This window comes from Nymphaea colorata, chromosome 6 (genome assembly GCF_008831285.2).
Source record: "Nymphaea colorata isolate Beijing-Zhang1983 chromosome 6, ASM883128v2, whole genome shotgun sequence".
Classification (NCBI taxonomy): domain Eukaryota; kingdom Viridiplantae; phylum Streptophyta; class Magnoliopsida; order Nymphaeales; family Nymphaeaceae; genus Nymphaea; species Nymphaea colorata.
In genome coordinates, this window is record NC_045143.1 from 4,326,395 (window position 1) to 4,432,101 (window position 105,707).

Below are 105,707 nucleotides of genomic sequence, written 5' to 3' on the forward strand. Positions count from 1 at the left end.
AATTACTTGGAAGTATTGAACCAGACCCACAATCTGACGAGGTTCTCCCATGAAAGTCGTCGCTCCATTAATGAATGATGACACGAAGGATAGGTTATTTGGTTACTCACTGGCTGAACAGAGGGATCTATAACTTTTATTTCATGCAATTGGTATGGCTCCAGACTAGTTGATCGATCTTGGAGGATTAGTAATTGAACACAGCACATGCCATTGCTGTCCATAACACTGAGGTCTGAGCCATTCATCATGAATTCAGAGTGTCTCAGACTACATCTGGCCATCTTTAATTGTTTCAGCTGGTCCATGTAAGATTGGAGACGCCATTTCCATCTGCTGTAACTAGATTGTTAGAATTGGAGTCACCTCTAGTTGGTCTTTAGTCAGAACACACCTGATCCTGAACTAAGTCCAGGAAATGTACAATATTATCCAATTACGAAGAAATGGACCTACTCATGACCAATTTATTAATAAGGGTCGGTTGCCGACATGTCTGCATAATGCTCAGATGCAGAATTGAAGCAAGAGTGTACAGGATTATGCCTTGTCTTGGTTGGACTTGGGCAAATTGCAGTTAGCATAATAATTGCCCTTCTATATAGCATCCGATCAGACATCAAGCTTGCCGATATAGCTAGAAAGTTTAAAGACTTAGTTATTGCTGCAAGAAGGATTTGTCCCAGTTTTATTACATTAATGGAAATAAGCGGGACCAGATTTAAGCTATCTAATGAAGATAATTTGGTTGTTTCTCATATTAACAATGGCACTAAAAGACATAAGTTTCAGATTCACTGGACAAGATCTGGCGAGTCTCAGGTTGCGGCCTATCCAGTCGCGGCGCATGGGGCCAGTAATGGCAGCCACTTCTGTGGCCCAATCCTTGCTAGTAGGAGCTCCACAGTTTTCTCAATGTTGTTTGACATGGATGGGGCAATTATGTTTGATATAACCAGCTAGTTCCAGCATTGCACCAAAGGTTATGTCAGGATCAGGCCGCCTGGGCTCCATCTATATGTCCTATGTTCTAGTAGGGAAGCTTGGTCTAAGCCCCAATACATCTAACAGGAAACATAGGCTCTACTTTATCAATAATTGTGCTAATTGTAGGTTGGAGTTTACTACACTCATTGGTGTCAACAGTCTGCATTTTAGGTCTAGGACTAGCTGCAGGGCATGGAAATTAATTTAATAGCTTGGTATCTGTAAAGCTATTCATTTGCTAGACTTAGTCTTTATACTCTAGACCAATGTCACAGAATTTAGTATGTGGACTCTCTTGGTGACAAGAATCTTGATTAAATTTGGAATTTGTCTTTGGAAAACATAGAACATCATCAGCTACGAAGACATTGTTATAATGATAGAGTTTAGGTGTTCTAGAAACAGTTGATATTGGTGCAGCAATATATGCTTTTTCAGTGATTCATATCGGTTGCCATTTGTAATCTAGATATATAAGAGCCGCTATCCTTTATCATTATCCAACACATCACTCTTATCTTCAATGTAATCTTATGGCTTTTTTCTCTCTCTGCTTTATTTCGATTCTGATGTCCCCAAATGTGGAATTTCTCTTGGGATCATCTGGGTGAGATCCCCATGTTCTTATTTCTTGAGTTTTGCTTGTTTTGCTCCATTTGCATGGGATGCTTTTCTATACAAGATTTATATCTTCACCCATATTTTTAGTCGTAATTTAAAAAGGTAACAAACTAAGTTTTGTGATTTTTTGGAAAAAAATGAGCCACACTTTTGAGAAAAACTGTCAAATGAGGGCCTGAAATGAATTTTTGCATTTTTTTTTTCAATATAACTCTCTATCACTGAACCAAATTTTTTATCATTTTCAGATAATTTGTTTCCTTCTTCAGGTTGACGAGAATTCTCTTAAAAGCCATCTTTGTGGATTTTCATGAAAAGGCCCATTACTTTTTAGGAAAAATATGTCGAAATATGTATGGTGCCTTTTGAAATTATAGGCAAAAGTGGAGTCCAAAGTTGAAAGATCTCTTACTTTCATTTGCCAATAACTGGAGAGGGCCTTCCCTTGATCGCATCATGATACCGGACATTGAGTTTTGCTACATTTAGTTATGGGAATGGAGTGAAATCTTCCATGAACGACAACAAGAGCTCCAACCATGAGAGCGCTTTCCATGTTATGCCCTTAACATGGGAAGCCATGTTCCCTTCATTAGGGGCATTTCATTAATTTCATAATGTGAAATTTTTTTATACTTCATTCTTGTTTATAAGGAGAGGGGTCTTCCATTTAACTATCAGGGACTTTTTGGTCATTTTAACCCTATAAGACACAGTCCTTAAGGACCATAACATATAACCTGCTTCGACTACCATCAAGCTCAAACAAAACATCAACTTTCAGGCAAACGAATGATAGGATTAAGACTTAGTAAAACAACACACTTTTCACCTTCTCTTCTTACCAAATCTAGCATTTAAGCCATTTGTCTTCTAATGAAAGACTACTTACGTTGGTAGTATCTATATTGATAGAGCCACATATAAACAGGTGTAGGCGGCTAGCTTTGTAAGAAAATATTTATTTTTATACTGGTACTTTTAAAATTTGATTATTTTTATGTAGTGTTGCCGCATAAGATCTAGGTTCCTCCCTTTATCACTGTTGGTTAGCTCCTACATTATATATATACTAACATGGTAGTCTACTAGAGTAGTGCTATAATTTGCCTCGTTTCACATGCCGAAAGTAAAGGATAAATGCAAATTCTTTCAGAGAAGGCATTATAGAAAACTGGTCGACAAAGAAGATTAAAAAAAAGCAAAACCAATAATTGGAAGTAAGTGAAAAAGCAAGACGATGAAATCCACGCATAGGGGCCCAATTATTAGTTGTAGGTTGATGTTTTTTCTGGTGAGACATAGTCAGGCACCATAAATGCAGCAGTTGGAGCTGCTTCTTTCTCTAATTAAAGTATAGATCAAGTGGCGTGGACGATGGTGGGATTGGTGAGTATTTATTGCCGATTGGCACATACCGAAGCAGGAGCAACGGTAGCCGACTAGATTTGTGTGCAGGGCGATGTCACATTGATTGCTCCTGTGGCCGGAAACGACCACCGTATTATTGCCACATTGATTTCTTGATGAGGCCGATCGATAAGAAAGCGGAGCCCCACCGGAAAACTTCAAATTTCTTGACCTTCCCAACAAGTAGGGCCAATGCCCACACCGGCAGATGGCTCCCCTCATGCATGGTGGGCTCCCTTTGACAACCTCACTCTCGGGCCCCATGTTATGGTTAGGAAATAATTTCTCAGATGGCGATGGTGTATGAGAGGCAATTTTCACGGTCGGCGGGTGGTCTCCTGTTCATAAATTTAACAGGACGAGCCGACCATCGAAGCCTTTATGGACAAGTCGGCCATGTCGACTCCAATTTGGCGGATTCATTAACTTGGGTGAGCCCCATCCTCGGGTCCCCCATTGATTGACGAAGTTTTGTTTTGCAGGTGACTCAGTTCTGCGAATTGAGCACCTCTCCACCGCCGGTCTATGGAACCTAGACTGGGTCGTACCGGCCATGGGATTGCTAGTTGTGCCACGACACGCCGATGTTAGTCCTCGTGGCTGGGAGGCACCGTCACATGCCAACTGTGTAGACGACTTGCTCCAATCCCTTACTTTTTTTCTTTGTTTATCTAAAGGCATTTTAGTTATTTCATATCCAAACACTGAGGTGGGTGCTTCCAAAATCCATTCAAGGATGATTTTGCATGTATAATTGGTAGATTGGAAGTAAAACTAAACGTGTAACTTGCATTTATTTTTTTCTTGATCTGGTTATTTTTCATCTTTTAAAAGATTCTTCTATACTTTTTTTTTTCTTTGTCCTTATAGAAAGTTTCATTATGAGTCATTTGTTGGTAAGGACACTTTATGAGCTGTCTCAAAGATTGGGTCAAGTTCATGAAACACTATAACCAGTGTTTTATAAATATGCCCTGATATTTAAGATAGATTTATGAAACATTCACAAGGTGTCCTTAATTACTACCAAACAATCCCTTACTTTTTTTTATCTAAGGGCATTTTAAATATTTCATACTCAAACACTGAGGTGGGTGCTTCCAGCTCCACTCAAAGATGATTTTGTATGTATAATTGGTTGATTGGCAAGTAAAACGAAATGTGTAACTTGCATGTATTTTCTTTGTTGATTTGGTTATTTTCATCTTTCTGAAGGTTCTTTTGTCCTTGTTTTCTTTGTCCTTATAGAAACTTTCCTTAAGAGTTGTTTGATAGTAAGGACACTTTGTGAGTGTCTAATGAATCTGTCTCAAAGATTAGGCCAAGTTTATGAAACACTAGAACCAGTAGTAGAGCTACTTGTTGGCTGGGTGGGCTACTGCCCACGTTACTCCATAAAAAAATTCATTATATTGTGTTAATTTCACATTGTTATGACTTTAAAATTTTATGCAATAGTCACACCAAAGTCGTGCCACCAATGCAATTGCTCCATGGATGAAAAATCTTGGTTCTGCCATTGACTAAAACTAATGTTTCATAAACCTGCTCTAATACTTATGATAAATTTATAGAACATTCACAAGGCGTCATTAATTATTGCCAAACAATCCCTTACTTTTCTTATCTAAGGGCATTTTAGATATTTTGTACCGAAGCACTGAGGTGGTGCTTCCAGCTCCACTCAAGGATGATTGTGCATGTATAATTGGTTGATTGGCAACTAAAACGAAATGTGTAACTTTTCCTGATCTGGTTTGTGGGCGAATCATTTCACATGCAAGGTTTTAGATATTTCTTATGGCCCTCATGACTTTGAAACATCCACATATTTTGTAAGATGGGCCACCTTAAGCTTAACTCTACATGTTTATTTTTCTCTTTGAACTAACCATCATTTGAGCTCGCTTCATGTCACAGTAAGAAAGTTCTTGTCTGAAGACTGAAAATTTGGCAAATAGGCAGGCTGGTATGTAAGATATGTTAGCTTGCAGAACAAATATTGAAACCATTTTACTTTATGATGAGGAATCCTACGATGCCCAAATTAACTACATAATGAGTACTCTTATCAAGAGGAGAACTCCAAGTAAGCCCCAAAGAGAGCGACAGCATATTGAGGACTTTTTAACTTTTTTTAAATTATTACCTAGGAAACCACACCATTAAGGTATGTTTAGTAACATGAAATTATGTTAGTGTTTTTCCAAATGATTGGAGCATATTTATAATCTGACTACTATCGCATGAATCTGTCTCAATCTTACAGCTTACTTTTCTGAATACTCCCCTTTTAGCTTGGTTAATTTAGGAAGAGTTTGATCTGGTTGGCTTGGAGGAATTGGTCTGGTTATTTCAGCCGATGGTACGTGGCCAAACGCTGGTTCGAATCTCAAAGGAGCTGACACTTTTTTACAGCTTATAAATGTGAAATTTCACCATCATATCTCTAGCCAGTGTTCATAGAGGTATAGTTGGCAAAACCTATGACTCGGACTTGGATTGGCAGATGACCAAGTCAACGGCTCAGCAAGTTGACTTGTCAACTTGGTTGATTTTTAAAATAACCATACTGCAGTTGAATCAGGTGAGTTAGGGCCTAATCGGACCGAGTCAAGCTGATTCAAGGTTGAGTTAGATCGAGTCAGGGGTGAGTCAAGAATGAAACAGGCCAACCCAGCCAGTTTGCCAACTATGCCTAAAGGTAACCATGGAACATTGGGGGCCTACAGCCGATGCACTGAACACAAGAGCCCAAAAATAAAAAATAATGTGGTCGATCTTTGGTGCTTCGCCCTTTAAAAAGGAAAATTTAATCCGCTTTTTCCGGAAGACAAGTTGTTGGCAACTAGATTTTGGAGAATGAAAAGCCGGAGCAGTCGCTGCCCTGTCCACTGATCTGCCTACAGAAATAACTGGTCACCTTTTTAAGTAACATTTAAAGTCCTTCCATTTCATTCCAAGCTGAAAGAGGCTGGTGATAGCGAAAAGGCATGGTATATGCCGTCGCTGTGAAGCAATGGCCAGCAATCTTTTCTGTTCCAGCCTTGGCTTCTTCTGCTTCGAAATTTCTTTTTCTTGTGACATCAATGAGCCGACAATGGATTCCCGTATGATGGTTTCGGGAGAACGGACACCCATCTTCTAGTGGACGCATGCCAGTAGAAATAATAAAAAAAGAATCAAATTTATTACAGAATTTTTGTTTTGACGTAGAACCAGTTGCCCAATTATACTTTGGCATCAACAACGAAAGAAGTTAGTGCGTGTTATTTGTTATAGCTAAAATTTACTTTTTTATATACCTGAAAATTCTCACCGAAGAAAAAGGAACGAGTTTCGTGCTACATATTTACGCAAGTCAAGGTTCTAGTTTTGTTCTATTTCTACAAAGGATAAGTAATAAATGAAGTGCATGAATGAACAAAGAATGTGGTACAATTTCAAGAAAATAGAAGCCATATCTAGAAGCTGAAGCTAAATCTACTTGAGCAATTAAGGGTGCAGGATTAATAAGTTTCTTATTCGACATAGACAAAATGGTTGTTTTCAGTAAGATGCGGGCAGAAAAGGAAGATCATTTACCTTTCTCAGTGTGTGAGAGAGACAGAGAGTGCTTAAATCTGAAGAGGGACAACTTCCCTGACATGATCGAAAGTGAGACTTCAAATCTTATGACAGTTTCTTCGACCATGATCTGTTTTCACGTAATTAGTTACTTCGCGATCTGGTTGGTAGGTTCATTATTTTGATCTTAGACTTGTATAAAAACGGCTGATCTTCGTGCAGAACGAATGGTTCTCGGGCTTCCAAATTCAATCTAAGCCGCTCCATATTCTGTCAGTTATACGAGATATTAATGCCACTTGCTCAACTGAAACCAAGATGATGAGTGGACTCCCATCCTTCAATTCTCTTGTACTCATCCTAGACAGTCTTAAATGTTATTCCCGAACTATAATGCATGGTCATAAATTATTGAGACCCACATGTCAACTGCTTAAATAGACTGCTGATGAAGGGATAAAATTTTTCTGCATGTTACCGAAGCTTCTTATTGTGGTAGTGTAGCATTGGCTTTCCTGTACCCAAGAAATTTATAAGCAAAAATTTGGTACGTTTTCTTCCTTTCCGTTGCGGCAATGAGACAAGATAAGCGTAGTAGTGGCACCAAAATACTGCGCACATTGTTGCAGTGCTGATATCCAATCCTAAGTACCAAAAACAGAAAAGTGAGAAGTAAACTGTCAGGGTCTTGAATTAGGGACATGCTCCTTTTCATTTTCATGTGTTGAATAATATTAAAAAGTTGGCTAATAATACCAAAATTTACGAACTTGCTCAACTTGTAGATATCGTTTTCTAATTGAATATGAGTGTCACTTTTAGGTCCCATTGTCCACCTAAAGAGCTCATAATCAATGTACACAATCCTTATATTCACTTAGTCCACTTATTTCGGGAACACGACGGTGAACATGACCACCAACATAAGGCCAAGACGAGGCCTTGAACAAAAGCATCATATCGACACCCTTCTCATCTTCTTTTCACCTGCTCACAATTTGTTTTAGCAGCATAGTATAGAACTTTTTTACTACCAGTTCTCCCGGAAAAAACAGATAAGAAATACAGAATTCGTAGATAGCAACTTCAGTGTTGTTTGTCTCGATCACATGTTGAGTAACTACAGGCAACGGATTCTCTTCTGTGATTTAACAGCTTACAGTTCTTAATTGCAATATATATGGCTGTGATAGTTTGTACTTAAGTTTAAAGGACAGCTACTTGCACAAGTGGAATTTGAGTAATTAAAGGTCGCACATGGAATTCTCTCCTGTGGTCGGAGAAAGGTCAACACATCTAGCACATTTACTTTCAAATGGCAGGTGGAATTCTCAACTGGTATCAGCAGGATGATCTATTGAGGCTGCAGGTTGCTTTACTCGAGATGGCAGAGTGGATGAGAAGGAATTAGTCAGTTTAGGGTTCCGTTCTTGGCAAATCTGACTGCAGATGTCAATGAATTTGGAAACGTCAAAATTGGATCTTGCCTCGTGGACAAGATCATGGAACCAAACCTTGAAAATTTTGCACAGAAAGAGTAGAAATAAGATTTAGGATCATTAATGAATTAATCTATAGGCTGTTAGATTTGGCTGGGTCAATTTCTTGCATTTTTTGGACGGACGAGCCTCATAACTGTCTTGCTTCAGCATCCAGACCTGTATATATAGTTTTCTATATTTAAGGAACAATCTGCTAAGGGTCTGCCAGAACCCAGCTTGCCAATCTGGAAAAGAAAAAGTCAGCGGCTGAAATTATTTTGATCGTATGGCCTGTGAATCTTCTGGGCAAATTTCACGGGGTGAAGAAAGCGGGGCTTGATATTTTGATTTTTCACTAGCATATGAAATATCAGAAAATGATTAGTGCCCTTATCAACTAAAAAGAACCCCAGATACATTTTTGTGACCCTGGTGGTAGATGATGGCGATCACAAATACGAAATCTTATGGACATGATCTGAGTAGAAGTAGTTTATATCATATGAAATATGACTAACAGGATTGCACTTGTTAATCAAGGAGCTCACCATCAAGCATGATAAGAACAGAAGCATGGTGTTTCACTGATAAGGATTTGTAGAAGCATTGACTTCACTTGCTACCAGATGCAGGCATGGCTGTCTAGCTGGTCAACTATGGATCCTCAGTGAAGATTTTGGCTGATTATACTGTCAAAAAGTGGCAATGTTGGTGCTTTTGAAGGAATCAGGTGAACACAAGAAGCATGCAGTGCTGAGCATTTTGGAAACACGTTGCTAATTCTAGACAATTTATTGTCATGTACTTAGGAAGCATATTTTTCAGCCTCTCAGAATGTGCCCCAAACTCCAGTACTTATCTGCCCACTTGACACATGGGAAGATCAACTAAAACAGTACATGCACGGATAATAATTTGCATGGGATACTCTGAAGAATGTATCAATTATTTAAAGAAACAGTAATATAAATATAAATAAATATATATATATATACAATTATTTAAAGAAACGGTAATATATATATATATATATATATATATATATATATATATATATATATATATATATATATATATATATATATATATATATAGTGTGTGTGTGTGTGTATTCACTGGTGTGCAAGAGTTCATCTGGACTAATGAGACACCTAAGAGGGTTGCATTTTGAGGCAGCATAGCTAGTGTTGATGGGTGTCTCAATGGGTGTAAAGTCGGGAAACTATTGAAGAAGGGAAGCTGCAGCCTGCGCAGATATTGTATAACAGGATTGGAAGTCGAAGCATGGCGAAATGTCCTAGCGTTGCACCTAAACACATGAGGTGAAATATCTGCTATCTCCTGAGGTTTCTCATTCAAGTGAGTCAATACCATTAGCTTTCAATTAGAGTATGTACCATTAACAGGTGACAACAACAGCTTAATTGACAAGGTTAAGGCGCCTGTAGCGCAAAGCTTTTTGGCTTTTAGAGGCAAGATTTTATATCCGGAAGCAGATAAAGTAGGTTGATGATAAAACACTGTAATATGGTCTTACCATTACCCATGGAGGCCATTAGTCTTTTGATAGATAAACTACTCCGTCATAACTGGCTCTTCTATCAGACAGTGAGACTAGTTTCTGCAAGATGTACATGGTTCCAATTATGGTGGATAAAATAAGTATTTAAAATCGTCTATCGAATATTTCACTGTTAACTAAACGGCAAATTTTAAGCTTTACATGAAAGAACGTGATGCCTGAAGGTGTGAATCGAAAGGTTTAAACCGTACGGACCATCAAATAATACTTGTTTACTTCGAGGAAATGCTATTCAGATTTGAAGAAAGATGAAGAAAGAAGAAAATGGGAGATGAGACAATAAATTCTTTTCCTCCAACCTTTAAGACAAGTAAAAATACACTATTATAATAACGTAGCAAGTTCGTTCGCATGATAATTTTGAGATCATTCTTTTCCATGGAATCCCATTTGTTCAGCTTTTGCCAGAAAAGCCAGTGCGGATTGAGAACGTCAGTTTTCCTAGCTTATAGCAAGAGGAATCAAATGGGATTGACTTTTTTTCCAAACAAGCCCAGAAGCTGCTTTGCAGAGTTTGAACCCCATTCATCCTAAGAATTAGTTTCAACTCTACTCGTCAAACCAACTTGACTAAGGCCACAAGGATCTAAGTCTGTCTCAAATTACAGACGCAAGATACTTTTGTACATGATTCCACAATTTATTCAATAGAAAAGTCATCCTTTTCTACCACTTGTACATAACTGTCTAGCAGTTCGTTACTGCCACAACGTTATCACGCAGGAGCAGGAGCAGGAGCAGCCGCAACAGCAGTACATCTGTTTCTTTTGACAAGGAACGCCAATTCAAAAGAGAAGTAAAATCCCCAGAAATATCAAGCTGGGCCATCCATTTCTGCAAATTCCCAATTTTTATTGCCTTCAATCTGGCAGCATTCCCACACAACCTTCTCACCCACGTTAAAAAGTCTTTCAAAACCCGCCTTAAGCACCAAACTTGTTTCCTTGAAGGTCCACTAAAGCACTGCATGAGACAGGATGTTAGCAGCAGGTCAGAACGAGTGAAAGTGCTTTAAGGAGCAGCCTCGAATGCTTATTTTCAAAATTGACTCCATTGCTTTAAATTGTCCCCCTCTGCATAAGCAATAGTTTTACTGCTAGAGGACTGAAGCTAATAGATATAACTTAATCCAACCTTTCCTTTGATTGCTTAAAATTCGATGGTTGCACAACTCCATTTTCATTAAGGAATAGACAGTTGTTAGATTAATAGGTAAAGGACTGCTCCAATAATTTTGGTTATCACATAGCAGTAATCACTAGCCAAATGTGTCCTTCAAATCATGTCCATGAACCAATCTGGTCAAGCACTAAACCACTCCACAAGATCAATAAGAGGAAGCAAGAATGACAATCAGGGAAACATCAACCAAGTTCAGTCCAAACCTCAGCATGTCATGCAATAAGAAACCATGCAACATCCTGCCATCTAAGGAAAAAATCAACGCTGCAATATGCTCAAGGTAAAAGTCAATCTTCTAGCATGTTGCAGTTAAACTACTCAAGGCTAAAAGTAACTCAATAATGTAGAAACAAAAATGAAAAAAATACATACATCACCTTACAACAAGTTCTCTTTTGAATAACAGCTTGTGCCAGTTTACTGAACAATAAATCAATAACAAGCTACTATGATCACAAAATTTGTCCTTCCATATATTCAAAGTTCTAAATATCTGGCAACAGAAACCTAGGCATTATGAGAGGAAAAACATTGCAGTGGTTGGAGACCTACTCATAGTCCCCACTTGATAGCAGAGAACACTTTGCACTTCACGTACTGTAAGGACAGGCTTTTGCAAGATTACCGAAAAGTATTGACAGCACGTCTCACCCTCTCTCACCAATTGAAGATTACTAATGGCTCTGTTACCTTCAAAAGGTGTCTGCAGGGGAATGGCTCTGTTACCTTCAAAACGTGTCTGCAGGGGAATGCCTCCGTTACATTCATATATTGCAAAGCACATTTGAACCTCAACATCGAAAACCATTAACCTTTGATGACTTTGATGCTATAATCATATTAGTAAGAGGAACCGTTCTCAAACTTTAGATGAACAAAAGCACTTTAGTCTGACGTTGTTGATTGGAGACATCTTTTATTTTAAGGATTAAAATTACAAAAAGCCACCAACTAACAAGAATTTTAGGTACCAGGCGCAAAAGGGATAATATATACATTCACTCTCATCCTTTTCAACCAAACAAAATGGCAAGACAAGAAAGATCATTGGGACTTGGGAGTCAAACTACATAAAGTTAAGCCAGAAGTACTTAACAATTAAGATAAACTGAAAAACCTTATAAATCGTGATATAATCTATCAATCAAGGAAGCTTACAGAGTGTAATTCCTACCAGTTTTAAGAAGAAAGAGAAGCATCTCATCATGTAAGGTCCTTGGAGACCAAACAGGAGACTGGGAGGCCTTGGCACCCACTTCTCCATACAAGGTTGAGAGTCTAGAGACCACCTCAGTTTGTCCACCTCCAGCACACTGAAATTCAGAAAGAACCTGGATATGCACCTTCATAGGAAGCATTCAGATGGAAGACAATGTGCATGTAAGAACTTATGTAGATAGCATGTCATCAGTTAGTGCTACTTCCACTCTCTGAAACCAAACCTTATAATGCATGGAGCAGAAGTTTCTTCTCCTCGATGAGATTATTTCAAAAGCAAATTCCAGACGCACGGTGTAATAAGTTTAACTTAACCTTTTTCATGAAAACATAAAAAAAAAAATTAATGAAAGAGTTGTAAAACACTAAAAGGAGAAGTGAGTCCTGAAAGATAAATTAATGATAAACTATGAAATTACATTAGTTACTCCAGTGAAGCCAGCACATGCTTCCAGAGCGAAGCAATACTAGAATTATTTTCAGTTGCCTTCATATTTCAATACAAACCAGCCAGCTCAAATGTATTCAAATTAAAGAACTACTTTTAAATTCCAGATTTCACTGCTAATTCTGTTTCTAGCAACTAAAATTCAGGAAAAAATATGTTGTTGAGGCATGTTATCCCATCCAATATGGAGAACCACTTCAAGAATTTCCGACATTATGAAGTAAACATAGTTGGGCCAGTTCTTTTCTTTCACTTGGCAACATGAATACCCCGTCATCAATGTATGTTTACTGTATGCAGCATTTGTTTTCTCAATTTTGCAAAGCAGCAGAGATAGAGTTACATACTCTCTCTTATAACAAAAAGAAAGAAGCACTTAACATAATAATTTAGGGTAAAGAAATGGATTTATCTGCAATATTTGGGTGTCATAAAAGAAAGGATTGGAACATGGAACCTTTAAAGGCTTCTAGATCTGTATCACATAAATTTGACACCTCTGGTGTTCAACAGTTTCAGCCTTCAACTGAAGAGTGATGAAAGCCAGCCTGAAAATGGAAGGCCATAGAAATAAATAACCATCATAAAATCTCAAGCGCTATTTCCATCTCTTGTGATTGTGCAAAACATAGGGTTTTATGGTAGAGAAAAATGGACGAGCATGATCTCCAACTCACAGGACGTAAGGATGCATGCCTTCAGACATGGAAATTTTGATATGATACTTTTAACATTGCTCATAAATAGGAGCGACTTCTCCATGTATGTGCATGATGAAAAAAATATAAGCTATTGGGGTGTCTTTAAAAATGCATCATACTGACATCACTAGCCTGTGGTCCATATGTATGAAACAACACCTAAAACAGCATGCACTCTGTCCCATAACAGAGAGGGCTTCGAGGCACATGGATTTATGACTAACCAATAGAACATAAAGTTCAAGTAGATAGAGAAAAACAACCAATTTATGATCATCCTTTCATCATAGGATTTAATCAAGATTTCCTGAGGAAAAAGGGCTTTAGAACATCATTGGTTCGAAGAATAAAATACGTGAGGTTTTCAAAATAATAATAATAATAATCATAACAAGCATAATAAAACTTGCAAATGACTCATTTTTTCCTAGATATTGACCAGAAGGTCATGTGCAATGAAGCACATGTATAGTCAGCAAACAACAACCACAGAAAGATAAGAAGCAAAATTCATAAGTTCTTGCATCTACAACTTTGTATACAGTATGATGAATTCAACATATAATCTTTTAACAAGACGCAAGAAACGGCTACCATGTCTCAGCCGCTTTTCCAGTGATAGTAGAAATTACAACATTATGTACAGACAGAACAAAGTTCTTTGACTTTTTCTTCCAGCAGATGCATAGAGAAGTGAACAAGACAAGAAAATGCAATTGAGTTTACCAAGGAGGGAGAACATTCAAGTGTATAGAAGGCTCAAATGCCTAAATTTAGAAACACAAAAAATCACTACACACGCCATTCGCATAATTGATAATCCCCAAAAAATGCACATAGAACAATGTTTTCAACTTTATTACATTTGTCAAAAATAAAAATTTACAGAAGAGTATAATAACCTGCAAAGAGCTCCTAAATTGACAGCCTAAGGAGAATTCTACTTGGAAACGAGTCATTTGCCAAACTAATGACTAGGAACATTATCAAAAACTCTGTGAAGAAACTAGTTTCCTTAATTCCAGCAAATGTTCATCATTTGAAATGTTAAGGTTAAGCCGGAGATTAGTCATTAATGCTTCTTGTTCCCAACTTAAGGGACCAGAGGCATGCAATGCCTCCAGGGTAGAACGGTAGGCATGTAACTCCAGCTTATGGATTTCTGAACCAATTTCCTCTTTGCTAGGAAAAAAGCATTCTTTCCTATGTCCAAGAATACATGAAGACTCTGCATCATCAAAACATCCATCCATTTCTTGCCTACAGTATGCATTGTACTGGTGGGACAGATTATGGGAGGGATAGTTGGCAGTACTACAGCTAGCAACAGAGCATTCACTGGTCTGCGCCCCATTACAATCTATTCTTCTCAATGGTATATATCTGGTATCCAAAAGTGGTCTGTCATGCTCACCACCCATTTCAGAATTTCCAGTTCTTTTATCTTTGAAGGAAGTATGCATGCATTTTTCACCCAACAGTGCATGTGGGGAAGCAACTGCATCTACCTTTTTTAACAATTTTGAGGGCCTTTCCTGGAAAAGTTCTTTTGATCCACCCACTTTTCCTGTTGTGATCACTTTTGTGTAAGCCCCCATGGTTTTTTCAACATTAGATGATGAAGACAGAAGCCTAGAGGTTCTCTTCCTGGTTCTCAATACAGAAGACTCCATAATTGGCTCCTGAAGATAAGTCAACTCCCGGCCAAGAAAATAGCTGTCTCTGTGATCATTCATGTTTGCGTGCATCTCCTGTAATGAGGAGCATTTACTGTGAAGCTTTGCAGTAGAGAGACCACCGATTTGGTCACAATTAAGATTTTGAGGGACCTGCATATGGAAAAGGCAATCAAGATGGCATTAATGTCATGAAGGAAAGCACCATCAAAAGCATGTTTATTGTAACTAGAAATTTGATGAAATGATCAAATAATAAGCTAACCATCCAATTCAAAGGAAAAACAAAAAACAATAAAAGGTTTGACGGAATTCAGCAGCCACTTGTTTGACTCAATGATGTCCAGAGAAATTTGCCTGTGGGATGTGTAACACGTAATTGTGTCAACATGAGTAACAAAAAGAAACCAATTCTAGACTTTTGTTGACACACATATCAGCATAATGTGCATATCTGAGTAAGTAAATATCCAATTTCATTCAATGCTAATGTAGTAAGGGTCCAGACTCCAGAACATGACAACGTGTAATGTTCACCCATCAAAGTCACAAGCTATCTGCCTTCATAGATAAGAAATCAACCAGTCACAGCACTGGGTCAGGCTCCATAACTTTTGGATAAGAATCCGCTTAGGAATTGGGAACTATAAATAAGAAAACATACTTCCAACTTGGAATAATCTATATGCTAGACACGTATTACATAATGAAGATGATTGTGCGAAGTGAAAATACAGAACAATATGTATGTGCACACAACCTGTACAGAAATGCACAGCGACAGCATAATTATCTCATGCAACTCCTGAAGAGACACAAAAGAGAACTGCACCACCAATAATTGTTTCAGTGAAAATGTGCCCAAAGATTAAACAAGCTAGATAATTCAAAACAAAGAAGAAGCTGATCGAAGATAAGCTACTGTCACGAATCATGGAAATATTATGAAGAAAGACGTCTAGTTACTAAATACTCATAGTTAACTCAAATCAGAAAAATCATGTAAACCACAAATTGGTTCTTTCTTTAGAAAGAAGAAGGAAGCAAACACTAAACTTATATTTTTCACAAAGTTCTTTTCTCTCGTTGGTTACAATTATCTGCATAAACGTATCCCATAAGAGAGATGAAACAAAGAATAAAAAGATTTTCCAAAAAAAAAAAAAAGATTATAGGGAGAATAAGTGTCTTATCAACAAAAGAAAACACTCAAAACCATCATAAACCATTCATTACAAAAAGAAAAGGAAGTATGCCATCTGATGATCCTTTAACAACCAACGGATCATTAAACTAGAGACACCTTGAAAAGACAAAACTCAATTAGATGAAGAAACGGGGGGTAGCTGTTACCTTCTTCGTTGCTCTCAGCTGATCATCGCACCGTAACTTGACCATCCTAACACCAGATTCACATAAGGGTCTCTTCTTACAGGATCCAGCGTCGACAGGCTCGACCGATTTCCGAGGCTCCCGGTTCATAGCAGGACAGGCAACCCGAAAGGAAGATGCTACAACCCCGTTTGCTTTCGTCCTCGCACAATCATCAGCGTTCCTTCTCTTCACCTTCATCTTCAATGTTGGGGAGAACTTTTGGATTCTCACACTGTTAATGGAAACCAATATGGTTCAGAATACCTCTCACTCACTTTAAAATCAAGCCGACCAACAAAGATTTCTTTCTGAGACAATAATAAAACAATGAAACGTAGAAACAGAAAGAGTGGCCCATCTTGAGTCCTTGAGACGGAAGCAAAACGGATACTCATCAAACTAACTAAACACCAATTACCAAAAGCCAATCTTTTGATGAACTTAGAAAACCGACAACTCCCCAAAATATGAGAGGCGCTTTGATTACTTAACAACGAAAAACCATTTACTTTTGCTAGGAATCCAAGCAGAAGAAAATCCATAGAATCTAAAACGAAAAAAGGAAATAAAAACTTACAACAGAGATCGAATACAGAATTTGCTTCCCGTGGTGAGATTGGTGATTTTCTCTGATGATTGTTTTGCAAGATGGCTTATTTCTTTGGTAGAAAACTAAGTGCGTTCCCGGTAATTATTTAAATAATGAATGATCTTTTCTCTTACATTTATTTCTTGAACAAGAAAGAAGAGAAGGCTAGAAATTTAGAAAAGAAGAACAAACAAGGAGAGGCAAAGGAGGAAGGGAAGACAAAGGAAGAGAGAGAGGGTCAGGTGGAGACGCCAAATGGGTGATTGGGGGTCTCTCCCCTTGCAGGAGAAAGAGAACACAACCAAAACTGAAAATTTTTTTGGACGTGGTTTTCCACACCGCTGGAGACAAGCAAATATTTGGTGGTTTTGAAAGAATAACAGCTTCGGTGGGTTTTAGGTACCCTCTTCTTTCATCTTTTCGATTATTTTCCCCTTTTCTCATTACCTTTTCTTCTTCTCTTGTATTACTGTTGTCTTTGTTTTGGGTAGTTAACGTTTGAAATAGGAAGAGCAAAGACACCAATCTTTTCTGTTCTTATATTTTTCAAATTACAGGCAACGATAAGTAAAAGTATGCAGCTAAAAAAAATGCAATATTAAAACTTCATAAGATATCGAATATGTACAATGAAATCATATTGAAACACCATAAGAAATCCAAACGCTTTAAATTGCAGGCAAAAAATGTCTTTGCAAATATTCACAAATGTACCATTGGAGATTTTAGAATGATTGATGAAACATCCGTGTGGGGTGAGATATCTACTTTGTTTATTAAGAAAGGCATAAAAAGCAAAGGAAATACTTGCACTACAGGCAAGTGGGGTTGCTTCTCCTCATCATTAGGTTATTGTTTGGTTTTAGAGAACTGCAAAGTTCCTACTCCTCCTACAATTGTTTCTCTCTCTTTCTTTCTTTTTTTTCTTTCTTGTTCAAGATGGAACTCGCGATTCCTTAGACATTTGTTCAGTTTGCTTTTCAAGGATTGAGTTTGAGACTCTAAAAACCTAACCATCCAACTATCTGATTTCACTAAATCCTAAAAGATAGTGGCAAAGGAGAAGTTTGGAGTTACCACAAATGTAAGTTACCTTATCTGGTTTAAATGAGACTAATCGGTTTCTAGGCCATGCTACCATCTGGAAATAAATTTCTTCTCCTAATATCAGCGGCTGTTATTGAAGCCTCAAGCTCTTGCGAAATATTATCAACCAAGGCTGTTGAAATTGGTTTCTGAATCTACTGTTCCCTAAGAAGATGTAAAATAAAGCCACATTAAATTTCAATCGGAATTGCTTTGAGTTTGAATGACAAAAAAATATACAAAAACAGAAGAGAACTTAACAGAAACATAAGAGGATCACAAGATATATAACGAGATCTAGACATGGCGCAGTCGACTGGGAAAACTATGTAATAATCCTTCGAATGATAACAAAAATGGTGTAGTAAAAAGCCCTAATTCAACAGTGTCACTTGATCATGACGGAATAAAAAGCAAAAGGGTGTGTGTGTATATATATATATATATATATATAAAAACTAACTTTCTTAGATGTAGATCCAGTTTAGGTGTTACTCTTTGTTTATGCGATATGGGGTGGGCACATAAGCCATATAATACGTACAAGCAAAATCATGTGCACAGGCATAGATGAGTTTGTGCCTGGGCTTCATTAGGTTTGCTTGTATCCAACCGTATAACTTTTTTGGATTTTTTTGGGTTCTTTAATTTCTATTAGTTACCTTATCAAAATGCAGGTTTTTTATTGATCAGTCAGTAATTATGCTTCAGTTTAAAGTTTAAATTTTAAATGTAGCAGTTACCAAGTTAATTACTTTAGGCAATTATATCTTTTGAGAAGCGTTTAGATCTTTTAATTGACTTGTTTTGGATCGCTATTGTTTTGATATAAATATCAAGTGCAATTCCATGAACTATGGTTCAATTACATTTGCAAGTTTCTTTTTCTTTTACATTTATGAGCCAATATATAATAAATGAATGCTGTGCTCTATACCAAAATTTATGGGCTAAAAAATCATGTGTATTTCAAAAAATTTGATTGGATACATGGTTTTTACTTTTAAGGACAAAACTGTGTCATCTTTATAATTACTATCAAGTAGAACATTGTCTCTCTATTATTATTATATATATGTATATATATATAATAGTATCGACATATGTCGGCCGCTGCATATTGCCTGATGACAAATTATGTAAAAGTCGTTACTAAAAACACTATGCAATGGAGGTAAACGGTTTATGGTATTTTTAACAACGGTTTGTGATGTATTTTATCATGCTTTTTAAATATCTAGTCATTCAGCAATATCTAGCAACCGACATATTTTTACTTTTTATGTATATGCTAGAAGGCTAAAAACTAGAACTTCGTCCCCAAATATACTATAAACCATTGACAAATGCATCATAAACCATCACTAATCCTCCTCTTGCAAAATTGTTTTTTGGCGACACATCTCTTATTTTGAACTACCTCTCTCTCTCACACACACACACACACACACACATATATATATATATATATATATATATATATATATATATATATATATATATATATATATATATATATATATATATTGAATGGTGATTTTGGTTGTATAGACAACGCGGCGTATGACCTATCATAATAGACGGTTGAAAAAAAAAACATTCCTCAATCGGCAGACATTCGTGATCACCGGTAATTGTTAATTGTATACGAACCTCTAATTCCCCGTCCGTCTCTTTTCGTAGAAACTCCCAAACGTTTGGGAGAGCTTGATTAAGCCCAGGTCCCCTAAATGCAATCGAAAATCTTGAAAGGCATGGCCAGGGTTAATTTGGATGTGCATCTCGTGGTTTCGCCATAAAAAGAGCTAGCTGCTTCACGGAGTGATTGACAAGGGCTAGTTTGAAACTCAACACATAGTGAGCATGTTGTATGAAGGGCATCAAGTTGAAGACCCTCAAACAATCAAGTTCCAACTCTTCTAGAAGAACCATTCTGTAGATGATTGTCATACTTTTTACTCCCAACTGACTCAGTCAAGCGAGTTGGCTCAGTGACTCAGACAGTAGGTGGTTCCACTCGATCAATTAGGAGATGCCAAGAAGCATGTGTGTTTTAGCTCTAATGGGCCTAGTATAGCTGGTCGGGTTGATAGACCAGTAAAAGTGCGGTCATCAGTATCAGTTTGATTTGATTCCAGTGAGATTATGCTATTCGGCCAATGAAGTGGCACTGTACTAAGTTGAAAGCACATTGTTCCAACTCTAACTCCGGCGCGGTCGTGGACTCCATGAACAAAGGAAAGGAAAGAGCTTCAGCTTTCACTTGAGCAGTGGGTTATTAATCTTCCGACTGACCTGAAGAAGTTCTACTTTCTAAGTTTTAATTATGTAACTCACCCCTACTGATGTGCGCACTATTTTCTTTTCTCAAATGTATGCTCTATCGATCATGCCATACTGAAGGGGATGTTAGGCTGCATAACCTTCCTTTGCAAATAGAATACGTGTATTGCATACTCATGAATAACAACTGTTGTACAAAATTTTTCACAAAAGAAAATTCTTAGTCTTTTCCAAGAATCGTTTTGTTTTAGAAATTCAATCGTGACACATGGTCGCCTCAGTAAACAGTATAGACATAAAGAAAAATGTGTGCCACCTGTAAGCGTAAACTGAACAAATATATGTTTTCCAGATCAACAGATGAATTAGCTTTCTTTCAAAAACTTCTTACACGCTTGTAATGTTCCAGTAATTACTTTTTACAAAGCAAAAACACCAAGTTTAATCCTGAGCGCAACTTGGTTCCAAAATGGTCCTCATCAAATGACTGAGTTGGTCAGCCATGCTTTCGATGCAACGATCGAACAGTTGATGCAGTGGTTATTCGTTGAACATCATACATTTGTCGTATCCTTCTGCTTCTCGATGCTTTCAAATGCAAGTGAGATCATGGAACATGAACAAGGGAGAGGACCGAAAAAGAATGGCTTTGGTCGCTAGCTAGCTTGGCTTGTCTTCAAATCCGATCATTAGTTTTTTGACAGGACCGAAAAAGAATGGCTTTGGTCGCTAGCTAGCTTGGCTTGTCTTCAAATCCGATCATTAGTTTTTTGACAATTCCTCTCTCCATGACAGATCCGATCGGATTCCATTTGACCATACGTAAGCATAATATGATTGCCATTATATGTTAAAAAAAAAAGGGCCAAGTTCAGCTTTTGTGCCAGCTCCATGGTGGAGGATCCATGGATGGATCTAGAAATTCATTCCGTTTAATTGAACCTTCTTAAACTGTTTCTTTTTAAGTACCAAAATGATTTGCTCAAGAACAACAGATTCTAAGAAGTAGAAAGGGCCTTGGACAGGAAATGGATGTTGAAGTCGCTACAACGTTTTTGGGTATTATGCTCCAACTTTTCAAAAGAAAAATGTATTGGATATTTTTGTCATCTAATATTAATTTACACATATTTCTTTTTATTTTTCTATCAACCATCCATTTATTTTAGATTGATGGCCTTGATTAGATGGTTGAGTGACTCTAGATAACTAGAGTCAAGGCTATGCCGATGGCCGTAGCTGTAGACCTATTTCCTGCAGCAAGATAGTTGTAGATGTCTCCCCAATCTTCATCTATGGTGTGCTTTCCCGACCAGGGCTTGCATCGGTGTCTGGTTGGTCTCCCTTCCAAAGGTAGGCATGGCTACTATTTTTGCATCGCCTTGTCTAGCTAGAATGGGTGGTCAGTTGCTTTAGCATTTGCAATGAGGCCATTAAGTTCCGATAGTGCAGTTGAGCACTAACTGTGGTTGGTACTAGTGTGTTTATCACGGCCATTTTTCAGTTACTGATTCGAAAGTTACGGCTATCCTCTCTCTGTTATTTAAATGTTTTTATTCTTTTGGGGTCAAGTTCTATATCCCTCTTCCTCTCTATCAGTGTGAATACGGATGTTGGTAGGTTGGATTTGGATAAGGTATCTGATGGAACTGTTTCAAAAAAATTTTAATATGAAGAAAAGTAATCACCCAATTAAGAAACCGGACCTGATTTCATTTTAAGAAATGAAATCCGATCGGATTAGAATTTAGATTCATTTTAAATAAATATCCAATTGGATTCGTGCATGTTCAGATTGGGTTTTAAATAAATACCCTATATCCTGTATTCCTACATTTTGAAAGTTGATTATTTGCATATTAATGCAGTTCTAAATTGATTGTGTTTTTTAAAAGCCATATCCTTATTTGGTCGTGAATTTAAAGTCAGTTTCGAATTGTAAATTTAAAAGATAGATTCAAAGATGCTAAAGACCTTCCTTCATTGGTCTTCGAATCTTAATTCCATTCGGAATATGGGAACATTATATAAACCAGATATGGTAAAAAGGTATACACGGTTCACCTCCACAGGAAGTTACCATTTATGACCAATTTTAGAGCATTTATTATGCAGTTCTCATGTATTAATAGTATTATAGACTTTTTACATTTTAGTATTCGAATAATTGTAATTTTAACAAAGGTGCAGCAAAGTCTGAATGGTTCTGATTCGATTCTGATTATTATATTTGACATTTTTAAAATAGCTAGAGACAAGATTAAATAGTCGTGCAGTTGATAAGCGGTCATAAACTATAGCTTGGTCCAATTCTCAGAAGTACATGATTTCTTTAATCCACATGATGTATTTAATTAGTTAGTTAAGGAGAAAATATACCACCCTTTAGAGCAGCTTTAAAATAGGATATTAATTTTCTTGACCTACGTAGGAATCTTGTCCTAAACATCTGTTTGGATCTTTCTGTGAAACAATTTTTTTTTCTTTTTTGAAAAAAAAAAGCAATATAATCGATTTTAAGACCGAATTCCTTACGAACTAAAGGTGCTAAGATGCACTTTATTAAAGTAAGTTGAGATGGTTCTAAGAGTTCTGTTGCCAAGAAGATTTGGTTCAATGGCTAGTCAAAAGTAGACAGGGATTGGTCCTTTCCAACCTACACAACTTTAATTAATTTAAAAAAAAACGAAGTTTAAATGGTAGGTTTTTGAATGAAAATGAACTATATGCGTGTAAATCTGGTGCTTATTGATACTATAAACTATTGCAAGGTTAAATGTACACACTAAAACATAAAAATTCTTTATATAAGATCATTTTTTCAAGCTCTTTTGTCTTTGTGAAACACGGTTAGATGTGAGATTATGATGCAGAGTTGCATCCCATGTACTGCAGTTTTGACCTTCTTCAACTTAAAGAACTTGCTCTGAAATTCCATCCGATGAACTTATTCTTCTATTCAAGTGGTAAACTTATTGAGAATATTGTTCTTACTTTTTAATAGCAACCGATGTTATGAAAATCAGAAACTGAATCAAATTAGTTGGCCGTCAATTTGACGATTCAGCTGAAACAGTTCTGAGTCTGCAAAATATATTATTATATTTTTTACGAAATAAACATAAAAGGTCTCTAAACTAAAGTAAAAATATTTAAGAATCGCGAAACGCTATGTGACAGGTTGCACCGGTTCATCCGCTGATGAATCGAATTGGTTTACCATGAGGTTGAATAATATTGGCCGACCCACACAAAATTTTACAACACTGCTAACAACTGTTACATGTTTTTAAGGTCTTGTAATCAAAGTAGGCAGAAGACGACATGCAATGACATTTTTCTCGATTTAAAGGTATTTTTTATCGTATTAAAAAGTATGATAGCCAAAACAAAAAGGAAACAAAAACACAAACATAAAAATCATTATTGGGTACTGGAAATAAGGAATTCATTAATGGGTATCAGGAATTTATTTGGTTAATCGCTAAAGAAAAATGCTTTTCCACTGTCCGTGCTCATTGTTATCTCGAAGCGACAAATGCAAAGCACATACGAATAAAGTTGTCTTTCTTTATTATGTCAGTCACTTTAATTATGGGCTCCCCAAAATTTGCAAGTTTGCAAGTTCACGTGTATACGATAAGAAATTTGATTATCCGGCATGAACACAAAATGTCATCAAATTTTTGTGAAGAAATGCAAAACCAGTGGTTGCATCTTCGGAAAAACGTCATGCGGCTACAATCAGAAGAAGGAAAAGAAAAAGTGTTCGGAAAGAACTCACGTGCCATGAACTCAGTTTATCAATCCTCCTTAGGCTGTTAAGCTTGTCATGTTCTTGTGGTTGTGTTTCCTTGTCGAATACCATTCACTCATTTCGCCAATGCCTTTAATCGCTATTAATGGGATTCCACTTGCATGGGAGCTACCCATGATGGTAGGTGAACCCCGGGACAGTAGACAATACTGGCCGCAGTCAGAGAATCTATGTGGCTATACTTTTTATACAATCTTTTTTTAATGCATTCACAGAAACAGGTAGAACTTAACTATAGAACAGCAACTTATCGGGCCAAAATATTATCAGATAACTAAGGAAATTCACTGTCCAACAATTGAATTAACATGTTTCCGTATCATGTTTGAGTCTCAAAACATTCAGAACCTTTTTACCACTATGAGATTATTCTTACGTTTCCGTTTCCTTATCATGTTTGATTTAGTGGCCCTTTTTTTTTTATTCTCGCACGCACAAATTTAGCCACCTAAAAGAGTCAAATATGCATTTCAACTACAGTTGTCTGGAACAGCCTCGGTTCAGAAACACAATTCATCAGATAGTACTCTCTCGCTCTCTCTGTGGATCCCTCATTTTTTTCTTGTGTAACGCCCTTTCAAGTGTGTGTGTTGATACATTCCGTTTAAGCATAATGAGCTATCAAATATGGAGTCATCCAAAATCAGCTGGTGGAGGACGTTCTACGCCCTAAAAGCATCTCCAATTTATTTTTGAGACACAAGTTGTCTTTATTAAGAAACTCCCTGTTGAGCGATTGCTTCTCACACCTCTGAGAAGCTTTTATTTAGGAAAGAAGAACGACACATTGTTACCGACTAGTAGTCGCCCACAATAAAGACAAACATCAAAGCAGTCTTCATAACATAACAAGATACACAACTCACAGGTACCATAACCCTGTCAATTGGCAGATAGCAGCTGAAAATGTCCCAACTAATTTGTTCTCTCGCAATTCCCTTTAGACCAACATAGCTAATTATCCGTTCAGAGGAAACGTCATTCTCAAAGCATGCTTACGGTAAGATATAGAACTCACGAAAATGGTTTTATTAGAATAACTACATCATGCTTGAAATTGCTACCTGGTTTTGACAACATGAAATAATTATTCCAAAAGAATTTTCAAATGCTTGGTGTGCAGAAAACAACTGAATCAAAATTTTTACCGTTAGGAGAAGAACAGCCATATAGATTGATAGGTATGTCGTCTACTTAACATTGTGATACACAAAGCAACGCAATCGATCACCTTTAAGAGGAATAGAAATACATTCACAAGTTCTATATGCATAGCAAAAAGAGAACAAAATGATGAAAATTGTACGGAACAAGCAGGAAACTTTTCCAGAAGGTTCCAAATGAAGATGGTCCCTCGGCAGCTTACTAAGAACCATGATAATAATAGATCAAAGTTATTATGTGATGGCAATATGAAGACACAATTCAGTTCACCTGCTAGATCAACCAGTACATCAATCATCATAGACCCCAACAAGCTTGAGAATATGGTTTGGGAAGATTTAGACTCGAGTCAAAATCAAGGTCGTGCAGAACAGAATAACCTGTGACTTCTGCATGCAAATCACCAGCATCCTGAACCTGTCGGCACCAAAGGCCTGTCTACATTGTCTCTCCAGGGCACTTTCATACCCAATTGCCATGTCTTACCAACCCCACAACCACAGGGTTCTCTATGGACACAGCTAAGAGCTTGAGCTCCCCAACCTGACCAGTGAAGGTCAGTGTGAGGGCACCCAGTAAGTAGATGAATATGGAGGTGAAGATGGTAGGGGCTGCTCGGTGCCACAGCTTCCTGTTCTCTATACAGTCTGAACAACCTCCTCCACAGAGGGAGCTGCTCTGGTTCTCTAACAGAAGGGTCTATATCTTCACTTCTCTAACAGAAACTCTGAATGCGGGCCGTTTTCTTTCCCGAGGGACTTTTCAAAAACATTAGCAAGCTTAGTGATCAGAATCATCACATTATCAGCAGAAGTTTTGCAAACAAATTAAACAGAATAGAAGAAGTGATGAAATTAAAGTTACAAGAGTATTTCTTCACTAGAAAAGGAATTAAATAAGTTCGAGATTGTTGCTTTACTGAAACTAAATTAGTTCAATGGTAATTTTATCATTCTCACGAAATTAAAGTTACAAAGAGTATTTTTCACTAAGCAAAGTAATTAAATCAGTTTAAAACCTTTGCTTTGCTGAAACTAAATTAGTTCAATGGTAATTTTAAGTTTTTAACATTCTCACGCTTTCTATGACTTCGTCTAAAGAAAATACTGCCACTGACCTGTGGGGTTTCTTTGGATTTATAACTACCCAGGCTTCGACTGTTATCCCTTTTGATCTAGCCACTTCTGCTTGTGTCTGAAGTTCATTGTTCCGAGTCTCCAGCCTGATGCTTCATGTAAGCAGTGGAACCTGAAAAGGTCAAAAACTAGAATCAGATATCAGTATTTCTCATGCTTATAGGCAGATATGAGATATGACTTCTCACTAAGTGTAAAAAAGTAAAGCAAAAATCAGAATGAAAAATGAATAAGTTCATCTGAAAAGGAAAATTTGGGGGCAACTGGCTGAGAAAATCAGGAAGAAGCATTTCACACTCAGCAAGGAGGATATGACAAGGCATCAAGGCTACATTTACTGTGGTTGCTCCTTGAATCACTTGATGAAAGTTCGTATTTTTTGAAGAAGGCAGGTGGTGAACATCATGGAAAACAACAGGCACTTTAAATTTTTATCAAGGATGATCTCATCAACTACTTTTCTTTGATTCAAATTGCAGGGTTTTTCAGCTGACGACTATCTCTGAATATGGCAGGTTAATTGAGCCTTGGTGTTACATTGGGCTCATATGGTAAAGTTGTAGCAGAGACCAGTAAACAAGCTTCAAAAACCCAACATTGGAAGTACAAATAAATCAAGTACATCGCATCTATGGGAACAATACTACCAAGCAATCTCCTTATGATTGTGCTCAAAGTAAGAGCTGAAACAGGAAATGAGAAATTAGCTTGTGTTCATTGAGTAACCAAGCAAAGCACGCACCTTCACTTTCCACATGGAGAGTAAGCCAAACCAGCAACAAATCAATCAATTCCCTTAAACTCTGCCATAATCTCACAGATCACCAAAAGAATATTGAATTCCACTCCCTCCACAACTCAGCCACATAGTCAAACCTCCGGATCTAGGGAAATAGCCTGCAGGGCAATGCATACTTGCAAGGTCACGAACTTTCTAGACCTAAACGAGACAAACACATGTTGAAGAGCAGGGACATAAATCTGGAGGTTCAAATCAAATAATAATTCCCCAGGACTACAGGCCCTTACACGTCTATGCACCAAAACTGTCCGTAGCTTCTTTTTCTTCTTCTTGAAAAAGGGGAACATAAAGGGGAACAAAATATTGGCCCAACTTCATGCAAATATTTCAAGCCTCCATCAAAGAAGTTTTATGCGCCTATCCACCACAACTTCTATCCAGAGAGCGTGGCAGACGCGGTGCAGAGGGTTAACTCTAACCTCTGCAGAAATCACACCGAAGAATAACAAAAAGGCAAAGAACAGAGGAAAATAAACAGGAACATGAACTGGAAAAGAAAGAATAATTGAACTAACTGAAATTAAGGTTTCATAATCACATGCTAGACTCAAAAAGGAAAAATGTGCCCTTTAAATAGGGCTGCAGACTAACATAATGGGTTTGGATCCCAGATCCAATTGCAAGATCCAAACCTGCAATAAAAGATCACAAATAAGGAAAAAAAAAAACACTAACAGCTCTATGTCAATATGCCACAATTTGTAGTGAAGTCTGCAAATATTGAAAATCCAAAATTGTGACAGGAGTTGTCTCTTTGACGCTTTCACTGGAATAGACAATTTGAGAGGCGATTAAACAACTAGTAATCAAACGTTCACTCTTATTCACAATTCCGCATATTGAAACTTCAAAAATTTTGCTGGAATTTGCAGATTTGATACTTTCACTGGAAATGTACACAACTGAGAGGCCATTGATGCTACGGCAATAAGCACTTTCCTTAAGCTGGAAATGTGATGCTTACACATGTAAACATGTAAAAAAGATTCCAGAAGCTGCTAGAACTGGCGGTATCCTTACTTTATTTAATACAAAGATCTCCAAATGCACGACCAGTCAACTATGATCATAGCAACCCCTCTTTATGGCTCAGGAACTCCAACAACCAAGAGACCCATGACCAAGAGAATTGTGAATTAGCTCTGGAATGAACCTTGTCTGACATTCATGTCATCCTTTGAGCACCCTGTGAGCAAACCTATCTCAACTGTGGGTTAAGAGATTGGCAGATAAAAGTTACAACTCTCCTGTCTCTTCTTTAAAAACAGTTGACTTCCCATCTTCAACTAGAAACAAATGATCTCCATCCCTTATTAAGCTTATGTCATCAATATCAGCTTTATCTACAGTTAGGACCCGTGTAGGCAAAAGGCCAAACTTCTCGGCACCAATATGAAGTAGCTCTTCCATTGTCCCAGGCAGCCAAATAAGCTTCCCACCATCATGGCCTGTTCGGAGACCATGTATCGTCACTCTCTTAGGGATGACCTCACCTCCTATTGTGCCATTCTTCTGGTCTTCAAGAGACACTGGACCCACTCCTTTACCAAAATCATGTGCCAAAGACAGGATACCAAAGAGTGAATTCCGAAAGTTGTCTGATTCTCGCCTATGTTGATCAACTGTAAATGAAGGCCGGAGGAAGAGTGGGTTAGGCATGCTACTGGCATTCTTCAGTGTAGGAGGAGCCAGCTTTGGTGCCAATAAATGAGAATCGGATCCCGTCTTACTAAGACAGCTCCCTCCCATGGAGCTGAATAGAGCCTTTATCTCTTCATGGCACTGCTGCTCTGCCAATGCAACTGGGGTCCAACCTTGTTGATCTGGCTTCTTAATGTCAGCACCATGGTCTACAAGAAACTTGACAGCATCAACATTCCCTTCACAGACAGCCACATGAAGTGCAGTTGTCCCATTGCTCCTTGCAATTGTTACGTCACCACCATAATACACTATGTCCTTCAGCATCTGAATACTGCTGCGCTCAGCAGCAACACAAGCAAAGTTGGCCATGTCACCAGATTGTAGATTTGCACCATTTTCAAATAACAGCTTGCTCACTGCATCATGTCCTGAAACTATTGATTCCCATAGTGGTACACTTCCATCCAAATCTGTTTGCAAGGATAAAAAGCTGAACTTCAGTAGTAGACTACAAAAGGCTACATCTAGCAGAAAAGAGTGTTGAAATATTACATTATTAACCAACTCAAAACAACCAGCAGCCTTGGGAAACTTGTGTTAGTCAAATGAAGATAATTTTGAAACATTTGGCAGCAAAAGTCAATGACTTGGACATTGATATTGTACCTCGGATGTTAACGTCTGCGTTATGATCAATCAGAAGTTGAACACATTTTTCATTTCCATCAGCTGCTGCTATATGCTGATAACAGAAAGAGAAAATTTAAATTTGTAATAGACAAGACTAATGCCAAGAGGTTACCAATATACTGATAATCACATTTAATCAACTCCTAACATCTAAGGATAAATAAATTTACTAACCAGTGCTGTTTTCCCGCTTATGTCAGCTTCATTTGGGTCTAATCCACTTTGTAATAGTTGTTTCAATAGCGAGTCATCTCCTCTTTGTGCAGCAAAACAAAGGTTAAGAGGCAAATGCATTCTTCCTCTCTTTAGCATATTCTCAGTCTCTGCTAGAACTCCTTGCATCACTGGATCATCACTTTCTTTCAAGTGCTGTTCAACAAAGAAGTAAGAAATTAATAACATAAAAGCACGTTCCCGGATTCAAGAAGAGAAATTACATGCACTACAAGCATGTATGTAAAAACTCCCTTCAATTAGACAAACTAGTTCTTTTCTAGAAATATCAGCACCTGAAAGGCTGAAACAAACCTAACAGCAATCACTCCTTAACATGCAAAAGCTTCACCTAGTGTTTTTGGTGAAAGTAACAACAGAGAGACTCCCAATGTTTAGTGATACAAAAATTGCTACAGCAAGTATCATGTCATAAATACAAATTTTGATCTTACAGACCTGCAAAAAATTACGAAGGATTATGGTTCCATCTCCAGCATTAGACTGAACTATATTCAGGAACGTGGTACGATTCATCCGTAAAAGCTGGCAAAGTCTCCTTGTACGAACTGTAAATAGTTGAGGCCTGTAACATAAAACTCCTATTTCTCCAATAACGTCTCCAGCACGTGCATCACCGACAATCTGAAATCAGCTCATCCATTAATCATATTTGACCTACAAGTTGTAAAGTAACAGAAATTTACAAGGATTTTTTGAAAGAACGTGGATGATATAAATTGGGAAATTTATTTTTAATAAGCAAAATAAAAGCTTGCATCCTCTGAGAGGTTTACATGAATAGGATAAGATTTGAGCTAGGAGTTGGTAATAAAGTTGGCCGGATATGCTACGGAACATGTTTCAAGTCAAGAAAAGTATACTGGAATCTTAGAAAACAGCAAGAAAAAACAACACTTGCCTGCTCCGATCCATTCTTGTACATAATAAGGTCCTGAAAAATAAAGATAAATGGGACAAAGATAAGATTAAAAGTTGTTGGACCTCAACAAGGACCAAGATAAAGTGGAGCAATTTCAGAGGCATACCACAGCACCAGTCACCAGAATATAAAAGTCTGTAGGTGCTTCATTTTGCAAGATAACATCCTCCTTTGGTGGAAAATATTCAGCTTTCATCTCAGAGACCTTGAGTGAAAATTTCAAGCAACGCAGATATAGTGGCAAAAATCAGTAGAATAAAAAAAATCAAGACAAAGGAAATACAAAGCTACTTACCAACTGAAAAATCAAATCAGTTGAAACCCCTCCAAATAGATAAACTTTATCAACTAGAGCATAGAATAGATAGTGGGAAATGCTGGAACGAATGGCTTTTGGAAGGGAGTCTAGAGTTTCTTGCTGCTGCAGTCCTTCTGAATCAGTTCTGTACTTTAGACACAAATGTGCAAGCATTTGATCTTGCAACCGTGTAGGTAACTGATTTCGTATTCCAAAACTTGAGGCTGCTTGAATTGTATCTCTCTGTAGTGCACAAAAAGCACCAACAGAAAGGGAGAAATAAGGAGGTAAAGCAATCACTAAAAGAAATAAAGTCAAGCAAACAATATGAGAAGTTTCACTAGTAGTGACAAAGACTCACAAATTTCCTTGTACGGCTGGTACCATGGACTACTAGATTAGTCATGTTACCAATCAAATATGCAGTCAATCCAAGATTGAATAACATGTATGCAATATCAAATATCATCTCTCTTTCATTTTGCGGATGTAGGTCACCATATCCAACAGTAGTAAGTGTGGTAATTGACCAATACATTGATGTCACATAGCGGACCCACAAGGTTTCTGATTTAAAATCAGGCAACGATGCTCCAATCCATGTTTTTGCTGGGTCAGGGTACTTTGCTGCAAGGAGATAATAGAAACACCCAGCACAATGAACTGCAAACAAAGTTACCTACATAGAGCAAATATTAGATGAGCTTATTCCAAGAAGGGGGAATGGAGAAAGGGGGTCCTTACACAACAGGTAAGTACTCTAGAAAACTTACACAGATAAGCTTCACACAGCGAACCCAAAAGTAGCTGAATTTTCTGTCCTTCTCCAACCTGTCCATTCACAGGTCCCATTAGCAAAATCCAACAACAGAACTTTTTTATTTCCAGATATTTTTCAGAGCCATAAAACAAATTCCAGCAGTGTAATCTTCTCCTAGGGTAACCTACAGTTGTCATCAGCATTTCAAATGACCAAGTATACATTCCAACTCATAAAAGAATCAAGATTCTGAAAGTTGCACTTGCATGTAGGAGACTCAATTTCTGGCAACCTTTTCCAGAACAGAATTGTTCTTTGCAAACTGTTTCCAGGACCAAAAACCTTTCCCGAAAATTGTGCCATCAAAAGACTAAATTTGTTTGCATCACACCAGGAGACATAGTCTTTTCATGTGTTTCCCTTATACATCGTACCCTTTTTCCCATACAAGATTCGTGGTGTAAGTTTTTTCTTTCCTTTTTATTGGTTATATGGTTTCATGTCACATATGAAATGGAGAAATTTCATCATATCATCCACAATTTTTATTCCTTCTTTATATGTGTTGAGTTAACTCCTAAATTCTTGTTTTGGACTTAAACATTTCCTTTATGATATTTAAAAGCATATTCAGAATTCGCCACACTATATGCACATTGGCATGAAGAAAAACTTCTGTAATTCCCTTACAGTTGTAATCTATGTATTACATATTTTAAGAAAATAAGTTACCAGTTCTTACGATTGGTTATGGCTATGGTCAACAAACAAACTTGTGTAAATTGATAAAATTCATCATCCATGCTAAAATAATATCACTTTTGATAGTGCATGTAAGATGCATGCTTTTGCAATTTGACAAGCTAAAAAAGTCTCATTTTCAGCTTTTAAATTTAGAATACCAAAATCCTCAACTTTATATCTTTCTACCTATTTGATACGATAAATCCACATGTAGGACAGGTCACAACATGCCGCTTTTGCCAAAAGAGAACGGCTAATGCAGGTAAGGAACAGACATAGATCATATTATGACATCAATTGTAAGGCTCAAAAGCACATAAAATTGTTTCTTTAAGACAAGAGACAGTGAGTCTAGTGCAGAGTTGCTATAAGCACATTTAAAGGTTTCAACCATGTGTAATCAAGTATGAAGCTTTGAAATACCTGGCAAATAGAGCACTAACTCTCCGAAGCCGCCACAGTCTAAGCATGTTGAAGAACCCATAAGATCTGAGGCTTCTCGGTAAGATCTTTCGAGCAAGCTCCGATGGTATAGTGGAGATGACATCTAGAATAAACCAAGAAAACAAGTATTTCCGAGTAATCTTTCGTCGATCATCGATAAGCAGGTACGTGTTCCTATCGACGTAAGCAACAAAGAAGGTCATGACAATATCAACTGCGAAGAACGCATTGACGACATTATCCAACACCGCAAGGGTTCCCTTTGCCGCATTCAGGAATCCAAACTCGAACGGTGACACCCACGCAGAGTAGATAACCAGAAGGATTAGAAAAATTTCCCACGCTCTGCAAGCAAAAGCAGCTTCAAGACTCTTATAACCACAGACAATAAAATTATGGGCACTGAAATCAAAATTATGATCCTCGGCGGAAAAAAAAAAAGTAAAACATGCATTATTTGCATTTTGCACAGCGAGGTTACATGCATTGGAACTTGGGAGACTTCAAGTAAGACTCAAACTCACCTCCTACAATCAGAAGCGTAACGACAGAACCCAAAAATTGGGTCGCCTACAAAACGGAACTTATGTGCAAGACACATCCAATGATGCAAAAAAAAATACACATCCGAAGCAATTAACAGAGGAATTTAATGGGGACATAAAGGAAGAATCCCCCATGCTTCCTAACATTAAGAGAAATCTGTTCACAAATTGTAACGACAAATTCTTCCCCGAAAGACGAGCAAAAGATGAAGATAAGTTCAGGAAAAAAAAAACCTCCAGAAACCAAAACCATGAAACGCATGATAATCATAGAAGAAAAAAAAAGAGCAAAAATACAAAAACAATAAGGGAGAAGTAAAGGAAAACTGTGCTTGGCACAATGAGAATGTAATATAATTTCCTTGTACTCAATGACAAAAGCGAGTTAAAATTTGTACAACATATATAAAAAAAAAACAAAAAAAACAAAAAAAAAAAACAAAAACAAAGGTGAAGAAACTTCAAGAAAGAAAGAAAAGAACCTGTAACGACGATCATAAGGAGAGATGATGAAGTCCTTAAGCTTGACTCGGCGGTTGCTCCTGGCGCCAAGTGGAGGGAGGATGCCATGCGAAAGGCTGTAATGGCTGTCCTCTAACGAGCCCAGCTGGTCACCCCCGCACACCGGAACTCTCATCGTTCAGCTCTCCTTCTCCCTCTCTTGCAGAAGAGGAGGAGGAGGAGGAGGAGGAAGTCTCCGTACCAAATCTAAAACATTCCTAAAACCCCATGACGCCAATCTCCGGTGTGATTACGATGGCGCATTGAGCATCGTATCAATATCTCTCACCTCCCTCTCGATCGCTCCGCCTCTCTCTCCGGTTGTCCCGTTGGAAGACGCCCTCCCTCCGGCCCCGCCTTCGCCGCCGCTATTTAACGAGGGGTGGTGGGGCCACCATTAGATTACGATCCCAACGTTTTTACGCCCATGCCACCGCGCTTATGCAAGCCATACGCACCATTTGGATTTTGGAGAGAGAAAGAGGATGAACACGGGGAAGCCCCTCTTCGTGGGCCCCACTTATTTTTTTTTTATGATAAATCCAGTTTTTCTGATAAATCCAGTTTTTCTGATAATGACAGTTTGGATCCTCTGAGCGGTACTTTTTTGCAGTCCACCTGCCTCCCGTGAGCCCCGCTTTCACTGTAGAACTTTGTTGGAGAATCTGTGGGCCTCCACGTTCTCCCCCTCCCCACAACTCGTTCTATTTTCCCACCTCCTATCAGGCCGCGTTTGACACCCCTGGGAAAATCTCTGTCTCGTTTTCCCCTTCCTTTTTTTTCGCTTTCACCAGTTACTTTGTTTTTATGAAGAGCTTTCTTATTAAGGAAGAAAGGAAATGGAATTGAATTGCATCGTTCTGGTTTTAGTTTTTTCCTTGACAACAAAAAAAATCAATTTCCAACTAAACTTTTTTAGTGAGCATGAATAGTATTTTATCTTACTGGAAAAAAGAGTCAAAGCTTCCACCCAACCTCGTGTCAACTTTCAGTGCGGCGCTTTTATTGAGCTTCGGTTTGCAGGTCAATGGCCCATTTACTACAATACAGAGAATTGACGTCTCAAACATTCAAACCAAAAACTAGCTGCCTGTCAACTCGGCCCTAACTCTTGTACCAACCTCCTTTTAATACTATACCATACCATGTTTTTTAAAGTCTTTATTAATTATTAAAAAAGAACTCTGAACATTATAAAGACCCTCAATTTGAAAGAAAATACAACAATTTAGGGTCCCCCACACTGTCGGCATAAGCGTGTCAGGGCCAACTTTTTCTATTAAAACTAAAAAGAAGAACTCACTGCAGACGAGTTCAAGAAGATCATCACCAATGAATGCCCCCTTTGAGGCAGCAGCTAAAAGAGACAGACACCAAAGAATATTTTTCCCAACAATTCAAAAATTGTAACAAGAAATATAAACGGAAGGAATTTGGTTCCCATGGTTCCATTTTTCCATTCATGTGAAGGTGAAAAGAAAGAAAGACCTGATTAATAATCGGTTCAGACACAAGAAAAGATTTTGGATCTGGATCCCCTGAATGCATGATCATTTTGCATGCAATCTGAATCCAAATGGTACTCTTCTGCGGCTCTGCCATCCAAACCCATCTCGAGGCGGATTTGATAATTATGCGTGGCTATATCAAACCCGAATTTCAACTTTTTAACCCGCGTGGCTGAGCATATTCGCTCTTTACAAAAATCCTCTACCAGCTTCTTGCTCCTTGCGTATTGTGCAATCATATTTAATTAATGAACTGTATTATACATTTCAATAGCACTGTGGAAGATGTCAGGCTTGTTACCAATGTCATGTCACCTATAGAAAACCAATTATTTATATATATAAAAGTTTATTATGGTTTTTTTTAAAGTTATTCAACCATTTAACTAGGATCCTATGGTTAAAAGAAAACAAGAAAAAAAATCTAATGGTATTTTCATCATCTAGTATTACCTCACACTTATTTTTTTTATTTTTCTCTCGATCACTCATTTGTTTTAGATCGACCACCCTTATTAGATATATATATATATATATATATATATATATATATATATATATATATATAACACTTCAATTTATACAAGGAATTTGATATTATTATTAAGATAGCAGTTTTTCCAAGTTGACGTGATATCAGGAAACGGGATATGCTTTTAAATAGACCCGAAGCATCAGGATTCCCTTCACTTTCGCCGCTGAATACGTACAAAAGTATGCATCCTTTTCAGTGACAGAATCAATATATATTTTTTTCTCTGTTTTTATATGTACAATCACTTTTCTGAATCTTCATACCTAATGAACAGGAACCCATTGCGGAATCGCAAGAAAAAAGTAGATCCCCTCCTGATTAATGGAGAGGCTTATTTATCAAAACCTCTGTTCAAAAACACTCAACTTTTCAAAGGTTAACAGAAAACAGTTCTTTTCAGATATTTTATATGAATGACATCAAACTCATTAGTCATAGCCACTTAAATGAAAATTTTAAAAAGCTGAGTGTGCTTGTGTTATTTTCCTAATATTTAAGTACCTTCTCCGTACTACTTTTGTTATTTATTGTGTCTGCAATAAGTGGGGGGTTTTTTTTTTCTTAAAAAAAGTTGCCTGCGGATCTCGGATCCTCTAAAAAGTTTGATTGCGAGAGAAATGCATTATAATAAAATGCTCCATTGTATTTAGTTAGTCTTTCTAAGCATTCCATGTTAATGAAATCATTTCCAATACTTATAAAATGTTTTAAACACATTTTAGTGTTCTTATTAGTCATTTGACAGTATGAACACTTTATAAGTATCACATAAATCTGATCTAACATGTTTTAGTGCTTCATGAATCTGTCCAAATCTTTGCAGTAGATCCATGTAACAGCCACAAAATGTTCTTGTTACTGAAAGGATATTTAATAAAAAAACATATAGTTTTTGAAAAACATGTTCTAAAATACATATTTCAAGAATATTACATTTTTGCTTAAAAAATATAGGAATATTGTTGGTAAATTGTCCAACAATGAGATACATAGTCACATCATGTTTGTTGAAACAAGGCTATAGTGTTTTTAAATCATAACTTTTAAAAGCAAATGTTCCAACAATCATATAATATTATTCATCTTACATCACCCTCTATATAATGGGGGAATGCTATAACAGAGCATCTTGCACTTCAAAAAAGGCCTTTCGTCCAGCAACCAAACGACCGATCTCCATTAAAGATCAAAGGCAAGTGCAAATTAAGATCGCTTTTATAGTTAAACCTGACAAAGGTTGACAGACAGAACGCTGCTAATGAATCTCTTGAGACCAGAAAAGGCGTTCATTTATTGCTTCAACTATGAACCTAACTTGCAGCAGATGTTCAATGGCAGCTGAGAAATCATTTCTTGAGAACATTTTTCTTCGGCCGGAAAGTCTGTGAATGTAAATCCTCGATCGATGACGTCTACTTGTCGAGCCGGACGACCATGGCGATGTGATTGAAGAGCACGCCACCCTTCTTCTCCGCATGCATCTGTGGATGGACTGTGGATAGACTTGAGACTTCCAAGTTGAAGAATGTCAATACTGGGGACGCTGCCTGTTTCAAATTGAATTTGATAGCAGAACAGGCAAATTGCATGTCAACGCAGATGTTTACAAAAGAAAAATCTTTTCAGAGTTGAGGGCCACCGATCAAATTAGGGTGGCAGGATTTCAACGCGATATTAATGCATGCCAATTCATAGGTAATATAGCATGAGGGTAAGGGAGAACTTGACTTTTGCCCAGACATGCATATATATATATATATATATATATATATATATATATATATATATATATATATATATATATATATATATAGAGAGAGAGAGAGAGAGAGAGAGAGAGAGAGAGAGAGAGAGAATTGGCAGGTACCAAACTCTTGAATGGTAGATCTTTTCCTAAACCACAAAAAAAAAAAAACCCTACTACTTGACTTGCTAAAAAATATTTTAACCAGAAGATTGACATGATAGCACGCGTGCTTATTAAAACTAGTTGACTAGAGAACATGTTTTTGTTTAAGTTATTTTCATGAAAATATTGATTCTTCTACAACCAAACTTTTAGTATCTAAAAGGAAGGTATCCATTTTATGATCAAAATAACACATTTAAAAAATAAATAAAAAAAACTAACTTAATGTACATTTACTATCGAATTACTCTTAAGATCATGTCTACAATGTTAGATTGCACAAAACATGCATGGACAGTCGACTGTGGGCGGCCGAGTTTTCGTATGTGAGCTGAGTGCCATGAGATCTACAGGTTCCGCTATGGTATATGCAAATGATCAGTTGACTTACTTTTTCAATATTTTAATTTTATTAAGCTCAACATAAGGATTTGATCTACATTTGTTTAGTAGAGATCAACCTTTAAATTATCTGGTGGTCAAGAATCAAATTAAGGTTGAAGATGTTTCAGATTTTTGGGTTGAATAAACATATTTTTAGCCAAGAAAAAGCAAGGAGTTGGTTTAATATATGTTTTTTATGATGCAGGGCAATTCTCACCACAAATATTTGGTCAAAACAACTTGAATTGTAAAATCCAAATTGAATTGATTTGCAAACAAACTTACATATATTTTATCCGCTTTCTTAACATGGAAGAGATAAAGTATGACAAAAGAATAGAGACAATACTAGTTACGCATGCAGGGATTGATGGAAACATATCTACTTCAGTATAACTATTTCCCATGAATTAAAAAATCAAAATCATGCCTTCAGCTTTCTCCATGTTCCGCAAAGTCGTGCAGTGAGATCGTCGCGTTGATTTTTCCTTTTTAGGTTCTAACAGGAGGAAAACCACACTTGGGTAGAGAGACTTTGTCGTTGGCCTGACGGCGGCTTATCATTTGTGCCTCCTGTTGTATATTTGTTAATATGAGCTGCAAATAGATCGCAAATTTGTGATAGATTTGGTGTATTTTTCTCATTTTTTTATCAATAAAAGCTATATATATATATATATATATAATGATGACTTAGTTGTCTAGAGTCGACCCATAACTAAGGTCATTTATTTGAAATAGTTGAGAGAAAAACAAAAGAAAAAAAATATATATGAAGTAATACTAAATTACAAAAATGCTCATCACTTTTTTTCTCCGTGCTCTTAACTTAACCATTCGACGTGATACATCAAACGGTCCTAATTAGTAAGCCTGGGCATCGGGCTGAGCGGGGCCAGCCCAACACCCGAAACCGGACCATTAAAATCTGAGTTCAAGCCCGGCTCGAGCTTGACCCGATTAAATTCAAATTTTTAATATAAAATAATATTTATATTTAATTAATTATAATAAAAGATTATATATATATAATAATAATAATAAAATAAATATTAAACAATTTTATCAAACCCAATTGGGCCGGCTTGGTGCCCTTTTTTTGGGCCCAGGCCCATGTCAGGCCGAATACCGGGTGCCTGCCAGCAGCCCGACCTAGTGCCTAGCCTTACTAATTAGACAGTTATGTGACTCTCTCTCTCTCACACACACACAAATGTGTGTGCGCCAGGGAGTGAGGGAGAGAGAGTAGTGCCTTTAAATTGCTTAGTGATATTATAAATAATAAATACCTTGACTAAAGTATTGCTGTATGATTTTATATGCACATTCTAAATGACTTGTTGTCGTTGACAAGATATGCTAAGATACCTATATCTGCCCTTGGATATACAAATATTAACTTAAGTCTTAATATTTGTCATACTTTTGGTCATTGATTTTTTCAGTATACTAAGATAGCGCTCATATCTTGTATATCCAAGGGTATGATTGAAAACTTTTGTTTTAGTAAACTTTGTATGTACATCTAAGGCCAGCTTTGGCTAAGCGTCCACCTATGCTTGCATCTCCGCCTTCTTCACCAATAATTGATCCCCCGATTTTTTAGGGTTTGGGTTCAAGTAGGATCTCCTTTTTTGATTCTTGAGCTGCTAGAGGACAGGCAATCTGCTATATATATTTCCCAACCTTTTTGAGAGTGGAAGATCATCTCACCTTTCAAGTTTATGTTTATTTACCTTGAGATCTAATGTGATCCGACGCCACTTCAGATTTAAGCTTTTAATGTGGATTTGAACTTCATAATGTCGAAATTAAACAACGGGCCCCTTAAAGTGTAGATTTCAGATCGGCTTTGCGATGCTATGAAACATGAGGGTCATTTGGGTATTATGGTATTCCACTGTGACCATGAAATGTCATAATAATAATTTTACACTGTTTTTGAAACATATAGGTTTTAAAAATCTTATATTTTTATTCCAAAATAAGGGTGTATTGTTTCCAATGTTCGATTGCAGGATCTAAAAGCAACGTTTATAATGATATCGCACTTGTTGGAATAAGAACATGAAGTTCTTGATGTGCTTTTAAGAACAAAGATGTTGTTCTTTTCAAACACCTTCTATATGTAATATGTCTTCAACGTCTTTTTCACACATAATTGGTGATCATTATTCATAATTGAGGACCATTTGCAAGATATTCTTTCACCAAAAAGGAGGGTGATCTCCTACTCATATATATATATATATATACTCCTGTGTTCAGGTCCCTGATTCGACGGATCTCAACCCGCTTCCCTACCAATTTCGGCTTCAACCCTCGAAAATGCTAGAAATCAAGACAATTATCTCATTAATGACCCTAACCCTTGAAGATTCCTCATAATCTTCGAAACGGGACTAAACATTTGGGGCGTTATAATATATATGTAGAATTATAAAAAAAATATGTTTAAAATTAGAAAATACGTTTAATATTCTGATGGCATGGGGCGTCTTTCAATTAGCATATATATATATATATATATAACATTGAACCTTGATTTCTATTATCAGACAAGAAATAATGGCGCGTATGAGGGTGTTTCCACCTTTATTATTGGCTTTTAAAAAGCGGAAAATTTTGATTGTGAAACGTTTAATACGTTAGAAGTAGGCATGATTTTAACATACAATATAGTAATGAAAAGGAGACATTGAGCAGTTTTCGAGAAGAAGACACCTTCTTCTTCAAGGCCAGCCCTCTTTCGTGTCAGCATCTTCAGAAATCAGAATGTCACACCAACACCAACAGCTAATTTTTCCATGGAAAATCGTACTGCTGTTTCCTTCTGGAGTGTAAATTGCGTTCTGGCAAAGCAAATTAAATAATGAAGGAAAAAGCGCGATGTTATAAACTCTTTCCCAGGGAAATATGCAAGTGAAATAATCTATCTGCAAGTAAAAGACAATTATTCTAACCATCATAAGTTTTCTTACTGGAGATTTTCTCTTCTGGCACGAGAAAAATGGATAAGAAAGGAAATTTTCAGTGACCAGAACAAAAAAATAGAAAAATAAAAATTCTACTAGGAGAACTTCTTTCATCGCATGGAAGGAACGAACAAAAGTGGTCATTTTTCATTTTCATAAACAGTGAAATGCTTCACCTTTTTCCTGTCATTTTCCCACTTTCAAACATGTCTTAAGAGTATTTTAAGAATAAAAACTGCAGCAAAATTTTAAATTTTAATCATCCAACACAGATGATATAAACTAAAATTTTTAAATTTTAGTTCATGTTTCTCTTTCTTTCTCTCTCTCCCTATATATATATGTATATATATATATATATATATATGTATATATATATATGGTAAAAACCATACCACTTAGGTAAAAGACAAAAAACTAGACTTGTTGAAATTAATTATTAAAACATTTGCTTTTATTTTTGAAATCTAACCTTATAGATATGGGTCTTAAGAGTGTTTTGATGAGAAATACATATTAAATTAGTTGTTTGCTTACTTAAATAATGCCCTTCTAATAGTCAAAGAATAAAGGGCTCTTATAACATCAATAATTTAATAGTACAAAGATCACTTTTTTTACAAAGATGACATGAACTAAAACATGATTTATATTCAATTAGTTTATAAACACACTCCAAGGTTCATATTTTTTTATAAAACACTTTTTAATATGAGTTTAGGAGGTCTGGTTTTCATCCCTACAGTACTTACCAATCACACACACACACACACACACACACATATATATATATATATATATATATATATATATATATAATTTTTTTAAAATTGCACCGACACTGATACCCATATCCATGCGGTTTAGCTCCAAATTGTATCATTCACTTCTTTCGTTTAACTTTGTGTCGTTTTCTTGGTTTTGCCTTTGCTTTCATTCAATTCAAACAACATGCACGCCTTCTAAGACAAAAGGTAGCTTGCGTTTGCATCGCATCGATTTCAACATTGAGCCACCCGAGAAATTTTCTCGGGGCATCTCGATTTAATGTTAAAGTTGCTCTCACATATTGTATGCAAATGTGTGGTATTTTAGTTCTATTTGATAAATTGTATGCAAATGACCAGAGGTTGGAGCCCGAATGTCTCTTTTAGGGGGAGCCAATAGTATTTTCAAAACTTATACAAGGGCCAAACAATATCTTTCAAAATTTTTACATAGAGTAAAGTAAAAACTTTCAAAAATATAACTATACATTCTGTTTTTCCAGGCCATACCGGACGCCTCTTCGTCACAGAAAGCATCATCAATACATAATTCCACCGAAAACTTGACACATAAAGTATATAATTCCAACTTTGTCGTGCTAAAGGAATCTATGCATAGGAATATGAGGTTTTCGTTTATTTTCCCTTGAGTTTTCCAGTGCTTGTCTCAGATGATGTAGGCAGAAGGAGCCTAAGGCCGGGGTTGTTTGACAACTAGAATACTATGTGAATGTTTTATAAATCTACATTAAAATTGAAACAGACTAGACTCATGTAACATTGAAACCAAATGTTCTAATAATTATCTGCCCCAACGAACACCCATATAGTGTTCTGCCACTCGCTGTACCCAATTTTCCATGGAAATGATAATGTAAGAGATGGTGAGAAAATAAATCACCCAAACATGTGTCTAAGAACTGGATTTCTACATAATTCTTCATTTTCATTAATGAATACTGAACCATCTGGGGATCCATGTACAGAAATTAATCAATCTATGATTTCCCAAACACTTTAATATATTACAAAAGCTTCTTATCTGCCTCTTTATATTTATGCAACTTTACAACTATCTGGAGGAGGAGGTCGACCATTATCATTTTTGTCAATAATTGGGTGATTGAACACAAGCTGATGGGACCTCCCAGTCCAGTGGGCCAAAAATGTGAAAGGAGTTTCAGATACCTTCCAATCAATCATTCCAGCAAACGGGAAAAGAAATCGGAGTTAGAGATCAAGTATCCGGGATGTTCAATTCCTTCACGACACTCCGTGCGTTGTACTTTAGCACGGGAAGCCACGCTTCGGTTTAGCCGACGTGTTTGAAGGAGCAAAGGTAAAGGGGAGAACGAATTTCGAATCAAATCAAGTGATGGGGAATTCCAGAGAAGTCTTATCATTTGAAGTGGAAGCTTTTAGAAAGCAGACAACACGTCTCATGTTTCCCGATATTCTAAACAAATCCCATCTCAGATAAACGAAACCATGTCTATCCAAAGCTAAATTTGTATTTTGAAGCCAAAGGCCAAGGATCGTTTTCACACTGCACCACGTGTCCCACTGAATTTAATTTTATATCCATATCAGTTGGCAGAGTCGAGAATTTTTTTCACATCTACTGTACAACCCATGTAACTTTTGAATCATTATAATACAATTTCCAATTGGTGCCAGCCATTGCCACGCTAGCCCCATGTATCTCCGCCACCAACCCATTGCCACACTAGCCCCATGTATTTCCGCCACCCCATTTCAATGGCAGACCTTCATTTTTTTTTAATGTTATTTTGAATCACATGGCGCTAGCTAGATCTCCAGCTATCATGAAAACGAGACGTGGCCTTTTAATATACTGAGAGAGGTTCTAATGATTGATGATTTAGGGATTTAAAATCATCGGCCAGTGTCGGTAAGCGGACCAAGGAACACCGGATTTGGTTAGATGGAGTACTTAAATGGAGTAGTTCGGTTCTTAAAATCAAAACGTGGTATTCAGATGGATCTTCCAATACTTAGATTGCTACCTTTTTGGTGTGGAAGGCTGGTAAAAATTTGCAGGTGAAGGGCACCAGTACTTCAATTTTAAGCTTTATATATATATATACACTATAAAAAAAGATGGATTCATGGATCCATGCGTAGAAAAGCTGGGCATCAGTGAAGGGCAACTTTTATCAACATTCGGCTTTAACTGTCGGTGAAGATGAATTTTTAGTGACGTCCAAAACAAGACATTGGTGAAAATTGCCTTCACCGATGTTTGCTGCTAAGATGTTGTTGAAGATGAATTTTTACCGATGTCCTGTTTGAAAACGTGGATAGACATATCACTTTTACCGACATCCGAAAAAAAAAAACATCGTGAAAAGAAAGCCTTGCCCAATGCGTGCCGTTTTGGATGTGTTGACATTCAAAAAAGAACATCAGTAAAAAGCATTTTACCGACATCGACTTTGCAGTCTATAAAAATAAGTAAGTTTTACAGACACATTGTCATGTTCGCATCGTTAAAAGTCACTTTCACTGACACATGTAAAACGTTGGTAAAAATTATAGCAAAACTTTTAGCGACCTTTTTAAATTAAAAAAAAATATATGTAGGTCCACCACTGGAGGGAGAGAGCTAACTTAACTCAAGACTTAGCACTCAAGAACAGTGAACTGATCATTTCAGATGAAGAGAATTGGATGCACTATGATGAAGCACTGGACGGTGTTGATCTCAGAACGTAGTTCTTCGCATTGTGTCAGATCCCATGTACTGTTACTTGTGTTGATCATGAGTGTCGCAGGTTGGATTTATACATATGTATACATACATATATATTAAAATCAGCTAGCTGCCAAATGTTACCAGGTGGATAAATTTTTAAAATCCACCATTAAAACTCTTTACCCATAAAAGATTAAGAACGGTTTATGATGTCGCAACGTTTGTGGTGTCTTTAGTGATGACTTCACAGTGCTTTTAGCGATGGATTTCAAATATATAATCATCGGGCAACCAGTTGATTTTAGTTTTACACACGGACACCCCCACACACATGTATACTTTCCGTGACAATTATTAGGCTCGTCATTCTGCTGCTAAAATGCCAATCTTGAAGACTATATGAACACCGTCACGTGGCCTATCACATCTTGCAAAGAAGTAGATGAAAGTCATCCCAATTTTTCCATGAAATTGATTGCGCGTGCTGAGTTTTTCCATGGTGTTGTTCTCATAATAGACCCACAAATCTTGACTTCATTAATCTTACGGGTGTCACCTTCAACAGGACCCAAAAACTTAGTTTTATGGTGTTGCTTCTGATACCAGCTTTTTCTTCTCGAGGGGTTCCTCATCATAAAAAGAAAAGTTCTCAAACGAATGACAGGTGGTTTTAGTGTTGCTTCTACGAGAGTTGAAGTCTATAAAGCTTTTGGGACTAAAGTTATTTATAACTAAAGTTCATCTTAACAGACGAATCGCGAGTTTATGAGACCTCCAAATGGACCAGGGCGATTTTCCACCACTTGATCGAAACGGTGGAAAATCGATCTGATTCACCAGTTGATACGTGTGCCGTGTGTCATATGCTATTCAGTATTTTATTGTTCTGAAATACTTTCAAACACTTATTTTTTATTTTTCATATACTTTCTATCTATTTATAAATAACGATCGATAATATTTTTTGTTGATTCATAATGGATTCAGCTGAACCACTTAATTGGTCGATTCATTGAATTGACAATACGGCCAATTTGTTCCAAATTCTGATTTTTATAATACGGAAATTATTATGAGGGACGAGGGAGATCTCTTCTTATTGTAACTTGTAAGATATGCAGCTTACAAGGATAAAGTCTCTATCCACCAAAGCGAACTCTTTGAACATGGCTCAACTGGGATAGGAGAAAGATTCCAGACCCCAGAGAAAGTGAAGTGAATTGGCGCATTTGAAAATGGCCAAAACACCATTGGAATCAGTAGTTTTTTTAGAACACAGCTAGCAAGCTGAAAGCTCTCTTCCTTCGCAAAGGAGTTCAAAATGAAAAGCACAGGGATGTATCCTTAAAATTTTTGTTGCTTCTCCAATTAGTTGGGTTACTTAACAATATGGTACACTTAATGTCAAATGCAACGATTTGAATGTTGAACGAACAGAAAAATCTGAGAGAATCTGCCGAGTCGAACATTTCCCGGCAGCCATCTCGAATAGAATCTTGGCAAACCAATTAAATTTCATGGCAAATTCAAGAGTGCCACATGGCTAACTTAAATTCATTTTTTATATATTTTGCATTTTCACCTTGCCTTTTCACACTTTCCATCATTTGATTTCAAAAATTGATTTTTTGGTGTTTTTCACTGATTTACAACCGTTTTAGTTGAACATATCGGTGTCCCCGCGGATCCACCAAATCGGAAGCGCCATCAATTCAGTTCGCAAACCGAATTCTACGACACAGATTCATACCACCAATATGTTTAACTGAAAGGAATAAAAGCAAGGTATGAAAAACTTGCCGATTTTTCTTGGACCATTTTCCGGTTTTCTTCTGACTTCATACCATTCCATTCAATCTGTATCACCACCTTAAAAAAACCCCGATTTTCCTGGTTTTCTTCCGGTATTTCTACCCATATGGACTACTCTTGATGCTCAATAACACAAGTACCACCACTAGAAGAGTTCATGGACACTTTTCGCATACCCAATAAGTTCTGCTTTGTTTTTGGGATGGAAAGCTGCAGAGACAAGTTTCTCATGGAAATCAGGCATCACCCATGGATTGCCTGTTTTGTGGTATCGCCTTGGTCGCCAAAACTTTTGAGCCTCTAATAGTTAGGAATCTCGATGGTTAGCAAAAAGTTTGATGATCCAATTAACTTCATGATCTGAATGGTAAGCTTGGGGAAGAAAATACAAATTCAATTAGTAGTCGAATCTACACTTGGTGTGGTGTTAGCAACAGCATGAATATCTAAAACCAAGTAAAAATACAAATCGAATTTCCACATTTCTACTCTAGCAATAAACAAGGCAGGCAGTCCCAGCTTGATAGGAATATTATTGCATAAGTATCATCTCGCGACCAGCTGAAAAGATTGAAGATGGAACTTCATAGTAGGATACGTATTACTTACAGACACATGGTAATTGCATGACATGTTTAACGGTTCATCCATGCCTCTTTAATGAAGACATTGCAACTCCCAAAGTTCTAGTTCATTGTACCCATGCATGTAATGAAGAGATTGAAACATGGCGTGTGCAAGGGTAATAGAGAAATACCTCTAGAATAGAGCAATATCTCCAAAACCAACAGTAAAATGCTGTGTTTTCTTTTACAGGCAAGTATCAAATCAACAACATGTTTACATCTCTCTCTTTCTCTCTCTCTCTCTCTCTCTCTCTCTCTCTCCGTGGAAAAAGGCCACGTTAATTAGCAGATATAAATAACATATCGGAAGAAGGAGAGGGACTTAAAATAACAGAAAAATCAGTTGAAATACTATGCCGAGTGCGTAAGTAGCACGGTGCAACTTTTATCAGCAGTTCCATTGTGATGGTCCTAAGGAAAAAACAGAAAGGATCAGCGTGTTTCCTGCACAGCTTCAATCCAGTCACTCTTTACAAGAAACTGGCAAGAGATACAGTAAAGCAGACAAGATATTGAGCATTTTCTACTGAGGCATCACCCACTTTGGAGGACGCCTAAATGTCATCTAAACAGTTGACATCATTTAGTCATTGAATCTACATTTCACTTGCAATAACTTCCAAGAGGATGCCACGTCTTTCAAAGACGTCAATTAAAAATTTGTGGTTTCATTTTGTGACAAACATTTTCAAAATATTCTGTTTCATAGTCGTTGATCTACATTTCACTTGCAAGAACTTCCAAAAGGATGCCATATTTTTCAAAGACGTCAACTAAAAATTTGTGGTTCACCATCTCAATAACCTGGAACGTTTAACACCAATTTCTTCTGACAGAATACGGCAAAACAAAAGCAAACAATGTTGGTGGAGATTCAGAACATGACAATACTGAAGCGTCATGCAAACCAAGGAACTCTTTTAATGACATTTCTGATACAATACATCCATTGGATTACACTAGAATTGGGGACCCTGAGTTTTCTAATCTCCATCATTGTCCCACTGAATTTCCATGATTTTCATCATTGTTCATACAGGAAAAAGAATACGGTATAAAGGATTTCCACTTGGATGTTTGTTGCTAAATTCAAACTTGTTTGCCTCAAAGGGACAGCATCGTTGGTTGGGCAGACAGTCACGTAGAGGGCAGGTCATTTTGTTCAATTCCCATGAATGCTATTTCACTCTATTGTAAATGGTGGCATCGGGATACTCTAATTGATGGGTATACCATACGTCATCCAGTTCTCCAAGCAGTCAGACCCTTGTGAATAAAGAAGCTTTCGGCCTCTTTACCAGGCGGTAGATTGTTAAACCTCCAACCCAGAAAATGAAACTTGTTTGCTCAAATTGTGTTTCAGATCTGCACTAGTCTAAACTATCTTCAAAATATTAAAAAAACATGGTAGCTGTTTGGGCTAAGATCCCATCGGGGTCCGAAAATATTAAAGTAGTATTTGGTATGTCACAAAGGTAAAAGTAGTATAAATTAACGGTTCTGTTGAAGGGGATCTTGGCAGAAATAACAAACTGATATGTAATGAAATAATACTTAAAATATCTAACCAATAAGCAGGAAAAAAAGTGATGCATATCAACTTAATACTAGAGGATATCAGTCACCTAGTCATTCTTATAAGACAATTTTTGCTAGGTGTTATGGATGGAACTAGCCATTTCAACAACCATAGCCACAAAAGAATGTGAAGTTGTAGTCATGCTTTGCATTCAGTACCTTATCTTACTGTAGATTATACCCTGTACTCATTAATACGCATCCATTTTGTTGACGACCATTTGTTTCCCTTAATCACAGGGCAACCACCTGTAATGTGCAAACAAAAATTCAAGTCAACACCTAAAGCCGCTCGGTTTAAATGATCCCCAAAACTGACATAGTCGGATAATCATAGCCAATGAAACTGTTAAGCAAATAATTAAAATTTCTTCACTTGCTCACAAATTCAGTCCACAAGGGATTGGTGAAGTTCTGGACAAGTAAATTGCAAGCAAAGGAACAAGGAATTTATACAGAACACCAAAATGTGAAACTGACTCACTGTGCAAACTCAGTGGATCAAGTGTAGCATCAGGCTTCATGCTCCAGAAAAGCAAGGCATCTCCTTTCTTTGGCCTGACTGATAGTCCAGTTTTTCCACATTCAGACAACTCATCCCAGTAGGGAATCAAACTGCTATTTACTTTTACAGAAGGAAAAACAGTCTCTCCACCTTCTTCAACATCTGTGCTGTAATATTAAGAAAGAAATAAGTGTTATTATTCACACAATTATACAAACGTCAAATAATAAACATATTTCAAATAGATGAACATCAATTCTCAATTTCATACAGGTACATAAGAACAGTTGCGATCCTTTGACCACCATTCTTGGTGTTGAATTCATCGAGGAAGTAGTCAAAATGAGGTTCATATTTCTGTCCAACCTCGTAATGAAGAACTTGAAGCCCTTCTCCATGTTCTGAAAATAACAAACTTCACACCAATTAGTTGAGAAATAGGTGTAAGAGATGGAGAAGGGGTGGGGGGAAGGAATTGACTAATGAAAGAAAAATTTTGCCTTGAAAGAAAATTTTAAACCAATGTTATGGTTAGCCATGAACGCAATACATCCCAAACTGAATATCAAAAGAATAACATAAAAGTGCAGACGAAGTTTATGCCTGCCAAAGATTGGCTACACTAAATGCTCATTACAGATGTGGGGCAACCATTTTACCCATGCACAGCGCCATCACTAGCAGATAACATTTTATCTGATTAGGTTCCTCATTTTCATGGCACCCAATGTTTTTGCCTGAAGCAGGGTGATAGGCACCAGGCATGAGATTATGGATCGGGTCCCTGTGAGACTGATTCACTAGTGCTTGTAAATAAGGTCGAAGTACCTAAGTTGGGGATTATCACAGATTCACAGGTATTGAGTGTTTAGTCCTCTGGTGAGGGAGAACCCTAATCAGGGATTAGGGCTGAGTGTGCATGTTTCTCTTGGGGTTTGTCTTGTAAGGGATTACCAAGTTAGCGGTGGAGACATCAGGGACACTCTGTATTTCTGTAACCAGATACTCATCATGGGAAGCAGAAGTCATAAAGAAAGAAGTATCCTACTTTAGAAATATTAGGTTCGGAATTAAACAATTTCTTGAGGAGCACCGCCAGTACACTTCCATCAAAAACATCCCTCAATACATTTCCATCAAAAACGTCCCTCCTGGTTGTTGTTACGTGAATGGATACTCAAATAAGACAATGAGACATAGTTGAGGAAATAAAAGAACCGCAGCTCTATATTTTGGTGCCGAGTTTGCCAAAGAAGACTTAACTGGTTCCATGTAGTATCATAAGATCAAGAAGGGTAAAAAATTAGGACAGTAAACTTCATATGCACATGATATGAAAGAACCAGAAGCATGTTAACTTCGCACATTCTAAGATGGTGTCTAGAAAATGGTATGTGTTACTTGAGCTTGCACTTAAAGCTTTATAAGCAAAAGCATAACAAATAACCCCAAAAGGAAACATATATTGAAAAATAAAAAGGAAATAGCCAGACAGCATCTTCAAAAGGTGAGCATATAAATAAACAGGTCCAAAGAACATGCCTACTGGTATGAAAGTAAAATCTGCAATTCTCTTCTCAATGTTCCGAATGACCTTATCCTGTCCTCTCTGGAGGAATGTACCAGAGCTTGTTCGTACTCTGTGGAAAAAGGATCCAGAAACCAACATTAAATTGCTTCGTGAGTGAGAATGTTATATCTGATTTCAACAGAAATTAAGACAAACAAAAACCTGTGACTTCAACCAAAAATAAAGAAAGCAACTGCGAAACTTGGTACCTGCTGTCTTTACTTTTGCCAGTTGCGCTGTCCACGACTGTTGATTTTCGCATGTGAGGCTTGGCGAGATTAACTAAGTAGTCACACTCATCGTCTGTCTGACAAACAGAAGCATGAAAAGGATAATTCATGAGCAATTAACCAATCAACAAATACCGACTTTTCATAGCCATCTAAACCGAAATAGAGAATAGACGCGAAAAAGGCACCGTCAAATCAAAGTTACAGATGCTATAAAATTGATGACCGAGCCTATAATAAGAAGAAAATCACGACTTTGTATCATCATATATCCGAAATATTCGATCTCACGCATATCCAACCTTGCAGTTGTAAAGCTTCAAGTTCTCCATGAAATACGCCCTAGCTATGGTTGTATCGTCTTCACATATATACAGAACCTCTAGGAGTAGACAGTTGGGCGTGGAATCGGACAAATATTAACTCGAACCAGATCAGTAAAAGTTCGAGGAAAAAAAAATGTTACATTTCCCATTGCATTGAACCAGAGAATGAACTGCCAGCAACGTGGATCACATGCCCAGATGAGCATGCCATCAAATGAAGGAAGGAAGCAAACCACGTTTTCACTATGACTCAAATTTGAGCAGAACGAAAGTGAAAATTTTTGGTGTTGCTACAAATGATTCTACAATTGATATTGCGATCATATTACCAGGAAATTGTGATAGACAAAGGCTCTGGGCTCCCACGACAACACCTCCGTCCACTGCTTCTTTTCATTCTCCAACTCACTCTCTCTGAGAAACCACAAAAGAAACGCCAGAGAGATAAGAGAGAGAGAGAAAGAGAGAGAGAGAGAGAGAGAGAGAGAGAGAGAGAGAGAGAGAGAGAGAGAGAGAGAGAGAGAGAGAGAGAGAAGGAGAGAGAGAGAGAGAGAGAGAGAGAGAGAGAGAGAGAGAGAGAGAGAGAAGGAGAGAGAGAGAGAGAGAGAGAGAGAGAGAGAGAGAGAGAGAGAGAGAGAGAGGCATACTGTCGACTTTGGAGGTCGGTCTGAAACTTGAGGGAAGTAAGATCGGAGACGTCATGGGGAGCCTTAGGAGCGGCGGTGTTGAGGGAGAGGATTCCCAGAGAGAGGAGGACGAGCAGAGCCATGGAGAAAAGCAAAAGGAAAGCAAGCAGCATTTGCCCCGAATTCCACCTCCGAAACGACGACCCCATCTTGGAATGGGAATTCTTCCCCGCTCTCGCCATTCCGAACTCCTATCGTTGAACGATGACCAAATGACCAAATCGATCGCACAGATCTCGATCCCCACGTTGGAAATTCCCCCTTTTCCCTCGTTCTATCTTCGTCTTCTTCCGATCCCCGGAGCCAGAAACATAGCCGGAGTACGAGAGCGGAGAGAGAGAGCGAGAGAGAAAAGAAACTTCCGAATCAAACTGTTATTTCTTTCTTGTCCGGGCCCCAAAACTTGTGTTGGGAAAGCTTACGATTACTTCAAAGAACAACGCCTAGCATAGTTTGCAATTCATAAAAATAGTGTACCGCAACCACGGGGATTTGAAACCAAACCCTTTTTTGTGTGAGCCGCCTTGCAGCTCGCTTGTGTTGTCCCTTCCGATAATAAATTAGATTTTATTACGAGTAAATAGTAAACGCTACCATTTTCCCCATTTATGTTGGTTTGGAAAATTTTTGAAGTAGGTACAAGTTTCCTTTCTCTTCACAATGAACAGGAAATAGCACAACTCCCAAACTATTTTGCTTAACCTGGATCCTACTAGCATTCCATCCATTTTACTTATGATAAGTTTCAGAATTCAGCAACGTTTGGATTTAATTCAAGTTCAAATGCAGAATCTACATTCAAATTATTAATCGAATTCCATTTCATCACCAAATCCAAATTCAAGCTACCAATCAAATAGAACAAACACAGCAGCATCCCCAGAAAGAAGCTTAACAACTGTTGTAAGGATGTGAATGGATCAGATGTATTCTCAGCCAAGAATGGACAATAATACTATATTCTCGGGATTGAACATGTAGGCAGATGCCCAAAAGTTAGAAGTCAAAAGGGTTAGGCGGGTTTAGATGGTGACCTCATTTTATGACCTATGCAAGAAGAAAAAGCTTTTGACCGTTAATAGAATCCGCCTACAAACCGCAGGTGTGAATGGCTATGGCTAGTGGGTGTAACCCTTTTAAGGGAAGTTTACTATATAAAGAGAAACCACTTCTAGCTTTCAAATGCTCCAAAGTTGTTGCTGTTTTAGAATCCGACTGGTCATCCTAGCTCTGTGTAAGAAGGATGTCTGCTTCTCTGCGCTTCATCTGTTGAAGAACGTTTGGTGGTGTTCTAAGAAGTTTGAATACTGTGAATTCAGAATTGCCGGCAGCAAACTTTCGTTCTAATCGTTTGGAGCAATTGGGTTTTTCGAAATAAGGTGTTTCATAATGATTTGCCAGTCACGAGTAGATATGGCGTGACTAATACGGTGATACTGTAAGAAATCTATGTAACTGTACATCCTGGCCACAGCCAGCAATTGCCGACGCAGCCATTGGTTCAAATCCTGTGCAGAAGGCCAGGAGAGTCTGGTCCATGGAAGATGCTCAAGAGATTTTACTTGCCTTGCCGTTCATATGCTATTCTACTTCCATTGAGGAATTGTCTGTGCACGCCGCCAATGGTCTCATAAGGGGAAAGATTAGAATACTGTTGTTAGTAAGATCTGAATGTTCACTTGTTTGTCTTGTTTATTCTTTTCTATCCTTTCTTTCATGGTGGACATCTTGGACTGAAATTTCTGACCTTATAAGAGACAGGAATTCTTCACCGAAGGGAATCAAGCATGTATGCGCAGAATAACATTTGCCCACTCCAGCATTCTTCACAGAAGAAAAAGTATTTTATTCAGGCAATGAGAGATTCGAAGCACCATTATGACTGTATAGTTGGCTGGTTTTGAGAAGCAAACTTAAAATATTGGAGACAAACGAAGATGGAAAAGCAGAAGAAAGTGGATTCGTTGATGCCATTTTTTCTAAAAGAAGCAATTGAAATTTATGCATCTCCACTTCCATTGGCAGTTCTTTTAACCCCCCATCGTCCTTCTTATCTACAAACTACCAAAAATATTAATCTGTTAGGTGAAAGTTATTAGATATTCATTAATACCAACAAAGCCATATCTGTACTCTCATCTGGAGTCCCTAAATTGCCTTGGGCATCAATGCGCTGCATTATAAATAAACTGTGAACATGTTCAAACAAAGTTGGCATTGCAGTTTCCATTATGAAACCACAGGTCCGTGCTCTCATATGGCATTTTGTTGTTATTATGAGAAAAACTAAAAAGTTCTGTTCAAAACAAATGAAGTTTAGCAACTGGTGCTCCCAAACATGGGAAGAGACTGAGGAGATCACAGCAGATGAGTCTTTACTGTCTGCACTCTGCAGCAGCACCTCGGTAGTAGAATTCCTTTAATACAATGAGCTGCCCCATGTGACTGACTGCTAAGGAGAGTCTACCTAACCCAACCAAACCCCACATTCTCCTGTCTCAGACCCCAAGCCATCATTCACTGGGTCTCATTATTCCAGCATCATGGAGTCCATTAAATTTTTATCATCTGTGCAAGTGGCAGACCAGAATCAAAGGCATGTAAAGTTTTTCTGTATCATATCATAGATGATTTCAGCAAGAATCGGATTAATCAGGCGTGTGAAAAGAGAATGAATCCAAACTAATAGTCAAGATTCACATCACAAATTCGGTTCAGGGTCATTCCTATGAATCTGCTTAGAGGGATTCATAGTAACGCTTCATCGTGTGGATACAAATCAATGTTTGGATCAGGTCTAGTTGGATGTGTCGACGCTTACATGGATCAGGCACATAGATCCAACGAGCCAATGTATAGACTTGTATGAGAAAAGTGAATGCTCGGTGACATAGATTAGGATGATTAAGACCCTGAATTAAGTCTTAGTGTTGTCATTCTACAACCTCGTAATTAAGTTGGTGGTTGATCTTCAAGAGGGTTGGCAGAATGGGGTCAGATAGGAGTTGGCGAACGACTAGTCACTGTTTTGAATCTTTGAAGTGTCAACTCACTATGCTGCAAACGAAAAGTCACAAACGTGCAAGTTGAAGCATAGTGAAGGCAGCACCTTTAGGCACCAAAACAATCCATGTCTCTTAAAACATGAAGAGTTGGGTGAGAACTTCGATCTTTTTTGAGGCGGTGGGTAAAAATCTCACTCACTCAAATTAAGTTTGGTTGTTGGGATTGACTTCAAGTTTTCCTTGAAAGGAGCAGGCCCATTAAGTGGCTTCTCTAAAGGTTTCTAGTTACACAGGTACGACCCAGTCCACCTATAAATTAAAATCAATTCTTGAACTGAACCGTTGAAGCAGCCGGTTCGGTGAATCAATCGACTCAAATCACTGATGCGGCTGAATGAGTCGTGAATCGGCAAAAAAAATATTGAGAAAAGCATTTCTTGAGAAAAAATATAAAAAAAATAATTAAATAAATTTTTTTCATTTCAACTTTCTTGAATTGGCAATGAATGGAATCTGTCCGCCACCAATTTATTTGACTACCAATTTTTTATTTGGTGACTTTCGTAATTAAGCTTCTCAAATAAGTTGTTCGTGTACTTTGATTAATTTGTTTGGAAATTGGTAGATTTATAGCGCCTTTGAAAAAAAAAAAACGCAACCCCCAACTTCGAATCAGTCATGACCTGGTGATCCCAGGCGTCCTTTATATGAAATCAAATTTGTTGATTCAGATTTAGATCGTCGTTCTCCTTCCGGCCACTTTGGCCTTTCTTTCTAGAAAAGCAGATTACATACATTTGAAGGCAATCGTTACAGTGAAATGCATTAAAAGTTCCATCCACCACATCCCAAGTGTCGTCACCTCATTCCATTGAGGGATATATCCTTCAATGGCCTCACCGGCCTTTCCCACTCCATCCATAAATGCTCCCACCGGCTTCCTGCAGAGATCCTCCATATTACTGGGACAGACATACTGGACTCTAAGACCACGGGACGGGCGAGAGAAAGGAGAGAGCCATGGCGAGCTCTAGAAGGTGCCCTGTCTGTCCACCTTTTCTGCTCATTGTCATGGTGTTGTTGGGCTTTCCGCCATTAACGCCATTGGCAGCAGCACCAGCCTTACCAAGAGGGTGCTTCTCCAAGATCTTTGCCTTTGGTGACTCCTACACAGACACAGGAAACACCGACTCCATGACAGGCCCCAGCGCCTTCCAGTCCGTGTCTAACCTGCCTTACGGCGAGACCTTCTTCCACAGGCCCACCAACCGCTACTCCGACGGCCGCCTGGTGGTCGACTTCCTGGCCCAGGCGCTCGGCCACCCCCTGCTGCCGCCCTACCTCCACAGCAAGCAGCTCGACCGCCAGAACGGCGCCAACTTCGCCTATGCCGGATCCACGGCCCTCGACTACGACTTCTATGTGAAGAACAACGTCACCTTTGATCTCACCAACACCTCTCTTCAGACCCAGCTGCACTGGTTCTCCAGCTTCCTGGAGAGCAGTGGAGGCAGGGCCGTCGATGTGGGTAGTGCACTCTTCTGGGTTGGTGAGATTGGAGCTAATGACTATGCTTACTCCTACTTCTCCTCAGTCCCCTACACCACCATCAGAACTCTCGCGATTAAGAACACCGCCGACTTTCTCCAGGTACGCCATTATCATCTCCCTCTCCCTCGTTATAGTAATAGCCAAGCAGGCGATTTAGATGGGTTTGTGTGGGCAATTGCCCTCGCAGGCCCACATGTTCCTCTGCAGCCGCATTAGACATAAAATATGAGAAATTTCATGTGTGACTGCAGAAACAATTACTAAGTCTTGATTGAGTGTTAATACTTCCCGTGGCGACCAAGTAAAAAAATCCCATCAATTTCTTTTGAAAAAGGTTTCAAACTTTGCCGACAAATGGTGCAATTTAGTGTTCAAAATGTGAGAATGACTTGGAAAACACTCTTCATTTTTGGAAAGTCTCGATCACCATACGAACACTGCGCTGCACCCACCAAATTCATGGACACCTCATGAATGGAGAAGGCCGTCTACATATGGAGGAGAAAGTAAGGAACTTGAATGTTACTGCGTACCAGTGACAGTATTATGGCCATTTTCTTTCCTTCTTTCTCCCCCGAATAATCCTACATACGGTTGGAAAAACATATGGTTGGAAAATCATACCATGGAAAATGGAAAATGTTGTGAGTCCCACCTACTTTTCAGACTTATTGGAGTGGCATAGCATAATTGGTTGGTCAGAATGACATGTTGACCATGCTTTGCTATTCTTCCACTATCATTAATAGTGGCATGTGAAACATTTAAGTTGAAAAGTATATTATAGGACCACCTAAGTTTTAGAGCAGCTCTACACGAAAGAAGAAGGACGTTGTCTTTCTTGCAGTGGGTTTCTTTGTGCTCACCCAAATAAGTATTGAGAAAAAAATAGTCTTTTGGGTTTTAATTTCAATTGAAATATGTGATAGTTTTGGAAAAAAAAGTGATTTTTTTCTTCTCAAAAGTATGTTCCCTATCGGTTGCAAAATTGTGAAGATAACTAGGATATCTGCACCGACATCAATTTTAAATCATCTGATGCTGAAAAAATTGATGATGGGCAGTAGCTACTAACTACTATATGCTAATGCTTTATGTATATATATGATGCATGACTGTCTCATTGGCAGGCTTTGCTAAGCAAAGGAGCCAAGTACATAGTAGTTCAAGGGCTGCCTCTCTTGGGCTGCCTTCCCTTGACCATGTTCTTGGCTCCCAACGATGAAAGAGACCAATTTGGGTGCGTGAAGAATGGCAATGCCCGGGCCTATGAGCACAACTCGCTGCTTTTGACCAAGATCCAAGCCTTGCGAGCTGCGAACCCGGATGCAGTCATTGTGTACGCCGACTACGCCAATGCTCATCGGCGGATCCTCGAGCACAGCCGGCTATTCGGGTTTGAGGAGCTGATTAGCACCTGTTGTGGGTCTGGTGGGCCTCAAAACTTCGACATAACGGCTACATGTGGGTCAGGTGCGACCAGTATGGTGACCTCCCAGAAGGCCAAGGCCTGCGCAAACCCCAGAGCCTTTATCATCTGGGATGGAGTCCACTTCACCGAGGCAATGAACAATGCACTGTGGGATCTCTTCTCCGGCGAGGGTTACTGTTCACCCACACTGGATGCTCTGTTCATCAAGAAGAGATGCACCCACTAGACCCATTAAGCATCCGGCCTTGATTTCAAGTTCCGCGCCCTCCTACTACCCTTCTCTTGTTTTTCTTCTTGAGTTAGTTGTTGGCTTTGGAGGAGATTGATATGCATCAATTGCAGAATACATATGTTTCTTCCATGGTTGTGTTGGGATGAAAGCTTAAGTGGTCTACTTGCCTTGCTCTGCAAATTAGTGCGCACTATGTTCATTTCATTTTAAAATCAGAAACAGAAATTAATAGGTTCTGCACCCTCATGAATGAAGAGATGTTTCACCAATTAAACCGAGTTTCTTTTTCTACCAGCAGCAATGGAGCAAGACGTAGGAGGTCTCATTGAATACTAGGCCCTCAACGCTTTTATTAGAAACAATGCACTCGATACTCTCTTCTCTGTCTCACAAAAGCATTCAAACCAGTCATGATGTACATTCATGTACTTTTGATTTGTATAAGTCCCCAGATTTCTCTTGAGGTTTAAGACTCCTTTGAAACCTAGGTAAGAAGTGTTATACCCATCAATTAGAACATCACGCATTCATCGTTTGCAGCATAAAGAAAGAGTGCTCACAAAATCAAATTGACGAACAAGTCTGATGGACTTTTACTAGTTTGTCAATCCAACCAACCCATCAACTAGAGCATCACGCATCCATCGTTTGTAGTCCAAAGAAATAGCGCCCACGAAAATCAAACTGACGAACATGTAGAATGAATTTTTACTAGTCCATCAATCCAACCAACCAATTTAGTTATAAGTGGCCAATTGACAAATGGTGAGTTGACATGAAAGGGAAATATGGACCAAAACTTTTTACTTGCCAGCTCTCGAAATTAGGCCCATTGACAGCATGTCAAAGCGAATTTATTGAGATCAAATCCACGAGAATTCGGCCAATTTAAAGCTACCAAGTTATGGACCACTATCACTTTTCGCTATATGGTGACAAGGAGATGTGCCCTGTGGAGGTGAGCCGAAGAAAAAGGAAAAATTCTGCCCCCGCTTTGTGGCACATGCAAACTTAGGATTTAATTCAAGGATATATATAATATCATGAACATGGTTTCATTTCCTTTCTAATTCTCCAAACTTTGTCCCAAGATAAACAGTTTTAGGATAGGGAACGAACCAACAGGCATGCAAACGAGAACTCGTCCGTCCAGGGTTCAGTTAGGAGCCTTGAACAAACAAGACTTCTCAGCAGTAAAATGAATCCCCTTAGGGTGGGACTTCAAATCCACAGATTAATATCCTCAGTGATTAGATATCATGCGGATTTAAAAATACCCTTAAATCTGTTCAAGTCCAAGCAGACGTTTAAGTTGAACAATCCGATTTCTCAATTTGAACATCATAATGTGTATATGTTTGTGTGTTTGTATGTGTATGTGAGAGAGAGAGAGTTTAAATGGACCAGATAATGCTTTTTACCAACCTGCGAGTTGCTTTCTTTTTCTTTCTTCTTTTAGAATACTGTTTGCAATATTTGTTTTGGTCCCCAACGGGTCAATTTTTTTTCTCGAATAAATTAAATGCACATCCACACGATGTCGTAATCCAATGTTAGAACAGAAAAGTACATATGGATGTGCTAATGCTCCTATGTGAAGCTGTTCATGCAACGAGACTAGACAGTGACATGTTCCGGAACTCTTTCACCAAAAGAAAAATTAATAAAAATGATATTAAATCATTCATTTACAATTAATAGACGAGCAATTCTTTTATGAAAATGCCCCAAAAAATCCACAAGGTAGAAGCCATTTTTCATCTATAAAAATAAATAAAAAAAAGCATATGAAAGAAATACCTTTGGTTAAGTGAACAAATAAAAAAGATGTAATAAATGAGCTTTTAAAAATGTAGCGTGCTGTTAACTTGCTCGCTATACACTCCTACAAGCCAGCACACCCTTAAGTGAGCAACAACATATACATTTTGTGTGCTTAGCTTGCAAAAAGAGAGAAAGCTTATAAAATTATAACTCAAAAAATTATGTATGATATACCATATTTCACCCAAGTCCCGATGCAGTTCAGGACCTGCTAGACAGGAAAGGGTGAGTTTTTCAGTCTTCTTTTGAGGGTTGGTTGTTAAACAGTAGGGGTGAACAACGCTCGAGCTCGACTCGTCAAAGCTCGGCTCATGAACGAGTTCGAGCCGAGTCATTTGCTTAACAAGTTGAGCTCGAGTTCTTGAGTTGACTCGTTCAAATAATCGGATTGAGTTCGAGCTCAACACGTAACTGCCGGGTTGAGTTCGAGCCTTAATCGAGTTTGTCAATCTTTAATTAAGTCGATATATTCAAACGAGTTTACGAATTTGACGAACCTTAATCGAGTCGTGCTCGAGCTCAACACGTAGTGATGAATATCAATTCAATTCAAACGAGTTTGTCGATCCTTAATCGAGTCGAGCTCGAGCACAATACATAACGGCCGAGTCAAACTCCAGCTGATTCTGTCGAGCTATTCTTGAGCTCGAGCCGAGTTGAGCTCGATGTTTCATTAGTCGACGCGAGTTATCTACTCATCTCGTGCTCACCCCTATTGAACACCCGCAAAATTATGCATGGTAGGATAATATGATTTCCTCATTCGGCTAAAAAAAAAAATTAAACAACTACGAAAGCGGAAACTGAATGGCGAGATTTAGGCACATTTGAGAGTAGGAGTACTGCTCCTTCAAATTTGGCAAAGGCAGTCCACACAACAAAAGGCAGCACGACCTTCCACTTAGAAAAAGTTGCTTGAGAGGAATTAATTAGGCTAAAGAATCTGCTAAAAGCGATGTAGATGCTTGACTTTCACGCTAACTTCCTCATCGTGGTCAGTATGAACAACTTAGTGTTAACCATGGCGAGCATAAAGTGGAAGAGCTGGAAGAGATTGAGGCAGCAAAGGTTAACACACTACTTTATGACATATATAAGTACAATGCTTTTGTTTATTTTGCATTAGGAATGAAAGAAAACCTAAAGATTTTGATGAGGAATATAGCGGTAAGGAACATGAGCTTGTGGCTCAACACCAAGATTAAAGAACAAATTACTGATTAATTGAACGAGTAGTGAAAAGTAAATAAACAAGCAGCAGCTCTACATGTTCGGGGCCCAAGTACTCGTTCCAATGCTCGACCCCTTAGACAAGTTTGTGTGAAGGAAGCATGTTATATGTTATGGCCTTTAATAAGGGACCGTGTGTTATTAAGCCTGGGCGTCGGGCCGAACCGCCGGCGGGTACTCGGTACCTGGTCCGATAGGCCCGGACCCGAGCAGGGAAAACTGGGTCCTGGGCCGGGCCCAATGGTACGACCTGGTGATGGCTCGGCCCAGCCCGTCCCCCATCCTCCTCTTCCTCCTGTCCCCCATCCTCTTCCTTCCTCCACCTCTCCTTCGTCCTCCCCTTCGCCTCTCCTTCTTCCCCCTTCCGCCCATCGGACCGGGCCCGGGTTTCGGGTCCAACGGGCCGACCTGACCCAGCCCCCATGCCCACCCCGTGTATTATTGATTTAAAGTGACCAAAATACCCCCTCTATAAGGGCAAAAATGGTATCCAAGAAAATTCTATTATAAAATTACTAAAATGCTTAATAAAAGCTGGGAAAATGTCTTGCCATGTTAGCCACATAATATAGAGAGCGCTAGTATTGCGTGAGAGGTATTTTGAATCCCTGTGAAAAAGAAAAGCATGTTTCAGGCATTTCACAAAAAAAAAAATTTTTTCAATTTTCCTCTCCCTCTCCCCTTCCCCCAACCCCCACCTTTTTTTCTTTTCACAGGAGGGTTCTTTCTCGCAGACCAAGGATTTTCTGGTCATTTTACAGCCCAATCGTGCACGGAACGAAATGGCTCAGTCTCAAACTTTTAGAACGCCAAATCGACATCAAGCTAAGATAACATATAAGGATGTCGATATATCTTATTTGGATACGATATTCAACCAAATCTTTTTGGAAAAAAAAGTGGATGAAATAAGAATTTGATATCCAATTAAGAAATTGGATTTGATTTAGATTTAAGAGCTGATATTCGAGATATACATAACTATCTGATTGGATTCAGATTCGGATTCAAGTTGGTTTAGTTTTAAATAAATATTGCGTGTTCAATGCCCTTATCTTTTGAATATAGGATTCGGTTCAAAATTTGGGTTCGAATTTTTGGATGTAAATGCAAAAACCAGATTCAGATCGGATTCAGATTACTAGATCAGAAATCGGGTTATTTCAAATTTAGATACGTCTTTCTTCATTCATATTTGAATCTGTATATGTAAACATCGAAAAATATGAATACTTTTAAAAGTATATTTAATTTGAATTCTATCCACTAACATCCCTAATCAGATCCAAAATTTTTGAGGCATCTGTCCCTCAATGCCCCTAATGTGGGAGCTTCAGAATAAAACTGCCAGCACTCAGAATCCAAGTCTGATTGCTAACACGATCCATATTAAATAGATTAAGTGGATCCCAATGTGAATGGACCGAATGTTGTAAAGGTCCGTTTGCGCCTTCCAAAGAAATAATAAAAAAATGACGCGTATCCGCTATATGCATTATTTCTTGTGGGCCGCTAGAAATTTATTTAAATGTTTAAATTATTTTTCAACTAATAATTTAATTAATCTATAGTCTTGCATAGCGCCCTAATTCATAATTTAGAGAAATAAAAATAATGTCTACAAGATTAGCAATTGCATAGACATTAATATTGCACCTAGTTGCAATACTACTATTTATAAAGACCTCCTATATCTAATAAAAAAGGTATGACGGTTATGGTTTGGAGTGGTTTCTTCTGTAAAAGGGATTGACGAGCTCGCCCCCCTCTATTGACACGACCCTCAAGAGAGGGGGACGGGTCTTGTCAATAGAGGTGGGCGGGCTTTTATCCTTCTTTCGGTGTGAATATGTATTTGTTGAAGTTAAAATATTACTTTTTAAAATTTTTATATAAAACAAATGAAAATTTTCATAATTTTGCAATGTAATTTTCATTTTTTATTTTTTTTTGTCCTAAACCAGATGAGAGATCGACCATCTAATTGAGAGATTTAATTGCCAAAGTCCTACGTATATCATCTAATCATGCAGCCAAAAAAGAGTCACGGTAAAACACTGATTGTAGGCAATAAGCGGAGAAATTAATCGAAAAAGTGAATACATAAAAGTCAAGTAACAACGAAACTGATCTTAAATTTTGATTTAATATCAAAATATTGGAGCTTGTTTAACTTCAGATCCTTATCCAAAACTGCACTCGCATCAAGTATTTAAATACCCTTATAACCAAATAAAAAGGCTTTGTTAATTAACTTTTTTTCATTAAAAATTTTCTCATTCATACTGCTTGGATGTCGTTTGATTAGAACGTCGCAGGAAACGCTTCGTTTCATCAAATGGAGGGGCCCCACGTGAAAGACGGACACATGGACATGTACAAACACGTTTAAAGTGTTCTGGCCAATGCGTTCAGCCTACCACCGGCAAACACCTATCCTGCGCAGCCCGGGTTTTTAAATAAGAAAATCGATTTCGTACATGAAAGATGTAAAATATACCAATTTAAAACAATAAAAGGAAAATCTTATATATATATATATATATATATATCACCGGCAAACACCTATTCCAGCGGAACCCAGGTTTTCAAATAAGAAAAAAATGGATTTCGTACATAAAAGATGTAAAATATGCCAATTTAAAATAATAAACGGAAAAATCTTCCTTGCTTCTAAAACAAGGTGGTATATATATATATATATATATACAAGACATGAATTCCTCCAGCCATTCCCATGCTCTGCCTTCTCACATAGCCCCGGAGCATCTAGACGGCCACGGAAATTCACGTTCTATATAACAGAATCGAACAGAAAATCTTGATTTAATTTAATTTACGACTGTTCCAGTTAAGGGGACATGTAGCATATATCCTTTCAGTATGCTTACATGCATACATTTTTATGTTATTATCACTTTTTTTTTTGTCTTTTCTCTGGGAATTTTTGTATAAAATCATATATTTTCCCAATCTCATCCACAGATGGTTTCCTTTTCGAGTTCCGGATTTGTTTATATGTTCATCGAATACCCAAACACAATGAAGGCTGACCCAATGCCCATCTTCCAGAAATCAAGCAGTGGGGCACTGAAAGATCATCCCCTTAATTGGATTCTTTTAACTAAGAAAACGAAGTAATTAATCAACATTACAAGAGGTTTGATTCGGGAGTAACTTTCATCAGTTTACGGTCACGCTTGTCATTCTCAAAACGAAACTTTGGTCAGCAGTAAATGAAACTTAGCTTCTTCATATATTCTTCTTAAAGAAACGATGCTTTATTCCCGAGAATATAAGCAGTCACCAAGGAATCGATTCTCCATTGCTAACAGTGTCCCCTCTTTTTTGTTTTCTCAGCTTCTTGACAGTGTAATGGACACGAATGCGCTGTGTAGCATGTTCTGGATGTCCAAGACTGTGCCTCTAAGATCTCATTCAGTCAAACTCTTTTTTTTTTTTTTTTTATTTCTCTAAATCGATCAGCCAGGCCAATAGGTTGGCATATTCAACAATCTCTCTCTGCTTTTGCCTTGTGAGGAAAGAAAGCAAAGCAAAGGATTGTGCACGTTGGGCGAGGGGGAAGGGGTCGGTTGCTTTTTCAGCAGTGGACCGTGACCACCCAATCCCTTCAGAAAGGCAGGGCGGGGAGAGAGATCTAGAGAGAGACCACTTAAATCTTCTGCTAGCGTGCAGAAATATTCAATTCAAGAGGGAGAAACAAAAGAGAGACGCCAACCATCTTCTTCGCTTCAAGAATAGCTACCATATTCGCTGCTTTTGAAGGAGCTTGAATCTCTCTCTCTCTTCTGCTGCGGCTGTGAGAATGTTCCATCCAAAGAAGACAAATATGTCTTCGCAGGACAGGCAGATGTGTGTTCAAGGGGATTCAGGTCTCGTCCTCACCACCGACCCAAAGCCCAGGTTGAGGTGGACTGTTGAACTGCATGACCGCTTCGTCGACGCCGTCACTCAGTTGGGAGGGCCTGACAGTATTCTTCTTCTTCATCTTCTTCTTCTTCTTTCAGTCGTCTTTTGTTGGCTGCTTGTTTGTTATCCATAGTATTCTCTGTCTTTACTCGTTCAATTTTCTGCAGAGGCAACTCCAAAGACTATCATGAGGGTTATGGGTGTCAAGGGCCTTACACTTTACCATCTTAAGAGCCATCTCCAGGTAGGCTTTTGAAGAGAAGAAAAAAAGAATAAAGAGAAGATATAACATGGAAAGAAAAGGATTTTTCGTCACTTTTTTTTTTTTCTTGTAGACATGATTTTCTCAGGAATATTAACTAACATGCTTCTTCATCAGTAATCTGTTATACCTGAATTTTGAGTGTCTCTTCCATGTAGAAATTCAGGCTAGGAAAGCAGCCCCACAAGGAATTCAGTGATCAGGTTAAACACAATGAAAGATGTAAGAACCTCTCTCTCTCTCTCTCTCTCTCTCTCTCTTCATAGTTATCTTCTCTTATAGTAGAAAAATAAGGTTCTGCATATGTCCATCTATATTTTTGCACGTATTTCTGCGTTTGTGTGCATATATGGTCGATTAATTGAAGAAAGTTGTTTCATGGCAGCAGCAGCTTTAGAACTCCAAAGAAATGCAGGTTCTTCCTCAGGAATGGTCGCCCGCAAAGTAAATGAGTAAGAATTTTCATGATGCGTCCATTATTGGTGAAGGAAAAAAAGATCCAACTTTATGTTTTCTGTGGGTTTCATAAACAGAACAATCGTTTTGCTTTTCTGCCTTTAATCGATGGTACTATGCCAGGAGTGTGCACATATCAGAAGCTCTCAGAATGCAAATGGAGGTACAAAGGAGACTGCATGAGCAGATAGAGGTATTGAACATCATCCCTGCAGGGTTCTTTTTCTTCTGAACTTTTAGATTAATCTCTATTGATAATTACACAGGCTGGACTGGTGTGCTGCAACTTAACTTTAATGGATGTGAGATTGCAGGTGCAGAGACATCTCCAGTTAAGAATTGAAGCCCAAGGAAAGTACATGCAAACCATACTTGAAAAGGCGTGCCAAACCCTAACTGGTGACCCCATGTCATGTGGAAACTTCAAGGGTGGTGGCAATGGCAGCCATGGAATGATCGACATGGGCATAATGAAAGATTTCAGTTCTCCCTTCAATTTGTCTTCCCTGCAAGACCTTCAAATGATGTGTGGGGATGGCATGCAGCAACACCAAATAGAGAGATCGTTTGATGAATTCTTTTCAACAAATGATAGTATCTGTAAAGGTAAGAAAGAGGAAGCTCTATATCTCCCATGCTTCTGCAAAGGATACCTTGAATGATAATTCTGCAGCTGTATGGTAAGATAATTTAGACTGTGCTGTTTGAGTTCAGCCGCCATCTGCTTGGGACCCGCTCAATCTCAAGGAGACGAAGGAACTTTCCAATCTGCACTAACTAGCACCACTGATGGCAGAAACGAGATTGGATCCATCGCTGATGTTTATGAGACGAAGCCCATCCCATTAGCCGAAGGAATCAGCGGCGTAAAGGAGTTCGAAGCGGCAGGAAAGCTCGAAAACCCGTCTCCTCGAAGAGCACCACTTACCACTGATGGAATTTCGCCATTGATGATCAAGGGAGGAGGAGCCGCGACTTTGCCGTCAGAAAAGAACTTGTCATATGGTTAAAGTATATACTATAATCCTTCTCTTCCCTCCCCTTTTATATATACTATTCTTGCTTCCTGCTGCACTGCATTCTGTGCTATCTCTTGGACGATTATATGAGTGTAGTTAGGAAGCTGAATGACAGTGGAACTAGAACGTTTATCTGGTGTGGTGTATAATGGACTTTCATGGAATATTGCTATTTTTCTTCATTTTCCTTCCAATAAAAGTAATTTTAGTTCTCAGGCCATACATAATACTAAAAAAGTATAAACGAGACCCAAGTTCTGAAGTTGTAGAGGTTATGTGATGTGGGTAGAGCAGCATACCCACACACGTATTATGGATGTGTGTTTGATGTTAGCTTAATCAGATAAGTTGGATTCTGATTCAGAAGAAGGTATAGATCTTAGAGTCTCGATTTGGATATCCATTGGTAGAAGAAATATAACTTGTACCTGAAATTTTCAAGACTGTATAATTAACCAGAACCATTTAAGTTTAATCATCAAAACCAAAAAATTGGAATTCTATTCCTGTAGGCATTAGAGCATTATACAGTGACTGACATATCTAACACTATATATGCAATATCAGTAGCAGAAAATACATGAGTTTATTATATAGGATAACTTGCATGCTTGCTAGAACTCTCCCGCCACTAGTGAAGATGGTTCGAACTGCAACAGAGATGGGTTTGCGTTAGTCAAGGCGCTCTGTGTGGGAATTGCCGAGATTTCTCTCAGAAAGACGGGAACAGAGAGAGAGAGATCATGCCAAAAAGGCCAAAGGATATGGAATTAGAATGGTTAATTGGCAAAATGACAAGTGCTATCGTTTCACAGAAGCTACAGATGAAGACTGCCTCTCTTTTTTTCTCCACTTTTCTGGTGTTATTTTCCAATCTCTCTGCCGGCAAACGGCATCCCACATAGCTTTTTTCCTTTTCATTTCGAGTACTCTTCCCATACTCCGAGTCCATGTCTCCATCTGTTCTAAGAAAATATTGCACGGTTCTTGGGAAGTTGGTATGTAGAATTAGAATCTGAACACCTCTCTCAATTGCACCCTCAAACAAAAGAATTCGGATTGAACAAAAGGGTTAATTTCCTTTTCCCCGTCTCCCCTTCTTCTTTCTTGTGGTGCATTGGGAACGGCAACGCAAGGTGCAGTCCTCCAACGCTTTTACTGGGGTCGCCCTGAACATGGTTGGCCCCATTTCCAGGAAATCTCCCTCGCAACGCGCAGGAAAGAAGATAGAGGAAAAAGAAAAGCAAAAAGGGGAGGTGAGAGAGAGAGAGAGAGCAGTAGTAGTACGCGCCTTCCCATGCTTATCGTTATCGAGGAAGCTTCTTCTTCTTTCTCTCGTCATCTTTTCCGCAGCAGCAGTCAGATACATAATCTGTTATATCTCCCGCCGCTACCAGTTTTATGTAAAGCTATACGAAACCAATAATAAAAGAAAAGAAGAAGGAGTCTGCGACGCAATGGCCTTTGTTAACTTCCTCGATCATTTTCTCCGAGCAAAATATTGCAGAAAACAGAAGCCATGATCCCTACAAAGTAGCATTCATATGTAGGTGATAGACGGCAAGAGAAAAGAGAAAAAAGGGGCGAGCAGTCCACATACATGCATCGAGAAACTCAAAGTGGAAGGTCGACGATAATGATCGGGATGGAAAAGGAGCGGCACTAGGACCGGTACTCCCAGCTCCCGTACCAAGACTGAAACTGGATCCGTAATCTGAATCTGGATCTGAACACCATCAAATCAGATGCAGTAGTTACTTTCTCCTCTTGCAAACCAAATATTGTGGTGCTTTAATGGAGCTCTTCTTACAACTACGTACATGTTAATAAAAAAAAATGCATGCACTTCATGAAGAAAAGGTTAAAAAACACGGCCTAATGTTTGGAGAGACAACATATCATCATTGATTCATTCAACATTTTAAAACTTGACTAATGGCACCCAACTTTTGAAAGAAATGATCAGAGAACCGCCTAATTATGAAAGGCATTAATTTTTGATACAAAATGATAAAAAAGTACCTTTCGTAAAGGGTGTCCCCTTCATCGGCTGATGGAAGTTTTTTTTTGTCTTTAACAAGAACGCTTTTGCTATTTTTTATCGAAATGATCGTTTGCCGATAAACAGTTCTTTAAGCATGCTTGTTAAAAATTGAGCAACGATTTTGTTATTTTTCGTAAACTCAATTAGACGTCGACAAGGTCGATCGGACTTCAGAAACGGCTCTCGTATTCTCACTGGAAACAAGAACTTCTTCTATTATTATTTCTTTGGGGACGATGAGATGAGCGAAGACCTAGAAATAACCAATATCCAGACTTATCTTTGTAGGTTGTTGTTGTTGTGTGAAACCAGCTATCCTCTTTTCAGACAATCTCTGCATGTGACATATGAAGCATTATCTACTCCAGCTATAGGTCAGTTATGTCAATATGTGTGTCTTAGGTGAGTTCTTTTGCAAAAAAGATGCAACTATTTGTGATATGTATATATATATATATATATAGTTTGAATGACACCTCAAACCCAGGTTTTGAAGGTAAAACCAGGTTTTGCCATGAAAGCCAAGTTTTTGGGATATTTTGGTCTCATAAAAAATTGGGTTTGAGGGAAAACCTGGCTCACTATATGCTATTCAAAACCAGGTTTTAGGTGTGTCACCCAAACTAAAAAATGAGACATCTAAAACTCACTAAAAAACCTAGTTTTTATAATACCAAGTATCATAAAACTAAGTTAGAACAATCCCTTATAAGCAGATTGGTTCTTCCGACTTCAGGCTTGGTTAAGGGTAAGCATGTTTTTTTGCTGCTTTTTAATGTTAGATCCAAAAGAAATATTACCAATACAAAAAAAAAATGAAAAAAAAAATATTTTGAAATAAAGGAATTATTATGGAAAAAATTTCTAGATGAAATTTCGAATGTGGATGTTGGATTATTATGCATGTTGAATGGAAATTCTTTGTTCTAATTAACCTATGAATCACTGTAGGATAGATTGTATAATTGAGTCGCTTTTAAGAAGGTTTTTGATGGAACCATGTGTCGCTTTGCCTAATGTACACATCGACAGGTATCAGCCCGTATAGCCTTACTTTTCTTTTAATTTTTTTTTTATACAAAAGTTAATTTAGCTATTTTAAAATCATTTCAAAACAAAAGATATAACAAAGCATCGATCCGCGGCCCCCGTATCGTATCGGCTTAGAGCCAATATAATATGTGTCGGCCGATACGCTCCAATGCAAACTGTTTTCCGTGTCTTCTTCCTCCAGCAAACACATTCTAAAACCAAATTCCGATTCGACAAACATAAAATCCAACATTTGTATGTAACCCTGTCGGATCTTTGGTGGATTTGAAACTTGGCTATGGATTTGTTGATGCAAAACTGATTACTAACAGAAAACCTTATTTACATTTACAAGTACGAACCATCGGCAACCCTGTTTCCTTACATGAATTCATTTACTTACGGTCGATAATGAAAAGTGGGCCCGACACGATAAGATGAGCTAGAGGCACCTCGTAGAGGTCGAAGCGCTTCCTCCCTCGCTTCTCTCTTTTTTTCTGGAGTTTAGGTTTGCTTCAGGACCTAGGTGAACTTCGGATTACTTTTTTCAATGCGAGAATAGTGTCTGTCACCGTTTACAGTTGAGAAGAAAAGTACTTACCAGAATCAAACTAAAGACCAGATTTTCATTGACCAACTATGCTATGCAGGCGAACTTTATTTCAGACCGAGCCTGTTTGGAATCCTGACCCCAAATTAATGTTTGCTCATGAGGTAGGTCGCCCTTCAAGCAATGGTAAAAACCAACTTGGTAGTCAAACGACCAACCAGGCTCAGCTTCAAATCTCAACCCTGACATTGTGCTGGAGCTTTTTCATGGTGAGGCTTGATAATTGGGGCCCATCCTCAAAGTAAAAGCCAAAAAGGGAAACCTAGTTCCATTCACAAACAAGTTTCATTAAGTGGTCTTTAAATCTCCAGAGTGTGAACAAAGGAGTGTTCACCAAGACCTGACTCATAAAGGTCATTAGTACGTTATGCACATGTAGTTACTATCATATTTGTATCTTATTTGCATAATCTGTATACTTGTTTAATTTTATGTGCGTGTGTGCGAACTAAATAAATATGAAGTTTGTCTTAACTATTTAGAAGTCTTCTAATCAACTTAATTAATAATTTATCAATGTAAGATGTAAAGTTATTTTTCAAAGTCAAAAAAGCTACTACTTGGTAGGTTACATATTATAAACCATCACTTAAGTTGGTTTAACTGTTACTAATTAGATCGAGTGATACATATTGTTACTAATTAGATCGAGTGATACATATTCCGGAGAATTGGGTTGTTGCCAGATGTTTCAACCTTAAGAAATTGTGAATAAAAAATAGTCATTATAAAGGCATTAATTAGATTCTGATTTCGGCAACAATTTACAATTTTTTAATTATTATGGACATGGGTTTGGCGTATATATGTATTATATGTAAAGAAAAATTGAATGATGACTCTACTTTTTATAGTCACCCAACTATCTAATATGCACCCTTCAACCCAACACAATGGACAGTTAAAGAGAAAAATAAGAAGAAAAAGGTGATGAACATTTTCATTATCTAATATTATTTTATACCTTTTTCTCGTTGTTTTTCTCTCAACCATCCATCTGCTTTAGATGGACGACCTTGGTTAGACAAATGAGTGACTCTAGATAACCGGAGTCATATTAAGGCCGTCTATCTAAAACAGATAGATGGTTGAAAGAAAAATAAGAAAAAAAAAAGTGTAAACTAATAATAGATGATGAAAATGCCTATTACCTTTTCTTATAACAGTCTGTCATGTTGTATTGAAAAGTACAAATTAGTTAGTTGAGTGATTTTAAAAAACTAAAGTCACCATTCAATTTTCTTTTATATATATATATATATAACATACCTGGTTAAAAATTAAAGACCGTAAACTATTGCGGAAATGAGGATCTAACTGATGCCACGTATAGTTCCATATCGAATAATTGAAAATGAGGTGTCATGTTTTGACATTGAATACGCCATCTAGCGTGATGGTTTTTGATAACAAAGTATAGATGACGATGTGACCATCGAAAGGAGCTCGAAAAAGTTTTCTAGGATTTGTGGTGTGATGCCGAGGTTCATTAGGCAAAAGGAAATCCAGTGATGAGCACCTCGAAGATGGAAGATCTTCGAGGAGTTGGATTTTCTGCTAGCTGCGTCGCCATCTCACAGTGCATGATGAGCTGCATTATCAAAATGTGACAAAATCCTAGCGAACAAGATAAAGGAAATCAATCAAGTGCTTCTAAAGGTAAAAAGAAGTTTTGTCATGTTCCCTTTACGTAGGACCTTCACTTTGGTTTTAAGATGGATAAGAGGACAGAAGAGAAAAGAGACCACATCTTTTTCATGGCCGGCCGGCCGGTTGGTCCAGTTATAACTTTCAAATTTATCATTAATGCTGGAGATTAAGTACTAACTGGGGTTAGTGTATGTACTTAAATTAACTTCGCTCCGTCCCCCCGGATTTGAACCCATGATCTCCTAGAAATGTGGATCAGAGTATGCTTAATTCATATCAATCCTCATTATGTTATGCATCTACAATGTTTAGATCAAAGTCACAAATAACATCTCAGAGTTTTAAACAGTGAAGTTTTTCTCATGTATAATACCGCGAGCTTGAAAAAAAAAGGAAAAATGCAATAAATTGTTTAAAATTTTTAAAAACTAAAATAAGAAAAAAATAAAATAAATGAAAAACTAATAATAGAAAACATCACATATTTGCAACAAAAAAATAAAAAATGAAAAAAAAAACTGTTTGACATTAAAAAAACTGAAAAAAGTGAAAAAAAAAAACGTATTTTTTATGACTATGATTTAGATGCAAAAAGATATGAAACTCTAGTCGGACACAGAGCATGAAACTCCGAAGTCATTCTCCAGCCCTCTTGCAGAAGAAATGAATTCATTGAATTAGTAACTACCACTTACCTGTCATTGGCCAGCCTCTTTGTTTGCTTTTACTTATCTCATACATACACACAAACACTATATATATATATATAGCCTTTGGTTTTGGTTGTGTTCTTATGGTGACACATGTTGGTGTGGCCCTGCGCTTAAAGCAGTAGAGACTTGTACATAGAGTGCTTTCAAAGAGGGTTTGTTGCTTGACTGATAATATTCCCCGAGTTGGTGGGTCCTCATCAAGATAAGAATATTTCTTACTTTCTCCTCAAGAGTAGATAGCTGGGTCTCAACAAGATCAAGAATATTTCTTACTTTCGTTATCGTTTTGTTTCGTTTCACATGTGAGCTCAATTAAAAGTGTCTGTTGTGGTAAAATCTTCGTCATTTATGTTGCTTTCCAAGATTGCGGGGCACTCTTTCCCACATATTCTAATAGAATTTATAAAAGGTCGTTTATCAAGCCCGAGCAACCGGCACGAGTATATGAGCCTGCTGATGTAATGCTAGGAAAAGCACGATATTATTAAGCAAAAAAGGTTTTCAATTTAGTTAGTTGATTGGGTAAGTTGGCTTGGTAATCATTCGGGTCAGCTCAATTGCTGCTAGAAAACTTATCATGAATCAAGGTTGGTTCAGCTCAGTTCTGACTTGCCCCTGACTCGGCCCTAACTAGTCCTGACTTGTTCTCCCAAGTCAATGAGTTGATTTGGTGACCCGGTCGATCCGAGTTCAAGTCACGGGTTTGTCAACTATAGTTCTAACGTTCTGACATCAGAAATTAAGCGTACCCTTGTGACAATCTTACAAAACTATTAATTTTTGGGGTGACTTCGTATATGTTTCGCTATTTATGTACATGAGTATGGTTCTTAAATACGCAAGATTCCTGTTGATTACTGTTGCCCCACTTACGTGTTCGCAAGATTTTCAGAAGATCTGCAAACATTAGAGAGTATGCAATATTCCAAACGAATATTGAGTTTTGTGATGAAGGATGGGGCGGTTTCTACTTTCTAAGCAGTAGTAAGAGCTAGTGAATTTCTCCATCACGATCAACCAATCTGCTGAAGCTCCCTCCTCGAGTTCATCGCTGCATCTGTCGATCTTTTTGCTTTTCCTGCAAGTCCTTACAGTGTCAGGCGTCCTACTTTCTCATGCAATCATCTCTGACCGTTTTGCTACAGTGAGCGATAATGCTTCGAGAAATAAACGACTGAAAAAACTACGGCGAGACAATCTATTCCTGAGGATAGAGAAGCTAGCAGCCAACAATCCAGACAAAAGAAGAAGAAGAAGAAGAAGAAGAAGCTTCTTTGACAAGCACGCATGGTAATGGACACTCTTTTGCTTTTCTTCTCTCTGCTTAAGCAAATTGCTTTTTTCTGTGGAACATCTTTTCGCCATCCCTTCCCCGCATGGGCCTTGTGCTTTGCTGTGGACATTTCCTGGAAACGAGGCGCTCCCCTTTTGTCCACATGTTTGGGACAGTCCCAGTAAAGTGGTTCTGATCCACAGTTTTCCGATTAATCATGCTACCCATGACCACATGATCAAAGAAAGAAACGGCGGAGAACAACGGCAATGGGAAAGAGAACCCCTTTATTTCATTACAGATCTTCTCTCTCTCACACACAAAAGCAGGTTACAACTTCGTATAATCAAATGACGCTTACAAAAAGAAATGGCAGATAAAGATGGTGACCAAGTAAAAGAAACGTAAACAGTAGCAGAGAAGTGAAGGAGTTGTGCTGACGCTGATCTGAAAAGGAGGGATCAAAGGACTAAAACCTTCAAGACGGACGACTGAGATTCCCTCAAGTGCATAAGCCGCTGCCCACAATCTATCACTGCCTTTTGTACATCCAATTATGAAGAAATTCAAAAGATGGAAGGTCCAACTGCTCGCATCTAAAGCTCAAAAGAGAAATTGTCTTCTTCCTTTTGGCAGTGCCTCCTTTCTTTTTATCTTGGGTAGGCAGAGGAAAAAGGTGGATAGCTCGTAAAGAATTTTACAGAAACTCAATGGAACGAACGAATTAAAACTACTGCACATTGCAGTCCTCCATGTACGTTTTTCGTGAAATAGAGAGCATGAATTTGGGTCTATATATTTCTTTCATATGTTTTTTAGTCTGCAATTAAGGAAACAAAAAAAGATAAGAAAATCTCTGTAGCAAATGTGGATCAAGTTCACACGTATTTTTAGATCTCCATCAGTTAAATAACTCCCATCTCTCGCAATTTTTTGTAACAGCTTTTGTGATCAAATAAGTCTCTTTGCTTTGCTGCAAATTAATCTGTTTGAGATCAGCTAAATACACAGAAAATTACCTATATATGACCTGATTCAATCATAAGAAAAAAAAAAAAAAGCACTAGTCAAATCACAAAATGGTCCTTTCGATGTCTTGCAGACCAGGTAAGAACAATCATGCTTTTATTCCACCGAGTCTTGATCAACAAGACAATTATACTGTTTTCCTGCTTCACTAGTCAGTACTAGTCTTTCACAAGATTCAAAATTTTTTCTTGCTTTTCTTTCAACAAGTTAGTCCAGTGCAATTCTTTTTTGATCAGGTGTTTGCATCCCAACTTTGTGACCATAAAAGAAGCTCAACTTCAAATCTCATAGCATCTCTAAATCAAATCTAAAAATTCTTATTCGCCATAAGAAACAGATTGTGGATTGCTTAATTAGTGGGATTTCAGATATTAGCAGTATCTGAATCTATATCCTGTGATCCAACTTGGACCCAACAAAGACCGATCCTGTTACATATAAATGTTAGATCTCATGCTAGCCTACATAACTAAATTTCAATCAGGTTCAAATCTAAATGTAAATCCAACAATCAAACAGCGGAGTCCAACCCAAATCTGTATCTTTTGCATTCCTACTGAGACAACCCAACCCAATTGTTCCCGTTTTCAATATTTCTCGTGACTCTTTCGCAGATTTGGATCAGATGTTAATTTAAATCTAAGAAGACTAAGAAATAATCCTGGATATTACGTCGACCAAGTTAATTGCAACTTGAAAGAGCAACTCCCATATTTCCCTATTATTTCAGTGGTTTTTATATCATTTTCCTGTCTGTTTTGTGAAGACTTATATAGATCGTGGGCGCAGTCAGCTTACGCATCAAATACATAAAACAAAAGGCATCGGACACTCAAATAAAACTCAATTTTTTTTTTTAAAAAAAAATCTGCCCATCGAACTTGGGATGAATAAAACTTAATGTTGGGTCGATTTTCAAAAACTTCTTTTCGAAAATTTCGTCCCACCCCTAGAGGTAAAAAAAAAAATCGAAATGAAAAAAAAAAAACAACAGTTGGCTTCTTCTTCTCCAATGATTTTGTTTTTCTGCTTTCATTTCTATCAAACGGAGAAATTTATTTCATGGAACATAAACCCAAGTCCAGCAAGCACAAAAGGGTTTTGAAAATCTGGATTTTGATTCCATTTCCTCAATCCTCAAATCAGTATCTGAAAACTTGTTTCCCATTCCATATTTACAATGGATGAGTCAAATGACCCCTTAAAGAAAGGTTGATTACCTTTACTTGGTTGAAAAGGAATTCTCAATGCACGGAAGACAATCGAAGAAATTCACAACTTTTTGACTCTAAAAAATAAGCAAGGAAAGTCGGTGATAGAGAGGCCTGATTTTGTTCATTTGGATGAAAGCCCGTAGTATTTTTATTAGAGTCGTCCTTCTGGAATTACCTCCCGTTTCAAGGGGGGCGAGCACTTCCTTTGTGACCATGAAGGTGGAACCCATTGTGATTGGGGTCGATGATTTTTAGTTCCTCTCACAGCTTAATCCTTAAGCATCCGAGTTTATGGGACCCCAAATGAAGGCGTTGAAATGATGTTTAATTTGGACGAGAACCAGTACAACCAAGAAAAGAAGAGAATCTTAAACCCAAACTTTATGTGGGCATTTGATAGGCTTGGATTTGAAATCCTCAAGATTTGAAAACTGTGGATTCAAGATCAAACCCCCTCTTCCCTTATCCTAAATCTGGCCTTTTGCCGATACAAAGAAGTTAAATAAGTATCTTAAGTGTGTGTACGACCTAAAATCTTTAGTTTGATAAACCATAAATGGATCTTTTGCCGTATCGGCACAATCAGACTACATCAGATCTAAGAATTTGGAATCTGAAGCGATCAAATGTATCTATTTTTTGGCCCGAGCTTTGAACAACGGCATGGAACTTTCGATTTACTAACACGACCATGCTCCAATCCGTGTTGAATTCGACTTGAATGTAAAAATGCAACAGCATATCTAGCTAGATAAACATTTACGTCTTCTTCGGCCGGCTTAATCGTAGAGTTTGGGTGGGTCGAGCTTCAATTACAAAACCAACCAGTGATCGGAGTTTGGTTGGTATAAGTGCTCTACCAGATTTGAGTTTATTTAAACAAGTGTCCCTCCAACTAATTTTTCTAGCTCCGCTGCTGGCAGAGGCGAACCAAAAGATTCTGGTAGTTAAGGTGCATTTGATATAATTTTTAAATTTTTAAAAAGTACTAATATTAAATGGAAAAAATTGCCTAAAAATAACAATATAAAAAACAAGAAAATTTTTGAAAATATGTACGGGCGTCGTCCTTTTTTCTTTCTGAAGCAGAACCAATTACAATCACGGTTAAGTTTGAGCCAGATTGGACTAATGGTAATTGGGAGTTCCAGATTTTCTTGCTTATTTGTTTCTTCTCCAAAATGGGTGCTTCCGGTAGAGGGACGGACAGACGGATCGGAGAGCGTAATTGAAAGAATTTGAGGTTGGCATTCAAAGAAAGTGGAATATGAGCTCATTATATTTATACCAACCTGGAATTTTGATGAATATCAAAGATTTTTTGGGTGAGCGAGAGAATATTTCCACCATTTGAGTGAAGGCCGACGAAGGTTCTTCTTCCTCCTCGCAAGATTAGCCGCCTAACAGGTCCTTCTACCCCGCAAAGAATGGCCGCCTACCAGCCACCACCTTGACCGTTGCACCAAACCCCTCCAAAACCTCCAGTTCCTGGGCGTGTAAGTAGATCGGATATATCTTATTACAAATCTCATTTTGGATCTGTTTACATGAATCTGGATATATCTGATCATTGATCCCATTTTGGATCTGTTCACATGAATCTGGTAAAAATTTTTGGACCTGATTTTTAACTGGATTTGGATTTAATATGCAGTTTCATAACCAAATCTGCATGTAGTGGGATCTGACAAAGACCTGACCCGATTACATGCCAATATTGAATATAATGCTGGTCAACTCTGAAATTGGCTTTTTTTTACAAAAAAAAAAAAAAACGGCATCCCAGTTTGACTCAGAATTTGAATTCAATTACATTAAATCCAATTAAGCCACATTCCGTAAAGCTGGATTCAACCCCAAACCTGATGTGACGCGTCAATCAGCAATAAACTAAAACTGAATAAATTGCCTCACTTTGGTAAGGTTCCATGTGTAATAATTTATTTGAATCTTTAAATTTGTGTGACATATCTAGGCGTTGCTTAAGATCGTATAACAACTTAGGTCCATTGATTTGATTTTCATTCTGATTAAATTACATTCCACATGAAATTGCCGAATAATCCGAATTTAATTACTACAAAATCTGAATCGAATGCAAGATTTTGTTACCAAATCTGATGGTACTCAGTTTACATCAGCATATCCCCAAACCAGATCACATGCAAAAATTCAAACTTGGTTTCCAGTCTTAAATTTTGGATTTGAAATCCAACTGTGCATTATCAGATTTATATGGGTGAATGGGAGGAAATCCCGCCTCCTCATCATTGAAGTGAAGGCTAAAACCTCACGGTTTCTCACCATCTTTTCAGATTTGCTTTTAGTGCTTCGAGATGGTGCTCTCATTATGCTTTAACTTGCATATCAAATTGATTGAATTTTATAGTCACTAAAACCAACCCCGACGGCCAATTTGTTGCCTCCCCATCTTGCTCATCAAGTTAAGGAAGAAAGTAGGTTTAGAATTGCAGATATCAAATTCATGTCACATCATCAACAATTTAGTGTACTATCATGTGATGAACATGTTTTTGTTATGTAGTAGCTGGGAAAGCTTAGTTAATATGAACTATCTAAAGCAAGATAAGTTAAATAAATCAGATGACAGAATCAATGCTCCTGCATTCATACAAATCATGTAAAATTAATCATCACTAAGGAATCTGATTAGATTGATGGGAACAAGGATAGGTAGAGTGAAACATCATTTGTCCAACAGGCCAGCTTAAAAGGCGCTACAAGTGGGGTTTAAATTTTTCGACTCTGAAACAGTTAAGGCTTAGACCCACTAAAGTCATAAAACTAATTAAGTTCCTAGCAGAGGCAACATGAGGGTGACCGGCAGGTAAAGCTGGGCACAGGGCGGGTTGCCGGCGGGTATTCGGTACCCGTTTTTGTAATATTTATTTTATTAATTTATATATATATAATATTATTATAATTAATTATATTTATATATTATTTTATATTAAAATATATATTTTTTAATTTAATTGGGCCGAGCTTAAGCTCAGGTTTTAATGGTTGGATTGGGCTCGAGCCCGGGTTTCTATGTCAACCCAGGTAGCGTGTTGCCCCAAGCTAAGAGGCTTACCGACAGATTTAAAATTTATATGTAAATTTTAAGTGTCATAATTTTTCAACACGACCAACATGCTATGTTTGTGAGCGTGTGTGTGAGAGAGCGACAGAAAATCCGGTGGCTATTTCCACGGTACTCTCTAGGCAGGCAAGAGTTTGATGGTCTGGTGGGTGTTTGGCTTTCTCTCCAAACCATTGCTGATAAAAATTTGTGTCATATATTTAAAACACGTTGCTAAAAGCTCCAACAACCATCGTTAAAAACATAATAAAATATCGTTGCACCATAACTGTTGGATGATACTTTTAATAACTGTTTTCAAATATTTGGCCGTTTGGCAAAATCTAATAGCCGGCTGATTTCAGTTCCTCTGTATATTGTTCATTGTTGAGACAACTTTTACTTCTTCTTTTAATATCTAGTTTTGCTTAATATTTAAATCACTTTTTGCCATTCAACTGAAGAGTCGACCGAAAGACGAGCCAAACTGTGCAACTTTTTTGGCATTCTTGATTAATTTCAGACATGAAAATTTCGCTTTTTTTAGATAATGACAAGTAATCAAAAATTGTGTTGCATATTTTAAGAACTATGCATCTATACAGCCTCACTAAATTCATAGTCACAAATAGCAAACGCACATATAAACGCGCGCGCAGGCACATACACACACACACACTGTCAAGCATGCGTACAAGAAATTAGCTTTCAAAATCGAGATAACAGAGACATTGATAAGGAGCCAAAAAGAGGAAAGAAAGAAGACACAGTGTTTGCTAGATAACGCATCCGGAAACAACAACACGCCGAAAAGGCTTTCGAAACGATGGAAGGGACAGGGCGCATTGGCCCCACGATTGCAGACCGGCAGGCAAACTAACATGCCAACATCTACACGCTCCTTCCCTCCCCACCTTCACCTTTGAAAACCCACTCCACAGGAACAGGTCTCCTCTCTCTCTCTCTCTCTCTCTCTCTCTCTCTCTATATATATATATATATATATATATATATATATATATATGAAGACATAGAGATTTTGAAATGGGGAGGGAGGCTTGTTTGCTATTGACTGAATCTTTTCTGTGTGTTGTACTCCTCTCTTGGTGAAAAAGGTTTAAAAACCATTAATGCAAGAAAAAAACAGAGTCCAAGCCAACTTGCTGAATAGGCCGAAATTGTAGAATCCTGTAACAAAAAGGACAGGAAGATTGATGGCTGAGTGAGGTTTACCTTCGTTTTCACCAAATTTATCCAATCGAATGTTAAGTTTTTTTTTTTTTTTTTTGATGGAAGCAAGCGTGTTACGAGTGCTTCACTCCAGCAGTCCAGCTCATGGCTTCACATGCGAAAAAGAACAAAAGAATTTTTATGTGCAGAGGAAGATGCTGTGGAGAGATTTTGGAGTGTATACTTGATGAGGAAAACTGGGGCTACGAGTTAAATAAGAAACTAGTTAACTCTGCTGTCAGAAGCATCAATATGAAGTTATCGACAGTCAAAAAGTATAATAAGGAGGTTGGTCTGTAGAAAACTATGGTCTGTAGAAAATTATGAATTTGAACTATTAAAATGATTTGGGTGCATTATTTGAGTTGGCTCCCTTTTTAGCAATCAAATTGCCGTCGAATGTGTATTTATTGTTTACTTATTTATTTATTTATTTTTTTGCACCTCTCTCCTCTTCTCCCTCCTCCTCTTGACCGGTGGAGATTTGGAGACTGGTGTATGACGATTTAGGCACGCGAGGAACCCAACTCCCTCCCCTCACCAGTCAGCCTTATTTTACCTTCTAGCACCATTTGATGCAAACAGGAAGCCGACGAGACTCATCCATTTGCTCAGACATGGCGGCAAGGTGACACTTCTTCATTTTCTTCGTATCCCCTTCGTTATCTTCAAGGAAGAAAGATAGGAGTGGTAAAATCAACACCCCATTATGCCAAATCTGACTTTTTATGCCTACATTAGAAGAAAGAAGAAGGTGGATCGTCTGCCTACTGTGATTGTCTGAAGGGGAAGGAAGAGGATCGATTTGGGTACCTTTTCGAGTCGACTGAATCGCTGATTTAGTCCTCTTGGTGTTGTGCTTTCGCGTTCATTCGCCAGTTTCTTCGCTGCGTTGTGGCGTTTTTGCTAGGCCATGTTGCGGAAAATGGACTCTGGAGGAGGGAGCACCGGCGATTCGGGAGGGCAGCTCTTGAAGGAACTCGAAGCCCTGAGGAAGGCTCTCTACCGCAACGGAAACCCCAATCCCTCCCCTCGTTCCATCTCTGCGGGGAAGTCCCACTTGAAATCCTCTCGGTCCGGCGTCGATTTCTCGGCTTCGAAGGCGAGGACGTCCTCAGAGAAGGAAAATCCCCCGTCGTCAGCGGGTACCAAGGGCGCCGGAACGGCCATTTGCCCGCCGGAGAAGAAGAGTTTGTGGAATTGGAAGCCTCTCCGTGCCCTAGCCCACGTCCGACACCGGCGGTTTATCTGCTCGTTCTCGGTTCACGTCCTTTCAGTTGAGGGCCTCTCTCCCGGCTTCAATGGGAAAAGCCTCTGCGTGAGTTGGAAGAGGAAGGACGGAGGGCTGCAAAGCACGAAGCCGTCCAAAGTAATCCATGGCGTCGCCAATTTCGACGAGAACCTTTCGCAGAAATGCTGCGTCAATGGCAGTGTCAACGGTCCGAGCCACATCGCCAAATATGAAGCAAAGCAATTCGTGCTCTATGTTTCCATGGTCGGCTCCCCTGATCACGACCTGGGTAAGCACCGGATCGATCTCACGAGGTTGCTTCCTGATACTTTTGAAGAATTGGCGGAGGACAAGAGGTCTGGCAGCTGGACTACGAATTTCAAGCTCTCAGGTAAGGCGAAAGGCGCAATTCTGATCGTTACTTTCGGATTTTCAGTGTTAGGGGATGAATTCAATCAATCTGCGGTTGAATCCAGCGTGAACAAGAATAATCTGAGCCTCACAAAGTCGAAAAGCTCGAACTTGTTGGCAATCACTAGGCCAGCCTCATTAGAGAAGCCTAAGTTTGCATCCAGTAGTGTTGTAGGCCTTGGTCATGAAGGCCAGAATTCACTGCTTCGATCTGGTAGCACTCCTTCAATGCGAGCATCGGCCCGGAATTCCCCTCCTAAGAAATCCTTGTATAATTCCAGAGAAGAAACGAATAGCATCCCTGGAGATCGGCCCAGTTATGGAACAGAGTTTTCGGCTTTAGGAATAAGCGGATTCGAGGGACAGAGAAAAACTGATATAGAGGTTTCATTGGAAAAAGATGCTGAAGGCAATACAGGGATCGAGGAGAACGAATTTGGCATAGTTGAGCAAGGGATTGAAATTGTTGATTCCTTAGACAATAGCAAGAATTCTAGTGCGCTGGCAATGGAAACGGATACTGCGAGTGAGAGCGCCAAGCTCGAAATGTCTGAAGGAGCTCTTGGCAGTGTAAATATCGAGGAGGGATTGGAACAAATTCATGAAAATGTAGATCCTAAGCCTGCGTCCGAAGCAACTATTGACAGAAAGGAGATTGAAGAAGCTCAAAGGAATGGTGAGGAGACTGTTGATATTTTACCTTTTGAAAAGGATTCTTATTCTGATGAAAAGGATTTGACCTTTATGGAGTCTGAAGAAAGAGAAAATTTGCTAAATAGTCATGAGCTAAAGGATGTCCCCTTGTTCACTGATGAATCAGCTCTGGAGGAGTTGAATGCAGCCTTTGGAAATGACCCATTTTCTGATGACGATACCTCCGAGATCACGCTTAACCCAAGTTTGTTGAGTCAGCCACAAGTGGGAACAAGAACTGATCTCGAGAAAAGCAAAATTGGTAGGTCTTATAGCTTGGATGATCTAACAGAATCTGTCGCCGATGAATTCTTGAATTTGTTGGGAATAGAGCATAGCCCATTTTCATTGAGTTCTGAAAGTGATCCTGAATCACCAAGGGAACGACTATGGAAGCAGTTTGAGAAAGATTCACTGGCTAGTGGGGGTCTCTTTGCTGCAGATGTTTGGAACGGAGGGGATCCCCAGCTGGAAACTGAAGGATCATTTTCCAGTGAGGCCGTTTCTCAGTCAGATATGATGAGGGGCGAGGAGATAGAGACAGAGAGCTTTCCTCTTCCTAGAGATCATCTTGAAAGCCAGACTAGCTTTGATTTGGATGAGGAATTTGAGCTTTCATCCATTGTACATGCTGCTGAAGCAGAGCATGAGAAGGCAGTTCAAGCTATGAAAAGTAAAACTAGAGCGAAAGTACTGGAGGATGAAGAGACTGAATTTTTGATGCGGGAATGGGGCTTGAATGAGAATGCCTTTCAGAGCTCTCCACCCAATAGTGCAGGTGGATTTGGTAGTCCTATCCATCTCCCTCCTGAGGAACCATTAGAGCTACCTTCCCTTGGTGAAGGGCTTGGCTCTTTTGTCAGAACAAGAGATGGTGGATTTGTGCGGTCTATGAATCCTGCCCTTTTTAAGAGTGCCAAAAACAATGGATCACTGATCATGCAAGTGTCTAGCCCGGTTGTGGTTCCTGCTGAGATGGGTTCAGGAATTATGGAAATCCTGCATGGTTTAGCTTCTGTTGGAATTGAAAAGCTTACCGTGCAGGCAAAGAAGCTGATGCCTTTGGAAGATATAACTGGAAAAAGTATACTGCAAGTAGCCCACGAAGCTACACCATTTCTAGAGGCATACGAGAGGTATGCATGTATATAGATTGGTCTTTTAAGTTACTTGTGTCTCACTTCCATTTTAAACAAAGTTCATTCCATCGTCTTCATTTTGACAGGCAAGACTTACTGCAGCATCAAGCAGACGACATGGACACGAATACTGTGGGTGGCTCCTCATTACAACCCAAATCCAGGAGAAGAAAGAAAGAATCAAATAAATGTGGGCAATTCTCGAGTTCCTCAGTTGAGGATTCAATCTCAGAATTTGTCTGTCTGGAGGATCTTGCACCATGTGCGATGGATAAAATTGAAGCCCTTTCAATGGAGGGGCTAAAAATACAGTCCGGTATGTCAGGTGATGATGAGTTATCAAACGTTTGTGCTCAATCAATTGGAGAGATTTCAGCTTTAGAGGGAATGAGAGCAAAAACAACTGGAGCTCTCGGTTTAGAAGGCACCGCCGGGCTTCAGCTGTTAGATTTAGAAGAAGGCAATGAGCCAGTGGATGGATTAATGGGTTTGTCTATTACCCTTGATGAATGGATGAAACTGGATTCTGGGATAGTTGATGACGAAGAGGAATCCAACAGTCGTATGTCTAGGATCCTTGCAGCCCATCATGCTAAATGTACAGACTTGATTGGCAGAGGTAAAACAGCAGACAAAGCAAGTGGAAAAAATTCTGGGAGGAGATGGGGTTTCTTGGGGAACACACTAACTGTAGCATTGCTGGTTCAGCTTCGTGATCCTTTACGTAACTATGAGCCAGTTGGTGCTCCAATGCTTGCTTTGATACAGGCAGAACGAGTTGTGGTTCCCCCAAAGCCCAAGATATACAGTTCGGTTTCAGATAAAGGTAACAGTGAGGAAATTGATGAGCCTGAACCTTTGCCAGAGCAGGATGAAAAGAAAGAAGAAATCATCCCCCAGTTCAAGATTACTGAGGTCCATGTTGCTGGGCTAAAGACTGAGGTTGAGAAGAAAAAGGGATGGGGATGGGGATGGGGAACGGGAAAGCAGCAGCAAACTGGTTCACGATGGCTACTTGCGAGTGGGATGGGAAAAGCCAACAAAAATCCTTTTATGAAGTCAAAACCTGTTTCTAAGTCTCTTCCACAGCATCAGACCACAACAGTGAAGCCGGGAGATACCTTATGGAGCATTTCATCTCGTGTTCATGGTACTGGAGCCAAATGGAAAGAGTTGGCAGAATTAAATCCCCACATACGAAATCCAAATGTTATTTTTCCAAACGAGACAATTCGGTTAAGTTGAAGAACCTAGTTTTTCAGAGAACAGGTCTGATGTAATTATGGCTTGTTAGATGAATCAGCTTGTGTAAAGTAGCATAAGGGTTTGTGGTAAGGTTCAAAATTTTGGGCTTCTGAAGTTTGCTCCAAACGTGTCATGAAGCATCATCATAATGATGTTTTATTCAGTACATATTTTGTCGTCTCCCGAGGAGTGTAGAGAGACTTGAGGTCTCTGAGGAAAAAAATAATGGTAAATATACCTCTTGCAGCATCTGCGTTTTTCTTTACCTGTATTCCAGGAAATGTTTGAATTCTTTTTGGAATGTATTTTTTGATAGTCAAATTCCTATAACCAGGATATATTGGAAATCTGAAATTGCTAGTTCATGTCACGCAGCGTGTGATGCAGAAGCTACAAGAACGTTTTTTATTGTTTCATTCATTTATTTTATTTAGGTGCTTTGCCTAGTTAATATGGGTGCATGGAAAAAAAATATTTAGTTCTCTTGGAAGAAGGAAAAAAGGTTTTCACTGCCAAAACTATTGAAGAAGCCAATTGCTGAAGTCACTGATTATGGGAGGACATCTTGTGCATAGTTCTGTTTGTGGTGGAAGAGTGGTCTAGGATAAAGAATGGTCTGAAACCATGTTAGACGTGATTGCTCCTCCAACCGTTAGCTAATACACATTTTTTGTATCTCAAGCTAAAACATGGTCCAGTTGAATGGTGTCATTATATTAAACTTTTCACTCGTGGTGTTGTGTTTGTCTATGGCCCAGGTGATATTCAGAAAGGGTCTAGGTTCCTTTTGTCGTAATTCATTATTTCCATGTATCCTTCATCAAATCGTCATCCCATTTCTTGTATTTCAGAACCTGATCTGTTGGTCATGGAACCGTCTTAACTCCCATAGCCATTCTAAGTGATGATTGTGAGTTCTGAGATAAACATGGAACACTATTCGAGGCAAATCATTAATATCTTGATGAAATGAAACGTACCTGAATAATTCATCAAGGACGCCCACCCTTTATCTATGTGGAGTGGAATATTAGAGCTTTGCAGGCGTGTTTGAATTGCACAAAGGGTCTTCTTGTCATGGGATTATGGTCCCATTAGTGAAAGCCTTCCGCGTTTTGTTGACAATTGAGTACATTTGTACAAGTCTCAATGTTACCTGGCTTTGTTCACACGCTGTTGTTCCATGTTTGCATTGTCTTTTTGTTCAATAAGCTTTGAGTTCAGGAGTATTGTTAACCTTCTGCTTCTCCATGTTCTCATTGTCCTTTTGATAAAAAAGCTTTGCTGTGATTAGGAGTATGGTAACACACTTTTCCTGCTTTGACTGCCGTCGTGGAAAAAGGTAAGCAGAATGAACCCCATGGAAGCCATAATCTGCAGGTTTCATCAAGGTTGGAAACCTCATGGATGGTAATCTGGTTTTTTCCTTTTTTCCTTTTGCGTTTCTCTCCTCATTCATTACTTGGCCTATGCCCTTTGAATTCCTTGTTTCTCAAGGTGTTCCTGTTACGCTCTTTATTCACAGGCAGATGACTTTCAGATCTTGTAACCGTAAAACTGTGAAAAGAATGTCCTTGACACACTAGAACACTGCAAATAATATTGTAGTATGTTACGTTGCATTACTTTTATAAAGCCAACTTACTCAGATTGTCAATAATCAGCAAGGGACAAGGTGGATATTCTTACGGTTCTGAGATGGATATTCCTTCAGAATCGTAATCTGGTCTACACGAATATGAGGAATAAGACTGCCTTCTCAGACACAGTTCATAGAACCAACAGCTCGAGAATTTTGGGAATTGTGGAGAATTATCTAAAGGTTTATTCGGGAAGTCAAGTTCTTAATCTGAACGTTAGATGGAGATTGAGAAATTGTTGGCTATCTTCCCCTAGAGGATGCGTCAAAATAAGCATCTGTAGTATTTACTCAATTTAAAAAGAAAAAGGAATTTACAATAAGAAACTATGAAGCTATATTTTTGAGAGTAGGATGGGTCACTGTGGGGAGGAGATAAGAAGTGGTGTTCATGGGAGGAAATTTTGGGAAATTGTGATCCCAGTTGGAAGGTTTTAACTGAAGCCTCTAGCCTTGATCTAGTGATTAATGTATATACATCTCTAGATGGTTCACCCAATAGCAAAGGTGCTCGGCCAAACCTGCTACAGATTTTGTAAAAGCTTTCGACGATTATCTGTGAACTTTGTGAACGGATAGCTAACTTCTTAGCTAGTAATGCGCCAATTGCTTGAGACTTATTGGTGGAAAGATCCTCTGGATTGGAGGCTTTAGTAATTTTTTTGTATCTGTTATATCTATTTTTCATTTTCATCAATAAAAACAGGTAGGATTCCAGCCAAGCCCAGCTGGTCAATGGATAAATAAATGATGAGATGGGTTGTACTAGAGGTACTTAAAATGCAGCTGGTTCTCATTGAGCAGCTATCTCAAATAGCGTGTTTATTCTGTGCAAAATTCTGACAACCTTCTTGACCAGCTTGTTTCCGGTGAAGATGATGTATATTGTAAAATTTCACCAAAAGGCTGATAATTTTTTGTCAGATCTAGATTGACGGATCTAAGTATGATGGGAGATTTGTGAGGCGTGTCTTTCACATGTTAAGATGATGGACGAGAAAAAAAACTAGTGGCATCAACAGGCCCAACAGGAAAAAGAAGTGTAGCATGTGATTCTTAAATTTGTAGTTGAAATGGTCATAGAAGTTGTAATGTTCCGTTATGAGCATGTTCGGCCAACAGCCGCATCTAAAGTGATTCTTGCCCTGATTTATGTAAAAAAATATAAAACTATAAAGAGAACGTTGGGTGAGCGAGAGCCGTCAGAAGAAGGGCCACCTTCCTGTTTCCCTCTTACTAAAGCTGTTTCGTCAACGAAGCTCTGTTTGAATGGATATTAGCTATTTGGTGAATCTTGAATCCTTGATAGTGAATGGGTTCTATTTTCAAAAAGATAATTATTTTTCTCTCCTTCCTCGTTTAGTCGTCAAACATCTAAAAAATTTTTGTAAACTATTTCTAACGCATCCAACACACCTCATTTTAAGATTTTCTGAAATTCCCTCTCTTCCACCTTTTGTCAAGAAAATCTCCAAGCCAGGAGTGCGATCAAACACTACATAAGAAAGATTTCATCCTCACCTGTCAAAGCTGATTTTTCTTTTTCAAAACAAGCCAAAGCGATGAAAAGAGAAACCAACAAAATAAGCCTTTTCGCCGGAAAAGTTTACCATTTTCGCGAGTTACTGGTTATCGTTATTTTTCTCTTCGGAAAATCGCACGTACGCACCCACGCTTGGCCTGGACAACAGCAGCGCCAACCCTCCAACGCCCACCGTCCTCTCTGAGATTGGACACTTCGACGTCTAGGATCGTTTTTTTTTTTAGGGAGAGAAAAGGAAAGGCGATGTGTGAGGTACGCAACCTGCAGGCTGTGTGGCGGTCCGATCGAACGAGTCGGTGGACTGGTTTCCCGGCGGCGGCGGTACCGAGGCTTCTCTTTTGCTCGTTGCTTTGCGGTGGGCCTGCGCATCAGAATTTCCGGAATTGCAGGTGCCCGCCAGAAATTGGCCTGCAGCATGGCGAAGTTCTCGGTAGGCGACGAGGAGGAAGCAGGCCCCAGCACGAACGACGGCGTTGATGATATTCCCGATAGGAAACGTCGAAGGACCGGGGAAACATCTGCTGATGGTGAGGAATGCGGCGACGTTAAGGATGCTGGTGGTGGAGATGCCGATAAAATTGCAGAACGTGGTGAAGGAAGGGGGGCCAATAGGCTCATCTCCGTCGCCATAGACCCTGACCTTCTCGATTGCCCCATTTGTATGGAGCCGTTGGCTCCACCCATTTACCAGGTGAGCAGTCTTCTTCTTCTTGTGGTTGTCTAAGCGCCCTTGTTTCTTCCGTTGGTGTGTTGCCTCTCTCAGTGCAGTGGCAACTCTTTCTGGAATTCAATTAAAGTATTTGTGGTCTTTAATTGATGCTAGTTAAGCTTTTACGTTTGAAGAATAAGGAAAAAATGGTACTTCGGACTTGGTTTTTATATAACCTGAACGGGAGTTTTTTTCTGCCTGGAATCGCTTATGCACTTCACAGGAATTTGGTCTCAGGTGACCGTAGTCATAATTATGTTGGGGTTGTGGCAGAGCTTGTTTTTGTGGTAGTTGCTGGCAAATTTTCTCAAAGAGACAAATTACTAGTGAACGTCCAGTTGGTACATGGACAACAGAGAAGGTTCTGGTTTTTTGTTCCAGAGAAGCTTCTGATTATTTGTTCCAGATCACTTGAGATTACTTACCTGCTGTTTCTTTATCTCATATGAAAATTTTTTAATTTGTTATTGGTATTTGTATAAAAATATGAGAAAATGTTTCTGTTTCCAGATGTATTTTGTGCTTGTCATGCATTGGTTGTTCGAACTAGTACAGTCAGCAAGAAACATAGACTTTAAGGACGATACGTTTGTTATGCTATGTGCTTTGTTTTAAAATTGATCCTTCAGCCTGAAATTTATGGTGAATTGCACATTATCTCTCAACGATCACCAATTTGAAATGGTACTTGGCATGTGAAGAACATTGGCTTATCACTTATGCACACAAACAGATGCAGATGACATGTACACCTCCATAGCACAAAGAGATCTGTTTGAAGCCACTTCTTCCGAAAACTGAAGTGCACTGTCAGATCATAAAGCCTCTAAAGATTATACATACTCCATTTGATGAACCTACTGCCTTGAGTTAGGACAAGCCCATCAAAGCCTAGCAGGTCGCCAGAACATAATTTGTGTGCTCTCTTGATCTGATTATCACGTCCAGGTAAGTCATAAGGGAATTTTCCAGCATTACTTCCATATTTTCCGAGTTTTACAAATTGGCAATATCCTTGCTTTAGTATTACACTGGGTAATATGTGATATTCCAAGCACCAGTATGTGTAAACACTGAAAGTAATAAGATGCTGGACGGCAACGGTTTCCTTAGAAGTATCTGAATAATCTGGTATTTCTGTCTGAAGAGCATTTGTATGCCACCTTAGGGGATGGCTCTGTTATATGATCAGTTGATCATTTTTGTGGTCTGAAGACAAGATTTGAATACGTATAGACAAAATAACTTGCATTCAAGATCTATAAGCTTGAACGTGAAGTATTTATAAGATCTTTTAAGATATTTTGAATGAGGAAAATCCTTAGGGTATCAAGATCATGCAAGGAGGTTATGCTTTAGTGATGGAGCCAGAAATTTCTGGGTAAGGGTCAGTAATAGTTTAAATTTCAAACTTTAACAGACACTTATAAAAATTAAGGAGGTAGCCCTGTATAAATAAGACAATTTCTGTGGCTGGTGTAAGCAATGGTCCACTCAGCCCACACCTGACTCTGCTACTGTTTTGTCTCAATGGCACATTGCCTGTCAACATGCAGTGACTGCTTTCAATACAGTCCTTTTTCCATCTACTCTTAAATTCTTCTTGCTTAGCTAGATCTGCTGTGCAGTGTTGGAATGGGCATATCACCTGCTCCTCGTGCTGCTTGAAGCTCAAGAAGAAATGTCACACTTGCTTTGAGGTTATCGGTCTCCACCGCTGTCTCGCCATGGAGAAAGTTGTTGAATCAATTAAAATTAATTGTTGCTATGCACGCTTTGGATGTTTGAAGTCCATAAGTTATGCAGATAAAACAAAGCACGAGGATTCATGTATTTATGCACCCTACGTTTGCCCTATTTGGAACTGCACTTTTTGTGGTACCTCTGAACAGATCTGTTTTCATTTCATGAGTGTTCACTCAGTTTCTACAAGATGTTTCAGATACAACCACAGTTTCACTTTCACAATGGATAAAACGGAGGAGTGCCTTGTCCTTCATGGGGACGATGGACTCCTCTTTCTTGTCAATAACAGAATAGATCTCTTGGGAAATGCTGTGGCAGTGGCCTTAATCAGTCCAAGCTGCCCAAGACGTGATTTTGCATATGACTTGATTGTTCGGTGCAGAGAGAGAAGCCTTAGGCTACAGTCGTTTACAAGGAGAGTAAAACAAGCACCGGATCTTCCATCCCAGGATTTTCTCCTTATCCCTCATGATGCTTATTTGTGCGATGGACAACTCAAGTTGGAGATTTGTATATATAGTATACCAAAGGAGCCCAGTGAGTGATGCAAAATTGCAAATCGAAGACAGCACCCTGGTTTTCTGTTATGTTTGAGGTTTCATCTTCGATCTATGGTTGGGGTTCTTTCCATTCTGTAAGATATGTTGTAACTAGTTGTCTGTACATGTCGTATGGTGAAAGTGACTACCGACTCTTTTTCTGCCGTTTAGATAAAATTACGTTTTATCCTTAAGATGTCAGTTGTACTGGGAGTGGATATCCTTTTGGTGTTTGTGTATGTTCTGCCATCAGAAAATCGAGGGCCTTGGACTGCAGTGCGTTTATGGGAAGCATGAGCCATGAAGCAGCTGGACAACCTTAATTCTTTTCTTTCATTGCCCATTTGCCTATTGAACTTCTTCTTGTACAAAATTTTCATCTCCAGTTATGATGACGTTCGGTGATGTAAATCAGATGAACTAGTCGTTGCTCCATTTTCCGCCCTACTGATTATCACCGTGTAAATGGGTCATCTATGTTTTCGAACTCGAGGGGTCTCTTTTTGATTATTGACTTGGAGTAGCCTGATGGATACTTGGTGGATGCTCTCAATTTTCTTGCATAATTTACATTCTGTTCTACTAATCTTTTGTATACTTCACTATCTTGAGTGATGTTTCAGACGATCTAGGTCTCTGTTTTGCTTTTTTTCTCAACTAGTTTTTTCTGTCTTTATCACGAATCTGGACTTTTATCATTCACAAGTGAAGCATGTGATTTTGCAAGTGCAGAAAGCCACATAGCATTAATTTTCGGCAAAAGTGTGATCCTTTGGCCAATATTCAGGCGGAATCCGTGATCTCTCAGTGGTTTCTGGACATGTCACGATTGTTTTCAAGCTTATTGCAGTTCCGGACCATAGATGCTTTCGGGACTTGATTGTCCAATCAAGAATAGTGCAACAACCGATACTCAAGTCATCAATCCAATGGTTTTCAAGTGTGCTGAGGGAAGGGGAAGAAAGCAACTCAATAATAGAATAAATTGCAAACTGATTTGTTTTTAGTTGTGGGTTTGCCATGAAACGAGGCTTCTGATCTTTTCTGTTCAGAACAAAAAGCCACCAATTTAATTTGTAGGTTGAAGTGAAATATGGCTATAGGAGCTGGATGCAACTCGATCTGTAGAAAGTGTTTCCCTGTTCACGTTTCGTTTTTCTCTTTTCCTTTGTCCTGAATGGCCAATTTTGAGGTTCGGTGAACCTCAGAACTTCATTTCGTATGGCAACGTGTATCGGGCTTCGTCTTTTAAAAAACAAAGCTCTCGACGAACCTGTAAGCTGAAAATGAACAAATAACTTTTCACCTGTTTGTACTTGTTAACTCAAACGGGGAGGTGACAAAAGCAAGCTCAGTAGTCTTCCGTCGCAAATGCTGAAAGTCTGAGAGGTCGGCCTGGTAGGGACCGACTCTTCTTCCTGAATCTTTTTCCGCAAGAAAATAAGAGTTGTTGGACATTTTTTTCATGTTGTCAAAAATGCCTCCTTGCAGAAGTGAATATTGGTTTTATCCTTCACCTCTTTAGGACTGCGGCCCTTTTTCTTCCAAGACCTTTGTGGCGTTCTTTCTTGAAGGCTGAGAGTCGGCAGCTTCCGTTTCCACTTCAACTTTCTCCAAGTCATTCAAAACATTGAATCTAACTTGACTTTCAGCATTCGTCCTGGCAGCAGCCTGCCTCCTCTTAGGCGTTTTGACGAGAGGCCAGGCATTGGTCTCTTCAAAACGCTGCCATTTTCACAAGCCTTTACAGCTTCGCAGGGCCCGTCACAATGAGCCGTAGATCCTCATCGTCTACAAAACTTGACTTTTGTCTCGTATTGAATGCTCTGTGCAGGGACCTTACCTCCTTCGACTTCTAGTTCAGTTTCCGACACAGGCTGAAGTCCAAGAGCAGCGTCGATCTTTCATCTGCCTCCACGAAAGTTGCTAATCGATGATATGAGAATTGGCGTTGGAAGCCCTCGGCCTCCACATTTCCGCAGGCAAATCGGAAAGTCTGATCCAGATTCCGACTTTGGTTGGTGCTTTCGATTTCATTGGCATAACGGGGTACCATTTTTCTGTGATCAAGAGCCTACCTCTGGTATGCCATCGTTCAGGCGACGTGATCCGCTTGACGTCATCCTCTGAGGTTGTCCGGATCAAGAACAACCCCCTGCCTAATCTAACATCTGGACCTGGACGATGGTTCCTTAAGGACATGAAAACATAAGAGCAGCCCAATCGTCCTTTTCCCAGTGCCACCCGCCAGAGTTGCTGTGGTGCTGAACTTGAAAGGTTTGCACATTATTTAGTAGGAAAATCTTGGCACTCTTCCCGTTTACTTCTTTCTGCTCCAGTGGAGGGATTTCCTCCTCTTTTAATCCCGTTTCTCCCATCCATAATAGAGACCCAAGTCCGGATCTCTCCAGCAGGGAATCCTGCGCTCCTGTGTTCAGGCCATCGTCCGCCAGTTCCAGCATCATCTCCTCCCTCCGGCCCTCACTCCCACTTCCTTCTCGCCACCCACCACGCTTCCTTGGGGGCCGCTGGCACCCCAGTGGCCGCTCCCCTTGACGCCATTGCAAAAGTCCTCTTCTAAAACCCTAGGGAAGCTTCTCACTCGGCAAAACTCTAGCTTCTCTCTATCCCATGATCCCATCTAATTGTATTGTTGGCATTTCGATCAAGTGTTCCTTATGTTGACACGTTAAGCTATTCAAATTCACTTGTATTGAGAATTCTCAACACAGTTTAGCTACAATGACAAAACCAGTACGTCAAATTTAACAAGCTTCCATGCAAACTCGAAGTTTGCCACATATTAAACCAGCCTCCCCGGATCCTTCTTATGCAAGACGATACGTCAAAAACAGATAAGCTATGTTAATGATTATACAATTAATCAGATAGGTTATGTTAATGATTATATAATGATTATATAATAAATCCTGTAACTAGGATTTATATCCATTATCAGATTTTCCGAAGAGACGCATTGTTGTATGCAGGAAAAATGGGGACTGCCCAGCAGATTTGAGGATTATCGCCACAGCTCATCATGCACGCCGGCCGCAGTCAAGGACCATGTTATACCAACCCACTCTGGTTGCGTGTGCAGCGGTAGCCGTCTGATTGGTGATTCCGAATAGGCCTTGTATCCACTTAAACGTGACAATAATGGGTGTCGAATCTTACGATCCTTTCTTCGGTTTGAAGGAATTAAATTGCGCGTCCAAGACATTGATGCCTAACGTCAGCAACATTAACACAATAAACCCACTACACCCACAACTAATAAAATTGAAAAATGAATCAAAAGGAATCCATCCCGAATATCAAGTCCATCACAACCGCGAATTCTGCAAAGGTGCAAACTGAAGCTGAACAAGGACAAATCTTGGAAAATTTAGAGAAGGCGGTCCAACTTTACAGGTGAGATACAGTGTGTTCTTTGTTCTCACAATTCGCATGCAATATCTTCCGCAAGATCTTAGGCACAAGTATAATAATTCAATCCATACGTCAACGCTTTTGTAGATCCAAAAGCACAAGTCTAGGATGCCTTGTGTGCTTCTGTTGCCTGTTTCGTGTGTGCATGTTCTCGTGCATGTTTGCATACGTGCGTGTAGATCACAAAGCATCCAGCTAAAGAATAGTCCAAAGAGGCAGGTGCAGGAAGTAATGAGCTTCCTCATTTCTGGTCGGCGTGCAAAAACAAGATTGAGATCCTGTGCAACAAAAAGACTCACAACCAGTCTACCGATTTGAGTAAGCAGCAAAGAAATCTGGCCTCCAATCCATTAGAAGCCGGCAGACCAACAAACTCTCGTAAGCCCGCCTCTCGTGCTTCAAGGGAACCCCTGTTATTGCTGCTATCTTTTAAAAATACACGACAATGAAACAACAAAGCCTTTCCAAAGTGTTTCTGATGGCAACAGCAACCACGTAACACTGTCAGCAGAGCATGACCCCAAAACAAAAGAATGATCTCCACTTAGCAAAACTCTCCTTTTCTAAGACAAATCTGCAGAAAGGCAGTAGAAAATGAGCACTGCAGAGTACAAGAGATACGATCACAAAAAATAATCAGGAGTCTTGCGTGTAGTGTCAGGTTCAATCTGCCGAGGTGCAGGATCGAACTGAAGAAACCTCTGCTCCATAGACTCGCCAATCTCCATTATTGCAGCCATGTTACCACAACGGTAACAGTAGTTAGGTGCACTGAAAACAGTTACTACATTCTTATCCTGCAAAAGAAGCACGCAAACCCACAAATTTATATTGCAATGATTGTGGTGCAGGGAGAGAGATAGAGACAGACCGACAGAGGAAGGGAATCTTGTGTACCTGACACCAATTAAATCCGTCCATTACAAGCTGGTGGGCTCTTGAAATAAGAGTAAGACCATTTGTATGGTTGAACTGTGCTGCAATATCCTGTCCAAACGTGTAGCCTGCCCCACGTGGGGAGATTCCCCAGCCACAGCGATCATCCGGGTCAGACCACAGCAGGTCACACATGGGCCCTTCATGAGGAACCTATTTCAAACATCAAACATAAACCAATTGATACCAAGGCAAAGAAGCATGATAAATGCAAATCAGAGCAGATGCACCCAACACTAGCTAAAGAAAATCACAAATTGTAACTTTAGAATTATGATCAATGGGCGCCCCCACCCCACCCCACTCTCTCTCTCTCTCTCTCTCTCTCAATGAGGACACCGGAGCAAGGTTTCCACCAAATAACATTGCACAAAGAAGAAAGCATCTTGAAAAAGGGAAAGAATTCTGCTACCACTGCACTGTAAAAAATTGTGCACACATTAAAATGCATAAATCAAGTGAGAGGTGTGTAGACACCGCTTGTCAATACACAAGAAAGATGTCTCATTTGGACAGATATTAGAAGTAGCAGCATTTGTGTATGCCGGATGAAGCCTTCACAGTTAAAGAGGAATACAAAGTGTTAGAGAAAGGGATAACACAATATTAAATTGCATACTTCCTGTAGCCGATCCAGTGCTCGGATGTTATCCAACGTATCTAATGATGGGGAGAGACCACCATGCAAGCAGAAAACCTGCAATAGCCAAAGTGTACCTGGTGCTTGTCAATCAATGAATGAGAGAGAAGAGATCATCAAAGCAGGCATTCCACATCAATAACTGACCTGACTTTCAATGAGAGCTGTCAGAGGCAGGTAGTCAAAAAGATCAGTGAAATATTTCCAGACATTTGCATTTCCATATTTTCTCAAGCACTCATCATAGAAGCCATACCTGAAAATTAACTACATGATCAGGAAAAAAAAGAAAAAAAAAATACAATCATAAGGAAGCAGCTGCTAGGGCCACCATGAAAATAAGTGAATTCAATATAAGCCTTTACACAAAGAAAAGAAAACCCAGAATTTCCTGTACATTCGAAGATGTGTGTTACAAATATTTTGCTACCATGAGAAACAATTCAGATCAAGGCCATAGTTTGAACATGGAAAAGGGGAAGAAAATGTGTTGAGCAACAAGCTTTCGTCGTGCATTTTCAACAAACTCCTTTCTTGTCAAACTATTATTTAGATCGCAGGATCTCATCTCATCCTTTTGCAAGTTAAAAAAATACAGGACCTCCAGGGACGAAAAAAAAAGGTTGAAAGAGTATGGATAGGAGGTTGAAAAAAAATTCTTTAGCCGCAGCTAATGTCACGATTATCACTGTCCAAGACTCCAAGGACCAAAAGCCCCACCAATAGATGCTAATGAAGAGTAGTGAAGCAAAGAAAAAAGAAAAGAAAAGGGAAAGAAACATACACTTGAGTTATCTGCCGACTTTCATGATTCCCTCTAAGTATGGTAATTCTATCTCTATACCGTACTTTCAAGGCTACTAGCAATGTCACAGTTTCCACGGAGTAATATCCACGATCTGCAACCAAAGAGATGGCAAGAACCCAGAGTCACATAATTGTTTGTTCTACTCAAAACACCAAACTTCTCCACCAACTTCATCACCCTTGAAACCAGGGAGGGTTGAGTGTGTGAATATTTCTGTTAAGAACCCCAAGAAAATATTGAGATACTTCAAAAGTAGTTAAATTCATACAGCAGATAAATAATGTTTAAGTTAGTTTTGGGGATAGTGGATACGAATCCATGATGGTTGTCTATAAATAAAGGGAAATGAATGAGACCGCTATTAAAAAACTTATATTTGGTTACAGAAGCAAAAAAAAAAAAGGAAAATAATAAGATAAAGGTTATTCATACTTTTTTAAGTGAAGTATAAATGGAAAGGTTTCAAAGGTCAAAGAGGTTTTGAAATAGATTATCAGCAAAATGTGAACAAAAGGTAAGGAAGAGAAATAGAAGATAATATTAAAGGGAAACGAATGAAGAGGAACAATGGGCATAAAGTTTAGAAATTTTCCTAAAAGTCCAAGTCCAGCTTTCATGCTACAACCCATATAGAACTTCTATGCTAACACTATAAGAATCATTGGACCCGTATTTATGAGCATACCTATATGACAAACGTTGCCCTGAGAGGTCAGAGGAAATTAAAAGAATGAAAGACCATAAGGAAGAACAGAATTAAGAAAAAGGAGGATAGAAAAGCATAGAAGGATGCATTCCAAATCAGAATTAAGACTTTAAAGTTTGAACTTATAAACTAAGCTTTTTGTCAATTCTTAAGCATCCTTTAAAAATTCCTACTTTCCCATAAAATTACCTATAGAGAAATTTAAAAATTCATTACAAAGCAAAATTTTATTAGTTTTCGCAGTATGAACTTCAGTTACAATATGATGGAAAAATGTGCATGCGTCCAACAATAGATGGGCCCACATGATCAGTAATGACAACAATATTTAGCTAACAACTTTATCTCTCATTGTCAGAGTCATAAGCTAGATAAATGCATGTAAATCCTTTCCCATAATGATGCATCACTTCAATATGATGTAATCCTAGATATCCAGTTAGAAAAGCTGTATAAGGAAACCCAAGCTGGTAAGAGGTGTTTCTTTTCGTCATAATTTAAATCTGTCAAGTTAATTGTTACTGCATGTAGGGAATGACAGATATATTTGGTGCATGTTGTGTTTATGATGTAGGGAATGACAGATATATTTGGTGCATGTTGTGTTTATGATACATTCTGCATATCCAATGAATTCCGCAATCTACATAAGCACTGAAATATAAAAATAAACCTACACAAGACAAGAACATATATTTTATTTAGAACCATAAAGAGAAAACAAAAACCCTGAAACTGAGACCAAACCATAAATGATATACCAAAATCCAAGGTAATGGAAGACAGATGATTCACAAAGACAAAACACTCTACAAAAAGCAGAGCACGTAGTATCTTCAGGGTTGCACTTATGCTAGTGACAGGAGTACGAGATTACTTAGATGAACTGCTTTGTTTAAAGAGATGGAGCAGTTCTGGTGGCAGATGAAAGCAACTAAGTGAAAAAAAGGAACACCCAGCTGCTGCCAAATAAACATGAAACCACCTAAACTGCAACCTTGACAAGACCACTGGCTGATGGAGAATTACATCATGATCATCCACAAAAAAAAAAAAAAAAAAACATCACTGGATAATAAAACAACTAGCCAAAGCATCCAAGAAATTTGGCAAATGGAAATCCTCAAGGCTCAAAGAAAAGAATATAATCCCCCAACCAAATATTAGACTTTAGAACACGATATTAAGCAGGATTTTAAAATGTACTGTCCTCTTGATAGTCATCTTTTCATTCAACCAACACTTGCCAAGTTTACATAAGTTTAACTACAGAAGTGAACACATTTTTCATATTAGGAATATTTAATTGGAATAAAGCATATATTACCTTCATGTTGTAATGTATGGGTTAATCATGTTCTGTATGTATCTCTACAAAGTTAACTATTTTCTATATGCTAGAAAAAAAAACTTTATCTGTAACATCTCTCTTGAATCGAAGGATAATTTTCTAAACAAAGAATGTCTTTGTTACCTGATATGCACTCGGTCAGGAAAAATTTAATATTTTTGAGGATATATACTTCCCCATATTTGCATGGTGCGAGAATCTCCTTTCTTCTCCCTCTTTCAGACAATCAAGAACTTATGGAACAATAGCTCACTTTAGATGGGGAAAAAAAAAGGCTGATTTGTCCATTTCATGCGAGACAAAGTTAAGCACCTATTTTACCAATCATGCTAATAATAAATAGAATCATGTCAAGTTATTCCCATAATTAGAATCCAATTTATTTATATTTCTTCTAACACAGTTAGACTCCTACAATCAAACAAATTCCTAGATACTTCACTATGAAGCCAATCTTGCTCCAAGTTACCAGCTAGGTAGGAGATCCATTTATGCAATTAGATATCTGAATGTAAAACATGTTAAGGACGGGAAAATTGCCCTTCACTCATCAGACATTCAAGAGAGAGCACACCACCACAATTTTCCACAAGCTCCTCCGAAGCCAGGACAAGAATACAAGAGACTCAACAAAGGAATGCAGGTGTTAAGTTGAAAATGGATGAATATGGAAGAAGCATAATGAGAAACCAGATACATTAATAAGTTTTATCAAAAGGAAAGCATCCTTTCTATGAAATAGCAAAGAATAAACTTAAAAGAAAAGGCATAACGGCCAGATAGACAGTTTTAATAAAAGCTGCAAAGTCATATTTACATTTCATAGAACTTATGCAACAAATTATAAGTTACACACATGAATCACCAGAACAGAAAGAAAACCAATGGGATACCAGTGAAAACGGTAATGGTAAGAACTTAAGTTATTTGCAAATACATTGACAAGTATAGCGGTTTATAGGTCACAACCTCCCAAATGGGAAGGAGAATGTCAAATAAGAAATGATGCCTAAAGCTGCAAATCAGAAACACTGCCAGAAGGGAAGCTGTTGAGCGAAATTACAATCATTTTCAAACACAAGGAAGTTTTTCATGCACATAGAAGTCCAGAACCCAAACTCTAAAAGTTTAAACTCTGCTTTATTCACCACAAGCAAATAGAACTACAAAGGTTTAAATAACGAACAACATTTAGCTACAACATACCATCTTCTCTATGGTTTTCAAGATACTGGCTAGAAATAATGGCATGAACACAGGATAAACAATCACAAACCAGATCGGACACATGGTAGGAAACTTTTTGCCCGGAAATTAAACATAATGCAAATAACATAACTGTTTCATCAAAACCACGGACTATAGTACTCTAGATCAAATCAAAACTTAGCGGTGACAGCATTACCATGTCCCAGGAAATAAGGCAATATTACAAATAAAACGACCATGATACATCACCACCATAGTCGCAAAAGACAGCAGTATTATCTCGACAATAAAAAAAGCCAACATAATCCTGAACGCGCCACGATGTCTTCTAAATTTATTCTGCTTTGCAAATATTGTGATCTATCGCAGTATTGACAAAATTCCGCTACCTTTCTGTCATACCGTTGGTATATCCACATTATTTTTGTGTCTTCAAAGGTTTTATTTTATTTTTTTATAGGACATACTTCTACCTTTTTTCTGAGATTTCCCTTAAAAAAAATGCCTTCATTTCCCCTAAAAATGTTTTTCAATCGTCACGAGATTTTCCTAGCCGGTTTCTTCAGCCCTGTCTTCTATGTCTTGGTTTCTATATGACTCGACGCCGAGGAGATCCCGATCGCCGAGTTGTCTGGCCTGCATCGCCACACAACGTCAAGGCAAAAGGAAAACGGAAGATAATGTGATCGACTGAAAAGCTTAAACTGTGGCATCATAAGCAACCGGAGAAGCCAGATTATCACTGAACCAGAAGCTTCAGATAGAAAAACTTAAAGCATCGGAAGAACAACAAAACCGATGGGCCGGTAACCAGATCGCCAGGAAAAGCAAAATTCAAGGAGGCGGCAGAGGCGATCGCATGATCGAACCAGTACGAAGTAGAGAAGAGGATCTACCAACCTACATAATCGCCCATGAAGAGGTAATTCGTATCAGGAGCCTTGCCGCCGATGCGAAACAGCTCGATCAGGTCATGAAACTGGCCGTGGATGTCGCCGCAGACGGTCACCGGGCACTTGACGGGCTGGACGTTCCACTCCTCCACCAGGATCGCCCTCGCCTGCTCGCACAGCGACTTCACCTCTGCCTCGGGCAGGTACTTGCACTCCATCAGCAGCTCGATCTGCCGGTCCAGATCCGCGTGGGAAGGCATCTTTTTACGGGCCAATCGCTCCGCCGCCGACTGTCGTTCCCGAAGAGAAACGTCTTCAGAGGGAGAGACAAAAACAAAAAGCAAACGGATTTCTCCTAGGAACCGAATCTGAGGCAAACGGATCGAGTCAAGTACGCTCTTCTCCTTCCGACGCAGCTGCTGCTTCTTCCTCTTTCCTCTTCTTCTATTCCGCCCGTTTCGTCGCCTGATATTTCTTCAGCGGCTAGGGCTTCGGGCCATCACCCGTGAAGACGGAACCGGAGGAGCGATCGCAAGGGCTCTGGATCTGAATCGGAGAAGGAGAACAACCGTACCTTTTGGAAGTTGCGCGTCTCTTCCTTCTTCTCTTGCTCGGCCTCCCTATTAGGATCTTCTTCTAGCTAGAGAGTCTCGCTCTCTCTCTCCTCCTCTGGAAGAGAGAAGGGGGAACGAGGGTTGCCCTTTTCGGCCGGCGTTGGGAGGAGTCGCTGGTCACCAACAGGCTTTCTTTCCCTTGCTTTTTTTTTTTTTCTAAATTATCATTTTCTTTTCTTCCCTTTTTCTGTTTCTCATTTTTTGACGAAGAGGAGCTGCGAGATAGGGGGAGAAGGAGAGGAGACCACTAGCTCTTTAAAAAAAAAAAAACAAAAACAAAAACAAAAAGAGAATGCTGCTGACCTTAATTTCCATTATTTAACGTGGCCTTCTGCTTAGGACCCCAAACTTTTGCCATAATCTCAAAGAGGTGCATGATTACTTTCTTTTACAACTGAATGATTTTTTTTTCTTCAACTGTTATTAATTGTTTGGTTTTCTTGCTGACGTGGCATGAGAACTATGTCCCCTTTGAAGAGGAGTTGAATTATAGTTTTTAAATTTTGATTAGGGCTGAAGTTGAATTATAGTTTCTAAATTTTGATTAGGGCTGAAATATTATTTTTTTAAAAAATTATGTAAACAAAATAATTTTTAAAAAAAATACATGCAAATATTTAAAAAAAAATATTAAGGTAGAACCCTCCTTTAAAAATAATATGCAGTTGTAGAGTGTAAAAAATGCCAGCCATTGCGCATATTAGATCGTGATTTAGAGAACATTATTTACCTTGTTTTGTTATACTAACCTATGGGCTATATAATAACATATCACATTATTGTATGCAGAGAACTGCTACGTCAAACGTTAGCCTGTCAACATTCATGGACCCCTTTCAGATCATCACGATACAACGGCTTGAAAGGTTCTTGTACACATCTTTGGACTTTTCTTATTTTCGTCTTTTCAAGAATGTTTCTAATTTAAACTTATGTTACATCGATGTAAACTGTACTGAAATATGTGATTCCTTTTGCTTTTTAATACTTTATACGACATTATTTTAAATTTCACAATCAAATGTCTGATATAACCACACCATATTCATATACCAAAAATATGATATTGTTGAAACATTAGTTTCTCTAATATATGTTCAAGGAAGGAGTTATTCTTATCAAAACCCCTTTAATCACTTTGGCTAATTTGATTTGATGTTTTTATAAGACATGCGAGTCAAAAAGCAAACGACGAAGACAAAAGATCTTAAAAGCATAGCCATAATAATAAACATTTAACTTAGAAAGTACCTTTTCCCTCAATGAAAAGTCGAGCTCTTCCTTCTCAAATTTTCTCATTTCTCAAAACCATAAGGACTTTGCAAAATAGTATTTTAAGGCAAAGGTGTTTGAATGAAGAAGGAAAACTGATACCACGGACGCGGCCTGTCTAGATTGTGCTCTTTCAACAAAAGCATCGGTCAGATTACGTTATAAAAGTAATTCGTCTTATAATTTCCGTTGAAAGTCAAAACAAAAATGGTAGAAGAGAATGTCCGAAATGTTTTCAGTTTTTTTTTTTTTCTCAAGCATTAATAGAAGGGGCGGACCCAGGGATGTTGTTGGGTTCTGGACCCACGAAATAATATCCATTACTGGATCCAATTCTTGGCTTGGAATAAGGGCTCCTTGCAAAAACACGGGGAAAACGGGTCAGATCCGGATCCAAAATATGCAATTAGCACTCCAACATGCCCATGTGTGGTGCCATGGAAACCGCAGCATGTCATGTGCGCTTTTTTAATTCAAACCCAACCCAGGTCCAAATCCAAATAAGAGAGAGAGAAAGAAGCCTGAGATTCATTTGAATCACCATAAATGGTCAAGCGGAGCCCACTGGATGGCAAGTGTGGGACCCACCTTCGTTGCTCGAGCCAGCTGGTCTTGAGCTGTTCCCTTTTGAAGATCATTCTCGCTCCGTCGAAAATTCATGTGAGCGAGACGCTGCTTTAAACCTTGGGGGTCCATTGCATGTGACGCTTATAACGTCAAGGACCCTCCGTTCTTCCGTTGAGCGAGAAGTTCATTTCACCGCTCGAATTCTTTTTTTTCTCTTTGCTTCATAAGTTTTGAGTTGTGTTGGTGCCAGCGATAGCAACAATAGACTCTTTAATTTTTATGTAGCCCCCATCAACATAAGACACATGAGCATAACGCTCACGAGAATCAAACTATAGTCCTGCCTTTATATAGACCTTAGCTCAACAAGCTACGTTATGCTCGGGTGAGCGAGAGGTTCATCTCACCGCCAGAAACAAGGTCCAAAGGTTTTCTCTTTTCTTCATGCTTCCTAAGTCTTGAGCTGCGTTGGTGTTAGCGATAGCAGCAGTACACCTTTTAATTTTTATGTAATTCCCTCTTTTCTCCTTGCTTCCAAAGTCTTGAGCTGTGTTGGTGTCAGCGATAGCAAGAGTACACCCTTTAATTTTTATGTAGCTCCTACCAACGTAAGACACATGAACATAATGCTCACGAGAATCGAACTATAGACCTGTCTTTATAGAGACCCCTACCTCAACAAGCTACGCTATGCCCATTGAGGCGATTTTTTGACGTTCTTATTCAATTTCATGACAATTTAGAAAATTATATATAAGTTACACTACAATGTGCACTAAAAAAAATTTGAGAGGTGAAAATAGAGATGCAGAAATCTCACTGTTTGTACTACTTCGCAGCACTGAACCCTAGGGGCGAGGGGAAGGAAGGAGACTTTGGGTCGTTCTTATTTGGATTGTAGGACTCATCCTCCTTCTCGCAGAAAAGAGAGATCCTTTTGTCTTGTTGAAGGTTGAACTCATGTTTGTTCGATGATAAGCTAAAATTCATACGGTTTGTGACAGAAATTTTTTAAATTTGGATGACATAATAAGAACATGCTTAAGTTTGCATTCCTTTCATAAGATGCCCAGATTATAAAAGAAACAACTGGTTAAATAAGAAACGAAAATTTTAAGTATGTGTTAATTAAAAAGAAAATTTTAAACACTAAAATTCATTAAAATGAGAGATGGAACTCTTGAATCATTCACCAGTTTGCAACTAATATGAATAGAACCGACCGATTCAAATCCGAGACTATAGAAATTTTTCAATTGCATAGTTCTCATATTTTCCATCTTTCATTGAATATACACATTGTTGCCCGTTGCTTTCCTATATACACGGCTAGTTTATTGCTGCTGGTTGGAATTTGTTTGTTTATTACAAATTGGCATATTGTGTTTGGTTTTTTTTGTAGTGTGTCATTGATCTCGAATTGTCTCTTGCATTTTGCACCTTTGCTGCTTGTGGTCAGCCCCACTGCCAAGTTGATGCAAGTCAGAGTCGCGAGTTAGTATAATTTTTGAAAAGTAGGTAATTATAAAA

The 105,707-nt window shown here is 38.6% G+C and overlaps 8 protein-coding genes across 23 annotated transcripts; 4 read left to right on the forward strand and 4 right to left on the reverse strand.

Annotated features, from left to right (window-relative positions):
- Nucleotides 1-10,176: 10,176 nt before the first annotated feature.
- LOC116255978 (uncharacterized) lies at nucleotides 10,177-17,263 on the reverse strand. Of its 10 annotated transcripts, none has more exons than XR_004173011.2 (5): nucleotides 16,825-17,261; nucleotides 16,227-16,479; nucleotides 14,706-15,026; nucleotides 11,383-12,143; nucleotides 10,177-10,611 (listed from the first exon to the last, which is right to left on the reverse strand). XR_004173011.2 is itself a non-coding variant. In XM_031632079.2 (5 exons), exons 2-5 carry the CDS (start codon nucleotides 16,443-16,445, stop codon nucleotides 10,604-10,606), a joined length of 687 nt encoding a protein of 228 aa, XP_031487939.1. In that variant the 5' UTR covers nucleotides 16,446-16,479; nucleotides 16,825-17,260; the 3' UTR covers nucleotides 10,177-10,603. The 10 variants fall into 10 exon arrangements, 5 of the variants coding, with proteins under 5 accessions (XP_031487939.1, XP_031487938.1, XP_049934318.1 ...); XR_007573615.1 differs by having other exon boundaries at nucleotides 11,034-12,143; XR_007573614.1 differs by having other exon boundaries at nucleotides 10,783-12,143.
- A 7,810-nt stretch (nucleotides 17,264-25,073) lies between these two features.
- Nucleotides 25,074-34,246, reverse strand: LOC116256138 (potassium channel AKT1-like). 4 transcript variants are annotated; one of them, XR_004173063.2, is made up of 14 exons: nucleotides 33,888-34,246; nucleotides 32,840-33,205; nucleotides 31,686-31,743; nucleotides 31,274-31,591; nucleotides 30,910-31,155; nucleotides 30,721-30,819; nucleotides 30,594-30,626; nucleotides 30,131-30,316; nucleotides 29,633-29,827; nucleotides 29,435-29,510; nucleotides 28,145-29,238; nucleotides 27,352-27,545; nucleotides 27,065-27,219; nucleotides 25,074-26,434 (listed from the first exon to the last, which is right to left on the reverse strand). XR_004173063.2 is itself a non-coding variant. In XM_031632373.2 (11 exons), exons 1-11 carry the CDS (start codon nucleotides 34,040-34,042, stop codon nucleotides 28,361-28,363), a joined length of 2,610 nt encoding a protein of 869 aa, XP_031488233.1. In that variant the 5' UTR covers nucleotides 34,043-34,246; the 3' UTR covers nucleotides 27,613-28,360. The 4 variants fall into 4 exon arrangements, 1 of the variants encoding a protein (XP_031488233.1); XR_004173064.2 differs by lacking the exon at nucleotides 27,352-27,545 and having other exon boundaries at nucleotides 25,085-25,944; nucleotides 26,304-26,434; XR_004173062.2 differs by lacking the exon at nucleotides 27,352-27,545 and having other exon boundaries at nucleotides 25,078-26,434.
- Nucleotides 34,247-47,245: 12,999 nt separating this feature from the next.
- On the reverse strand, nucleotides 47,246-52,465 carry LOC116256100 (probable prolyl 4-hydroxylase 10). Its single transcript, XM_031632284.2, has 8 exons — nucleotides 51,995-52,465; nucleotides 51,677-51,761; nucleotides 51,001-51,098; nucleotides 50,764-50,861; nucleotides 49,493-49,622; nucleotides 49,201-49,388; nucleotides 48,876-48,965; nucleotides 47,246-47,549 (listed from the first exon to the last, which is right to left on the reverse strand). Exons 1-7 carry the CDS (start codon nucleotides 52,213-52,215, stop codon nucleotides 48,892-48,894), a joined length of 894 nt encoding a protein of 297 aa, XP_031488144.1. The 5' UTR covers nucleotides 52,216-52,465; the 3' UTR covers nucleotides 47,246-47,549; nucleotides 48,876-48,891.
- Nucleotides 52,466-55,987: 3,522 nt separating this feature from the next.
- LOC116256099 (GDSL esterase/lipase At3g48460) lies at nucleotides 55,988-58,382 on the forward strand. Its single transcript, XM_031632282.2, has 2 exons — nucleotides 55,988-56,688; nucleotides 57,720-58,382. Exons 1-2 carry the CDS (start codon nucleotides 56,059-56,061, stop codon nucleotides 58,245-58,247), a joined length of 1,158 nt encoding a protein of 385 aa, XP_031488142.1. The 5' UTR covers nucleotides 55,988-56,058; the 3' UTR covers nucleotides 58,248-58,382.
- Nucleotides 58,383-64,865: 6,483 nt separating this feature from the next.
- LOC116256295 (myb family transcription factor IPN2-like) lies at nucleotides 64,866-67,156 on the forward strand. Its single transcript, XM_031632621.2, has 7 exons — nucleotides 64,866-65,299; nucleotides 65,405-65,481; nucleotides 65,658-65,721; nucleotides 65,885-65,951; nucleotides 66,079-66,148; nucleotides 66,270-66,561; nucleotides 66,670-67,156. The coding sequence occupies exons 1-7, from the start codon at nucleotides 65,134-65,136 to the stop codon at nucleotides 66,963-66,965; spliced, it is 1,032 nt and encodes a 343-aa protein (XP_031488481.1). The 5' UTR covers nucleotides 64,866-65,133; the 3' UTR covers nucleotides 66,966-67,156.
- Nucleotides 67,157-81,284: 14,128 nt separating this feature from the next.
- Nucleotides 81,285-85,943, forward strand: LOC116256024 (protein PLASTID MOVEMENT IMPAIRED 1-RELATED 1). 3 transcript variants are annotated; one of them, XM_031632152.2, is made up of 3 exons: nucleotides 81,285-81,482; nucleotides 81,596-84,325; nucleotides 84,415-85,943. In XM_031632152.2, exons 2-3 carry the CDS (start codon nucleotides 81,768-81,770, stop codon nucleotides 85,571-85,573), a joined length of 3,717 nt encoding a protein of 1,238 aa, XP_031488012.1. In that variant the 5' UTR covers nucleotides 81,285-81,482; nucleotides 81,596-81,767; the 3' UTR covers nucleotides 85,574-85,943. The 3 variants fall into 3 exon arrangements, with proteins under 3 accessions (XP_031488012.1, XP_031488013.1, XP_031488011.1); XM_031632153.2 differs by having other exon boundaries at nucleotides 81,599-84,325; XM_031632151.2 differs by having other exon boundaries at nucleotides 81,285-84,325.
- A 2,519-nt stretch (nucleotides 85,944-88,462) lies between these two features.
- LOC116256689 (putative E3 ubiquitin-protein ligase SINA-like 6) lies at nucleotides 88,463-92,282 on the forward strand. Of its 2 annotated transcripts, none has more exons than XM_031633100.2 (2): nucleotides 88,463-89,446; nucleotides 91,093-92,282. In XM_031633100.2, exons 1-2 carry the CDS (start codon nucleotides 89,171-89,173, stop codon nucleotides 91,753-91,755), a joined length of 939 nt encoding a protein of 312 aa, XP_031488960.1. In that variant the 5' UTR covers nucleotides 88,463-89,170; the 3' UTR covers nucleotides 91,756-92,282. The 2 variants fall into 2 exon arrangements, with proteins under 2 accessions (XP_031488960.1, XP_031488961.1); XM_031633101.2 differs by having other exon boundaries at nucleotides 88,472-89,446; nucleotides 89,688-91,162.
- A 2,830-nt stretch (nucleotides 92,283-95,112) lies between these two features.
- LOC116255774 (serine/threonine-protein phosphatase PP2A-1 catalytic subunit) lies at nucleotides 95,113-102,527 on the reverse strand. Its single transcript, XM_031631766.2, has 7 exons — nucleotides 102,299-102,527; nucleotides 101,732-102,014; nucleotides 97,542-97,656; nucleotides 96,905-97,013; nucleotides 96,737-96,814; nucleotides 96,079-96,270; nucleotides 95,113-95,978 (listed from the first exon to the last, which is right to left on the reverse strand). Exons 2-7 carry the CDS (start codon nucleotides 101,982-101,984, stop codon nucleotides 95,805-95,807), a joined length of 921 nt encoding a protein of 306 aa, XP_031487626.1. The 5' UTR covers nucleotides 101,985-102,014; nucleotides 102,299-102,527; the 3' UTR covers nucleotides 95,113-95,804.
- Nucleotides 102,528-105,707: the final 3,180 nt, after the last annotated feature.

Excerpts from the sequence above, each read along its gene's own strand:
- LOC116255978 (XM_031632076.2), bottom strand. The coding sequence starts at position 16,445 with ATGAAGGTGAAGAGAAGGAACGCTGATGATTGTGCGAGGACGAAAGCA. Across the intron at positions 15,027-16,226 it reads AGCTGAGAGCAACGAAGAAG|GTCCCTCAAAATCTTAATTG; the intron begins GTAACAGCTACC and ends TTCCATATGCAG.
- LOC116256138 (XM_031632373.2), bottom strand. The coding sequence starts at position 34,042 with ATGAGAGTTCCGGTGTGCGGGGGTGACCAGCTGGGCTCGTTAGAGGAC. Across the intron at positions 31,156-31,273 it reads CCAGCCGTACAAGGAAATTT|AGAGATACAATTCAAGCAGC; the intron begins GTGAGTCTTTGT and ends TGTGCACTACAG. Across the intron at positions 30,317-30,593 it reads ACAAGAATGGATCGGAGCAG|ATTGTCGGTGATGCACGTGC; the intron begins GCAAGTGTTGTT and ends AGCTGATTTCAG.
- LOC116256100 (XM_031632284.2), bottom strand. The coding sequence starts at position 52,215 with ATGGCGAGAGCGGGGAAGAATTCCCATTCCAAGATGGGGTCGTCGTTT. Across the intron at positions 49,389-49,492 it reads GCAACTGTTCTTATGTACCT|CACAGATGTTGAAGAAGGTG; the intron begins GTATGAAATTGA and ends TTAATATTACAG. Across the intron at positions 48,966-49,200 it reads TGATCCACTGAGTTTGCACA|GTGGTTGCCCTGTGATTAAG; the intron begins GTGAGTCAGTTT and ends TGCACATTACAG.
- LOC116256099 (XM_031632282.2), top strand. The coding sequence starts at position 56,059 with ATGGCGAGCTCTAGAAGGTGCCCTGTCTGTCCACCTTTTCTGCTCATT. Across the intron at positions 56,689-57,719 it reads ACACCGCCGACTTTCTCCAG|GCTTTGCTAAGCAAAGGAGC; the intron begins GTACGCCATTAT and ends TCTCATTGGCAG.
- LOC116256295 (XM_031632621.2), top strand. The coding sequence starts at position 65,134 with ATGTTCCATCCAAAGAAGACAAATATGTCTTCGCAGGACAGGCAGATG. Across the intron at positions 66,149-66,269 it reads GACTGCATGAGCAGATAGAG|GTGCAGAGACATCTCCAGTT; the intron begins GTATTGAACATC and ends GTGAGATTGCAG. Across the intron at positions 66,562-66,669 it reads AAATGATAGTATCTGTAAAG|CCGCCATCTGCTTGGGACCC; the intron begins GTAAGAAAGAGG and ends GTTTGAGTTCAG.
- LOC116256024 (XM_031632151.2), top strand. The coding sequence starts at position 81,768 with ATGTTGCGGAAAATGGACTCTGGAGGAGGGAGCACCGGCGATTCGGGA. Across the intron at positions 84,326-84,414 it reads TTTCTAGAGGCATACGAGAG|GCAAGACTTACTGCAGCATC; the intron begins GTATGCATGTAT and ends TCATTTTGACAG.
- LOC116256689 (XM_031633100.2), top strand. The coding sequence starts at position 89,171 with ATGGCGAAGTTCTCGGTAGGCGACGAGGAGGAAGCAGGCCCCAGCACG. Across the intron at positions 89,447-91,092 it reads TGGCTCCACCCATTTACCAG|TGTTGGAATGGGCATATCAC; the intron begins GTGAGCAGTCTT and ends TCTGCTGTGCAG.
- LOC116255774 (XM_031631766.2), bottom strand. The coding sequence starts at position 101,984 with ATGCCTTCCCACGCGGATCTGGACCGGCAGATCGAGCTGCTGATGGAG. Across the intron at positions 97,014-97,541 it reads AGTCGGCAGATAACTCAAGT|GTATGGCTTCTATGATGAGT; the intron begins GTATGTTTCTTT and ends GTTAATTTTCAG. Across the intron at positions 95,979-96,078 it reads ACGGATTTAATTGGTGTCAG|GATAAGAATGTAGTAACTGT; the intron begins GTACACAAGATT and ends CTTCTTTTGCAG.